At 42.5% G+C, this 141,294-nt stretch overlaps 3 protein-coding genes and 1 long non-coding RNA gene across 7 annotated transcripts; 2 read left to right on the top strand and 2 right to left on the bottom strand.

Annotated features, from left to right (window-relative positions):
- Window positions 1–42,530: 42,530 nt before the first annotated feature.
- Window positions 42,531–71,670, top strand: LOC127873134 (zinc finger protein 271-like). The gene is made up of 9 exons (XM_052416778.1): window positions 42,531–42,590; window positions 57,739–58,601; window positions 59,456–59,596; window positions 59,782–59,879; window positions 60,571–60,682; window positions 62,367–62,443; window positions 63,152–63,343; window positions 66,849–67,014; window positions 68,452–71,670. The coding sequence occupies exons 2-9, from the start codon at window positions 57,833–57,835 to the stop codon at window positions 70,152–70,154; spliced, it is 3,258 nt and encodes a 1,085-aa protein (XP_052272738.1). The 5' UTR covers window positions 42,531–42,590; window positions 57,739–57,832; the 3' UTR covers window positions 70,155–71,670.
- Window positions 54,917–55,999, bottom strand: LOC127873329 (uncharacterized). 2 transcript variants are annotated; one of them, XM_052417169.1, is made up of 3 exons: window positions 55,895–55,999; window positions 55,448–55,758; window positions 54,917–55,202 (listed from the first exon to the last, which is right to left on the bottom strand). In XM_052417169.1, the coding sequence occupies exons 2-3, from the start codon at window positions 55,640–55,642 to the stop codon at window positions 55,044–55,046; spliced, it is 354 nt and encodes a 117-aa protein (XP_052273129.1). In that variant the 5' UTR covers window positions 55,643–55,758; window positions 55,895–55,999; the 3' UTR covers window positions 54,917–55,043. The 2 variants fall into 2 exon arrangements, with proteins under 2 accessions (XP_052273129.1, XP_052273138.1); XM_052417178.1 differs by having other exon boundaries at window positions 55,882–55,934.
- Window positions 71,671–74,610: 2,940 nt separating the features above from the next.
- Window positions 74,611–129,385, bottom strand: LOC127873114 (dynein axonemal assembly factor 8-like). 3 transcript variants are annotated; one of them, XM_052416760.1, is made up of 29 exons: window positions 129,241–129,385; window positions 117,185–117,366; window positions 114,641–114,776; window positions 113,880–114,323; window positions 113,481–113,612; window positions 110,432–110,668; window positions 108,859–108,990; window positions 108,393–108,519; window positions 105,960–106,094; window positions 103,855–104,019; window positions 99,511–99,646; window positions 98,537–98,678; window positions 96,724–96,959; window positions 96,059–96,215; window positions 93,754–94,674; window positions 92,836–93,057; window positions 91,998–92,104; window positions 91,659–91,791; window positions 90,726–90,905; window positions 89,090–89,333; window positions 88,510–88,747; window positions 86,689–86,884; window positions 86,215–86,309; window positions 85,696–85,786; window positions 84,677–84,794; window positions 83,845–83,935; window positions 81,455–81,540; window positions 81,077–81,173; window positions 74,611–80,463 (listed from the first exon to the last, which is right to left on the bottom strand). In XM_052416760.1, exons 1-29 carry the CDS (start codon window positions 129,254–129,256, stop codon window positions 80,383–80,385), a joined length of 5,277 nt encoding a protein of 1,758 aa, XP_052272720.1. In that variant the 5' UTR covers window positions 129,257–129,385; the 3' UTR covers window positions 74,611–80,382. The 3 variants fall into 3 exon arrangements, with proteins under 3 accessions (XP_052272720.1, XP_052272728.1, XP_052272730.1); XM_052416768.1 differs by having other exon boundaries at window positions 108,859–108,987; XM_052416770.1 differs by lacking the exons at window positions 117,185–117,366; window positions 129,241–129,385 and adding an exon at window positions 116,721–116,762.
- Window positions 111,617–112,322, top strand: LOC127873502 (uncharacterized). Its single transcript, XR_008046190.1, has 2 exons — window positions 111,617–111,723; window positions 112,271–112,322. It is a non-coding gene; the product is annotated as an uncharacterized LOC127873502 (long non-coding RNA).
- Window positions 129,386–141,294: the final 11,909 nt, after the last annotated feature.

The following is a 141,294-nucleotide window of genomic DNA, read 5'->3' as shown; positions in this document are numbered from 1 at the left end:
CGGTGGCACTGAGACGCCACATTGCACTTTTGGCATGCGTGGCCCATCGGGCCAAACAAGTCGGCCAAGTTTCGTCGTCGGTCGCTCTGGGTCACCTACTCCGAGAGATAATCGCGACTTCAGGCTCCTATTATGGGGTAACGGGGGCCAATACGGCCAGTTAGCGTACCTTCGGCGACACTTTCAAATTCACCGGAAGCGGTGGCACTGAGACGCCACATTGCACTTTTGGCATGCGTGGCCCATCGGGCCAAACAAGTCTGCCAAGTTTCGTCGCTCTGGGTCACCTACTCCGAGAGATAATCGCGACTTCAGGCTCCTATTATGGGGTAACGGGGCCAATACGGGCCAGTTAGCGTACCTTCGGCGACACTTTCACACCGGAAGCGGTGGCACTGAGACGCCACATTGCACTTTTGGCATGCGTGGCCCATCGGGCCAAACAAGTCTGCCAAGTTTCGTCGCTCTGGGTCACCTACTCCGAGAGATAATCGCGACTTCAGGCTCCTATTATGGGGTAACGGGGCCAATACGGGCCAGTTAGCGTACCTTCGGCGACACTTTCACCGGAAGCGGTGGCACTGAGACGCCACATTGCACTTTGGCATGCGTGGCCCATCGGGCCAAACAAGTCTGCCAAGTTTCGTCGCTCTGGGTCACCTACTCCGAGAGATAATCGCGACTTCAGGCTCCTATTATGGGGTAACGGGGCCAATACGGGCCAGTTAGCGTACCTTCGGCGACACTTTCACCGGAAGCGGTGGCACTGAGACGCCACATTGCACTTTTGGCATGCGTGGCCCATCGGGCCAAACAAGTCTGCCAAGTTTCGTCGCTCTGGGTCACCTACTCCGAGAGATAATCGCGACTTCAGGCTCCTATTATGGGGTAACGGGGCCAATACGGGCCAGTTAGCGTACCTTCGGCGACACTTTCACCGGAAGCGGTGGCACTGAGACGCCACATTGCACTTTTGGCATGCGTGGCCCATCGGGCCAAACAAGTCTGCCAAGTTTCGTCGCTCTGGGTCACCTACTCCGAGAGATAATCGCGACTTCAGGCTCCTATTATGGGGTAACGGGGCCAATACGGGCCAGTTAGCGTACCTTCGGCGACACTTTCACACCGGAAGCGGTGGCACTGAGACGCCACATTGCACTTTTGGCATGCGTGGCCCATCGGGCCAAACAAGTCTGCCAAGTTTCGTCGCTCTGGGTCACCTACTCCGAGAGATAATCGCGACTTCAGGCTCCTATTATGGGGTAACGGGGCCAATACGGGCCAGTTAGCGTACCTTCGGCGACACTTTCACCGGAAGCGGTGGCACTGAGACGCCACATTGCACTTTTGGCATGCGTGGCCCATCGGGCCAAACAAGTCTGCCAAGTTTCGTCGTCGCTCTGGGTCACCTACTCCGAGAGATAATCGCGACTTCAGGCTCCTATTATGGGGTAACGGGGCCAATACGGGCCAGTTAGCGTACCTTCGGCGACACTTTCACCGGAAGCGGTGGCACTGAGACGCCACATTGCACTTTTGGCATGCGTGGCCCATCGGGCCAAACAAGTCTGCCAAGTTTCGTCGCTCTGGGTCACCTACTCCGAGAGATAATCGCGACTTCAGGCTCCTATTATGGGGTAACGGGGCCAATACGGGCCAGTTAGCGTACCTTCGGCGACACTTTCACCGGAAGCGGTGGCACTGAGACGCCACATTGCACTTTTGGCATGCGTGGCCCATCGGGCCAAACAAGTCTGCCAAGTTTCGTCGTCGCTCTGGGTCACCTACTCCGAGAGATAATCGCGACTTCAGGCTCCTATTATGGGGTAACGGGGCCAATACGGGCCAGTTAGCGTACCTTCGGCGACACTTTCACCGGAAGCGGTGGCACTGAGACGCCACATTGCACTTTTGGCATGCGTGGCCCATCGGGCCAAACAAGTCTGCCAAGTTTCGTCGCTCTGGGTCACCTACTCCGAGAGATAATCGCGACTTCAGGCTCCTATTATGGGGTAACGGGGCCAATACGGGCCAGTTAGCGTACCTTCGGCGACACTTTCACCGGAAGCGGTGGCACTGAGACGCCACATTGCACTTTTGGCATGCGTGGCCCATCGGGCCAAACAAGTCTGCCAAGTTTCGTCGCTCTGGGTCACCTACTCCGAGAGATAATCGCGACTTCAGGCTCCTATTATGGGGTAACGGGGCCAATACGGGCCAGTTAGCGTACCTTCGGCGACACTTTCACCGGAAGCGGTGGCACTGAGACGCCACATTGCACTTTTGGCATGCGTGGCCCATCGGGCCAAACAAGTCTGCCAAGTTTCGTCGCTCTGGGTCACCTACTCCGAGAGATAATCGCGACTTCAGGCTCCTATTATGGGGTAACGGGGGCCAATACGGGCCAGTTAGCGTACCTTCGGCGACACTTTCACCGGAAGCGGTGGCACTGAGACGCCACATTGCACTTTTGGCATGCGTGCCCATCGGGCCAAACAAGTCTGCCAAGTTTCGTCGCTCTGGGTCACCTACTCCGAGAGATAATCGCGACTTCAGGCTCCTATTATGGGGTAACGGGGCCAATACGGGCCAGTTAGCGTACCTTCGGCGACACTTTCACCGGAAGCGGTGGCACTGAGACGCCACATTGCACTTTTGGCATGCGTGGCCCATCGGGCCAAACAAGTCTGCCAAGTTTCGTCGCTCTGGGTCACCTACTCCGAGAGATAATCGCGACTTCAGGCTCCTATTATGGGGTAACGGGGCCAATACGGGCCAGTTAGCGTACCTTCGGCGACACTTTCACCGGAAGCGGTGGCACTGAGACGCCACATTGCACTTTTGGCATGCGTGGCCCATCGGGCCAAACAAGTCTGCCAAGTTTCGTCGCTCTGGGTCACCTACTCCGAGAGATAATCGCGACTTCAGGCTCCTATTATGGGGTAACGGGGGCCAATACGGGCCAGTTAGCGTACCTTCGGCGACACTTTCACCGGAAGCGGTGGCACTGAGACGCCACATTGCACTTTTGGCATGCGTGGCCCATCGGGCCAAACAAGTCTGCCAAGTTTCGTCGCTCTGGGTCACCTACTCCGAGAGATAATCGCGACTTCAGGCTCCTATTATGGGGTAACGGGGCCAATACGGGCCAGTTAGCGTACCTTCGGCGACACTTTTCATCACCGGAAGCGTGGCACTGAGACGCCAACAATTGCACTTGTTGGCATGCGTGGCCCATCGGGCCAAAACAAGTCTGCCAAGTTTTCGTCGCTCTGGGGTCACCTACTCCGAGAGATAAATCGCGACTTCAGGCTCCTATTATGGGGGTACGGGGCCAATACGGGCCAGTTAGCGGTACCTCCTTCGGCGACACTTTTCACCGGAAGCGGTGGCACTGAGACGCCACATTGCACTTTTGGCATGCGTGGCCATCGGGCCAAACAGTCTGCCAAGTTTCGTCGCTCTGGGTCACCTACCTCCGAAGAGATAATCGCGACTTCAGGCTCCTATTATGGGGGTAACGGGGCCAATACGGGCCAGTTAGCGTAACCTTCGGCGACACTTTCAACCGGAAGCGGTGGCACTGAGACCCACATTGCACTTTTGGCATGCGTGGCCCATCGGTCCAAACAAGTCTGCCAAGTTTCGTCGCTCTGGTCACCTACTCCGAGAGATAGATCGCGACTTCAAGGCTCCTATTATGGGGGTAACGGGGGCCAATACGGGCCAGTTAGCGTACCTCGGCGACCTTCATTTCACCGGAAGCGGTGGGCACTGAGACGCCACATTGCACTTTGGCATGCGTGGCCCATCGGGCCAAACAAGTCTGCCAAGTTTCGTCGCTCTGGGGTCACCTACTCCGAGAGATAATCGCGACTTCAGGCTCCTATTATGGGGTAACGGGGGCCAATTACGGGCCAGTTAGCGTACCTTCGCGGCGACACTTGGTCCACCGGGAAGCGGTGGCACTGAGACGCCACAATTGCACTTTTGGCATGCGTGGCCCATCGGGCCAAACAAGTCTGCCAAGTTCGTCGTCGCTCGTGGGTCACCTACTCCGAGGAGTAATCGCGACTTCAGGCTCCTATTATGGGGTAACGGGGCCAATACGGGCCAGTTTAGCGTAACCTTCGGCGACACTTTCACCGAAGCGGTGGCACTGAGAACGCCACATTGCACTTTGGCATGCGTGGCCCATCGGGCCAAACAAGTCTGCCAAGTTTCGTCGCTCTGGGTCACCTACTCCGAGAGATAATCGCGACTTCAGGCTCCTATTATGGGGTAACGGGGCCAATACGGGCCAGTTAGCGTACCTTCGGCGACACTTTCACCGGAAGCGGTGGCACTGAGACGCCACATTGCACTTTTGGCATGCGTGGCCCATCGGGCCAAACAAGTCTGCCAAGTTTCGTCGCTCTGGGTCACCTACTCCGAGAGATAATCGCGACTTCAGGCTCCTATTATGGGGTAACGGGGCCAATACGGGCCAGTTAGCGTACCTTCGGCGACACTTTCACCGGAAGCGGTGGCACTGAGACGCCACATTGCACTTTTGGCATGCGTGGCCCATCGGGCCAAACAAGTCTGCCAAGTTTCGTCGCTCTGGGTCACCTACTCCGAGAGATAATCGCGACTTCAGGCTCCTATTATGGGGTAACGGGGCCAATACGGGCCAGTTAGCGTACCTTCGGCGACACTTTCACCGGAAGCGGTGGCACTGAGACGCCACATTGCACTTTTGGCATGCGTGGCCCATCGGGCCAAACAAGTCTGCCAAGTTTCGTCGCTCTGGGTCACCTACTCCGAGAGATAATCGCGACTTCAGGCTCCTATTATGGGGTAACGGGGCCAATACGGGCCAGTTAGCGTACCTTCGGCGACACTTTCACCGGAAGCGGTGGCACTGAGACGCCACATTGCACTTTTGGCATGCGTGGCCCATCGGGCCAAACAAGTCTGCCAAGTTTCGTCGCTCTGGGTCACCTACTCCGAGAGATAATCGCGACTTCAGGCTCCTATTATGGGGTAACGGGGCCAATACGGGCCAGTTAGCGTACCTTCGGCGACACTTTCACCGGAAGCGGTGGCACTGAGACGCCACATTGCACTTTTGGCATGCGTGGCCCATCGGGCCAAACAAGTCTGCCAAGTTTCGTCGCTCTGGGTCACCTACTCCGAGAGATAATCGCGACTTCAGGCTCCTATTATGGGGTAACGGGGCCAATACGGGCCAGTTAGCGTACCTTCGGCGACACTTTCACCGGAAGCGGTGGCACTGAGACGCCACATTGCACTTTTGGCATGCGTGGCCCATCGGGCCAAACAAGTCTGCCAAGTTTCGTCGCTCTGGGTCACCTACTCCGAGAGATAATCGCGACTTCAGGCTCCTATTATGGGGTAACGGGGCCAATACGGGCCAGTTAGCGTACCTTCGGCGACACTTTCACCGGAAGCGGTGGCACTGAGACGCCACATTGCACTTTTGGCATGCGTGGCCCATCGGGCCAAACAAGTCTGCCAAGTTTCGTCGCTCTGGGTCACCTACTCCGAGAGATAATCGCGACTTCAGGCTCCTATTATGGGGTAACGGGGCCAATACGGGCCAGTTAGCGTACCTTCGGCGACACTTTCACCGGAAGCGGTGGCACTGAGACGCCACATTGCACTTTTGGCATGCGTGGCCCATCGGGCCAAACAAGTCTGCCAAGTTTCGTCGCTCTGGGTCACCTACTCCGAGAGATAATCGCGACTTCAGGCTCCTATTATGGGGTAACGGGGCCAATACGGGCCAGTTAGCGTACCTTCGGCGACACTTTCACCGGAAGCGGTGGCACTGAGACGCCACATTGCACTTTTGGCATGCGTGGCCCATCGGGCCAAACAAGTCTGCCAAGTTTCGTCGCTCTGGGTCACCTACTCCGAGAGATAATCGCGACTTCAGGCTCCTATTATGGGGTAACGGGGCCAATACGGGCCAGTTAGCGTACCTTCGGCGACACTTTCACCGGAAGCGGTGGCACTGAGACGCCACATTGCACTTTTGGCATGCGTGGCCCATCGGGCCAAACAAGTCTGCCAAGTTTCGTCGCTCTGGGTCACCTACTCCGAGAGATAATCGCGACTTCAGGCTCCTATTATGGGGTAACGGGGCCAATACGGGCCAGTTAGCGTACCTTCGGCGACACTTTCACCGGAAGCGGTGGCACTGAGACGCCACATTGCACTTTTGGCATGCGTGGCCCATCGGGCCAAACAAGTCTGCCAAGTTTCGTCGCTCTGGGTCACCTACTCCGAGAGATAATCGCGACTTCAGGCTCCTATTATGGGGTAACGGGGCCAATACGGGCCAGTTAGCGTACCTTCGGCGACACTTTCACCGGAAGCGGTGGCACTGAGACGCCACATTGCACTTTTGGCATGCGTGGCCCATCGGGCCAAACAAGTCTGCCAAGTTTCGTCGCTCTGGGTCACCTACTCCGAGAGATAATCGCGACTTCAGGCTCCTATTATGGGGTAACGGGGCCAATACGGGCCAGTTAGCGTACCTTCGGCGACACTTTCACCGGAAGCGGTGGCACTGAGACGCCACATTGCACTTTTGGCATGCGTGGCCCATCGGGCCAAACAAGTCTGCCAAGTTTCGTCGCTCTGGGTCACCTACTCCGAGAGATAATCGCGACTTCAGGCTCCTATTATGGGGTAACGGGGCCAATACGGGCCAGTTAGCGTACCTTCGGCGACACTTTCACCGGAAGCGGTGGCACTGAGACGCCACATTGCACTTTTGGCATGCGTGGCCCATCGGGCCAAACAAGTCTGCCAAGTTTCGTCGCTCTGGGTCACCTACTCCGAGAGATAATCGCGACTTCAGGCTCCTATTATGGGGTAACGGGGCCAATACGGGCCAGTTAGCGTACCTTCGGCGACACTTTCACCGGAAGCGGTGGCACTGAGACGCCACATTGCACTTTTGGCATGCGTGGCCCATCGGGCCAAACAAGTCTGCCAAGTTTCGTCGCTCTGGGTCACCTACTCCGAGAGATAATCGCGACTTCAGGCTCCTATTATGGGGTAACGGGGCCAATACGGGCCAGTTAGCGTACCTTCGGCGACACTTTCACCGGAAGCGGTGGCACTGAGACGCCACATTGCACTTTTGGCATGCGTGGCCCATCGGGCCAAACAAGTCTGCCAAGTTTCGTCGCTCTGGGTCACCTACTCCGAGAGATAATCGCGACTTCAGGCTCCTATTATGGGGTAACGGGGCCAATACGGGCCAGTTAGCGTACCTTCGGCGACACTTTCACCGGAAGCGGTGGCACTGAGACGCCACATTGCACTTTTGGCATGCGTGGCCCATCGGGCCAAACAAGTCTGCCAAGTTTCGTCGCTCTGGGTCACCTACTCCGAGAGATAATCGCGACTTCAGGCTCCTATTATGGGGTAACGGGGCCAATACGGGCCAGTTAGCGTACCTTCGGCGACACTTTCACCGGAAGCGGTGGCACTGAGACGCCACATTGCACTTTTGGCATGCGTGGCCCATCGGGCCAAACAAGTCTGCCAAGTTTCGTCGCTCTGGGTCACCTACTCCGAGAGATAATCGCGACTTCAGGCTCCTATTATGGGGTAACGGGGCCAATACGGGCCAGTTAGCGTACCTTCGGCGACACTTTCACCGGAAGCGGTGGCACTGAGACGCCACATTGCACTTTTGGCATGCGTGGCCCATCGGGCCAAACAAGTCTGCCAAGTTTCGTCGCTCTGGGTCACCTACTCCGAGAGATAATCGCGACTTCAGGCTCCTATTATGGGGTAACGGGGCCAATACGGGCCAGTTAGCGTACCTTCGGCGACACTTTCACCGGAAGCGGTGGCACTGAGACGCCACATTGCACTTTTGGCATGCGTGGCCCATCGGGCCAAACAAGTCTGCCAAGTTTCGTCGCTCTGGGTCACCTACTCCGAGAGATAATCGCGACTTCAGGCTCCTATTATGGGGTAACGGGGCCAATACGGGCCAGTTAGCGTACCTTCGGCGACACTTTCACCGGAAGCGGTGGCACTGAGACGCCACATTGCACTTTTGGCATGCGTGGCCCATCGGGCCAAACAAGTCTGCCAAGTTTCGTCGCTCTGGGTCACCTACTCCGAGAGATAATCGCGACTTCAGGCTCCTATTATGGGGTAACGGGGCCAATACGGGCCAGTTAGCGTACCTTCGGCGACACTTTCACCGGAAGCGGTGGCACTGAGACGCCACATTGCACTTTTGGCATGCGTGGCCCATCGGGCCAAACAAGTCTGCCAAGTTTCGTCGCTCTGGGTCACCTACTCCGAGAGATAATCGCGACTTCAGGCTCCTATTATGGGGTAACGGGGCCAATACGGGCCAGTTAGCGTACCTTCGGCGACACTTTCACCGGAAGCGGTGGCACTGAGACGCCACATTGCACTTTTGGCATGCGTGGCCCATCGGGCCAAACAAGTCTGCCAAGTTTCGTCGCTCTGGGTCACCTACTCCGAGAGATAATCGCGACTTCAGGCTCCTATTATGGGGTAACGGGGCCAATACGGGCCAGTTAGCGTACCTTCGGCGACACTTTCACCGGAAGCGGTGGCACTGAGACGCCACATTGCACTTTTGGCATGCGTGGCCCATCGGGCCAAACAAGTCTGCCAAGTTTCGTCGCTCTGGGTCACCTACTCCGAGAGATAATCGCGACTTCAGGCTCCTATTATGGGGTAACGGGGCCAATACGGGCCAGTTAGCGTACCTTCGGCGACACTTTCACCGGAAGCGGTGGCACTGAGACGCCACATTGCACTTTTGGCATGCGTGGCCCATCGGGCCAAACAAGTCTGCCAAGTTTCGTCGCTCTGGGTCACCTACTCCGAGAGATAATCGCGACTTCAGGCTCCTATTATGGGGTAACGGGGCCAATACGGGCCAGTTAGCGTACCTTCGGCGACACTTTCACCGGAAGCGGTGGCACTGAGACGCCACATTGCACTTTTGGCATGCGTGGCCCATCGGGCCAAACAAGTCTGCCAAGTTTCGTCGCTCTGGGTCACCTACTCCGAGAGATAATCGCGACTTCAGGCTCCTATTATGGGGTAACGGGGCCAATACGGGCCAGTTAGCGTACCTTCGGCGACACTTTCACCGGAAGCGGTGGCACTGAGACGCCACATTGCACTTTTGGCATGCGTGGCCCATCGGGCCAAACAAGTCTGCCAAGTTTCGTCGCTCTGGGTCACCTACTCCGAGAGATAATCGCGACTTCAGGCTCCTATTATGGGGTAACGGGGCCAATACGGGCCAGTTAGCGTACCTTCGGCGACACTTTCACCGGAAGCGGTGGCACTGAGACGCCACATTGCACTTTTGGCATGCGTGGCCCATCGGGCCAAACAAGTCTGCCAAGTTTCGTCGCTCTGGGTCACCTACTCCGAGAGATAATCGCGACTTCAGGCTCCTATTATGGGGTAACGGGGCCAATACGGGCCAGTTAGCGTACCTTCGGCGACACTTTCACCGGAAGCGGTGGCACTGAGACGCCACATTGCACTTTTGGCATGCGTGGCCCATCGGGCCAAACAAGTCTGCCAAGTTTCGTCGCTCTGGGTCACCTACTCCGAGAGATAATCGCGACTTCAGGCTCCTATTATGGGGTAACGGGGCCAATACGGGCCAGTTAGCGTACCTTCGGCGACACTTTCACCGGAAGCGGTGGCACTGAGACGCCACATTGCACTTTTGGCATGCGTGGCCCATCGGGCCAAACAAGTCTGCCAAGTTTCGTCGCTCTGGGTCACCTACTCCGAGAGATAATCGCGACTTCAGGCTCCTATTATGGGGTAACGGGGCCAATACGGGCCAGTTAGCGTACCTTCGGCGACACTTTCACCGGAAGCGGTGGCACTGAGACGCCACATTGCACTTTTGGCATGCGTGGCCCATCGGGCCAAACAAGTCTGCCAAGTTTCGTCGCTCTGGGTCACCTACTCCGAGAGATAATCGCGACTTCAGGCTCCTATTATGGGGTAACGGGGCCAATACGGGCCAGTTAGCGTACCTTCGGCGACACTTTCACCGGAAGCGGTGGCACTGAGACGCCACATTGCACTTTTGGCATGCGTGGCCCATCGGGCCAAACAAGTCTGCCAAGTTTCGTCGCTCTGGGTCACCTACTCCGAGAGATAATCGCGACTTCAGGCTCCTATTATGGGGTAACGGGGCCAATACGGGCCAGTTAGCGTACCTTCGGCGACACTTTCACCGGAAGCGGTGGCACTGAGACGCCACATTGCACTTTTGGCATGCGTGGCCCATCGGGCCAAACAAGTCTGCCAAGTTTCGTCGCTCTGGGTCACCTACTCCGAGAGATAATCGCGACTTCAGGCTCCTATTATGGGGTAACGGGGCCAATACGGGCCAGTTAGCGTACCTTCGGCGACACTTTCACCGGAAGCGGTGGCACTGAGACGCCACATTGCACTTTTGGCATGCGTGGCCCATCGGGCCAAACAAGTCTGCCAAGTTTCGTCGCTCTGGGTCACCTACTCCGAGAGATAATCGCGACTTCAGGCTCCTATTATGGGGTAACGGGGCCAATACGGGCCAGTTAGCGTACCTTCGGCGACACTTTCACCGGAAGCGGTGGCACTGAGACGCCACATTGCACTTTTGGCATGCGTGGCCCATCGGGCCAAACAAGTCTGCCAAGTTTCGTCGCTCTGGGTCACCTACTCCGAGAGATAATCGCGACTTCAGGCTCCTATTATGGGGTAACGGGGCCAATACGGGCCAGTTAGCGTACCTTCGGCGACACTTTCACCGGAAGCGGTGGCACTGAGACGCCACATTGCACTTTTGGCATGCGTGGCCCATCGGGCCAAACAAGTCTGCCAAGTTTCGTCGCTCTGGGTCACCTACTCCGAGAGATAATCGCGACTTCAGGCTCCTATTATGGGGTAACGGGGCCAATACGGGCCAGTTAGCGTACCTTCGGCGACACTTTCACCGGAAGCGGTGGCACTGAGACGCCACATTGCACTTTTGGCATGCGTGGCCCATCGGGCCAAACAAGTCTGCCAAGTTTCGTCGCTCTGGGTCACCTACTCCGAGAGATAATCGCGACTTCAGGCTCCTATTATGGGGTAACGGGGCCAATACGGGCCAGTTAGCGTACCTTCGGCGACACTTTCACCGGAAGCGGTGGCACTGAGACGCCACATTGCACTTTTGGCATGCGTGGCCCATCGGGCCAAACAAGTCTGCCAAGTTTCGTCGCTCTGGGTCACCTACTCCGAGAGATAATCGCGACTTCAGGCTCCTATTATGGGGTAACGGGGCCAATACGGGCCAGTTAGCGTACCTTCGGCGACACTTTCACCGGAAGCGGTGGCACTGAGACGCCACATTGCACTTTTGGCATGCGTGGCCCATCGGGCCAAACAAGTCTGCCAAGTTTCGTCGCTCTGGGTCACCTACTCCGAGAGATAATCGCGACTTCAGGCTCCTATTATGGGGTAACGGGGCCAATACGGGCCAGTTAGCGTACCTTCGGCGACACTTTCACCGGAAGCGGTGGCACTGAGACGCCACATTGCACTTTTGGCATGCGTGGCCCATCGGGCCAAACAAGTCTGCCAAGTTTCGTCGCTCTGGGTCACCTACTCCGAGAGATAATCGCGACTTCAGGCTCCTATTATGGGGTAACGGGGCCAATACGGGCCAGTTAGCGTACCTTCGGCGACACTTTCACCGGAAGCGGTGGCACTGAGACGCCACATTGCACTTTTGGCATGCGTGGCCCATCGGGCCAAACAAGTCTGCCAAGTTTCGTCGCTCTGGGTCACCTACTCCGAGAGATAATCGCGACTTCAGGCTCCTATTATGGGGTAACGGGGCCAATACGGGCCAGTTAGCGTACCTTCGGCGACACTTTCACCGGAAGCGGTGGCACTGAGACGCCACATTGCACTTTTGGCATGCGTGGCCCATCGGGCCAAACAAGTCTGCCAAGTTTCGTCGCTCTGGGTCACCTACTCCGAGAGATAATCGCGACTTCAGGCTCCTATTATGGGGTAACGGGGCCAATACGGGCCAGTTAGCGTACCTTCGGCGACACTTTCACCGGAAGCGGTGGCACTGAGACGCCACATTGCACTTTTGGCATGCGTGGCCCATCGGGCCAAACAAGTCTGCCAAGTTTCGTCGCTCTGGGTCACCTACTCCGAGAGATAATCGCGACTTCAGGCTCCTATTATGGGGTAACGGGGCCAATACGGGCCAGTTAGCGTACCTTCGGCGACACTTTCACCGGAAGCGGTGGCACTGAGACGCCACATTGCACTTTTGGCATGCGTGGCCCATCGGGCCAAACAAGTCTGCCAAGTTTCGTCGCTCTGGGTCACCTACTCCGAGAGATAATCGCGACTTCAGGCTCCTATTATGGGGTAACGGGGCCAATACGGGCCAGTTAGCGTACCTTCGGCGACACTTTCACCGGAAGCGGTGGCACTGAGACGCCACATTGCACTTTTGGCATGCGTGGCCCATCGGGCCAAACAAGTCTGCCAAGTTTCGTCGCTCTGGGTCACCTACTCCGAGAGATAATCGCGACTTCAGGCTCCTATTATGGGGTAACGGGGCCAATACGGGCCAGTTAGCGTACCTTCGGCGACACTTTCACCGGAAGCGGTGGCACTGAGACGCCACATTGCACTTTTGGCATGCGTGGCCCATCGGGCCAAACAAGTCTGCCAAGTTTCGTCGCTCTGGGTCACCTACTCCGAGAGATAATCGCGACTTCAGGCTCCTATTATGGGGTAACGGGGCCAATACGGGCCAGTTAGCGTACCTTCGGCGACACTTTCACCGGAAGCGGTGGCACTGAGACGCCACATTGCACTTTTGGCATGCGTGGCCCATCGGGCCAAACAAGTCTGCCAAGTTTCGTCGCTCTGGGTCACCTACTCCGAGAGATAATCGCGACTTCAGGCTCCTATTATGGGGTAACGGGGCCAATACGGGCCAGTTAGCGTACCTTCGGCGACACTTTCACCGGAAGCGGTGGCACTGAGACGCCACATTGCACTTTTGGCATGCGTGGCCCATCGGGCCAAACAAGTCTGCCAAGTTTCGTCGCTCTGGGTCACCTACTCCGAGAGATAATCGCGACTTCAGGCTCCTATTATGGGGTAACGGGGCCAATACGGGCCAGTTAGCGTACCTTCGGCGACACTTTCACCGGAAGCGGTGGCACTGAGACGCCACATTGCACTTTTGGCATGCGTGGCCCATCGGGCCAAACAAGTCTGCCAAGTTTCGTCGCTCTGGGTCACCTACTCCGAGAGATAATCGCGACTTCAGGCTCCTATTATGGGGTAACGGGGCCAATACGGGCCAGTTAGCGTACCTTCGGCGACACTTTCACCGGAAGCGGTGGCACTGAGACGCCACATTGCACTTTTGGCATGCGTGGCCCATCGGGCCAAACAAGTCTGCCAAGTTTCGTCGCTCTGGGTCACCTACTCCGAGAGATAATCGCGACTTCAGGCTCCTATTATGGGGTAACGGGGCCAATACGGGCCAGTTAGCGTACCTTCGGCGACACTTTCACCGGAAGCGGTGGCACTGAGACGCCACATTGCACTTTTGGCATGCGTGGCCCATCGGGCCAAACAAGTCTGCCAAGTTTCGTCGCTCTGGGTCACCTACTCCGAGAGATAATCGCGACTTCAGGCTCCTATTATGGGGTAACGGGGCCAATACGGGCCAGTTAGCGTACCTTCGGCGACACTTTCACCGGAAGCGGTGGCACTGAGACGCCACATTGCACTTTTGGCATGCGTGGCCCATCGGGCCAAACAAGTCTGCCAAGTTTCGTCGCTCTGGGTCACCTACTCCGAGAGATAATCGCGACTTCAGGCTCCTATTATGGGGTAACGGGGCCAATACGGGCCAGTTAGCGTACCTTCGGCGACACTTTCACCGGAAGCGGTGGCACTGAGACGCCACATTGCACTTTTGGCATGCGTGGCCCATCGGGCCAAACAAGTCTGCCAAGTTTCGTCGCTCTGGGTCACCTACTCCGAGAGATAATCGCGACTTCAGGCTCCTATTATGGGGTAACGGGGCCAATACGGGCCAGTTAGCGTACCTTCGGCGACACTTTCACCGGAAGCGGTGGCACTGAGACGCCACATTGCACTTTTGGCATGCGTGGCCCATCGGGCCAAACAAGTCTGCCAAGTTTCGTCGCTCTGGGTCACCTACTCCGAGAGATAATCGCGACTTCAGGCTCCTATTATGGGGTAACGGGGCCAATACGGGCCAGTTAGCGTACCTTCGGCGACACTTTCACCGGAAGCGGTGGCACTGAGACGCCACATTGCACTTTTGGCATGCGTGGCCCATCGGGCCAAACAAGTCTGCCAAGTTTCGTCGCTCTGGGTCACCTACTCCGAGAGATAATCGCGACTTCAGGCTCCTATTATGGGGTAACGGGGCCAATACGGGCCAGTTAGCGTACCTTCGGCGACACTTTCACCGGAAGCGGTGGCACTGAGACGCCACATTGCACTTTTGGCATGCGTGGCCCATCGGGCCAAACAAGTCTGCCAAGTTTCGTCGCTCTGGGTCACCTACTCCGAGAGATAATCGCGACTTCAGGCTCCTATTATGGGGTAACGGGGCCAATACGGGCCAGTTAGCGTACCTTCGGCGACACTTTCACCGGAAGCGGTGGCACTGAGACGCCACATTGCACTTTTGGCATGCGTGGCCCATCGGGCCAAACAAGTCTGCCAAGTTTCGTCGCTCTGGGTCACCTACTCCGAGAGATAATCGCGACTTCAGGCTCCTATTATGGGGTAACGGGGCCAATACGGGCCAGTTAGCGTACCTTCGGCGACACTTTCACCGGAAGCGGTGGCACTGAGACGCCACATTGCACTTTTGGCATGCGTGGCCCATCGGGCCAAACAAGTCTGCCAAGTTTCGTCGCTCTGGGTCACCTACTCCGAGAGATAATCGCGACTTCAGGCTCCTATTATGGGGTAACGGGGCCAATACGGGCCAGTTAGCGTACCTTCGGCGACACTTTCACCGGAAGCGGTGGCACTGAGACGCCACATTGCACTTTTGGCATGCGTGGCCCATCGGGCCAAACAAGTCTGCCAAGTTTCGTCGCTCTGGGTCACCTACTCCGAGAGATAATCGCGACTTCAGGCTCCTATTATGGGGTAACGGGGCCAATACGGGCCAGTTAGCGTACCTTCGGCGACACTTTCACCGGAAGCGGTGGCACTGAGACGCCACATTGCACTTTTGGCATGCGTGGCCCATCGGGCCAAACAAGTCTGCCAAGTTTCGTCGCTCTGGGTCACCTACTCCGAGAGATAATCGCGACTTCAGGCTCCTATTATGGGGTAACGGGGCCAATACGGGCCAGTTAGCGTACCTTCGGCGACACTTTCACCGGAAGCGGTGGCACTGAGACGCCACATTGCACTTTTGGCATGCGTGGCCCATCGGGCCAAACAAGTCTGCCAAGTTTCGTCGCTCTGGGTCACCTACTCCGAGAGATAATCGCGACTTCAGGCTCCTATTATGGGGTAACGGGGCCAATACGGGCCAGTTAGCGTACCTTCGGCGACACTTTCACCGGAAGCGGTGGCACTGAGACGCCACATTGCACTTTTGGCATGCGTGGCCCATCGGGCCAAACAAGTCTGCCAAGTTTCGTCGCTCTGGGTCACCTACTCCGAGAGATAATCGCGACTTCAGGCTCCTATTATGGGGTAACGGGGCCAATACGGGCCAGTTAGCGTACCTTCGGCGACACTTTCACCGGAAGCGGTGGCACTGAGACGCCACATTGCACTTTTGGCATGCGTGGCCCATCGGGCCAAACAAGTCTGCCAAGTTTCGTCGCTCTGGGTCACCTACTCCGAGAGATAATCGCGACTTCAGGCTCCTATTATGGGGTAACGGGGCCAATACGGGCCAGTTAGCGTACCTTCGGCGACACTTTCACCGGAAGCGGTGGCACTGAGACGCCACATTGCACTTTTGGCATGCGTGGCCCATCGGGCCAAACAAGTCTGCCAAGTTTCGTCGCTCTGGGTCACCTACTCCGAGAGATAATCGCGACTTCAGGCTCCTATTATGGGGTAACGGGGCCAATACGGGCCAGTTAGCGTACCTTCGGCGACACTTTCACCGGAAGCGGTGGCACTGAGACGCCACATTGCACTTTTGGCATGCTGAGACGCCACGTACCTTCGGCGACACTTTTGGCACTGGCATGCGTGGCCCATCGGGCCAAACAAGTCTGCCAAGTTTCGTCGCTCTGGGTCACCTACTCCGAGAGATAATCGCGACTTCAGGCTCCTATTATGGGGTAACGGGGCCAATACGGGCCAGTTAGCGTACCTTCGGCGACACTTTCACCGGAAGCGGTGGCACTGAGACGCCACATTGCACTTTTGGCATGCGTGGCCCATCGGGCCAAACAAGTCTGCCAAGTTTCGTCGCTCTGGGTCACCTACTCCGAGAGATAATCGCGACTTCAGGCTCCTATTATGGGGTAACGGGGCCAATACGGGCCAGTTAGCGTACCTTCGGCGACACTTTCACCGGAAGCGGTGGCACTGAGACGCCACATTGCACTTTTGGCATGCGTGGCCCATCGGGCCAAACAAGTCTGCCAAGTTTCGTCGCTCTGGGTCACCTACTCCGAGAGATAATCGCGACTTCAGGCTCCTATTATGGGGTAACGGGGCCAATACGGGCCAGTTAGCGTACCTTCGGCGACACTTTCACCGGAAGCGGTGGCACTGAGACGCCACATTGCACTTTTGGCATGCGTGGCCCATCGGGCCAAACAAGTCTGCCAAGTTTCGTCGCTCTGGGTCACCTACTCCGAGAGATAATCGCGACTTCAGGCTCCTATTATGGGGTAACGGGGCCAATACGGGCCAGTTAGCGTACCTTCGGCGACACTTTCACCGGAAGCGGTGGCACTGAGACGCCACATTGCACTTTTGGCATGCGTGGCCCATCGGGCCAAACAAGTCTGCCAAGTTTCGTCGCTCTGGGTCACCTACTCCGAGAGATAATCGCGACTTCAGGCTCCTATTATGGGGTAACGGGGCCAATACGGGCCAGTTAGCGTACCTTCGGCGACACTTTCACCGGAAGCGGTGGCACTGAGACGCCACATTGCACTTTTGGCATGCGTGGCCCATCGGGCCAAACAAGTCTGCCAAGTTTCGTCGCTCTGGGTCACCTACTCCGAGAGATAATCGCGACTTCAGGCTCCTATTATGGGGTAACGGGGCCAATACGGGCCAGTTAGCGTACCTTCGGCGACACTTTCACCGGAAGCGGTGGCACTGAGACGCCACATTGCACTTTTGGCATGCGTGGCCCATCGGGCCAAACAAGTCTGCCAAGTTTCGTCGCTCTGGGTCACCTACTCCGAGAGATAATCGCGACTTCAGGCTCCTATTATGGGGTAACGGGGCCAATACGGGCCAGTTAGCGTACCTTCGGCGACACTTTCACCGGAAGCGGTGGCACTGAGACGCCACATTGCACTTTTGGCATGCGTGGCCCATCGGGCCAAACAAGTCTGCCAAGTTTCGTCGCTCTGGGTCACCTACTCCGAGAGATAATCGCGACTTCAGGCTCCTATTATGGGGTAACGGGGCCAATACGGGCCAGTTAGCGTACCTTCGGCGACACTTTCACCGGAAGCGGTGGCACTGAGACGCCACATTGCACTTTTGGCATGCGTGGCCCATCGGGCCAAACAAGTCTGCCAAGTTTCGTCGCTCTGGGTCACCTACTCCGAGAGATAATCGCGACTTCAGGCTCCTATTATGGGGTAACGGGGCCAATACGGGCCAGTTAGCGTACCTTCGGCGACACTTTCACCGGAAGCGGTGGCACTGAGACGCCACATTGCACTTTTGGCATGCGTGGCCCATCGGGCCAAACAAGTCTGCCAAGTTTCGTCGCTCTGGGTCACCTACTCCGAGAGATAATCGCGACTTCAGGCTCCTATTATGGGGTAACGGGGCCAATACGGGCCAGTTAGCGTACCTTCGGCGACACTTTCACCGGAAGCGGTGGCACTGAGACGCCACATTGCACTTTTGGCATGCGTGGCCCATCGGGCCAAACAAGTCTGCCAAGTTTCGTCGCTCTGGGTCACCTACTCCGAGAGATAATCGCGACTTCAGGCTCCTATTATGGGGTAACGGGGCCAATACGGGCCAGTTAGCGTACCTTCGGCGACACTTTCACCGGAAGCGGTGGCACTGAGACGCCACATTGCACTTTTGGCATGCGTGGCCCATCGGGCCAAACAAGTCTGCCAAGTTTCGTCGCTCTGGGTCACCTACTCCGAGAGATAATCGCGACTTCAGGCTCCTATTATGGGGTAACGGGGCCAATACGGGCCAGTTAGCGTACCTTCGGCGACACTTTCACCGGAAGCGGTGGCACTGAGACGCCACATTGCACTTTTGGCATGCGTGGCCCATCGGGCCAAACAAGTCTGCCAAGTTTCGTCGCTCTGGGTCACCTACTCCGAGAGATAATCGCGACTTCAGGCTCCTATTATGGGGTAACGGGGCCAATACGGGCCAGTTAGCGTACCTTCGGCGACACTTTCACCGGAAGCGGTGGCACTGAGACGCCACATTGCACTTTTGGCATGCGTGGCCCATCGGGCCAAACAAGTCTGCCAAGTTTCGTCGCTCTGGGTCACCTACTCCGAGAGATAATCGCGACTTCAGGCTCCTATTATGGGGTAACGGGGCCAATACGGGCCAGTTAGCGTACCTTCGGCGACACTTTCACCGGAAGCGGTGGCACTGAGACGCCACATTGCACTTTTGGCATGCGTGGCCCATCGGGCCAAACAAGTCTGCCAAGTTTCGTCGCTCTGGGTCACCTACTCCGAGAGATAATCGCGACTTCAGGCTCCTATTATGGGGTAACGGGGCCAATACGGGCCAGTTAGCGTACCTTCGGCGACACTTTCACCGGAAGCGGTGGCACTGAGACGCCACATTGCACTTTTGGCATGCGTGGCCCATCGGGCCAAACAAGTCTGCCAAGTTTCGTCGCTCTGGGTCACCTACTCCGAGAGATAATCGCGACTTCAGGCTCCTATTATGGGGTAACGGGGCCAATACGGGCCAGTTAGCGTACCTTCGGCGACACTTTCACCGGAAGCGGTGGCACTGAGACGCCACATTGCACTTTTGGCATGCGTGGCCCATCGGGCCAAACAAGTCTGCCAAGTTTCGTCGCTCTGGGTCACCTACTCCGAGAGATAATCGCGACTTCAGGCTCCTATTATGGGGTAACGGGGCCAATACGGGCCAGTTAGCGTACCTTCGGCGACACTTTCACCGGAAGCGGTGGCACTGAGACGCCACATTGCACTTTTGGCATGCGTGGCCCATCGGGCCAAACAAGTCTGCCAAGTTTCGTCGCTCTGGGTCACCTACTCCGAGAGATAATCGCGACTTCAGGCTCCTATTATGGGGTAACGGGGCCAATACGGGCCAGTTAGCGTACCTTCGGCGACACTTTCACCGGAAGCGGTGGCACTGAGACGCCACATTGCACTTTTGGCATGCGTGGCCCATCGGGCCAAACAAGTCTGCCAAGTTTCGTCGCTCTGGGTCACCTACTCCGAGAGATAATCGCGACTTCAGGCTCCTATTATGGGGTAACGGGGCCAATACGGGCCAGTTAGCGTACCTTCGGCGACACTTTCACCGGAAGCGGTGGCACTGAGACGCCACATTGCACTTTTGGCATGCGTGGCCCATCGGGCCAAACAAGTCTGCCAAGTTTCGTCGCTCTGGGTCACCTACTCCGAGAGATAATCGCGACTTCAGGCTCCTATTATGGGGTAACGGGGCCAATACGGGCCAGTTAGCGTACCTTCGGCGACACTTTCACCGGAAGCGGTGGCACTGAGACGCCACATTGCACTTTTGGCATGCGTGGCCCATCGGGCCAAACAAGTCTGCCAAGTTTCGTCGCTCTGGGTCACCTACTCCGAGAGATAATCGCGACTTCAGGCTCCTATTATGGGGTAACGGGGCCAATACGGGCCAGTTAGCGTACCTTCGGCGACACTTTCACCGGAAGCGGTGGCACTGAGACGCCACATTGCACTTTTGGCATGCGTGGCCCATCGGGCCAAACAAGTCTGCCAAGTTTCGTCGCTCTGGGTCACCTACTCCGAGAGATAATCGCGACTTCAGGCTCCTATTATGGGGTAACGGGGCCAATACGGGCCAGTTAGCGTACCTTCGGCGACACTTTCACCGGAAGCGGTGGCACTGAGACGCCACATTGCACTTTTGGCATGCGTGGCCCATCGGGCCAAACAAGTCTGCCAAGTTTCGTCGCTCTGGGTCACCTACTCCGAGAGATAATCGCGACTTCAGGCTCCTATTATGGGGTAACGGGGCCAATACGGGCCAGTTAGCGTACCTTCGGCGACACTTTCACCGGAAGCGGTGGCACTGAGACGCCACATTGCACTTTTGGCATGCGTGGCCCATCGGGCCAAACAAGTCTGCCAAGTTTCGTCGCTCTGGGTCACCTACTCCGAGAGATAATCGCGACTTCAGGCTCCTATTATGGGGTAACGGGGCCAATACGGGCCAGTTAGCGTACCTTCGGCGACACTTTCACCGGAAGCGGTGGCACTGAGACGCCACATTGCACTTTTGGCATGCGTGGCCCATCGGGCCAAACAAGTCTGCCAAGTTTCGTCGCTCTGGGTCACCTACTCCGAGAGATAATCGCGACTTCAGGCTCCTATTATGGGGTAACGGGGCCAATACGGGCCAGTTAGCGTACCTTCGGCGACACTTTCACCGGAAGCGGTGGCACTGAGACGCCACATTGCACTTTTGGCATGCGTGGCCCATCGGGCCAAACAAGTCTGCCAAGTTTCGTCGCTCTGGGTCACCTACTCCGAGAGATAATCGCGACTTCAGGCTCCTATTATGGGGTAACGGGGCCAATACGGGCCAGTTAGCGTACCTTCGGCGACACTTTCACCGGAAGCGGTGGCACTGAGACGCCACATTGCACTTTTGGCATGCGTGGCCCATCGGGCCAAACAAGTCTGCCAAGTTTCGTCGCTCTGGGTCACCTACTCCGAGAGATAATCGCGACTTCAGGCTCCTATTATGGGGTAACGGGGCCAATACGGGCCAGTTAGCGTACCTTCGGCGACACTTTCACCGGAAGCGGTGGCACTGAGACGCCACATTGCACTTTTGGCATGCGTGGCCCATCGGGCCAAACAAGTCTGCCAAGTTTCGTCGCTCTGGGTCACCTACTCCGAGAGATAATCGCGACTTCAGGCTCCTATTATGGGGTAACGGGGCCAATACGGGCCAGTTAGCGTACCTTCGGCGACACTTTCACCGGAAGCGGTGGCACTGAGACGCCACATTGCACTTTTGGCATGCGTGGCCCATCGGGCCAAACAAGTCTGCCAAGTTTCGTCGCTCTGGGTCACCTACTCCGAGAGATAATCGCGACTTCAGGCTCCTATTATGGGGTAACGGGGCCAATACGGGCCAGTTAGCGTACCTTCGGCGACACTTTCACCGGAAGCGGTGGCACTGAGACGCCACATTGCACTTTTGGCATGCGTGGCCCATCGGGCCAAACAAGTCTGCCAAGTTTCGTCGCTCTGGGTCACCTACTCCGAGAGATAATCGCGACTTCAGGCTCCTATTATGGGGTAACGGGGCCAATACGGGCCAGTTAGCGTACCTTCGGCGACACTTTCACCGGAAGCGGTGGCACTGAGACGCCACATTGCACTTTTGGCATGCGTGGCCCATCGGGCCAAACAAGTCTGCCAAGTTTCGTCGCTCTGGGTCACCTACTCCGAGAGATAATCGCGACTTCAGGCTCCTATTATGGGGTAACGGGGCCAATACGGGCCAGTTAGCGTACCTTCGGCGACACTTTCACCGGAAGCGGTGGCACTGAGACGCCACATTGCACTTTTGGCATGCGTGGCCCATCGGGCCAAACAAGTCTGCCAAGTTTCGTCGCTCTGGGTCACCTACTCCGAGAGATAATCGCGACTTCAGGCTCCTATTATGGGGTAACGGGGCCAATACGGGCCAGTTAGCGTACCTTCGGCGACACTTTCACCGGAAGCGGTGGCACTGAGACGCCACATTGCACTTTTGGCATGCGTGGCCCATCGGGCCAAACAAGTCTGCCAAGTTTCGTCGCTCTGGGTCACCTACTCCGAGAGATAATCGCGACTTCAGGCTCCTATTATGGGGTAACGGGGCCAATACGGGCCAGTTAGCGTACCTTCGGCGACACTTTCACCGGAAGCGGTGGCACTGAGACGCCACATTGCACTTTTGGCATGCGTGGCCCATCGGGCCAAACAAGTCTGCCAAGTTTCGTCGCTCTGGGTCACCTACTCCGAGAGATAATCGCGACTTCAGGCTCCTATTATGGGGTAACGGGGCCAATACGGGCCAGTTAGCGTACCTTCGGCGACACTTTCACCGGAAGCGGTGGCACTGAGACGCCACATTGCACTTTTGGCATGCGTGGCCCATCGGGCCAAACAAGTCTGCCAAGTTTCGTCGCTCTGGGTCACCTACTCCGAGAGATAATCGCGACTTCAGGCTCCTATTATGGGGTAACGGGGCCAATACGGGCCAGTTAGCGTACCTTCGGCGACACTTTCACCGGAAGCGGTGGCACTGAGACGCCACATTGCACTTTTGGCATGCGTGGCCCATCGGGCCAAACAAGTCTGCCAAGTTTCGTCGCTCTGGGTCACCTACTCCGAGAGATAATCGCGACTTCAGGCTCCTATTATGGGGTAACGGGGCCAATACGGGCCAGTTAGCGTACCTTCGGCGACACTTTCACCGGAAGCGGTGGCACTGAGACGCCACATTGCACTTTTGGCATGCGTGGCCCATCGGGCCAAACAAGTCTGCCAAGTTTCGTCGCTCTGGGTCACCTACTCCGAGAGATAATCGCGACTTCAGGCTCCTATTATGGGGTAACGGGGCCAATACGGGCCAGTTAGCGTACCTTCGGCGACACTTTCACCGGAAGCGGTGGCACTGAGACGCCACATTGCACTTTTGGCATGCGTGGCCCATCGGGCCAAACAAGTCTGCCAAGTTTCGTCGCTCTGGGTCACCTACTCCGAGAGATAATCGCGACTTCAGGCTCCTATTATGGGGTAACGGGGCCAATACGGGCCAGTTAGCGTACCTTCGGCGACACTTTCACCGGAAGCGGTGGCACTGAGACGCCACATTGCACTTTTGGCATGCGTGGCCCATCGGGCCAAACAAGTCTGCCAAGTTTCGTCGCTCTGGGTCACCTACTCCGAGAGATAATCGCGACTTCAGGCTCCTATTATGGGGTAACGGGGCCAATACGGGCCAGTTAGCGTACCTTCGGCGACACTTTCACCGGAAGCGGTGGCACTGAGACGCCACATTGCACTTTTGGCATGCGTGGCCCATCGGGCCAAACAAGTCTGCCAAGTTTCGTCGCTCTGGGTCACCTACTCCGAGAGATAATCGCGACTTCAGGCTCCTATTATGGGGTAACGGGGCCAATACGGGCCAGTTAGCGTACCTTCGGCGACACTTTCACCGGAAGCGGTGGCACTGAGACGCCACATTGCACTTTTGGCATGCGTGGCCCATCGGGCCAAACAAGTCTGCCAAGTTTCGTCGCTCTGGGTCACCTACTCCGAGAGATAATCGCGACTTCAGGCTCCTATTATGGGGTAACGGGGCCAATACGGGCCAGTTAGCGTACCTTCGGCGACACTTTCACCGGAAGCGGTGGCACTGAGACGCCACATTGCACTTTTGGCATGCGTGGCCCATCGGGCCAAACAAGTCTGCCAAGTTTCGTCGCTCTGGGTCACCTACTCCGAGAGATAATCGCGACTTCAGGCTCCTATTATGGGGTAACGGGGCCAATACGGGCCAGTTAGCGTACCTTCGGCGACACTTTCACCGGAAGCGGTGGCACTGAGACGCCACATTGCACTTTTGGCATGCGTGGCCCATCGGGCCAAACAAGTCTGCCAAGTTTCGTCGCTCTGGGTCACCTACTCCGAGAGATAATCGCGACTTCAGGCTCCTATTATGGGGTAACGGGGCCAATACGGGCCAGTTAGCGTACCTTCGGCGACACTTTCACCGGAAGCGGTGGCACTGAGACGCCACATTGCACTTTTGGCATGCGTGGCCCATCGGGCCAAACAAGTCTGCCAAGTTTCGTCGCTCTGGGTCACCTACTCCGAGAGATAATCGCGACTTCAGGCTCCTATTATGGGGTAACGGGGCCAATACGGGCCAGTTAGCGTACCTTCGGCGACACTTTCACCGGAAGCGGTGGCACTGAGACGCCACATTGCACTTTTGGCATGCGTGGCCCATCGGGCCAAACAAGTCTGCCAAGTTTCGTCGCTCTGGGTCACCTACTCCGAGAGATAATCGCGACTTCAGGCTCCTATTATGGGGTAACGGGGCCAATACGGGCCAGTTAGCGTACCTTCGGCGACACTTTCACCGGAAGCGGTGGCACTGAGACGCCACATTGCACTTTTGGCATGCGTGGCCCATCGGGCCAAACAAGTCTGCCAAGTTTCGTCGCTCTGGGTCACCTACTCCGAGAGATAATCGCGACTTCAGGCTCCTATTATGGGGTAACGGGGCCAATACGGGCCAGTTAGCGTACCTTCGGCGACACTTTCACCGGAAGCGGTGGCACTGAGACGCCACATTGCACTTTTGGCATGCGTGGCCCATCGGGCCAAACAAGTCTGCCAAGTTTCGTCGCTCTGGGTCACCTACTCCGAGAGATAATCGCGACTTCAGGCTCCTATTATGGGGTAACGGGGCCAATACGGGCCAGTTAGCGTACCTTCGGCGACACTTTCACCGGAAGCGGTGGCACTGAGACGCCACATTGCACTTTTGGCATGCGTGGCCCATCGGGCCAAACAAGTCTGCCAAGTTTCGTCGCTCTGGGTCACCTACTCCGAGAGATAATCGCGACTTCAGGCTCCTATTATGGGGTAACGGGGCCAATACGGGCCAGTTAGCGTACCTTCGGCGACACTTTCACCGGAAGCGGTGGCACTGAGACGCCACATTGCACTTTTGGCATGCGTGGCCCATCGGGCCAAACAAGTCTGCCAAGTTTCGTCGCTCTGGGTCACCTACTCCGAGAGATAATCGCGACTTCAGGCTCCTATTATGGGGTAACGGGGCCAATACGGGCCAGTTAGCGTACCTTCGGCGACACTTTCACCGGAAGCGGTGGCACTGAGACGCCACATTGCACTTTTGGCATGCGTGGCCCATCGGGCCAAACAAGTCTGCCAAGTTTCGTCGCTCTGGGTCACCTACTCCGAGAGATAATCGCGACTTCAGGCTCCTATTATGGGGTAACGGGGCCAATACGGGCCAGTTAGCGTACCTTCGGCGACACTTTCACCGGAAGCGGTGGCACTGAGACGCCACATTGCACTTTTGGCATGCGTGGCCCATCGGGCCAAACAAGTCTGCCAAGTTTCGTCGCTCTGGGTCACCTACTCCGAGAGATAATCGCGACTTCAGGCTCCTATTATGGGGTAACGGGGCCAATACGGGCCAGTTAGCGTACCTTCGGCGACACTTTCACCGGAAGCGGTGGCACTGAGACGCCACATTGCACTTTTGGCATGCGTGGCCCATCGGGCCAAACAAGTCTGCCAAGTTTCGTCGCTCTGGGTCACCTACTCCGAGAGATAATCGCGACTTCAGGCTCCTATTATGGGGTAACGGGGCCAATACGGGCCAGTTAGCGTACCTTCGGCGACACTTTCACCGGAAGCGGTGGCACTGAGACGCCACATTGCACTTTTGGCATGCGTGGCCCATCGGGCCAAACAAGTCTGCCAAGTTTCGTCGCTCTGGGTCACCTACTCCGAGAGATAATCGCGACTTCAGGCTCCTATTATGGGGTAACGGGGCCAATACGGGCCAGTTAGCGTACCTTCGGCGACACTTTCACCGGAAGCGGTGGCACTGAGACGCCACATTGCACTTTTGGCATGCGTGGCCCATCGGGCCAAACAAGTCTGCCAAGTTTCGTCGCTCTGGGTCACCTACTCCGAGAGATAATCGCGACTTCAGGCTCCTATTATGGGGTAACGGGGCCAATACGGGCCAGTTAGCGTACCTTCGGCGACACTTTCACCGGAAGCGGTGGCACTGAGACGCCACATTGCACTTTTGGCATGCGTGGCCCATCGGGCCAAACAAGTCTGCCAAGTTTCGTCGCTCTGGGTCACCTACTCCGAGAGATAATCGCGACTTCAGGCTCCTATTATGGGGTAACGGGGCCAATACGGGCCAGTTAGCGTACCTTCGGCGACACTTTCACCGGAAGCGGTGGCACTGAGACGCCACATTGCACTTTTGGCATGCGTGGCCCATCGGGCCAAACAAGTCTGCCAAGTTTCGTCGCTCTGGGTCACCTACTCCGAGAGATAATCGCGACTTCAGGCTCCTATTATGGGGTAACGGGGCCAATACGGGCCAGTTAGCGTACCTTCGGCGACACTTTCACCGGAAGCGGTGGCACTGAGACGCCACATTGCACTTTTGGCATGCGTGGCCCATCGGGCCAAACAAGTCTGCCAAGTTTCGTCGCTCTGGGTCACCTACTCCGAGAGATAATCGCGACTTCAGGCTCCTATTATGGGGTAACGGGGCCAATACGGGCCAGTTAGCGTACCTTCGGCGACACTTTCACCGGAAGCGGTGGCACTGAGACGCCACATTGCACTTTTGGCATGCGTGGCCCATCGGGCCAAACAAGTCTGCCAAGTTTCGTCGCTCTGGGTCACCTACTCCGAGAGATAATCGCGACTTCAGGCTCCTATTATGGGGTAACGGGGCCAATACGGGCCAGTTAGCGTACCTTCGGCGACACTTTCACCGGAAGCGGTGGCACTGAGACGCCACATTGCACTTTTGGCATGCGTGGCCCATCGGGCCAAACAAGTCTGCCAAGTTTCGTCGCTCTGGGTCACCTACTCCGAGAGATAATCGCGACTTCAGGCTCCTATTATGGGGTAACGGGGCCAATACGGGCCAGTTAGCGTACCTTCGGCGACACTTTCACCGGAAGCGGTGGCACTGAGACGCCACATTGCACTTTTGGCATGCGTGGCCCATCGGGCCAAACAAGTCTGCCAAGTTTCGTCGCTCTGGGTCACCTACTCCGAGAGATAATCGCGACTTCAGGCTCCTATTATGGGGTAACGGGGCCAATACGGGCCAGTTAGCGTACCTTCGGCGACACTTTCACCGGAAGCGGTGGCACTGAGACGCCACATTGCACTTTTGGCATGCGTGGCCCATCGGGCCAAACAAGTCTGCCAAGTTTCGTCGCTCTGGGTCACCTACTCCGAGAGATAATCGCGACTTCAGGCTCCTATTATGGGGTAACGGGGCCAATACGGGCCAGTTAGCGTACCTTCGGCGACACTTTCACCGGAAGCGGTGGCACTGAGACGCCACATTGCACTTTTGGCATGCGTGGCCCATCGGGCCAAACAAGTCTGCCAAGTTTCGTCGCTCTGGGTCACCTACTCCGAGAGATAATCGCGACTTCAGGCTCCTATTATGGGGTAACGGGGCCAATACGGGCCAGTTAGCGTACCTTCGGCGACACTTTCACCGGAAGCGGTGGCACTGAGACGCCACATTGCACTTTTGGCATGCGTGGCCCATCGGGCCAAACAAGTCTGCCAAGTTTCGTCGCTCTGGGTCACCTACTCCGAGAGATAATCGCGACTTCAGGCTCCTATTATGGGGTAACGGGGCCAATACGGGCCAGTTAGCGTACCTTCGGCGACACTTTCACCGGAAGCGGTGGCACTGAGACGCCACATTGCACTTTTGGCATGCGTGGCCCATCGGGCCAAACAAGTCTGCCAAGTTTCGTCGCTCTGGGTCACCTACTCCGAGAGATAATCGCGACTTCAGGCTCCTATTATGGGGTAACGGGGCCAATACGGGCCAGTTAGCGTACCTTCGGCGACACTTTCACCGGAAGCGGTGGCACTGAGACGCCACATTGCACTTTTGGCATGCGTGGCCCATCGGGCCAAACAAGTCTGCCAAGTTTCGTCGCTCTGGGTCACCTACTCCGAGAGATAATCGCGACTTCAGGCTCCTATTATGGGGTAACGGGGCCAATACGGGCCAGTTAGCGTACCTTCGGCGACACTTTCACCGGAAGCGGTGGCACTGAGACGCCACATTGCACTTTTGGCATGCGTGGCCCATCGGGCCAACAAGTCCTGCCAAGTTTCGTCGCTCTGGGTCACCTACATCGAGAGATAATCGCGACTTCAGGCTCCTATTATGGGGTACGGGGCCAATACGTGCCAGTTAGCGTACCTTCGGCGACACTTTCACCGGAAGCGGTGACACTGAGACGCCACATTGCACTTTTGGCATGCGTGGCCCATCGGGCCAAACAAGGTCTGCCAAGTTTCGTCGCCTCTGGGTCACCTACATCGAGAGATAATCGCGACTTCAGGCTCCTATTATGGGGTAACGGGGCCAATACGTGCCAGTTAGCGTACCTTCGGCGACACTTTCACACCGGAAGCGGTGACACTGAGACGCCACATTGCACTTTTGGCATGCGTGGCCCATCGGGCCAAACAAGTCTGCCAAGTTTCGTCGCTCTGGGTCACCTACATCGAGAGATAATCGCGACTTCAGGCTCCTATTATGGGGGTTAACGGGGCCAATACGTGCCAGTTAGCGTACCTTCGGCGGACACTTCATCACCGGAAAGCGGTGACACTGAGACGCCACATTGCACTTTTGGCATCGTGGGCCCATCGGGCCAAACAGTCTGCCAAGTTTCGTCGCTCTGGGTCACCTACATCGAGAGATAATCGCGACTTCAGGCTCCTATTATGGGGTAACGGGGCCAATACGTGCCAGTTAGCGTACCTTTCGGCGACACTTTCACCGGAAGCGGTGACACTGAGACGCCACATTGCACTTTTGGCATGCGTGGCCCATCGGGCCAACAATTGTCTGCCAAGTTTCGTGCCTCTGGGTCACCTACATCGAGAGATAATCGCGACTACAGGCTCCTATTAATGGGGTTAACGGGGCCAATACGTGCCAGTTAGCGTACCTTCGGCGACACTTTCACCGGAAGCGGTGACACTGAGACGCCGCATTGCACTTTTGGCATGCGTGGCCCATCGGGCCAACAAGTCCTGCCAGTTCGTCGCTCTGGTCACCTACATCGGAGATAATCGCGACTTCAGGCTCCTATTATGGGGTAACGGGGCCAATACGTGCCAGTTAGCGTACCTTCGGCGGACACTTTTCACCGAAGCGGTGACACTGAGAACGCCCAGCATTGCACTTTTGGCATGCGTGGCCCATCGGCCAAACAAGTCTGCCAAGTTTCGTCGCTCTGGGTCACCTACATCGAGAGATAATCGCGACTGTCAGGCTCCTATTATGGGGGTACCGGGGCCAATACGTGCCAGTTAGCGTACCTGTCGGCGACACTTTCACCGAAGCGGTGACACTGAGACGCCACATTGCACTTTTGGCATGCGTGCCCATCGGGCCAAACAAGTCTGCCAAGTTCGTCGCTCTGGGTCACCTACATCGAGAGATAATCGCGACTTCAGGCTACCTATTATGGGGTAACGGGCCATACTTGCCAGTTAGCGTACCTTCGGCGACACTTTCACCGGAAGCGGTGACACTGAGACGCCGCATTGCACTTTTGGCATGCGTGGCCCATCGGGCCAAACAAGTCTGCCAAGTTTCGTCGCTCTGGGTCACCTACATCGAGAGATATCGCGACTTCAGGCTCCTATTATGGGGTAACGGGGCCAATACGTGCCAGTTAGCGTACCTTCGGCGACACTTTCACCGGAAGCGGTGACACTGAGACGCCACATTGCACTTTTGGCATGCGTGGCCCATCGGGCCAAACAAGTCTGCCAAGTTTCGTCGCTCTGGGTCACCTACATCGAGAGATAATCGCGACTTCAGGCTCCTATTATGGGGTAACGGGGCCAATACGTGCCAGTTAGCGTACCTTCGGCGACACTTTCACCGGAAGCGGTGACACTGAGACGCCACATTGCAACTTTTGGCATGCGTGGCCCATCGGGCCAAACAAGTCTGCCAAGTTTTCGTCGCTCTGGGTCACCTACATCGAGAGATAATCGCGACTTCAGGCTCCTATTATGGGGTAACGGGGCCAATACGTGCCAGTTAGCGTACCTTCGGCGACACTTTCACCGGAAGCGGTGACACTGAGACGCCACATTGCACTTTTGGCATGCGTGGCCCATCGGGCCAAACAAGTCTGCCAAGTTTCCGTCGCTCTGGGTCACCTACATCGAGAGATAATCGCGACTTCAGGCTCCTATTATGGGGTAACGGGGCCAATACGTGCCAGTTAGCGTACCTTCGGCGACACTTTCACCGGAAGCGGTGACACTGAGACGCCGCATTGCACTTTTGGCATGCGTGGCCCATCGGGCCAAACAATTCTGCCAAGTTTCGTCGCTCTGGGTCACCTACAATCGAGAGATATCGCGACTTCAGCTCCTATTATGGGGTAACGGGGCCAATACGTGCCAGTTAGCGTACCTTCGGCGACACTTTCACCGGAAGCGTGACACTGAGACGCCACATTGCACTTTTGGCATGCGTGGCCCATCGGGCCAAACAAGTCTGCCAAGTTTCGTCGCTCTGGGTCACCTACATCGAGAGATAATCGCGACTTCAGGCTCCTATTATGGGGTAACGGGGCCAATACGTGCCAGTTAGCGTACCTTCGGCGACAATTCACCGGAAGCGGTGACACTGAGACGCCGCATTGCACTTTTGGCATGCGTGGCCCATTGGGCCAAACAAGTCTGCCAAGTTCGGTCGCTCTGGGTTCACCTACATCGAGAGATAATCGCGACTTCAGGCTTCCTATTATGGGGTAACGGGGCCAATACGTGCCAGTTTAGCGTACCTTCGGCGACACTTTCACCGGAAGCGGTGACACTGAGACGCCACATTGCACTTTTGGCATGCGTGGCCCATCGGCCAAAACAAGTTCTGCCAAGTTTCGTTGCTCTGGTCACCTACATCGAGAGATACTCGCGACTTCATGCTCCTATTATGGGGTAACGGGGCCAATACGTGCCAGTTAGAAGTACCTTCGGCGACACTTTCACCGGAAGCGGTGACACTGAGACGCCACATTGCACTTTTGGCGTGCGTGGCCCATCGGGCCAAACAAGTCTGCCAAGTTTCGTCGTCGCTCTGGGTCAACCTACATCGAGAGATAATCGCGACTTCAGGCTCCTATTATGGGGTAACGGGGGCCAATACGTGCCAGTTAGCGTACCTTCTCGGCGACACTTCATTCACCGGAGCGGTGACACTGATACGCCACATTGCACTTTTGGCATGCGTGGCCCATCAGGCCAACAGTCTGCCAAGGTTTCCGTCGCTCTGGTCCACCTACATCGAGAGATAATCGCGACTTCAGGCTCCTATTATGGGGGTAACGGGGCCAATACGTGCCAGTTAGGCGTACCTTCGGCGACACTTTCACCGGAAGCGGTGACACTGAGACGCCACATTGCACTTTGGCATGCGTGGCCCATCGGGCCAAACAAGTCTGCCAAGTTTCGTCGCTCTGGGTCACCTATATCGAGAGATAATTCGCGACGTTCAGGCTCCTATTATGGGGTAACGGGGCCAATACGTGCCAGTTAGCGTACCTTCGGCGACACTTCACCGGAAGCGGTGACACTGAGACGCCACATTGCACTTTTGGCATGCTTGGCCCATCGGGCCAAACAAGTCTGCCAAGTTTCGGTCGCTCTGGGTCACCTACATCGAGAGATAATCGCGACTTCAGGCTCCTATTATGGGGTAACGGGGCCAATACGTGCCAGTTAGCGTACCTTCGGCGACACTTTCATCACCGGAAGCGGTGACACTGAGACGCCAGCATTGCACTTTTGGCATGGCGTGGGCCCATCGGCCAAACAAGTCCTGCCAAGTTTCGTCGCTCTGGGTCACCTACATCGAGAGATAATCGCGACTTCAGGCTCCTATTATGGGGTAACGGGGCAATACGTGCCAGGTTAGCGTACCTTCGGCGACACTTTCACCGGAAGCGGTGACACTGAGACGCCACATTGCACTTTTGGCATGCGTGGCCCATCGGGCCAAACAAGTCTGCCAAGTTTCGTCGCTCTGGGTCACCTACATCGAGAGATACATCGCGACTTCAGGCTCCTATTATGGGGTACGGGGCCAATTACGTGCCAGTTAGCGTACCTTCGGCGACACTTTCAACACCGGAAGCGGTGACACTGAGACGCCACATTGCACTTTTGGCATGCGTGGCCCATCGGGCCTAAACAGTCTGCCAAGTTTCGTCGCTCTGGGTCACCTACATCGAGAGATAATCGCGACTTCAGGCTCCTATTATGGGGTAACGGGGCCAATACTGTGCCAGTTAGCGTACCTTCGGCGACACTTCACCGGAAGCGGTGACACTGAGACGCCACATTGCACTTTTGGCATGCGTGGCCCATCGGGCCAACAAGTCTGCCAAGTTTCGTCGCTCTGGGTCACCTACATCGAGAGATAATCGCGACTTCGGCTCCTATTATGGGGTAACGGGGCCAATACGTGCCAGTTAGCGTACCTTCGGCGACACTTTCACCGGAAGCGGTGACACTGAGACGCCACACTTGCACTTTTGGCATGCGTGGCCCATCGGGCCAAACAAGTCTGCCAAGTTTCGTCGCTCTGGGGTCACCTACATCGAGAGATAATCGCGACTTCAGGCTTCCTATTATGGGGTAACGGGGCCAATACGTGCCAGTTAGCGTACCTTCGGCGACACTTTCATTCAACCGGAAGCGGTGACACTGAGACGCCGCATTGCACTTTGGCATGCGTGGCCCATCGGCCAAACAAGTCCTGCCAAGATTCGTCGCTCTGGGTCACCTACATCGAGAGATAATCGCGACTTCAGGCTCCCTATTATGGGGTAACGGGGCCAATACGTGCCAGTTAGCGTACCTTCGGCGACACTTTCATTCACCGGAAGCGGTGACACTGAGACGCCGCATTGCACTTTTGGCATGCGTGGCCCATCGGGCCAAACAAGTCTGCCAAGTTTCGGTCGCTCTGGGTCACCTACATCGAGAGATAATCGCGACTTCAGGCTCCTATTATGGGGTAACGGGGCCAATATTGCCAGTTAGCGTACCTTCGGCGACACTTTCACCGGAAGCGGTGACACTGAGACGCCACATTGCACTTTTGGCATGCGTGGCCCATCGGCCAAACAAGTCTGCCAAGATTCGTCGCTCTGGGTCACCTACATCGAGAGATAATCGCGACTTCAGGCTCCTATTATGGGGTAACGGGGGCCAATACGTGCCAGTTAGCGTACCTTCGGCGACACTTTCACCGGAAGCGGTGACACTGAGACGCCACATTGCACTTTGGCATGCGTGGCCCATCGGGCCAAACAAGTCTGCCAAGATTTCGTCGCTCTGGGTCACCTACATCGAGAGATAATCGCGACTTCAGGCTCCTATTATGGGGTAACGGGGCCAATACGTGCCAGTTAGCGTACCTTCGGCGACACTTTCACCGGAAGCGGTGACACTGAGACGCCACATTGCACTTTTGGCATGCGTGGCCCATCGGGCCAAACAAGTCTGCCAAGTTTCGTCGCTCTGGGTCACCTACATCGAGAGATAATCGCGACTTCAGGCTCCTATTATGGGGTAACGGGGCCAATACGTGCCAGTTAGCGTACCTTCGGCGACACTTTCACCGGAAGCGGTGACACTGAGACGCCACATTGCACTTTTGGCATGCGTGGCCCATCGGGCCAAACAAGTCTGCCAAGTTTCGTTCGCTCTGGGTCACCTACATCGAGAGATAATCGCGACTTCAGGCTCCTATTATGGGGTAACGGGGCCAATACGTGCCAGTTAGCGTACCTTCGGCGACACTTTCACCGGAAGCGGTGACACTGAGACGCCACATTGCACTTTTGGCATGCGTGGCCCATCGGGCCAAACAAGTCTGCCAAGTTTCGTCGCTCTGGGTCACCTACATCGAGAGATAATCGCGACTTCAGGCTCCTATTATGGGGTAACGGGGCCAATACGTGCCAGTTAGCGTACCTTCGGCGACACTTTCACCGGAAGCGGTGACACTGAGACGCCACATTGCACTTTTGGCATGCGTGGCCCATCGGGCCAAACAAGTCTGCCAAGTTTCGTCGCTCTGGGTCACCTACATCGAGAGATAATCGCGACTTCAGGCTCCTATTATGGGGTAACGGGGCCAATACGTGCCAGTTAGCGTACCTTCGGCGACACTTTCACCGGAAGCGGTGACACTGAGACGCCACATTGCACTTTTGGCATGGCGTGGCCCATCGGGCCAAACAAGTCTGCCAAGTTTCGTCGCTCTGGGTCACCTACATCGAGAGATAATCGCGACTTCAGGCTCCTATTATGGGGTAACGGGGCCAATACGTGCCAGTTAGCGTACCTTCGGCGACACTTTCACAGGAAGCGGTGACACTGAGACGCCACATTGCACTTTTGGCATGCGTGGCCCATCGGGCCAAACAAGTCTGCCAAGTTTCGTCGCTCTGGGTCACCTACATCGAGAGATAATCGCGACTTCAGGCTCCTATTATGGGGTAACGGGGCCAATACGTGCCAGTTAGCGTACCTTCGGCGACACTTTCACCGGAAGCGGTGACACTGAGACGCCACATTGCACTTTTGGCATGCGTGGCCCATCGGGCCAAACAAGTCTGCCAAGTTTCGTCGCTCTGGGTCACCTACATCGAGAGATAATCGCGACTTCAGGCTCCTATTATGGGGTAACGGGGGCCAATACGTGCCAGTTAGCGTACCTTCGGCGACACTTTCACCGGAAGCGGTGACACTGAGACGCCACATTGCACTTTTGGCATGCGTGGCCCATCGGGCCAAACAGTCTGCCAAGTTTCGTCGCTCTGGGTCACCTACATCGAGAGATAATCGCGACTTCAGGCTCCTATTATGGGGTAACGGGGCCAATACGTGCCAGTTAGCGTACCTTCGGCGACACTTTCACCGGAAGCGGTGACACTGAGACGCCACATTGCACTTTTGGCATGCGTGGCCCATCGGGCCAAACAAGTCTGCCAAGTTTCGTCGCTCTGGGTCACCTACATCGAGAGATAATCGCGACTTCAGGCTCCTATTATGGGGTAACGGGCCAATACGTGCCAGTTAGCGTACCTTCGGCGACACTTTCACCGGAAGCGGTGACACTGAGACGCCACATTGCACTTTTGGCATGCGTGGCCCATCGGGCCAAACAAGTCTGCCAAGTTTCGTCGCTCTGGGTCACCTACATCGAGAGATAATCGCGACTTCAGGCTCCTATTATGGGGTAACGGGGCCAATACGTGCCAGTTAGCGTACCTTCGGCGACACTTTCACCGGAAGCGGTGACACTGAGACGCCACATTGCACTTTTGGCATGCGTGGCCCATCGGGCCAAACAAGTCTGCCAAGTTTCGTCGCTCTGGGTCACCTACATCGAGAGATAATCGCGACTTCAGGCTCCTATTATGGGGTAACGGGGCCAATACGTGCCAGTTAGCGTACCTTCGGCGACACTTTCACCGGAAGCGGTGACACTGAGACGCCACATTGCACTTTTGGCATGCGTGGCCCATCGGGCCAAACAAGTCTGCCAAGTTTCGTCGCTCTGGGTCACTACATCGAGAGATAATCGCGACTTCAGGCTCCTATTATGGGGTAACGGGGCCAATACGTGCCAGTTAGCGTACCTTCGGCGACACTTTCACCGGAAGCGGTGACACTGAGACGCCACATTGCACTTTTGGCATGCGTGGCCCATCGGGCCAAACAAGTCTGCCAAGTTTCGTCGCTCTGGGTCACCTACATCGAGAGATAATCGCGACTTCAGGCTCCTATTATGGGGTAACGGGGGCCAATACGTGCCAGTTAGCGTACCTTCGGCGACACTTTCACCGGAAGCGGTGACACTGAGACGCCACATTGCACTTTTGGCATGCGTGGCCCATCGGGCCAAACAAGTCTGCCAAGTTTCGTCGCTCTGGGTCACCTACATCGAGAGATAATCGCGACTTCAGGCTCCTATTATGGGGGTAACGGGGCCAATACGTGCCAGTTAGCGTACCTTCGGCGACACTTTCACCGGAAGCGGTGACACTGAGACGCCACATTGCACTTTTGGCATGCGTGGCCCATCGGGCCAAACAAGTCTGCCAAGTTTCGTCGCTCTGGGTCACCTACATCGAGAGATAATCGCGACTTCAGGCTCCTATTATGGGGTAAACGGGGCCAATACGTGCCAGTTAGCGTACCTTCGGCGACACTTTCACCGGAAGCGGTGACACTGAGACGCCACATTGCACTTTTGGCATGCGTGGCCCATCGGGCCAAACAAGTCTGCCAAGTTTCGTCGCTCTGGGTCACCTACATCGAGAGATAATCGCGACTTCAGGCTCCTATTATGGGGTAACGGGGCCAATACGTGCCAGTTAGCGTACCTTCGGCGACACTTTCACCGGAAGCGGTGACACTGAGACGCCACATTGCACTTTTGGCATGCGTGGCCCATCGGGCCAAACAAGTCTGCCAAGTTTCGTCGCTCTGGGTCACCTACATCGAGAGATAATCGCGACTTCAGGCTCCTATTATGGGGTAACGGGGCCAATACGTGCCAGTTAGCGTACCTTCGGCGACACTTTCACCGGAAGCGGTGACACTGAGACGCCACATTGCACTTTTGGCATGCGTGGCCCATCGGGCCAAACAAGTCTGCCAAGTTTCGTCGCTCTGGGTCACCTACATCGAGAGATAATCGCGACTTCAGGCTCCTATTATGGGGTAACGGGGCCAATACGTGCCAGTTAGCGTACCTTCGGCGACACTTTCACCGGAAGCGGTGACACTGAGACGCCACATTGCACTTTTGGCATGCGTGGCCCATCGGGCCAAACAAGTCTGCCAAGTTTCGTCGCTCTGGGTCACCTACATCGAGAGATAATCGCGACTTCAGGCTCCTATTATGGGGTAACGGGGCCAATACGTGCCAGTTAGCGTACCTTCGGCGACACTTTCACCGGAAGCGGTGACACTGAGACGCCACATTGCACTTTTGGCATGCGTGGCCCATCGGGCCAAACAAGTCTGCCAAGTTTCGTCGCTCTGGGTCACCTACATCGAGAGATAATCGCGACTTCAGGCTCCTATTATGGGGGTAACGGGGCCAATACGTGCCAGTTAGCGTACCTTCGGCGACACTTTCACCGGAAGCGGTGACACTGAGACGCCACATTGCACTTTTGGCATGCGTGGCCCATCGGGCCAAACAAGTCTGCCAAGTTTCGTCGCTCTGGGTCAACCTACATCGAGAGATAATCGCGACTTCAGGCTCCTATTATGGGGTAACGGGGCCAATACGTGCCAGTTAGCGTACCTTCGGCGACACTTTCACCGGAAGCGGTGACACTGAGACGCCACATTGCACTTTTGGCATGCGTGGCCCATCGGGCCAAACAAGTCTGCCAAGTTTCGTCGCTCTGGGTCACCTACATCGAGAGATAATCGCGACTTCAGGCTCCTATTATGGGGTAACGGGGCCAATACGTGCCAGTTAGCGTACCTTCGGCGACACTTTCACCGGAAGCGGTGACACTGAGACGCCACATTGCACTTTTGGCATGCGTGGCCCATCGGGCCAAACAAGTCTGCCAAGTTTCGTCGCTCTGGGTCACCTACATCGAGAGATAATCGCGACTTCAGGCTCCTATTATGGGGTAACGGGGCCAATACGTGCCAGTTAGCGTACCTTCGGCGACACTTTCACCGGAAGCGGTGACACTGAGACGCCACATTGCACTTTTGGCATGCGTGGCCCATCGGGCCAAACAAGTCTGCCAAGTTTCGTCGCTCTGGGTCACCTACATCGAGAGATAATCGCGACTTCAGGCTCCTATTATGGGGTAACGGGGCCAATACGTGCCAGTTAGCGTACCTTCGGCGACACTTTCACCGGAAGCGGTGACACTGAGACGCCAGCATTGCACTTTTGGCATGCGTGGCCCATCGGGCCAAACAAGTCTGCCAAGTTTCGTCGCTCTGGGTCACCTACATCGAGAGATAATCGCGACTTCAGGCTCCTATTATGGGGTAACGGGGCCAATACGTGCCAGTTAGCGTACCTTCGGCGACACTTTCACCGGAAGCGGTGACACTGAGACGCCACATTGCACTTTTGGCATGCGTGGCCCATCGGGCCAAACAAGTCTGCCAAGTTTCGTCGCTCTGGGTCACCTACATCGAGAGATAATCGCGACTTCAGGCTCCTATTATGGGGTAACGGGGCCAATACGTGCCAGTTAGCGTACCTTCGGCGACACTTTCACCGGAAGCGGTGACACTGAGACGCCACATTGCACTTTTGGCATGCGTGGCCCATCGGGCCAAACAAGTCTGCCAAGTTTCGTCGCTCTGGGTCACCTACATCGAGAGATAATCGCGACTTCAGGCTCCTATTATGGGGTAACGGGGCCAATACGTGCCAGTTAGCGTACCTTCGGCGACACTTTCACCGGAAGCGGTGACACTGAGACGCCACATTGCACTTTTGGCATGCGTGGCCCATCGGGCCAAACAAGTCTGCCAAGTTTCGTCGCTCTGGGTCACCTACATCGAGAGATAATCGCGACTTCAGGCTCCTATTATGGGGTAACGGGGCCAATACGTGCCAGTTAGCGTACCTTCGGCGACACTTTCACCGGAAGCGGTGACTACTGAGACGCCACATTGCACTTTTGGCATGCGTGGCCCATCGGGCCAAACAAGTCTGCCAAGTTTCGTCGCTCTGGGTCACCTACATCGAGAGATAATCGCGACTTCAGGCTCCTATTATGGGGTAACGGGGCCAATACGTGCCAGTTAGCGTACCTTCGGCGACACTTTCACCGGAAGCGGTGACACTGAGACGCCACATTGCACTTTTGGCATGCGTGGCCCATCGGGCCAAACAAGTCTGCCAAGTTTCGTCGCTCTGGGTCACCTACATCGAGAGATAATCGCGACTTCAGGCTCCTATTATGGGGTAACGGGGCCAATACGTGCCAGTTAGCGTACCTTCGGCGACACTTTCACCGGAAGCGGTGACACTGAGACGCCACATTGCACTTTTGGCATGCGTGGCCCATCGGGCCAAACAAGTCTGCCAAGTTTCGTCGCTCTGGGTCACCTACATCGAGAGATAATCGCGACTTCAGGCTCCTATTATGGGGTAACGGGGCCAATACGTGCCAGTTAGCGTACCTTCGGCGACACTTTCACCGGAAGCGGTGACACTGAGACGCCACATTGCACTTTTGGCATGCGTGGCCCATCGGGCCAAACAAGTCTGCCAAGTTTCGTCGCTCTGGGTCACCTACATCGAGAGATAATCGCGACTTCAGGCTCCTATTATGGGGTAACGGGGCCAATACGTGCCAGTTAGCGTACCTTCGGCGACACTTTCACCGGAAGCGGTGACACTGAGACGCCACATTGCACTTTTGGCATGCGTGGCCCATCGGGCCAAACAAGTCTGCCAAGTTTTCGTCGCTCTGGGTCACCTACATCGAGAGATAATCGCGACTTCAGGCTCCTATTATGGGGTAACGGGGCCAATACGTGCCAGTTAGCGTACCTTCGGCGACACTTTCACCGGAAGCGGTGACACTGAGACGCCACATTGCACTTTTGGCATGCGTGGCCCATCGGGCCAAACAAGTCTGCCAAGTTTCGTCGCTCTGGGTCACCTACATCGAGAGATAATCGCGACTTCAGGCTCCTATTATGGGGTAACGGGGCCAATACGTGCCAGTTAGCGTACCTTCGGCGACACTTTCACCGGAAGCGGTGACACTGAGACGCCACATTGCACTTTTGGCATGCGTGGCCCATCGGGCCAAACAAGTCTGCCAAGTTTCGTCGCTCTGGGTCACCTACATCGAGAGATAATCGCGACTTCAGGCTCCTATTATGGGGTAACGGGGCCAATACGTGCCAGTTAGCGTACCTTCGGCGACACTTTCACCGGAAGCGGTGACACTGAGACGCCACATTGCACTTTTGGCATGCGTGGCCCATCGGGCCAAACAAGTCTGCCAAGTTTCGTCGCTCTGGGTCACCTACATCGAGAGATAATCGCGACTTCAGGCTCCTATTATGGGGTAACGGGGCCAATACGTGCCAGTTAGCGTACCTTCGGCGACACTTTCACCGGAAGCGGTGACACTGAGACGCCACATTGCACTTTTGGCATGCGTGGCCCATCGGGCCAAACAAGTCTGCCAAGTTTCGTCGCTCTGGGTCACCTACATCGAGAGATAATCGCGACTTCAGGCTCCTATTATGGGGTAACGGGGCCAATACGTGCCAGTTAGCGTACCTTCGGCGACACTTTCACCGGAAGCGGTGACACTGAGACGCCACATTGCACTTTTGGCATGCGTGGCCCATCGGGCCAAACAAGTCTGCCAAGTTTCGTCGCTCTGGGTCACCTACTCCGAGAGATAATCGCGACTTCAGGCTCCTATTATGGGGTAACGGGGCCAATACGGGCCAGTTAGCGTACCTTCGGCGACACTTTCACCGGAAGCGGTGGCACTGAGACGCCACATTGCACTTTTGGCATGCGTGGCCCATCGGGCCAAACAAGTCTGCCAAGTTTCGTCGCTCTGGGTCACCTACTCCGAGAGATAATCGCGACTTCAGGCTCCTATTATGGGGTAACGGGGCCAATACGGGCCAGTTAGCGTACCTTCGGCGACACTTTCACCGGAAGCGGTGGCACTGAGACGCCACATTGCACTTTTGGCATGCGTGGCCCATCGGGCCAAACAAGTCTGCCAAGTTTCGTCGCTCTGGGCTCCGAGAGATAATCGCGACTTCAGGCTCCTAATGGGGTAACGGGGCCAATACGCCAATGAGGTGGCGCTCAGATAAGGGGGTGGCGCCAATGCACATTTATAGCTAATTTGAAGTGAAATATTTTATGTTATGGTTTCTATTACGCTTACAGAACTTACATTATTTTTGTAAGTTGACTACTTCAGCACATTTGAGTCGCGTGCGTTTTAATTAGAAAAAGTAGTTTTCTAATGATGTATTGATGGATTTAAACGATCGTCTTTATAAGATAACAACATTTAACATGTTTTATACAAATATGTTAACGGAAAAAGACCGAGCTATCTTCATTTTTTGGAGTTAATAGTTGGGAAAAACAACATAACTGAGCCTAATTAAGATTTGTTGACCTTGGTCTTCTAGTAAATTAAGCATTTGGATTAACGGCCACAAATTATAGTTTCAAGAAGAAGTTTTATCTTATACTTATTTCGTGAACTTTCATACAAATATTGATTTCGGTGAATTATTTTGATAATATTGAACATTAAGTTATTGGTTTGATTGAGTATTACAAATTGTTGGTATACACCGTACAATATGTTTCATTCATGTTGGTGACTTCTTAATTGAATTGGTCACTTATATATTTAAAAAACTACATTATATTTAATACATATTGTGTTTATGTTCTGTAAAGATTTGGGCCTTCGTATGTACGTTGAAAAATAAATTTAATATAACAAATATCATTATCTATCAAATCTACGTCATGTGATGATGCCATTGCAATACGACTGTTAATTGATTACATCCTGTATTGGCGCCACCTCCTATCATTAGCGCCACCTCCTAAGCATTGGCTCCATCTCTTTAGGAAAACTGCAAAATTATCTACTACGTCGGCAAGAAGCCAATATTTTTGTGCATGCAGCATCTAATGTATGCTGTAGGCAATCGTTTGATGCCGTTGGCGATTTAATTGGGTGGATATTTTCTCGTCACACATGAAAAACTCATCGGAATGCTTTTTAAACTCTACCATGCCACAGCTTATAAAGGTTCTCACGTTTTTAAATGGGTTGAGAATGCACGTGTCTGTACATTTTTAGACGACTCAATCTTCGCTGAATCGCACTACATTGCCCGATTTTAAAAATAATGCGAAATATGTTGTTCAAACATATTAAACCTAATAACCCTGTAAAGTTGTCCATGAAATTTCAAAACATCCGGGCCTGAGCGCCACCTCGGTAGTTGCATTGGCTCATTTATTAATGGATCGCAAAAAAGAGGTGGCGCGCGTGATTAACGGCCGTGGATATATTGATTGGTTCTCGTTGTCTGAATACTTTGTACTCGATAAGGGGAACCTTAATCAAAACGCAACATATTTTCGCGAATTACAAGAAACGGTGGCGTCGCATAACTCAGAAGGTTGATTGCATTGTGAGTTTAATTTGTAAAGAAAGACAAGATTTTAATTTAAATGTACCGATTGCCAAATTGTTCAACTGGGTTTAATGATTTACTTGTATGCAGTTATAGTAATTTTATAGTATTCTGTTGCAACAGTTTTGCAGAAAGAAAACTTATGTTTTGATCAACTTGAATCATCAAGTTGTAGTCTACAGATTGCGATATTTCAAATAATTTACTTTTTGATAAATTGAGCAAGCAGACCATGTTTGAACAAGAGAATTCCTGTGTTCTCTGCAATTGAAAGTCACATAATTCTCAAATCTGGTAATTCCTTTTGTAAGGTCTGTGGAGACTGTGCTACTAAACTTTTGCAAGACTCATGTATGTGAAGTGGAATAGCTGTTGTTCCAAATCAAGATTATTATCTAGCATAGTTTGGTAGATAGTTGATACTTAAAATGTGAGTTTAATTTCATTTGTTGCAGACATCACTTGGATGAATAATCATGCAGTTATAACATGTCTTGATTATTGTCCCCTACCGGTTTCACCGGAGGGGACTTATGGATTGCGCTCTGTGTGTCAGTCAGTCAGTCTGTCTGTCACACTTTTCTGGATCCTGCGATAACTTTAAAAGTTCTTAATATTTTTTCATGAAACTTGCAACATGGATTGATGGCAATATGGACATTATGCACTCCATTTCATTTTGTTCCTACGCCAAAAATTGTGATTGCTATGGCAACGAAAAAATAACAAAAACATTCTGAAAATGGGGGAATTTCTGACAATGGTGGAGCCGGTAGGGGACCATATTGCTTGACAATAGCCTTGTTCAATATATTACATGTATGCAATTGATGTCAAATAACATGCACAATTGTTGAATGTTCAGATGTTTTTAAATGTCTATTAAACATGATGTTAGATACATTTCTGATATTAAAGGTGTTAATCATTACTACATAGCAGCGTTTACTTTAATTCTAAATTTTAAGTATGAATGTAAATAAAGGAATGCCATTTTTGACTGGGTGGAAAGTATTTAATTCCGTCCATATATTATTATTAATGACATACATGCCATACTTCCCGGATTGTCCAGAATTGTCCCGGAAATGAAGAACGTGTCCCGCAGTCCCGGAAATCTGTCAAATGTCCCTGAATTAACAAAATCCATATATACCTTTACCTTTTCTTAGGCTTAATGCACCTCGAATCTGTGTTCCCACTAATCCGCAGTGTCTCCATGGCAATACCTACCCAAATAGGTGACTACGCTACATGTCAAAATCGATCAATTAACAGGGGTCCTATTATCATATCGATTGTCTCACGTTCACCGTCAAACCGAAAAGGGGGCATTGTTTAATATGGTTGTTAATTGGTTTTAATATACTGCGTTATAATTTCCCTCTGCGTAAAGGCAAAGGAGTTGTTCACACATCTGAAGATTCGTGCGGTTGTGAATAAGTCATGCGTGAATAACCCGGTGTCAATATCAATCTATAGTTTCAGTGGCTTTGTTATACCAAGCACACTAATCGGTCCGTATTGTGAACTCCTTCGCGATAAAATCGTTGACAGTTACTTCGGAGACTTTTGATGAAAACATTGATGGTGTCATTGTGAAAATTGTGCATTCCATGCATTTTTCAATTATATCAAAACATTTATGTTTACGCGAGAAAAAAACAACACACAAACAATGTGTATCATTATCGTCTTTAAGATAATTAATTATTGAAACAATTACTGTAAAGTATAGTAATTAAACAAAATGCGAATCACCTATTAGGTGGATATCATTATACGATTTAGCGTTGCTAGGTGCACCTGCCGCTTACATCGTTTCAACAAGATGACAGACTTTAAAGAAAATAAATTGGGACTTGGCTAACATGGCAAATAAAGATTGAATTAACAATGGAGATCAAACACTTAGAAAAGATTAATGAAATGCCTGTGATAATCAACGATGCATAAAATCATTTTAGATGCTAACAACATATTCATTGTCCCCTACAGGTGAAACCAGAGTGGACTTATGGTTTGCACTCCATCTGTCTGTAAGTCTGTCTGTCAGTCCGTCACACTTTTCTGGATCCTGCAATAACTTTAAAAGTTCTTAATATTTTTTCATGAAACTTGAAACATGGATAGATGGCAATATGGAGATTATGCACGTCGTTTCATTTTGTGCCTACATCAAAAATTCTGGTTGCTATGGCAACAAATAAAAAAAAATTACTCACAATGGTGGAGTTTCACCGGTAGGGGACCATATTGCTTGGCAATCTCTTGTTGGTAATGTACTCAATTTACGATGTGAAAAAATTCGTACCAAAAATGCATATATGTCTGTATATATCGCTATATGTATACATGTCCCGGAAAATTGAGCTCAATGTCCCGGCATTGGTCTAAATACGTATGGCATGTATGTTCAATGATAAATATAGAATATACCAGAAATCACACATTTTTTAAAGTTTTATTGTATATGCTTTATAAAGATTTGAGCACAATTAATAAATTTCCCAATTTGGATGAAAACAACGCTAATTTTCCCAATTTGACCGGTACTGGCACCAGTCCCAAAGTGGTGAGGAAAAACGATGCACATGCATGCCAAATATCAAGTTGCTATCTTCAATATTGCAAAAGTCATTGCAAAACTTGAACCCTGACTTTAACCAAGGTTTAAGTTTTGGGACAGAATGACAGACAGACAGAAATTGACAGACAGACAGACAGGCCAAAAACAATATATCCCCGATCATTCGATCCGGGGGCATAAAAAGGGCTAAGGTTGAAAGAAGCATTGGGCAATTGAAGGAAAGATATGTTACACTTCAAAAGGAAATACGATTGAAACCATGGCAGTTGGTTGTGCGATATATTTTTTAAAATGTGATTATTGAAATAAATAAAAAATGTATTTATTAAAGGCTAATAATCATTAAACATTAATTATGTTGACATTGTATTATTTTCAATTATGAATTAATCAATGCCTTGATACACTTGCACTGATGTTAAAAATGAATATATACGCTACATGTATTATTGTTAAACTGATTACAAATTGCAAATTGTGTAAATTGGGCAAGAAGTACAATATCTGTTTGTTTCTTTTCCCACGACTCAATCATGAACATTGCAGCGAAAGTTTTTTTATTACAAACTGAGTCTAAAATATGCTAAAAAATATCGGGTTCAAGTTTAATATGAATTTTTTAGCTTTTGTGACTGGTCTTTGTCCCTCGTCCGTCTGTCCACATTTGTTCGTAAACACTCTAGAGGCCACATTTATTGTGCGATCTTCATGAAACTTGGTCAGAAGATTTGTCCCAATGAAATCTCAGTCGAGTTCAAAACTGGGTCGTGCCGGGTCAAAAAATAGGTGACTAGGTAAAAAAAAAAGAAAAAACTTGTAAACAATGTAGAAGTCACATTTCATGCCCAATCTTCATGTTACTTTGTCAAAATGTTTGTCTTAATGATATGTTGGTTGAGTTTAAAGTGGTTCCGGTCCGTTGAAAAACATGGCCGCCAGTGGGTGGGGCAGTTTTCCTTATTTGGCTATAGAGAAACCTTGTTAACACTCTGGAAGTCACATTTTTTGCCCAATCATCATGAAAGTTGGTCAAAACATTGGTTTTTTTGGATTTCTCGGAAGAGTTCTAAAATGGTCCAGATCGGTGAAAAAACATGGCCGCCATTGGGCAGGGCATTTTTCTCTATATGTTTATAGTGAAAACATGTGAACACTCTAGAAGTCACATTTTTGGCCCAATTTTCATGAAATTTTGTCAGAACTTTTGTTTCCTAGATATGTGAGTTAAGTTTGAAAATGGTTATGGTCCGTTGAAAAACATGGTAGTCAGGGGGACGGGGCAGTTTTCCTTATATTTATATAGTAAAAAGGCTTGTAAACAATCATGAATTAAGGTCATGTAACATGCGAGACAACTCTTCTAAATATTGCATTTAAGTTTACAGTAGTTACTCCCCTTTGACTATTAATGTTTTTATAATAATACAGTGTAGTTGTGTGTATCATTTATGTGTTAATTATTATTCGAGGTTAGATGGTTTTTTTAGCTCACCTGATTGTTCAGGTGAGCTTTTGTGACCGGTCTCTGTCCGTCGTCTGTACGTCCACATTTGTTCGTAAACACTCTAGAGGCCACATTTATTGTGCGATCTTCATGAAACTTGGTCAGAAGATTTGTCCCAATGATAACTCGATCGAGTTCGAATCTGGGTGATGCTGGGTCAAAAACTAGGTCACTAGGTCAATAAAAAAGAAAAAGCTTGTAAACACTGTAGAAGTCACATTTAATGCTCAATCTTCATGTAACTTTGTCTAAATGTCTGTCTTAATGATATGTTGGTTGAGTTCAAAAGTGGTTCCGGTCCGTTGAAAAACATGGCCGCCAGTGGGTGGGGCAGCTTTCCTTATATGGCTATAGAGAAACCTTGTCAACACTCTAGAAGTCACAATTTTGGCCCAATCATCATGAAAGTTAATAAAAACATTGGTTTTATTGATATGTTGGACGAGTTTGAAAAAGGTCCAGATCGGTGAAAAAACATGGCCACCAGTGAGCGGGGCATTTTTTTCTATATGTATATAGTGAAAACATGTGAACACTCTAGAAGTCACATTTTTTGCCCAATTTTCATGAAATTTGGTCAGAACATTTGTTTCCTTGATACGAGAGTTGGGTTGAAAATTGGTTGCGGTCAGTTGAATAACATGGCTGCTGGGGGGGGGGGGGGGGGGCAGTTTTATTATTTATATAGTAAAAAAAGCTTGTGAACACTCTAGAAGTCACATTTTTTGCCCAATCATCATGAAACTTGGTGAAAAGATTGGTTTTATATATATCTCAGATGAGTTTGCAAATGGTCCCGATGGGTCAATGAACATGGCTGCCAGGGGGGAGGAGCAGTTTTCCTTATGTGACTATATAGAGAGAAACCTTGTGATTGAACACTATAGAAGTCACATATTTTGCCTAATCATCGTGAAACTTAGTCAATACATTGGTTTTATTGATTTCTTGGACAAGTTGGAAAATGGCTCAGATGGTTGAAACATTCTTTTTAGCTCACCTGATTGCTCAGGTGAGGTTTTAGGATTGGTCTTTGTCCGCTGTCTGTCCGTCCACATTTGGTTTGTAAACACTCAAACATTTCTCAAGCATTCTTTATCAAAGTTGCTGAAAGATCTCAGTCAAGTTTGATGATGAGCAAAATCACACAATTAATGCCATAATTATTGCCCTTAGATTGTCCAAATTTTCATTATATTATACAAAATCCTTGTAAGCAAAGTTTGATGTTTGGTAAAGGGGGTCAACTCAAAATATAGGTCACCATTTCAAATCTTGCAAAAACAAAAACACTCCATACGCCAGAGTTTTGGTTCAATAATGATGAAATTTGACCAGGATGTTTGTCTGGTCAATATCTAGGTCAAGTTTGACATTAGGTAAAGATTGAATGAACCGACTCCTCTCAGGTGAGCGAACTAGGGCCATCTTGGCCCTCATGTTTAATAGTCAGTTTGAATATCAGACTCAGAGACACATACATTACATAAAAACTATGCAGACAACCAATTTTAATTGAAAAAGTATATATAGTCAAATACTTAAAGGTTATAAGACGCTTCACTGTACAATACAGAGATATATTTGGACAAGCACACAGTTTGAAGTCTAACCTCACTGTGGACGTTTCCATCGCAAACTGTTTTCTCCTAAGACGTTTCCTTTCCAAAATAATATACATGTGGACTCTTCCACCTCAAATTGACATTGGATGACGTAAAGATAATTAGGTATTTTTATGCCCCCAGATCGAATGATCAGGGGGTATATTGTTTTTGGCCTGTCAGTGTCTGTCATTGTACATGTATGTGATTGTCTGTCCCAAAACTTTAACCTTGCTCATAAAATGAAAACTCTTGGGTCTATATTCTTTAAACTTCACATGTGCATGCATCTCATTGAGATTTACAATCAAATATGGTTTGAGGTCACTAGGGCAGAGGTCAAGGTCACTGTAACCTTTACATTTAAAATATAACCTTGTTTCTAAAAGAGCTGCCGTGCAGCTTCAAAGCGTAATAGGGGGCATTGTGTTTCACAAACACAGCTCTTGTTTTGGTAAATTTGATCTTTTTTCATGAATATCTGTATACTCGAAAGATCTAAATAGTTTACTGACAAAATGATTATAATGTGAATATATGTGCCAAATTATGGTACTAGAAGAAAATTAATTATTTGCTAAAGCAAATAATATTTAGATGTAAAAATTATTGCATCTAAAAATGAAAATGTATAGAAACTTTAAACCTGAGCAGACATTCCCAAAAGTATTTATGGTCCACAGGACATTAGGTCCTGTGGACTTAAAATACTTGCAGGACCGAACTGGGATTCATAGGACCGAAACATCATGCCACCGACTCAAATATATTGACATGATGATAATTGGAAAAATGCTACACAACACTGAACACTAACAAATCACAACACACTTACAATATTCTAAAGAAAAAATGTTCAAACCAAACAAACAGTTAAAACAAAGTAATTTCTCGATTAAAAATTAAATTATTGTATACGGGTGTACAAACTTTCCCCGAAGAGAAACGCCTATTCCCCCACCTTAAATTCGTTAAAACCATGCAAATTTCCAAAATGTTAAGTTTACCTTGAAAATATTTTCCCCCATTCTCAGTTTTGTCAATATTTTCCCCCTTGAATCGAAGGCCATTCTTTTTATCCACATTACAACATTCTTTTTATCCACATTACAACATACATGTAACGCACTGCTGGTAGTTAAGTGACAGTGACTAAGAATTTAAATACATTATTTTTTACACAAAAATCACATTTATACTTGTTAGAAATCAATGATATACCTTAAACAACAGAACACATGCTGGATATCAATAACATAATTAAACATACTTTTAAAGCACTAAGCAATTATCGGTATTACAAAAGTTTCATTGAAAACTAGTTCCCAGTCGCGAAATTACATGATTACTCAGAATTATACTACACATGTCAATAAACTGGCCACAAAGATAAATAAAAATGCACTACTAAGCGACAATTAATTGGGAACAAACTGTTAATGCCCCCGATTACAACGATCTGAGTTGCAGAACGTGTTTCGTTTAACCGTAACAACTATTGACAATATTTTCTCGGAAGTGTCCGTTGCAGAAAAACGACGCAATTTTTTATGCTCATATTTCTTTTAAGTGCTCTTTTATTATCCGATTTTAATTCTATGATAAAAAATAAACTTCTGATCTTTTATGAGCTCCACTGGCCAGAGGCCAGCGCGGCTTATGTCATGGTCCTGTGTCCGTCGTGCGTGCGTGCTTTAACTTTTCCTTAAAACATTCTCTCCTCCTAAACTACTGGTCCAATTCTGGTGAAATTTCTCAGGAATGTTCCTGGGGTGAACCTCTTTCAAATTTGTTCAAATTATGCCCCTGGGGTCAAATTTGACCCTGCCCCGGGGGTCACAAAAATGAAAATTTGCTTATATAAGGCCTATTTTGTGAAAACTTTCAAAATCTTCTCGTCCATAACCATTGGGCCTAGGGCTATCAAATTTGGTATGTAGAGACATCTAATAGTCCTCTACCAAATTTTTTCAAATTATGCCCCTGGGGTCAAATTTGACCCTGCCCTGGGGTCACAAAATTGAACATATGCTTATATAAGGCCTATTTTGTGAAAACTTTCAAAATCTTATTGTTCATAACCATTGGGCCTAGGGCTATCAAATTTGGTATGTAGAGACATCTAATAGTCCTCTACCAAATTTCTTCAAATTATGCCCCTGGGGTCAAATTTGACCCTGCCCCGGGGGTCACAAAATTGAACATATGCTTATATAAGGCCTATTTTGTGAAAACTTTCAAAATCTTCACGTCCATAACCATTGGGCCTAGGGCTATCAAATTTGGTATGTAGAGACGTCTAATAGTCCTCTACCAAATTTCTTCAAATTATGCCCCTGGGGTCAAATTTGACCCTGCCCCGGGGGTCACAAAATTGAACATATGCCTATATAAGGCCTATTTTGTGAAAACTTTCAAAATCTTCACGTCCATAACCATTGGGCCTAGGGCTATCAAATTTGGTATGTAGAGACATCTAATAGTCCTCTACCAAATTTTTTCAAATTATGTCCCTGGGGTCAAATTTGACCCTGCCCCAGGGGTCACAAAATTGAATATATGCTTATATAAGGCCTATTTTGTGAAAACTTTCAAAATCTTCTTGTCCATAACCATTGGGCCTAGGTCTATCAAATTTGGTATGTAGAGACATCTAATAGTCCTCTACCAAATTTCTTCAAATTATGCCCCTGGGGTCAAATTTGACCCTGCCCCGGGGGTCACAAAATTGAACACATGCTTATATAAGGCCTATTTTGTGAAAACTTTCACAATTTTCTCATCCATAACCATTGGGCTTAGGGCTATCAAATATTGTATGTAGAGACATCTAATAGTCCTCTACCAAATTTCTTCAAATTATGCCCCTGGGGTCAAATTTGACCCTGCCCCGGGGGTCACAAAATTGTACATATGCTTATGAGGCCTATTTTGTGAAAACTTTCAAAATTTTCTCATCCATAACCATTGGGCTTAGGGCTATCAAATATGGTATGTAGAGACATCTAATAGTCCTCTACCAAATTTCTTCAAATTATGCCCCTGGGGTCAAATTTGACCCTGCCCCAGGGTCACAAAATTGAACATATGCTTATATAAGGCCTATTTTGTGAAAACTTTCAAAATCTTCTTGTCCATAACCATTTGGCCTAGGTCTATCAAATTTGGTATGTAGAGACATCTAATAGTCTTCTACCAAATTTCTTCAAATTATGCCCCTGGGGTCAAATTTGACCCTGCCACGGGGGTCACAAAATTGAACATATGCTTATATAAGGCCTATTTTGTGAAAACTTTCAAAATTTTCTCATCCATAACCTTTGGGCCTAGAGCTATCAAATATGGTATGGAGAGACATCTAATAGTCCTCTACCCATTTTTTTCAAATTATGCCCCTGGGGTCAAATTTGACCCTGCCCCGGGGGTCACAAAATTGAACATATGCTTATATAAGGCATATTTTGTGAAAACTTTCAAAATCTTTTCGTCCATAACCATTGGGCCTAGGGCTATCAAATTTGGTATGTAGAGACATCTTAAAGTCCTCTACCACATTTCTTCAAATTATGTCCCTGGGGTCAAATTTGACCCTGCCCCGGGGGTCACAAAATTGAACATATGCTTATATAAGGCCTATTTTGTGAAAACTTTCAAAATCTTCTCGTCCATAACCATTGGGCCTAGGGCTATCAAATTTGGTATGTAGAGACGTCTAATAGTCCTCTACCAAATTTCTTCAAATTATGCCCCTGGGGTCAAATTTGACCCTGCCCTGGGGGTCACAAAATTGAACATATGCTTATATAAGGCCTATTGTGTGAAAACTTTCAAAATCTTCACGTCCATAACAGTATGGCATAGGGCTACCAAATTTGGTATGTAGTGACATGTAATAGTTCTTTTCTTAGTTTGTTTAAATTATGCCCCTGGGGTAAAATTTGAAACTGCCCCAGGGTCACAAAATTTAATGCCTGACGATTAATAATGGTTTCACAGTATGCTTATAAAGGGCTTATTTTGTGAAAACTTTAAAATCTTCTTGTCCATAACCATTGGGTCTAGGGCTACCAAATTTGGTATGTAGTGACATCTTATAGTCCTCTACCAAGTTTGTTCAAATTATGCCCCTGGGGTAAATTTCACCCTGCCCTGGGGGTCACAAAATTGAACATACGCTTATATAAGGCCTATTTTGTGAAAACATTAAAAATCTTCTTGTCCATAAACATTGGGCCTAGGGCTGCCAAATTTGGTATGTAGTGAAATCTTATAGTTCTCTACCAAGTTTGTTCAAATTATGCCCCTGGGGTCAAATTTGACCCTGCCCCGGGGGATCACAAAATTGAACATATGCTTATATAAGGCCTATTTTGTGAAAACTTCAAAATTCTCTTGTCCATAACCATCCAGCCTAGGGCTATCAAATTTGGTATGTTGTGACATCTTATAGTCCTCTACCAAATTTGTTCAAATTTTATTCCTGGGGTCAATTTTGAACCTTCCCTGGGGGTCACAAAATTGAACATATGCTTATATAATGCCTATTTTGTAAAAACTTAAAAAAAATTCTTGGACAAAACCATTAGGCCTAGGGCTACACAATTTGGTATGTAGTGACATCTAATAGTTCTCTACCAAGTTTGTTCAAATTATGCCCCTTGGGTCAAATTTGACCCTGCCCGGGGGGTCAAAAAACTGAACATACGCTTATATGTGGCCTATTTTGTGAAAACTTTCAAAATCTTCTTGTCCATAACCATTGGGCTTAGGGCTACCAAATTTGGTATGTAGTGACTGACATCTGATATACTTTTACCGAATTTGTTCAAATAATGTCTCTAGGGTCAACTTTGACCCTGCCCTGGTGGGTCACAAAATCGAATAAAAGCTTATAAAGCGCCTATTTTGTGAAATCTTTAAAAATGTTCTTGTCGAAAACCATTCAGACTATGGGCTACCAAATTTGGTATGCAGTAACATCTTATAGTCCTTTACCTAGTTTGTTCAAATTATGCCCTTTGGGTCAAATTTGACCCTGACCCGCGGGTCACAAAATTGAACATTATATGCTTATATCTTGCTTATTTTGTGAAAACTTTTAAAATATTCTTGTCCTTAACTCTAGGACCTAGGGCTTCCATATTTTGTTTGTACATGTAGTGAGATATAGTAGTCCTCTACAAAGTTTGCTCAAATTATGCCCCTGGGGTTAAATTTGACCAAGCCCAGGGGGTCACAAAGGTGTACATGTGCTTAAATAGGGCCTTTATTTAAGTATTTGCACATGCAGAGAATATTTGTTTCAGCCTTTTTTCAGCAGAGGAGCGATACAGGGCAACATGGCCCTCTTGTTATTTACCAGACATTCGGCATTTTCAATCAGACCTTTCTTAAAAACGTCGGTCAGGTCCGAAGGTCCAGCATTTTTGGGAATGTCTGCTGAGGAAATTTAATTACATGTATGCACATTTTTATGCCCCCGAAGGAGGGCATATAGTGATCGGACTGTCCGTCTGTCTTTCCGTCACACTTTGCCTTTAGGTTGAAAAATGCTCATAACTTCTATGTTGCTTCACATGTAACCTTAATATTTGGTATGCATGTGTACATGTACAAGGCCTTTCCATATGCATAGAAATTTTGACCCCTTTGACCTTGACCTTGAACTAAGGGTCCACATTTAGGTTTCGAAATCTCCTTTTAGGTTTCGAAAAATGCTGATAACTTCTATGTCGCTTTAGATGTTACCTTCATATTTGGTATGCATGTGCATATGGACAAGGCCTTTCCATACGCACACATATTTGGACCTCTTTGACCTTGAACTTAGGGTCCGCATTTAGGTTTTGAAATCAGCGTTAAGGTTTTCGAAAAATGCTCATAACTTCTATCAAAGCGTTAAGATGTAACCTTCATATTTGGTATGCATGTGTATATGGACAAGGCCTTTCCATACGCACACACATTTTGACCCCTTTGACCTTGACTTTGAACTTAGGGTCCGCGTTTAGGTTTCAAAATCTGCTTTTAGGTTTCGAAAAATGCTGATAACTTCTATGTCGCTTCAGATGTTACCTTCATATTTGGTATGCATGTGCATATGGACAAAGCCTTTCCATACGCACACAATTTTGGACTCCTTTTGACCTTGAACTTAGGGTCCGCATTTAGGTTTTGAAATCAGCTTTCAGGTTTCGAAAAATGCTCATAACTTCTGTGTAGCTTCAGATGCAACCTTCATATTTGGAATGCATGTGCATATGTACAAGGCCTTTCCATATGCACACAAATTTGGACCCCTTTGACCTTAACCTTGAACTTTGGGTCTGTGTTTGGGTTTCGAAATCAGCGTTTAGGTTTCGAAAAATGCTCATAACTTCTATAGGCATGTGTACATGGAAAAGGCCTTTCCATACGCACAAAAATGTTTACCCCCTTGACCTTGAACTTAGGGTCCGCGTTTAGCTTTCAAAATCTGCTTTTAGGTTTAGAAAAATGATCATTTTTCTATCAAAGCGTTTTTTCGGGGGCATATGTCATCCAATGGAGACAGCTCTTGTTTATACATGTATTTAAAAAAGTGATTCCCAGAATTATATCAGAAAAGAAATATAAAAAAACACAGTTGTTGGACATACATGTTAAAAATATTTACAAAGACATACATTATTTACACTATATACCATAATATTTATGGTCACTGATCACATTCACAGTCATACACAGTTCATCACAAGGATATCAACAATTCTCTACAACCGTGTGACTTGACCTGCTGGCTGAGGTGGAGCAACAGTGTCAATCACAGAGCCAAAGAGCTTGGCACACTCAGCCAACAAGGCTCCAGTCTTGATTTCCTTGTCTCGGTACTGCTGCCACAACTCCTGTAGTCTGGCATCCCATTTACTACTCTGTAATGCCAGAATAAAGGATACAATGATATTATAAGTCAGTTAACACAAAACAGTTAACATTAGTGATGCATTGCTATTGACAGACAGAGTAATATATACAAAGTTTGAATGCTACTACATATTGTTCATGACCACTGAACAAACTTTATTCTTCTGACGATTATATTTATAGTGACTGGTGAAAATTTGTAACAGACACAATGTATTTTACAGAAGCAGTCGTGTCTTTTATGGTTTCTTACCTTCAACATCGTTGTTTGTTTTGATGGTGATACCAAACATGGACCAGGAGGGGATATCAAAGATAGAATGTTTCTTCCACTGTCTCTCCATGTAACTGACCAGACTGCGAAGTTAATCTGTGTTGGCACTTTGAGATAGTTCCTCAAATGCATCATGATCTGTCGGAGGTAGTGGTATATTGTAGCCCGCTCCATGTATGTGGTCCTTAGGCCGAAATCCCCGATCTTCTTCCAAACTGCCTGCTGGAAGTGGAACGAGCACCCCTTGATGGTAGTTCCGGGAAACACTCGTTGTTCGGCTAACTACGTACCTAAAAAATATGTCATAAGTAACATTTAATTTAATATTAAAGAATTTTGATGAATTTCAGTATCTATTATTGATTCTACCACGGCAAGTAACTTTTGTTCTATATACAAAGAAGGAAAACTACCGTGGGTTATTACCCCGATATACCAACGAAGATAAGTATGACATCACTTTGATTGTCCGCGCACTATTTAAGGATGAAGACAACGTCATTTGATTGTCATTGTTGTGGTGACGTCACGTTTTGGCGGGAAAGTGGAGTACATTCGGTTAATATAATTCTCATTTATAACCTTTAAATCACGGATAACTTAGTAATGAAATCGTGTTAGAATCGAAATAATCGACGGTTTACCGTTGGTTATTGTGGTAATAACCAACGGTATGTCGTGCCGATGTTTGTTATCAAACCACTCGGGCTACGCCCTCGTGGTTTAATTCCTACGCATGGGAACTCCATACCGTTGGTTATTACCACAATAACCAACGGTAAACCGTCGATTATTTCTTAATTATACAATGATACATTGAAAATTCGATAAATGGTAGCATAAGTTGTTTCACTGGGATTTACCTTTTGTATTCAGACTGCCAGTTTGAAATTCTTTTATTTCAAGCAGAATATTTTTATCTATAATGTATTTATCTTATTATTTAGATAATACCTTTTCTATAGTCAATGCATTTTGATGGCAGCAAGCAGTGAAGACCATGATATTTAGACAATTAAGCTATGATTAAGTTATTACCTTGCTCCATAACAAAGTTCTCGATGTTGACGCCGGTTGACGGATACAAGGGCATCTCTCACTGCGGTGTAAACCTATACGTAGTCCTCGTGCACCTCCTGGACATTAGGATGAACACCATTGGCAGTTACTTCTCCAGACTGTCCTTACTAACAAACCCATGGATGGACTCCAACTGGCCAGACGCGAATGGATCCCCCAGAACACTGAACGTCTCATCCAAGAACCACCTCTTACATGATGACAGGAGCTCTAGTTGTTTGTGTGTGGCGAACACCATGTGGTGAACAGTACCGCAGTAGACATCTGCCACAAAAACTCAGGGCACTTTAAAAAGTCCATATCAAGTCACTTGGAGGTTTGGGTCGAATTCCCTCACGGGTGCGGTTTGCCTGCCTGGCCAAACTGTTCCCAATTGGAACGGACAGGTGGTTCGAGTCAATACACCTTCTCCGCGCCTCAACTCCTATAACAGTCGAACTCTTGTACGGCTGATCGCGGGCTTCCTGCTTAACCTGAACACTGATCGTCACTTTATTTAGCAATGCTGTTTCTGGTTGATGGGAATGTTGGTGGGGACCACGAGCAAACTTATTTCCTTTTTGAATAACTGACTCATAACACCTACACTTCGCACTTGTCACGGAACATAACCACAACACTGATTTCTTTTGTGTCTTCTTCTGGACGTTTCTAAACCCATCACTTCCCACTTACAAGGGTTTTCCTTATTTTGACCCTTCCTTGAATACTTCAAACACAACCTCTGTCTCTTCTAACACAGTCGTCGACAATGGTTCTAGCGGGTTGTTGTCTTCTTCTGTTTCTGGTTCTTTGTTAATAGTGCCATCAGCGTTGAAAGGGACTACCAGTGAGTCAATCTCAGTTGCATTCAGTGTCTTCATTTGTGTCGTTAGTTGAGTCAGAGTACATCTCAGTGTGATCGTTCGTGTAGTTGTTAGTTGATTCAGAATCCAACTCGGTAGCATCGTTGTTAGTTAAGACAGGGTCCATCTCAGTAGCATCACTAGTGGTGTTATTGGATAACAGAGCCGTCTGTACGACGAACGTTGCACCTTAGTCGTCATTGGGATTTCTTCTCTTACACTGCACACATGTAAAAGGGATGTCTGCTCTATTCCGTATTGCTGTGAAATATTCATCTCTGGTTATGCCTGTAATTTCAAAGTATTAAAGATATACATGTACTGCCTATTCTGTATTATTTTCAGACTGACGCGTACATAGTGAAGTGCTCTTCTTGCAGCCTCCAAAGAGTTCACAATAAGAAAACAAAAGACAGAAAGCAATACCATGTAAAGTGACATGGAAAGCGAGAGTGCGATTATAAAGGAATTCGATTCCTCAACCCAAACTAGTGTAAACACTATGTCTGCTAGGGTAAGTGTGGTGACCTTAAATTTAGACCGAAAACTAGGTGACTTTAACTGTGTTTGCGTCAAAATTGAGACTGATGAATGTGCCAAATCAGAACAGGTTCTATGGGAAGAGAGACAACCAGATTGCAACAAACAAGATGGCTTCAATGTAGTACATGAACAAACAGGATGCTTTCAGATTGATCAAGATTACACCAAACAAGATGACTTCACCTCCGAATGTGTTAAATCAGAACAGACAGAATATGAAATTATGCAACAAGATGTCGACAATTCTGTATGTGTGAACAGAAACACGATTGCCAATTCAAATGCATATACAGCACAAGATGAGCTCCATTTTGTATGTGGGCCAACAAAACAGTTTGTAAATCCAAATACAGACCAGAGTTATATAACAACGAATGACCTCAATTATGTATGTGGTACAACTAAGCAATATGTAAATACAGATATGGACAATGGAAAAAGAACAGAAAATGATCCCAATGCTTTATGTGATTATTCAAACGCAATCGAGGATCAAGCTCAAGTGGCCTACCTTAATTCTGTATTTCTGACAAGGGAAGAGATTGAGTTTTCAAATGTTGACCAATATTGTGCTAGATCAACTGTGGGTGGAGAGACAATACAAAAGGACCTTTACTCAAACCTTGATGTTCATAGACATTCAAACTCCGAAAAAGATGACTCAGGTATTTTTATTTTTTTCTCACCTGAGCACAATGTGCTCATAGTAAGCTTTTGTGATCGCCTTTTGTCTGTCGTGCGTCCTCGACTGTTGGCTCACAGGGCTAGCACTGTCATTCGCCATGTGAGCCATTTGCAAAAGTAATGAGAATGTTGAACATTGCCTTTGGTACACACTAGAGGTCACATTTATTCTGCAATCTTCATGAAACATGGTCAGGAGATTTTTCCCAATGATATTTTGGACAAGTACAAAAATGGCTCCGGTTGGTTGAAAAACATGGCCACCAGTGGGCGCAACTTTTTTCCTAAGTTATTTGGCTATAGTGAAACCTTGTAAACACTAGAAGTCACATGTATTGTCCAACCTTCACGAAACTTGGTCATAATATTTGTTTTTATGATATCTTGGATGAGTTTGAAAATGGTTCTGGTATGTTGAAATAAATGGCCGCCAGGGGTCGGGGCATTTCTCCTTTTATGGCTATAATAAAACTCTGTAAACACTCTAGAAGTCACATTAATTGTCCAACATTCATGAAACTTGGTCAGAACATTTGTTCCAATGATATGCTGTTTGCAAATAGCCATTTTCCCTTTTGCTTCTGAGAGAGAAAGGGTTAAAAGATTGGAAAAAAGCCCTGTGGTTGAGTGTGAAACTGTTGTACCTGTTGAACATTTTTATATTAGATACAGTTGTTTCACAATTAAACCTTTTTGTGAAGACTGGACAATCTGATCCAAGATGACTGTTCACACACATGCATCGTTTCTTCATTTCTTATGTCTTTCTGTTATGATGCATTTGGCAGGGAGGACTCACCAGTAGTTTATTATCATTTAAATTTTGAATCTTCAGATGATGACTTTGTAGAGATATTCTTGGAAAGAGACAAAAGGAAAAGTGAGAGCTCTCATTCAACTCTTGCGGAACCAAAGAGATTTTTATGTGAAGATTCATCCAGTGGTGTGGTCCAGCCAATGAGTCTTTCAGCAAGAGGTAGTGTAGATTGATTTATCTTGTTTTTAGATTCAATATTTCTAGGGGGAGGGGGGGTACATGTAACTCAAACTCATGAATAATGAATATAAAAAGTCACAAAAAATATTGTTTTGGCTAAAACAAGGGTGTCGAAAAACTAATGTAGTATTTACTGTAGTTTAATTTTAATGATATGTTTGCAGATAGTGAAGAGAATGCTTCGTCAAGGACTGCCCCCCTTTCTCTGAAACCAGTTAAGATGAAATTTAACGAAAAGGGTGACAGAGTGAAGAAAGTTAAGGTACATATAAGTTAGCGGTATTTTTTTTCCTTCTTTATCGCAACCACAGAAAGGAAGGTATTAAGCATTGCGTTGTTCCATACGTATGTGTGTCCGTCAGTCATGAAGCTTGTGTTTCCAGTCTATCTTTTACTACTGGTTGGATCTTGCTCAATTGTTCACAGTTGAAGGACATTCATGTGTGATGATCATAAGGTAAGAAAGATTTGCTGCAACCAGTTTTCCCCGCATTATGGCTGTTTGGCAGAATTTGCTCAAACTTTCACTACTGGATTAACCTTAATGTGTAGACGATGGTAAAGAATTTTAAAAAAATGCAAAAAACACGTTGATCAGTATTTGTGGAATAAATGTCTGCTGTCTGTTTTATATGCTTGGGAGTGATGGTGGCACATAGTTTCGCTGATGGAAAAGAATAAAAAAATTGTGGTGACCAGTATTTGCGGAATAAATGCCCTGTGTCTGTTATTTTTTATGCTCACACTTTATGAGGGGAATATTGGGGGGGGGGGGAGCCATATAGATTCCTCAAGGACGTCCCTAGCATATGAACTTGTGCAAATCCATATTTTGGTTTGGATATTGTTGACAGAACATTGAGTAAGGACTCCTTTTTTCCCCCATTACTAAACAATTATTGCTGATAGAGAGCTGAAACTGAACATATTTATTTACATATCATCTATTGCAGAGAATGAAGAAAGCCAAGATCCCAGAAAAAGACAAGACTGAGTACAGTCTTCAAGAGAGGAACCTGGCTAGCTGTATGAACCTGGCACCTCGAGATAATGACAAGTTTCTCTGTAAGCTCTAGAACTAAATATCCATTAACTTGCACTAGAAAGTCTTACTAAAGACCAACAAACATAATAATCAATTTTAATCATGTTTCGCTTCCTGAGAACTTTTAGTTAGTTTAAACCTGTTTATTTTAGCTCTATTGCATCGAAAGCCTAAGGCTTATTTGAAACGCTGTCGAGTCTGTTTCCTGAGACTAGTACCTTGTGTCTTTGAGAGAGATCTTAAGAACGCTCCCACATTAGAGATCAAACCCATGAACTCCCGGTCGCTAGGCGGACACCATGTCCACTACGCCATGGCGACCTTTACAAGTTGAGCTATTGTGGTTAGTCTTAAATCAGGTGTCATGTGTTGTTCATTGTCAACATTTGGCTTGTAACCACTCTACAGGAAAAAGTTAAATCAATATTGATAAAACTTTGTCAGTATATTTATATTGAACCATGATAGAACCTTGGTCAAGCAGGTTAAAAACTAGGCTTATTGGTCGAATCCTAGAAAATATGTCTTTCTACTCTAGAAGGCACATGTATGAATCAATCTTGATGAAGCTTGGTGAAAATGCTAAACTTTGCAATATTTGAAGTCAAAATGGGTTAAGCTGAGTGAAAACTTGGTCACCAGGTCAAATTTTGAAAATCTTCTAACATTTAAAGCTATGTTTAAGATTCAATCCTGATTAAACTTGGTCAGAATGTTTATATATAACAATATCTAAGCCAAGTGGAACTAAGGATGAAGTGCATTTAGAACTAGGTCACTGGGTCAATTTCAGGAAAAACCTTGTAACCATATGTGTCTTGTTCTGTGAAAGCTGGTCATAATGCATGTGCGTAAAGTGACGTCCCAGATTAGCCTGTGCAGTCCACACAGGCTAATCAGGGACGACACTTTCCGCCTAAACTTGATTTTCGGTAAGGAGGGACTTCCTTGAAACTAAAAATACCATAAACGCGGAAAGCGGACTGCACAGGCTAATCTGGGACAACACTTTATGCACATGGATTAAGCCCAGTTTTGTCAGAACATGACTCATATGAGAAGCCGCTTTAATAGTCAATCTTGAAGAACCATGGTCAGAATGCTCATCTTGACAGTAGCTAGTTAGAATTGCAGTCAGATAAAGTCGAAAATTATGTCCCCAGGTCAAATCTGAGAAAAATAGTAATAACACTTCAAATGCCTCACTTGCGGCTTTTTTGGATTAAACTTGTAAATGTTTTTCTACACCATATCTAGGCCTAAAGTAAAACTATGTCACAGGAAGAAACAAACTAAGTAACTACCGGAAGGTCAAATGATTGACCTATTTTAACAAATGTACCTTGATCTTAGGTGAGTGCTTTATAGTATTCATGGCTCCCTCGTTATGCTTCTGGGTTCAGATGGGGTTATATTTACATTTCTGTCAGATTATGTGTTACACATTACTTAGAAAGAAAAAAGAACCGTTGATGAAACCATAGGGGCCGTATTATGTGAACTGAGGACTCTGGGAATAATAATAATATAGGGTGTTATGACTCAAAGGCTGTCTTTGAGATATGTTTCTTAATTAGCAGTTTGATAATTTTCATAATGCATAATACATATTAGTGTTTTTTTAAATCCAATGTTCAAGTGCCTGACATAAGTTTTTTACTTTGTTTGGTCATTGCCTTGTGTTCATTTTGCTCTCTTAATTAGACTGTGGAGAATGCAACACGGAGTTTGAAGGGGACTGCCCTATCCATGGACCCTATGACTACATACAGGACAAAGAGGTGAAGCTGTGTTCATTTTAAAAACACAAACTACATGTGGTAGAGAAAATAAGGGAAAAACAAACTTATTAGTTTAGGCTTATGAGACTGTTATTTGAGATTTGTATTACTGGTTATGATTGTAAGAACTTTTCATTGTTTTAATGTATGTCAATATATTTAAGATATGCCTTAAATATTCCCTTAAAGGGCTTAAAATATCATATCTGGTATAATATATGACTTGAAAAAAGTTGTTTAGTTTTCATATAACAGTATATTCGGCAATAAATTTTACTGGGTACAGGTACGAGGTAACTACATTTATACTATAAATAATGCCAGTAGATTAATCATCATCATCACGTGGTAAACCCAGGAATGCAAGTCGTGCATGCAAAGTGATTTGTTTATATTTTATAAATAAAATTATCAATCTACTTTCGTTTTTTATAGTGTGTATATCGCTATGTCACCTATTTTCTCGAGGTACTTTCTATTTCACATCACAAAATTTCATTACCAAATAAACTGAAAATATGAACTTTTTTCAAGTTATGTAATATACCAGTCGTGATATTTTAATCAATATAAACTAATAATTGTTTAAAAAAATACGGTATTTTAGAACTTTTCTTTTTTCGTCATTCGTGTTTGACTGTCCCTTTAATATTCTAATACAAAAATGTTTTTCCAGTACATTCTCATATACCTTAATATTAACTGCAGGTGCCAGAAGGTGACCCACTTAAAGCTGACCATACGGTGCCAGATTGCCTTGAAATCAAAACGTCCAAAATAGCTGGAGCTGGTCTTGGAGTATTTTCCAAGGAGGGACTGGAATCCAGGGTCATGTTTGGACCGTATGGGGGAGATATCGTTGCTGACAACCAGAAGTCAGGATATTCCTGGCAGGTAAAGGTGAGGTTATGCTTAGCTTGATGCATAGATACCTTTTTTAGCTTGAATTGCAGGGATTATTTCAGTAAGTCTAAAAGTCTTGACAATAAAGAGCTGCATTTTCAACAAATTCATTAGCTATCTAGCAGTCTATAAAGGGGATTTTTTGTGTATTATGCCACCACATTGTGGGAGGCATTTAACATGGTACTTGTCAGTCTGTCCCTCAGCATGTCTGTTCACCAGGAAGCTTGTCATTTCAACTCTTAACTACTGGGTGGATCTTGTGCAAATTGTTTAATGACTTTAACTTGTAGATGATACTGAAAAAAGGTATTGGGACTAACAGGAGTATGGACAGGATTAAGGCTTTTTGTCTGTTTTATAAGTCCTGACTCATGTGTCTTCTCTGTAACTATTTGGTGAATCTTCCTCAAACTTTCAAAGATGAATGACCTAAATGCATAGATGATTGCAACAAAATGAACTTTGGCTGCAGCGAGTTTTGGCAGAATTATGGCATTTGTCTGTTTTACACATCTTTAATTGCTGGGTTGATCTAGTTCAAGTTTTCAAAGTTGAGGTATCTTTATTTTCCGGAGATAATTGTTATGAGATGTACTTTTTCTGTAACAATGTTTTGGCTGAGTTAGGGCCCTTTGTCTGGTTTTCCACTGTAGAATATATAGTTCCAAACTTAAGTCTTCAATGCCTCGTAGTGCTTGGCAGATTTTGCTCAGACTTTGAGAGCTGATTGTCCTTAGTGTGTAGATGATTGCTAAGAGAGTAATTTCAACTGCAACAGTTTTGGCTCAATTATGGCATATTTTTAACCAGGTTTTCCGAAGGAAAAAACTGGTTATTAGATTGGCGAATGCGGGCGGGCTGGCTGGCTGGCGGGCGGGCGGAACAAGCTTGTCCGGGCCATAACTATGTCGTTCATTGTCAGATTTTAAAATCATTTGGCACATTTGTTCGCCATCATTGGACGGTGTGTCGCGCGAAATAATTACGTCGATATCTCCAAGGTCAAGGTCACACTTTGAGTTCAAAGGTAAAAAATGGCCATAAATGAGCTTGTCCTGGCCATAACTATGTCATTCATTGTGAGATTTTAAAATCATTTGGCACATTTGTTCACCATCATGGGACGGTGTGTCGCACGAAAGAATCACGTCAATATCTCCAATGTCAAGGTCGCCACGACTAAAAAAATAATTTTTTTTAAAACAAACTTACAATTTGTCAAAGGGGGTTAATTTTGTTTGTTCATTTTAAAAGTTCAGTTTGAGTTTTCTCCCTTTATCAGATTTTTTTTTCACAATGAAAACCTGGTTTTGTGACAATTTTGTCCCTTGTCTATTTTTCTGTTGTAGAAATGATATTGATTTGTCCGTGTCCAAACATGTTGTTTTGCCATTAGTATCTGTGACGCATTTCAAGTTGATTTAACTATTTTGTGTTCTATATAACCATATAATCATGCTGGCATGAATAGATTTCACACATCTTGTGAAATTGATTCATTCATTATTATCCCCCCCCCCCCCCCCCTATAGGCTTAGAGATATTGTTTTGGCCTTGTCTGCCCATCCGTCTGTCTGTCCGTCTTTCCCTCCGTCCGTCCGCCACTATTGAGCTATTGTCATCACCTTGGCGTCGGCGTTGGCGTCCGGTTAAGTTTTGCGTTTAGGTCCACTTTTCTCAGAAAGTATCAATGCTATTGCATTCAAGCTTGGTACACTTACTTACTATCATGAGAGGACTGGGCAGGCAAAGTTAGATAACTCTGGCATGCAATTTGACAGAATTATGTGCCCTTTTTATACTTAGAAAATTGACAATTTTGGTTAAGTTTTGCGTTTAGGTCCACTTTTCTCAGAAAGTATCAATGCTATTGCATTCAAACTTGGTACACTTACTTACAATCATGAGGGGACTGGGCAGGCAAAGTTAGTAAACTCTGGAGTGCATTTTGACAGAATTATGTGCCCTTTTTATACTTAGAAAATTGAAAATTTTGATTAAGTTTTGTGTTTAGGTCCACTTTATTCCTACAGTATCAAAGCTATTGCTTTCATACTTGCAACACTTATTTACTATCATAAGGGGACTGTGCAGGCAAAGTTATGTAACTCTGACTGGCATTTGGACGGAATAATGGGTCCTTTATACTTAGAAAATTTGGTTAAGTTTTGTGTTTTGGTCCACTTTACCCCTAAAGTATCATAGATATTGCTTTCATACTTGGAACACTCGCAAATTATCATAAGGGTACAGTAAAAGGACAAGTTGCATAACTCTGGTTGTCATTTTTACGGAATTATGGCCCTTTTTTGACTTAGTAACTTTGAATATATGGTTAAATTTTGTGTTTCGATCCACATTACTTCTTAACTATTAAGGCTATTGCTTTCAAACTTCAAATACTTTCATGCTATCATGAGGTTCCTGTACCTGGCAAGTTGAATTTTACCTTGACCTTTGAATGACCTTGACTCTCAAGGTCAAATTATTAAATATTGCTAAAATTGCCATAACTTCTTTATTTATGATTAGATTTGATTGATACTTTGACAAAACTACTCTTACCTGACATACCACAATAGACTCCACCCAAACCATCCCCCTTGCCCTCCCCCCCCCCCCTATTTTTTTTTTTTTTTTTTAAGATCATCTCACAAATGACCACCACACTATACCCCCCCCCCACCCCCCACCCCCTTTCCCCCCCCCCCCCCCCCCGAAATTATTTTTATTGAAACTGTTTAAAAAACACAAAGATTTATTTTTATTATTTTATGTTTGAAATACCGTCCAACCATCGCACCGTAGAATCCCCCCCTCCCCCCACCCGAATCCCACCCCCCCCCCCCTAATTTTTTTTTTTTTTTTTTTTTTAAGATCATCTCACATATGACCACCACACCCTCACACTATACCCCCACACCCTACCCTTCCATTTTATTTTTTTTTCCGCATTTTTGGAAAATAATGTAATAAATGTCCTCACCCCCACACTATACACCCCTCTTCACTCCACCCCTCCCTCCTTTGTGATTGAAAATGAGAGTCCCTTCACCTTTAAAAAGAAAATAGATGAGCGGTCTGCACCCGCAAGGCGGTGCTCTTGTTTAATAACAGAGTTATGGCCCTTTGTATCTTAAAAAAAATGCTTTTTTAGCAGTGTCAATTATAACACTAATGTGTCCAGAAGCATATTGGCGGGGGATATCAATTCAACGAATTTGCTTGTTTCAAATTAGTGTGCAATTCAAGGATGTGAATTACTATACTATTTTACATGAATGAAACTTAAAAATGAAGAACAAATTACTAAGTCTGTTTGTGCTGATGAAAATAGTGTATGATAACTGCCACTATTAAGTTTAGAATTGGATTGTTTGGTATTCTAGTCTAAAAATTGAATTTGCTCTTAAAAACTAGGTGTATAAGGTATCATGTTTATTTGTGTATCCATCTTGTTTAGTTGTTGTTTTTGATGGTAAGATTCTATGCAATTCAGACCTTAAAGGAAGGCAAACCAAGCCATTTTGTGGATGCCCAGAACAAGGCCACCTCTAACTGGATGAGATACGTGAACTGTGCAATGACAGAGGCAGATCAGAACCTTGTGGCGTTTCAGTACAAAGGAGGCATCTATTACTGCACATTGAAGCCATTTTCACCAGGTATACAGGCATGAAGTATGACTAAAGATATGTGATATTCAATGAAGTTTTGTCTGATTAGAGCAGTCTCACCTTGGCAATACGGGTTCAATTCCCTGAACCAGCGAATATGAGTTTGCTTGCATGTTCCCATACAGGAAAGGTGTGGTTTTCTCCGGGTTCTCTCGAGTTTCCCCACAGTTCAAGGCAGCACCAATATTAAATACTTTGGGTATTAAATAAATAGTTGGACATTGAAGCTGTAATTCAAACTTCTCAAGTCTGAAATTTGTCTGAGATTCACTCCAGGAACTTGCATAGAGCAGCCTCAGACCTTTTAAACGTCAAGATATGAGCACGTTTTTTTCTGTCCTTCTTACTTTTGGTTCCATCGCCAATAAGTTTTTGAATGTTAAAATATATTTCCTATTATGAGCTATGTTTAACAAAATGTGTTTTGCTAACAAAGACTATTACATGCCCTAATTTTTAAGGTAATAAATATTTGTTGTCTAGGTTTTTATGACAACAAAAGAAGGTTTGCATCAAACAAAAAAGTATTGAAAGTAGAAAATGTAAATTCTTTTGAAAACATCCCTGTTTTCAGGGTGCCTTCCAGTGTTACATCGCTAGTTTATGTGGTTATAAAATCACATATTTTTTCAAAACTACTTCAAAATTTTTTCTTCCTCTTTCTAAAACTGTAAGTAATTGATGTGAGCTTTGAATTGCAGTAGAAATTTATCAAATCAATGCATGTTTATTTTTCAACAAAAGTTGGAAACGAAGAGATGTAACAAAAAATTTCTGGCCAGAAAAAAACGTGCTCACATACACAACAATGCTTCTGACTATGTCTTGTTGGATATGAGGCTATTTAATTTGTGAACAAATAAACAAATAATTGGACTGTGCTCTGTGAAAACGAGGTTTAATGCATGTGCGTAAAGTGTCGTCCCAGACAACACTTTCCGCTTTAAGATAATTTTCATTAAAAAATAGTATGCTGTTAGCAAAAATCCAGTTTAGGCGGAAAGTGTCGTCCCTGATAAGCCTGTGCAAACTGCACAGGCTAATCTGGTATGACACTTTACGCACATGCATTAAACCCCTTTTTACAGATTGAGGCTCTATTGTTTGTTTTTACACCTTGCCTTTCTAGTCTACCATTTCATTTAAAACATTAAAAAAATTACAAATAGCAAAAAAACATAAATAACTATAAAAAAAATGCTTGACTTAAAACCTGTCCTTCATTTCAGTCTTAGAATCAAAACTATAGAATATGTTGAGATAATTAACAATTACTAATAATTTAATGTAATAAAATTAAAGCACATGTTCGTTTCCAGAAATAAATGTGTGGTGTAATTCACATTTGTGACAATGTCTATTTAAGGTATTAATTGTTTCTATGACATTTAAAAGAAAAACTTGTTCATATTTCTATTGCTACAGGAGAGGAACTATTGGTCTGGTACGGAGATGAATTCGCCAGAGAACTTGGCCTCATCAGAGACAGAAACATATGCAGTTATTATTGTGAGGAGTGTGATTTTGCGTGTAAACAAAGTGGTGATTTGAAGAGACACATAAGGATACATACAAGAGAAAGACCGTACAAGTGTGAGGAGTGTGATTTTGCGTGTAAACAAAGTGATCGTTTGAAGAGACACATGAGGATACATACAGGAGAAAGACCGTACAAGTGTGAGGAGTGTGATTTTGCGTGTAAACAAAGTGGTCATTTGAAGATACACATGAGGATACATACAGAAGAAAGACCGTACAAGTGTGAGGAGTGTGATTTTTCGTGTAAACAAAGTGGCGATTTGAAGAGACACATGAGGATACATACAGGAGAAAGACCGTACAAGTGTGAGGTGTGTGATTTTGCGTGTAAACAAAGTGGTAACTTGAAGACACACATGATGATACATACAGGAGAAAGACCGTACAAGTGTGAAGTGTGTGATTTTGCGTGTAATAAAAGTGATTATTTGAAGATACACATGAGGATACATACAGGAGAAAGACCGTACAAGTGTGAGCAGTGTGATTTTGCGTGTAAAAAAAGTGATCATTTGAAGATACACATGAGGATACATACAGGAGAAAGACCGTACAAGTGTGAGGAGTGTGATTATGCATGTAAACAAAGTGGCGATTTGAAGATACACATGATGAGGATACATACATTAGAGAGACCATACAACTGTGGGGTGTGTGATTTTGCGTGTCAACAAAGTGGTGATTTGAAGAGACACATGATGAGGATACATACAGGAGAAAGACCGTACAAGTGTGAGGTGTGTGATTTTGCGTGTAAACAAAGTGGTCATTTGAAGAGACACATGATGATTCATACAGGAGAAAGACCGTACAAGTGTGAGAAGTGTGATTTTGCGTGTAAACAAAGTGGTGATTTGAAGAGACACATGATGAGGATACATACAGGAGAAAGACCGTACAAGTGTGAGGTGTGTGATTTTGCGTGTAAACAAAGTGGTCATTTGAAGAGACACATGATGATACATACAGGAGAAAGACCGTACAAGTGTGAGGAGTGTGATTATGCATGTAAACAAAGTGGCGATTTGAAGATACACATGATGAGGATACATACATTAGAGAGACCATACAAGTGTGAGGAGTGTGATTATGCATGTAAACAAAGTGGTGATTTGAAGAGACACATGATGAGGATACATACATTAGAGAGACCATACAAGTGTGGGGTGTGTGATTTTGCGTGTAAACAAAGTGGTGATTTGAAGATACACATGATGATACATACAGGAGAAAGACCGTACAAGTGTGAGGAGTGTGATTATGCATGTAAACAAAGTGGCGATTTGAAGATACACATGAGGATACATACAGGAGAAAGACCGTACAAGTGTGAGCAGTGTGATTTTGCGTGTAAAAAAAGTGATCATTTGAAGATACACATGAGGATACATACAGGAGAAAGACCGTACAAGTGTGAGGAGTGTGATTATGCATGTAAACAAAGTGGTGATTTGAAGAGACACATGATGAGGATACATACATTAGAGAGACCATACAAGTGTGGGGTGTGTGATTTCGCGTGTAAACAAAGTGGTGATTTAAAGAGACACATGAGGATACATACAGAAGAAAGACCGTACAAGTGTTAGGTGTTTGATTATGCATGTAACGATAGTGGTAACTTGAAGAGACACATGAGGATACATACATTAGAAAGACCATACAAGTGTGGGGTGTGTGATTTTGCGTGTCAACAAAGTAGGTCATTGAAGACACACATGATGATACATACTGGCGAGTGACCGTACAAGTGTTAGGTGTGTGGTTATGCATGTATCCAGAATGATTGCATGAAGAAACACACAAAGAAACATATTTGGTTGTACCAAAGTGACCATAGTGATAATTTGAAGAAACGCATGAGGATACATACGGGAGGTGTGTGGCTATCCATGTATCTTTGGGAGGAAGATGTTAAAAAGTTTTATGCGTGTGGTTATCCATGTATCTTAGGGAGGAAGACTTTAAATAGTGTTAGGTGTGTGGTTATCCATGTATCCATGGGAGGAAGACTTACAAAAGTGTTAGTTGTGTGGTTATCCATGGAATTAAGACTCTAAAGGTTGTTAGGTGTGTGGTTATCCATGTCCCTTGAAAACTTGAAGCGCACACGAGGATAAACAAGAATATAAGAGAAGCAAGAGCTTAATCATTAACATATAACAAAATCTCTGAAACCAGTAGAGACCAAGTGACGTACGTTATTTTACATGACTTTATGACACAATAAATCATTGCTTTGTTAGAGCTGCATTCAATCTAAATTTGTATTTACTTGTCCATTGTTTTTTACAATTTAATATGAACAGTGACTGATGCGCACACATCTCCTTACCTGCTTTGCCCATCTTCAATTTTAAAATCTCTGTCGCATAATTCACTATACACTTCACTTTGGAAAAATGGCGTACTGTTGTTCATATATCACATGAGTTTCATACAATGTAATTTGCATTTAAAAAGATACTTTTTATGCCCCCTGTAGGGTGGCATATAGCAGTTGAACTGTCCGTCAGTCAGTATGTCAGTCTGTCCGTCCGTCCGAAAAAACTTTAACATTGGCCATAACTTTTTCACTATTGAAGATAGCAACTTGATATTTGGCATGCATGTGTATCTCATGGAGCTGAACATTTTGAGTGGGGAAAGGTGAAGGTCAAGGTCATCCTTCAAGGTCAAATGTCAAATATATGGCGTCTGTCCGAAAACTTTAACATTGGCCATCACTTTTTCAATATTGAATATAGCAACTTGATATTTGGCATGCATGTGTATCTCATGAAGCTGCACATTTTGAGTGGTGGAAGTTCAAGGTCAAGGTCATCCTTCAAGGTCAAAGGTAAAAAAAATCAAATTCAAAGCAGCATTCTCATGAAGCTGCACATTTTGAGTGGTGGGGAATTCAAGGTCAAAGGTCAAAAAAAAATATATAAAAAATCAAAGTGGCGCAATAGGGGGCATTGTGTTTCTGACGAACACATCTCTTGTTTATATTATTTAGATAAAGAGCTTTTATTATCATTGAGAGCAGATGGCGGAGTACTTAAATTTTGGTTAGTTTAAACTCGCTTCCGTTTATAGGGGTTTGCATAACAAAAGCATTGCCTTTCAATAATCAGGGGTGTCAATTGGCCTAAATCTTAAATCCTGAAAATCACCCTAGAATTTGGGGGACAGAGTCAAAAGAGTTTTAATTATTAATTAAATTATCTTTCCTTTGTAAACAAAATGCCAAAGGTCAATAAGTTGTGTTGAAGATGACATTTTGTGACAAGAATGCTTAAAATAACCAAATCAATCCTCTGTTTTATATCAAAATCAAAATTTTTTCTTGAGGGCTTAAATCCTGAATTCAGGAATAATCCTGAAAATTGACACCTCTGAATAATAGGTGTTTTGTTGATTACTTGAATGTCATTTATGACATTTAGATAATTGCCTTGTTCATTCTTACCTTTTTCAAGGTTTGCTAAATATTTGTTCAAGTTTTTTTTCATTGTGTTCTACGTGTTATACTCACGCTCTTAGGATTATTCCATCAAGATGTTTATGGTTAATGTCTTTTTACACTTGCTTTGAATGATTTCACTTTTCATAATGGTTTTGCCGATGGTATTTGTGTTATGTAATTGTCTATCAAATGTGTCAAGATCATATAGTGTTTTTCTTCTTTTGCATGTTTTTTTACGTATAAATTTAAATGAGGCGTTTATTCTTGTTAATGTAATATTGTGTAAGTTACCTTTTAAAATCTCCAATAAAGTACTTTGGTTTGCAACCGTGCATTTTGTCTCATGTTTTATTTGAGCTCGATAGTGTGCAGGGCTCAACATTAACGGTTGTCCTATTGCCCCTGGCAAAGAAAAGTTGGGTCCGGGCAAGTTACTTTATAATCTAGTTGTCCGCCTGGGCAAGTGCAAAAAAGACCAAAGCATTTAATTTAAACTTTAATTAGACTTTTATTGCTGTAATCATTTTGTTAAATGTGCAAAAATAAAAAAAGGTTTTGTGGTGTATCATTTTGATCTTTATTAAAACATATAAGGTTAACAGTTAATGTGATATTTCATGTTTGGGCAAATGCCTTACGTTCAGGGTAAGTAGATTTTCTAAGTACATGTACTTGCCCGGCAGGGAAAGTTGGTTTTTAGGTTAATGATGAGCCCTGGTGTGCATATAATACAATGCACATTTATAAATACTTATGTTCCGTAGTACTGGTAAACCAGCTAGCCCAGGAAAAAAAGTGTTGAGTTTGTGAACAAACCATGATATGAATGAAATACTTTTTGAAAACGGCCATAAAACAAGTAAACAAAACAACAAACACTGTTTGAGGACCTCGTGTGATCTGCTACTCCTCATTCAAATCATTATGATCACCTTGACATACTAGTTTGCAAAAAGTTACCAAAAGTGTCCATATGCCAAATATGCATGCTCCAGCTACCAATCTATTCCACGCAATTTAACAGGCCAGGCAAATTATAGTACAAACTGACCCAGAAGTTTTTAGGGGCCATGACAGCTAGTGTTATTTAACATTTTTTTCCCAACTTATGTGAGTTTCCTAAATAAATAAGGTAGGAGTTCTGGGACACACTCAGGGTCTTACATAATGCAGCCTTATGGGCGGAAGAACCTCATAAAATTGATTCACACACTTTCAACTCATTTTTGGCGAATTACACTTGCATACTGTTTATATGTGTACTTATTATATTACCTTTTATTGCATGCATGCTGTCATATATATTTTAAGAGACTTTTTAACATGGCTAAAAGACAATTTAAAAAGATACGTCATGGATTCAAAAACAACTATATGTATTATATTCAAACAAGCAAAATAACACACCTGACTAAAACATATGTTAAGAATATTTGTTCTTTTATTGATAAGTCATAAATCAAAATCGGAAATATCATTAAAAAAGCATGTGTTATGTGTTATTCTTTACATTTGCATTTATAATTGGGCACACAAGTGTTTAATGGACAAACAACCATTCAACCATTCAATATCAAAACCTGCCTTTTGTAATGGAAGCACGTTATCTATTCATTTTAGTGGTCCCAGGTTCAGGCTTAAGGGCAGGCACATGTTTTAATTCTATCGTTTTTACTTGTTAGCTCACCTGAGCACGTGGTCATGGTGAGCTTTTGTGATCGCCTTTTATTCGTTGTGCAGCGTCAACATTTGCCTTGTTAACTCTATAGAGGCCACATTAATTGTCCAATCTTCATGAAATATCTTGAATGAGTTCGAAAATGGTTAGGTTTGCTTGAAAAACATGGCTGCCAAGGGGCGGGGCATTTTTCCTTATAAGGCTAAATATGGCTATAGTAAAATCTTGTTAACACTCTAGAGGCCACGTTTATTGTCTGATCTTAATGAAACTTGGTGAGAACATTCATGCCAATAAATTATTTGACGAATTCAAAAATGATGCCGGTTGGTTAAAAAACATGACCGCCAGGGGGCGGGGCATTTTTCCTTATATTGGGGCCCCGGCTACACTAGACATGGGTCCGCGACTGCACTTATATTGGGACCATGGCTAAAATAGACATGCGTCTGCGATTGCAAATATATTGAAACCACGGCTGCTATAGACATTGGTCTGTGGTTGCAATTATATTCTCCATTGGGAGCTCAATAAGATATGGAAAGCGACTTCAATAGACATTAAGCCACGGCAGAAAGTGGAATGGGGAAGCGGCCTTGAACAAGAAACTAACATACATGTCGGAAATCGGCGGATTACTGTTTTCACGGTTATTGAATACGGGAAAAGTTTAACTGTATTTCAATCTCATACAAGTGTTTAAATGGTTTATACAATAGATCAATAACCATAGGACAGAATATATACAAACCTTCGATGCCTTGAGACCGAAGAACCTCGTGAAGAATTATTGGCAACGTCCTTTTACCTGGAGTATCTATCCGTTCTATGCACATTGTATAAAGAGACACACTTTTATAAGAAAAGCCAAAACATTTGCAATAAAAAAAAATTGCGATTCAACAGAAAACATCAGTCATTCATAAACTTTTATTTCTTAAAGTAAAACTCATAATGCAAGATTAATTATCACAAAACAAGTGGACAGTGCAATGAACAGTAAACAAGCTGTTAACAGATACAACAGATCAGGTAGAGTACACAGCAATATGAAAGCCAACATATAACATGGCAAAATAATACAATAAAATTTAGAAACAAAATCAATTTACATACGACTGTAGATTTTGAAATACAAAAAATGTTCAATACATTTGGGGACATCATGCATAAAAAAAGTTGAAATCCGGTCTACTCTTCTTTTGAAAAACCATTCTCATTATTAGGTACAAGGTTGATCCATTTTATGGACTAATGGTAACTTTGATAAGTTAATAAGAGTAGATACGGTATGCAATTTTAACTATTTTCAGCGATGCTTGTACATGGAAATTTATAGGGTTTTGAAAACCGTAAACCTAAATCTCATTCGGGACCGTAAACCTAAATCTCATTCGGGATCAGTAAATAAATCCATTTAACAGCAGTAAAAAAATAGCATACAAACTTTATTAAACGTGCATAAGGTATAGGTTTTAAATACATAAATAAATATGCAATAAAATAAATAGTTGGACGGAGTTTAAAAGTAAACACAGTTCAAGGATTACACAGTACAGTTAGTGTTTTTTTTTTACTTCTGAGAAGATGAATTTAAACAAAAAACTCAGAACGCATTAAACTAAACTGCATTACTGGCACCAGAAATTCAGTGCAAAACCACACACTATTAACATAACTAACATAACTGTTATATCATATTGATCAATGCCAGCACACATATAAATTATAAGAGTGTATGTACATCTTTTACACGTTTTTTTATCAATTGTAAAGAATATTGTGAAACCAAACATATATGTGGTTAATTTTGCTTGTGATAACCACACAATAATCAGGTAACAAGTGTTTTACCCATTTACATTCATAAACAATAATATATCAATACACACATGGAAAAATGCAATAATCTTTAAGATAAAAATAAATAAACATCAGCAATATTAAACATACACAACTGAACTAGTTTAAAGTCAAATTAACTTTACTTATGAAAGAACATGAACAAACAGAGACCTTGTTCTTTGACTTATTGTTTTAAGCTTAACAAACAATATGAATATAGAAACCTTATCAAAAGAATCAAACTTCCAATTTGTCATTTCACATATCTGGTTATTTAATGGAAATGTTAAAAAGTTGAAACAATTTAACAAGGCATATACAAGGCACATACATTGGTACAATATAGTATAAACAAGACTATTGCCAAGCAATTATGTCCCCTACCGACTCCACCATTGTCAGAATTATTATTTTGTTGCCATAGCAACCAGCATTTTTGATGTAGGAACAAAATGAAATGATGTGCATAATGTCCACATTGCCATCAATTTGTGTTTCAAGTTTCATGAAAAAATATTAAAAACTTTAAAAGTTATCGCAGGATCCAGAAAAGTGTGACAGACTCACAGACTCACGGACGGACACACAAAGCGCAAACCATAAGACCCCTCTGGTGAAACCGGTAGGGGACAATTAAAACCCTCACATTTTCTCAATTACACAGCAGAGTGATGGTCTGCTATTTCATTCTTAAATAAGGCTTCATCTTTGCTTACACACTATTAAAACAGTACAGTGAATACAAAAATACTGATTATCAGAGTTCAATGTATAATTTACTCTCTTAACAATTCAAAACATATGATGGTTTTCTTACAAGCAAAAATACAAGGCATTCAAGGGTTTTACAAAGTCAATATAAACTGAGCAAAACTTTCAATGGCAAATGAAGTAATATTAATAAGATGCAAACTAATGTTAGCAAATTTTTTTTTAAAGTAAGTAGAGACGAGACAACGCCATGTAGACAGGTTTTTAAACATTTTACCAATTGACATGACGCCGCCTGTCAATCAAGTTCTTATCTAAGAACTGATCTACCAATCAGCGATCGATTAATCGGGCTTTAGTTAGCAACGAACTGTCCACCATTTTCTAGACAAGCTATGTATAGGTTCACTTTTACTTTAGCGAGTTTCTTTTGTTTTCCTCTTTAAAAAAGTAGATTAAAAATGGTTAAACTGTGTCGATGGGGACAATGTAACTCAGACAATCGATATCCTGAAAGATTAGTTGGTGACATTTAATTTATATCGTTTCCAAAGCCGAAAAGAGATCTTGAGAAGTGTTAGAGATGTATAAATGCATGCTGTCGTCACCACGAACAACTGAACATCAAAACTGTCAAAGACAATTATAATATATTTTTATTGGATATACTAGCAGATTTAAATAGTTTATGTTATCGATCTGATTATCACATAATATTTAACGTTTAAAAAAAAAAGTTATATCAGTTACTAGGTCATTAATATACAGAAGCGAGGTTTATCTGCATTACTTAAAGAGAAATAAATCCAAGCATGAAGCCTAATTTGTGCTGTGTTTATTACTCTGATTGTAATGCACTTTATTGCCATTATACATGTTATTAGAAGGTACATGTTATTAGAAGGTGACAAGTGATATATTATATTAATAACGGTATCTACACATGTGCAGAAATGTGATGACACCAATGAACGCTTTTAATCCACCTTTGAGATCGAATGCCTAGTTCTCATTTTTATCAACGAGTTGCTTTTGATTTGTTCGGAAAAAAGTGAAAATTAAATAAGGAAAAAACGTTGTGAATAGGTTTTATGTAACTCTGACATTCGGTATCCATAAGTTAGATTAATTAAATATATACCATTTCAAACGCGGAAATGCGGTCTTGACAAGAGCAAGTGGAAGCTTCAATGTGTAGAAATACCGAGATCACCCTTTTGGAGCATTTATTTATTTAAAAAACTGGAAATGTTATGTTTGAAATAACTACGCATTATTAAGTATGTATTATATCACGTGTGCTTGTAGAATAATAGAGAAGATTGGTACCAACTTTGCGTAACTTAACGCAATCCCCGTTATAAATCAAGTTTTGTGTGAGTCAGAAACAAGTGAAAACGATTATATGTTTCTATTTTAATAGAATCGAAGCGATAAATGCCACATAATAAGATTTATTATTACTGATATAATTAATAAATGCCAAACTTGGGAGAAGTCGGTACCTGCGCCAGCGTCTGATACAGGTAGCTTTACTGAATTCCCCTTCATACAGCGCTACTTTATATATGACAATGACCAAACTTATTGTGCTGTCTTTCAATTATAGTGATTGATAAATGTCCCATAAGCAATGCTTAATATTATTAATATCACTTTTATACGTAATAACATTTGGGATTTTGGTACACACTGTGTCAGAAAGCGTGTAAAACTTCACCGAAATCCCAGTTCAAAGCGCTATTTCGTGTCAAATACACGAGTGGAAATGTTTCGTAAATAACATGGGTAAATGCCGTTGAAGAAGTGTTAATTTATTGCTAATAACAACATCACACGTAATAACAGGTTCGATTTCGGTCAGCACGCAAGCGTTTGAGAGCGTTGTTCATGTACCAAAAAACCCGTTATAATTAGCTGATGTTCTCTATAAACGTATATTTTTTGGATTCGCAGAATAACTAAATGACACAAACCCCTTATACAAGTGTCATATGGTGTCAAAAAAGTCCATAAAAATAATCCAGAATATCGCATTAATCTACATGCATCATAAAGGCAATGAAGCCATTTTGGTGTTAGCTTGTCTAGGTTTGCTACCCGCTGAGCCACGTGATTAAGTGGGCGGAGCGATCATAGATAAGGCGTCATGTCAATTAATTAAAATCAATTATCCTGCCTGCGCATACGAAAACTAGGTATGCATGTAAACTCCATCAACACACAAATTCAACACAATACCTCCATCTTAACTAAAAATACTGAACAGCAGCGCGTTGAATATGTTATGAATCAACAAGACAATTGTCAAGCAATATAAGTCCCCTACCGGCTCCACCATTGTCAGAAATTCCACCATTTTCAGATTTAAAAAATATATATATTTGTTGCCATAGCAACCAGAATTTTTGATGTAGTTACATAATGAAATGACATGCATAATGTCCATATTGCCATCTATCCGTGTTTCAAGTTTCATGAAAAAATAATAAGAACTTTAAAAGTTATCGCAGGATCCAGAAAACCACCATTTCAGCAGTATTTTTAGTCTATTTGTTTCCATAGCAACCATAATTTTTGACGTAGGAAAGAAATAAAATGACGTGCATAATGTCCATATTGACATCTATCCATGTTCCAAGTTTCATGAAAAAATGTTACGAACTTTTAAAGTTATCGCAGGATCCAGAAAAGTGTGACGCGCGGACGGACGGACGGACTGACAGACGGAGCGCATGCAAACCGGTAGGGGACTAATAACCATGACCAGAAGGCCCCAATGCAATCCCAAATTAGGTTTGCATGTAAGCAACATACAAACACAATGAGCACAAAATCTCCATCCTTCCTCAAGATATTGAATAGAAACTGTTTGCCAATTTTAGTTTGTTTTTTGTTTGTTTTGTTTGATGTTGTTAATGCTCCTTTTTACCATACTTGAATTACAGGTTAGGGAGAAAGGATTTCACGAACTCAGAACAATCCACACACAAGATATTTGTAGGGCCTGGGGTTTGAACCTGCCATCTTCAGATTTGTAGTCCAGCCCTCTACCAGCTGAGCTTGCCAGCCCAGTCTATTTTAAGAATAGTGGCCTTGACTTGACTGGCCCTAAATGCGAACCCAACCTATACCTGCATGAAGGCTATTTACACACAAAATGTCATAACAGCATCTTCATCCTAACTCAACCTATTAAGCAGAAAGGGTCTTTCTGTTGTTTTGAGTAACACTGACCTTACCACAACCCCACTGCCACTTAATGAAGTCTTCAAAATATTTCCATCTTACACTCAAGCTATCCAGCAGCACTGTTTTCTATATTTAGCAGCAGTGATGTTGACCCAACTTGCCCAAAATGTTTGGACAATGAAATTAATAATCATATTTTTTGGCTCAGATCTGATATAACAACTTAACCATATAGCCTGATATGCATCCATGTATTTAGTTGCTATCTGCAGTACCTTACAATAACAATTAAGATAATCTATGAAAACCTGCAGTGGCTGTCTACATATCACAAACATTTGTAATATCAATCATACAAAAGCATGATAATTTTTTGTATTAGCAATATAACTTATGGGCATCTCAAAAATACAAACAATTTGCATCAAAATATAGGCACAACTGCAACTTTGAAGCACCAACGTAAATCTAAACAATGTTTAAAACATTGACAACATACAGCACAGGGCCTCAATGAAAGTGAAATAATAAGCTTACACTTCAGGATTGGTAATTAAATTACTTGCTAGTCATAAGGTAAGAGCCAAGACATATTCCAAAATAACTTTATGTCTATAAATATTTTGAAATTAATAAGCCGTTTTCAATTTATTGGTATCTTTTAACATGTTGTCTCACTTTTAACAAACCAGCATCAAACACAAGATGCCACTCAAATACCAAAGCTTTGTATAAAGCACTATTGATTTTATAAAAAAAAAGTTATTTTTGGTTAACCTCATAACGCACAGAAGACCTAACATACAAACAAATGAGCTGGGTCAATGAACATTGAGCAACACTGACTTAACAGCCTTACAAGGAGTCTCTTTATGTTGTCAATTGTGACATGAACAATTATAAGTGATGAGGAAACCTCTTTGTTCACCGTTTTCTGTGTTCAGGTTTGAGCTAAGGGTATTATCTGTGCCTGGCTGTCCGGTGTCAGCCGATTGAAGAAGAACCTTAAAGCATCACTGGCCTGAAACATCCAACATTCCTGTACTGCATTACAAGCTTTTTGCAAACAAGGTAAACAATAAATTAAGTATTGACAAAGTGTTTTTAACTGTTCTCTACAAACATTTGAGCCCTGCTCTGTGAAAAGGGGGTTTAATGCATATGCATAAAGTGTCATCCCAGATTAGCCTGTGTAGTCCGCATTGGCTAATCAGGGACAACATTTTGAGCTTTTATGATATTTTTTGTTTAAAGAAAGTCTCTTCTTAGCAAATATCCAGTTTAGACGGAGAGTGTTGTCCATGATTAGCCTGTGCAGGCTGCACAGGCTAATCTGGGACAACACTTACGCACATGCATTACACCCACTTTCCACAGAGCCTGGCCATTTGTATAATGTTTTCTGTTTTAGTTTCAGATGTTAATATTTATACAATGAGTCCTCATATAACAAAAGTGTTTAAAAAACGACACAACATTTATTTTGCATTCTTACATTTTGAATTATTTCATGACACATGAAGTTATAATTAGACATTCTTTTGGCAAGTTAAACAACTCAAAACAGAACATGTGAAACTGCAAAATACAATACATGTTTGTACATCAATTGACCACAATATACCCTTCTCTACCTGTTTGATATCATTTGGACGGAGAATGAACCTGCCATACTTGTGCAGTATGGAATCTGTCACAGACCTTCCTTGGTTGGTCTCTGTACTGAAGGTCCTGGATAGAGACAAAATTTGTAGTTTTAAGAAAACGGCACTTACAAAAAAAGCAAGTTCCTAAATACAAATACAAATTGTTTTAAGGTAACTTCAGAAATTCAGGGACTTTTAGTGAAATTCAATAACCTTTTTACCATGTTTCCATGGTAAAGTTGGAGTCAAAGATTTTCCAAGGTTAAACCTGTTTTCATTGACTTTTAAAGATCCCTAAATTAAATTGCATAAAATGGAACCCAATTACACTTAATAATCAGGAAAATTATAATTATTTACACTTACTCCCGTAATATGGTGTCAAAAGCTAGGACAGCATTGTCCCTCTGTACAGCTAGCACTATACTTGGACCAGACACCAGGAAAGGAACCTAAAACAGGATCCAATAAAATATGATGTAGCTTAATCTCTTAAATGGTAATCAATCTTCAATAATTTATATCGCACCATCAGACGTGCATTGTCGAAATAAACCACTGTGGAATATATTTTCCTTTATTTTGGCAATGCTGAAATATTATAGCTGTCACGCGCGGCAGACTCTTATAGTCATATTACTCGGAATCAACTATATAGTAATCATTTAAGTAAAATGCTGAAATATTATAGCTGTCACGCGCCGCAGACTCTTATAGTCATATTACTCGGAATCAACTATATAGTAATAATTTAAGTAAAATCGAATCAGATTCAACAAAACAAACAATTTGATACCAAGATGTAATATATTTTAAACACTAAATGCAACACAAACAGCGAAAAATATTGCTTACAAATATTAAGTGCGCGTACTTATGACTTCATTATTAACACGTCAAACGACAAAAGTTGTATTCTTTCCCGCTAAAGTTGCATTTTTTTAGTATTTTTTATTATTATATTTTACAAATTGGGGACATAGAGGTATGATAAATAGAAAAACAGGTTAGTAACTGATCTTTTTGTAGTATAGACTATTAGGCTCGGGACGAATAAAATAATAAAACAATGTTTGCTTAAAATAACTTTGGGATTTTCCGTGTACCTGTAGTTCTATTTTCCTATTATATTTATAAAGAAAAAATGACAACTAAGAAAATTGATGGGATAAATCGAATACTAGGTCAGTGCCGAATAAAGCGAAGTTTATATTTGCTCGGCCCGAAAATCTGAGCCACTCGCCAAGGCTCGTGGTTCAGATTTTCTCGCAAAATAAACTTCGCTTTATTCGGCACCGACCTAGTATTCTCTATATGTTAATTTACATCAGATTTACTTTAAAGCTAAATCTCTTAAATGGTAATCAATCTTCAATAATTTATGTTAATTAATATCAGATTTACTTTAAAATAAAGCATTCAATGTTTTTAGTTTGTTTGTTTGTTTAGTTGTGTTTTGTTTGCCGTTTTAAACAGCATTTCATTCATATCATGTTGGTCATTCAAATAATTCACACTTTTCATGTGCCAGCTGGTTTACCACTGAAATGAGCACACACTTGTGCTAGTAACTGACAACTGCCCAACTTTAATCAGAGGTATGGGGAGAATGGCTGTGGAAGCTTTTTCATGACCAATCTCTACACAACATATGCGATCCTCACATTGGTAGTTCAGTATTCTACAAGATAGCCAGCAAGACAAAATGAATTGTGAACAAGTGCAAAATCTCTAAGATTCACTATCAATTAATTAAGCTTTATTTGAGGTAAAGATTGGGCAAAGTTTCAATAGATTTCTTAAATTTGATTGATAATGTTGAAATGTAACCTTGACCCTTGTCAAGTTTTGTGTGCTTGACATTTGCCCTTCAGTAGTGATTTTGACCATCTGCTTGAATCTGGGAACCTGTTTCATTATAACTTTGGTTATTTCAAAATCCATAAATGCTTTACAAAGATTTGCTCTGGAACGTGCTTTGTTTTTTTTCATGTATTTGACATTTGATTGAGAACTTTGACCGAAGGGTCTTGTCTTGACCAAGGAACTCTGGCGTATTATGCACATCGCTTCTGTCACATGATTTGTAAATACTGCAAAGCTGGAAGAAGTATCCTCCAGGAAATAGTAAGCAATACATTTCTTATATTTGACAGTGAACTTTGAATTGTGGCCGTGACCTTGATTTAAGGGCTGATTTTCTAACTTAACCTGCTCAACTTCAGACATTTGAATCTATCCGTACTTGACAAAGAAAAGTTGTAGATAAAGTATACAAAGTTATATTTGACATTTCATTGTAAGCTAGACTTTGAAAAGTCTGTTTCATAGGCATGACATTTCTTCTCATTTTGTATATTACTTGATACATTTTTTTGTTAATGCAAGCTGGGCAGAGTTCTGAATGATGTTTGTTCCTTCTGATTGTCGATCCTTTGTACTTTCTAGCACTAAGGCGTTCACAAAATAAAACTGCTGTTTCAAAAGGGTTTATTAATAGCATGTTGTCTTAAAAGTTTCACAGAGACACAAGTAAAAAATCTAATGTTTGAAGTTTATTGATCATAATTTTATTTAGTGAATTAGTAGATTTTGTCTTTTAAATTGTGTCTTATAGCATTAATACACATATAATAATGGGATTGAATCAAATATTACACACTGTTGAGTAGATATCAATATCATTAGAAAAGCTGGTTATTTACAATGCAGCTGTTTTTCAGTTTTGAAAGTGCATTAGATAGTAGACTGGTTACCTGTTGGAAGCTCCCCGCATCCAGTGCACACAGTGCATGCTCTGCTTGCTCCTGGGTGAACCACACCATCCGGCCACCAACCAACTCAAACCTACAGGACAGGACAATATTCACCATTCAAACATAGGAGCTGGGTTCTTAGAAAACTAGGCTTAATACATTTGTGTTAAGTTTCTTCCTAGATTAGCTAATGCAAGGGTAAACAGGGAAAACCATTTCTGCCTACACTGATAAAAGCAGAAAGTGTCGTCCCTGATTAGCCTGCACAAACTGCAAAGGCTAATCTGGAATGATACTTAACACATTTGCATTAAGCCTAGTTTTCCCAGAACAAGGAATATTGGAATTAGCTTCAATAAAGGTATCAATTCATTAAACAAAGTCTGTCTTCAATCCACTTCAATCTACACAAGGATGAAACTTTTCACTTGTATCACTTGTAAAACTGATAGAGATACAGCATTCTTCTATTTATGATGTACAAGATGAGTTACACACATTAAAGTCTCCTAAACATTTTAAAGAACCATTTGTAATGGACAGGTCTCATTTGAACAATGGGATATATTATGCTTTGGAGTATTTCTTTGTATAACCCTTTCCCACTCAGAAGCAAAGTGAAAATTGCTATGTGCAAACAGCATAAACCAGAACAGCCTGCGAATAACTCTCAGTCTGTCCAGGTTTTATGCTGTTTACTGCTCATCAGTATCTAAAAGTTGGAAATGAATCCTTATAAACTTGAGTCTAGCAAGTAAGGTCTTAAATTAAATATAACTTTCAAAGGGACTATAAATGCGTGAAAATACGTAAAAAGGGTTTTTTGCCTTACCCTTGATGCACAAGTCCCTCTATGACCTCCACATATCCAAAGTGAGATCCAAACTTCTTCATTAATACTGGCATCAGAATGAGGCAGGTCGTCTGGTTGAGAAACAAATGCGAGGAATCTGAAACACACAGACATGTTATAGTTGAGTACATTATGGACAGGTTTGTTAGTAGCCTTAGTGGCTTGGTTAACTGCATCAGACGATTTAAGTTAGACATGTTTCTCACTTTAAAGAAACTTATTTTTACTGGTATTTTTACATCAACAAATACTTTACAAGATTAAATTGATAAATGAAAGGGAATTACACACTTTGTAAAGCAACTGTCCCTGTTATAATTGTGTGGACAATAAGTTTCAATTGAAAACTATGTCCAACAAGAGATGTGTTTGTCAGAAACACAATGCCCCCTCCTGCTCCGCTTTGATTTATTTATTTTTGTGTTTGATTATATTCCTTTAAAAAATATTACTTTCCTTGTAAAAATGATCTGTACCTGCCAAATGATAAATAGAAATTATCTCCCTTTAAAGCTTTGATTTGTTGTTTTTTTGTTTTTTTGAAGGATGACCTTGACCTTTCACCACTCAAAATGTGTGGAAATTAACAAGATAAATTAGGACTATGGAATATATTTAAACATGTATAGCTCACAAAAATATGTAAATTAAACATACAAGTAAACAGGATTCTCAAAGTATTTTTCAACCTCAAAGCCATTTTTGTATGCTAAAATCATAATATGTTTGTGCAAATGAACACCTACATTTTCTTCGTATATTTTTTATGTATTTTTCTCTACATTTTACTATTGAATGCGCTCTATCTCAGACATTTAATTTTGATTGATTGAATTGCAGCTTGTTATGTATTTCATTTTACAAATAATATAAAAACATCAGCAACTTACTGAAATATTTATACTTTACTACAGATAAGTATTGCTGTAATTTTAAGGTAGTAATTAATGTTGGTATACCCATTGAGAAGATTTTCTTTATCAGAATGTAAGTGGTACCTTGTTCTGAGACCTCCATTTTTGAAAAGAGAATATCTCTACTGGTGTTATACTTGATGTCTATCTCTATATCCACTGCTGGACTCTGGATCTAAATAATCAGGTAACATAAATATGAAAAATATGAAATATTTAAAAAGAGACAATAACAGCGATTACAATTTTGGCATATCAGAAACATACAAGCAATAAATGATTATTGTACACACAAAAAAGATTGTAAGCACTGGTAAATTTTGAACGGTGCCTTTCGTGAACTATTTTATAAAGGCTAATTTGTTGGCTAATTTATTTCCATGCTAAATGCATATTTTGATCATCATTGTCATGTTTTAAATGCAACTTTGCTAAACAGATTTTACTCTACACATTATTATATGACCAGTACTTTTTGTAATTCAAATCCAATGAATCTTAAACTATGCCCCTTAATACCTGATGTAAAACCATAATATAAATTATGATTATTTCTAAGGAATATATTGTTCAACAATTAATGCATTTTCCACTGCTCCCTACCAGTTCTTGAATATGGATGTCACTCTCTTGACAGCAGAGCCCCGCTGGGAAGAAATAGCGAACATCATCAATTGCCTGTCTGTAGTTCTTGGAGCCTGAAGATACACAAAACAAATGGGTGTATATTAGCAGCGTTATGGGAAAACTGGGCTTAATGCATGTGCATAAAATGTCATCCCAGATTTGCTTGTGCAGTCTACATAGGCTAATCAAGGACGACACTTTCCACTTCTATAGAAACTTTTGTTTCAATAAAGTCTCTTCAAAACAAAAATCATGTCTAGGCAGAAAATGTCATCGCTTATTAGCTTGTGCAGACTGCACGGGTTAATCTGAGACAACTCTTTACACACTTTCATTAAACCCAATTTACCCCGACCTTGACTGATATTATAAAGTTAATGGTGCTCACATATTCACAAAGAGCAGAGGTGCAGGAAAACGTTTTGTAATTGAGGCAGAGTTACAGCTTACCATAGAGTGCGTTGGTGACGATGTCCCCTCCAAAGACTCCCCTCCAGTAGAACTGTGAGAGCCTGCGCGCGCTCTGAGGATCCTCTGGTCCCAGCAGGTCAAGCAGCCTCTTCACTGCATTCTCCCTCTCAACACACAGACACAGGCTGGGCCCACCTGTCAGATACTGCAAGTGCTTGGTGCGATCTTCCTCTAACTGCAGCAAGTTAATACACAAAAATGCCCTTTTGTTACAGGTATTTAATATTTATATACACTTTTCTTACTATTTCATATACCATATGTTTGATAGAGAAACACAATTTTATAACATATTGGAGTAAAACTTTCATAACTTGTTTATCTCAAAAACATAAGTATTTGACAAGCCATACAAAGGTAGAACATTAATTAAAAGTTTCACTGTTGTGCCTGAAATACCCATTGCATGCCACTTTGTCATAAGGCATTTGCAGTCAAGTTTTTAGAACTGGTTTCAGAATTTATGCAACATTCTTACCTATGAAGTTTCATCATGATACCTCATACTATAGTCAGAATATGCACCTGACCTATGTTCAGTATGAACTTCAAAACTGCAATAGCTGAGAAATTATGAGCCATGGTTCTTATGCACAGCACTTTCTTTCATTGAAATGCATACATAAAGTTCTAAGTTGATACTTCCTATATACTAAAAAAACTTTGCAAAAATAATTTAAGTATTAAAAAGTTCATAAAGGGCAATAACTCTTAAAGTTATGGCTCTGGTGAATATAACCTACCATCCATGATATCTACATTACATGCCAAAGTAATACCTTTTTATATGTTCAAGATATGCTTCCGTCAAAATTTAGGCACAACAATTTACAAAGGCCAATAAACTATGACAGCAAGATTTATAGTTCTTGTGTACAGCATATATACCCCATAAATCCCATAAATACCTTTTAAATTTCAGGTTGACACCTCTTTCAGTTTTCATGTAATGCTAAGTCTTCATTAAAAAAAGAAACTTTTGTTTTGTTTTAACATCAGATGAGAAAAATGCACTTGCAAAACTTTGTATCATGAAAACCATTGCCTGCAAGTTTGAATCTTGTACATGAAAAGAGTAGAAAAGTGCCTCCTGACAAATTTGGTTTAAAGACAAAAAATCAAAGAGTCTGACAGATAGATGTCCTTGGCCATTTCAGTAAATCCTATTCCAGTAAATCCCCAATTACTACCTACTGGGAGGCATCATAATTATTGAAAGAATCATTGATTTAAGTGATGATCTTTCAACTGAAAAGTGTCTTCTGATTGAATATAGATTGAATTAGTCATTGTCCTTATGCGAGCAATTTACAGAACGTATAACTGTGACTGGAACATGTGTCTATCAGTGAATGTATAGAACATCATTAAATTAATTCATTATTCTTTAACTGTTAATAACTGTAGTATAAAACAAGAGATGTGTTTGTCAGAAACACAAATCCCCAACTGCGCCGCTTTGATTTCTTAATTGTTTTTTATCATTTGGCAGGTACAGATAATTATCTCCCTTTGAAGCTTATTACTTCCCTTCAATTAGTTTTTTTGACCTTGACCTTGAAGGATGACCGTGACCTTTCACCACTCAAAATGTGCAGCTCCATGAGATACACATGCATGCCAAATATCAAATTGCTATCTGAAGCAACATAGAAGTTATGTGCATTTTTCAAAACCTAAACTCAAAACCTAAACGCAAAGTGTGACGGACAGATGGACGGACGGTCATCACTATATGCCCTCCTTTGGGGGCATAAAAACTACATTGTACCATGTATCTGTTACTGATTTGAAACATACCTTGACCTCCTCTGGTATGACCCTCTGTGCCTGTTCACGAGAGAGCACCAGGAGCTTCAAGGCCACAATGCAGAAGTTCTCCTGTGCAAGCTTCTTGAGGATCTTGGTGAGGTGCTTGTGCAGTGCCCTGGGCTTGATGAGCAAGAAAGTGGGGAAGGGTCGAGGGCCCGACTGCATCATCTCAAAGATGGACTCTTCCTTTGGATAAGTGGCCACAGCCTCGTGGGGGCCATTTAATCTGCAATACAGGGCATAATTAAAAATCTGAAGGTTGTGATGGCTGTCTGAACAGCAAAGTAGTTTGGTGCACTCACATTTCGCCTTGATCGGAGTTGGCTTCCCACAAAACCACACAAGCAGGGTTTTTCTGCTGGTAACTTAGTTTCCCATATAATTATAGATCACAGCAAAATTCATATTTATTTAGTACAAAATTTATAGCTGGAAATGAACATTTCATTTTAACAATCTCATAGAGATTACCAATGGATGGCTGCAAATAAATAATGTGGTATGCACAGACAGTTTAAACTCAAAAGATTTACAAACAAAGACAAAACAACAAAGTCACAGGACTTACACATGGAACTCATGATAATACTGCGGGATATACGGCAACATGGGCCGGGACAGTGGGTCTGAGAAGAGCTCCCTCTCCGTGAAGAACTGCCTGATGAAGGTATATGCCTCCTCTGCGGTTCGTGTGTGAATCATCTCCAGATTGAACTGGTTCCCTGGACTTCCTAACGTTGGTCTCGGTGGTACTATGGTCTCTAGCTTGGCGAAGGCATTCACCCCGCGTAGAGCTAGCACTAGACAAGGCTCTGCAGGAAAACACACTTGACTGAATGTTTTGGGTTTTGTTTGTTTTGTCAAGCCAATTGTAAAAAAGGGCTGTTTGTAAAACATGCATGCCCCCCATATGAGCTGTCCGTTGTACTGGCAGCCATTGAGTGAATACGACTTTAGTCACTGTGACCTTGACCTTTGACCTAGTGACCTGAAAATCATAGGGGTCATCTGAAAGTCACGATTAATGTACCTATGAAGTGTCATGATCCTAGGCAAAAGCGTTCTTGAGTTATCATCCGAAAATCATTTTACTATTTCGGGTCACCGTGACCTTGACCTTTGACCTTGTGACCTCAAAATCAATAGGGGTCATCTGCAAGTCATGATCAATCTACCTATGAAGTTTCATGATCCTAGGCATATGCGTTCTTGAGTTATCATCCGAAAATCATTTTACTATTTCGGGTCACCGTGACCTTGACCTTTGACCTAGTGACCTAAAAATCAATAGGGGTCATCTGTGAGTCATGATCAATCTACCTATAAAGTTTCATGATCCTAGGCATATGCGTTCTTGAATTATCATCCAAAAATCATTTTACTATTTCGGGTCACCGTGACCTTGACCTTTGACCTAGTGACCTCAAAATCAATAGGGGTCATCTGCGAGTCATGATCAATCTACCCATGAAGTTTCATGATCCTAGGCGTATGCGTTCTTGAGTTATCATCCGGAAACCGTTTTACTATTTCGGGTCACCGTGACCTTGACCTTTGACCTAGTGACCTCAAAATCAATAGGAGTCATCTGCAAGTCATGATCAATGTACCTATGAAGTTTCATGATCCTAGGCCCAAGCGTTCTTGAGTTATCGTCTGACAACCACCTGGTGGACGGACGGACTGACAGACCGACCTACCGACCGACCGACCGATGGACCAACATGAGCAAAGCAATATACCCCCTCTTCTTCGAAGGGGGGCATAATAATGCTTTAAATTATTAAAAAAAAACTACGCCCTACATGTGTTTAACCTTTGGCCTTAAGTGTTATCTTGACCTTTCCCCAAGGAATGACAAACCGTTTCCACATGCAGTACACATTCTCACTCCTGAGGAATTGGACAAATGCCCTTCCAAAGTGATTTTTTTAATTGAATAGAATTTACGAATATTTTTTAATTTACTTACAAGAATGAATAGATAATAATGTTATTCAGGTGAATATGCAATGTTTTAATTGAATTTTAATAATTGTATGTACTAATTTCAACTTAAATCTCTTAATTAAGTTAAACGAGAAAACACTTCTTATCATTTTAGGAAAAATATACCCTTTTTGATAGAAAGAATGGGGTCCAATTTTGGCACCAAAATTTACCAAAAAATGCCCTGACATAATGGACTTCAACTTATGACATACCGCCAGCAAGTGTGTGCAGACTGTCCTTCCAGAGCCTGTCTCCCACCTCACATGGCGTGACCTCCTTGGCCTGGGTCACACTGAGCCTGGGCAGCCACTTGAGGCCCAGTAGTTCTAGGCCCTCGAGGAACGGCAGGGAAGCTGGCTGACGACTGTACGGGACCATTCCTAGCAGCCGACCTGGCAGATACACACAAGAGAGTGGGTACATACGCCCAGACATATATAAGACGTCCATTGACTATTAATGGAATTTAAAGTCTTGCCAAACAAATGTTATTATAATTTCAAAGAAATATAAATGTGGCAAGCCTTCTTACATAAAATAATCAAGTGCGGAATTTAAATATATAATTTTTTGCCTTGGGTTTCAAGAGTAAAAATTTATTTTTCACTTAACTTTTGGCAAATTAAAAAAAATTGACCATGATACTCTAAGGACTGTTTTGAACCACACAGGAAATTTTTGAAAACTGTAGAAATTACAAAATAATATATATGTAAAATAAAAATGCTAAACCTGGGTCTTTTAGTTTCTGGGACGCTAATTTAAATAATTATACAAAGGTAAGACCCCACTCCCCACCCAATCTGGGGCATGCCAAGTTGTGACACCAGGAATATTGATTTTAAAACTCTTTGTAAAAGACCGCCATACTATGTTAAACAACAAATACAAAACCTGATGGCATTTTGTTTTTTGATTAGACAGTTTAAAAAGTAATGTTGCTTTTTTAGTCTTTATTAACTACATGTATGTGACCCATGGGGCTTAACCATTTTGACCTTTGGAACTTGAATTGATAAATCTTTGCACAGCACTTAAGGAGAATAATATCATACCAAACATTGAAGGCATCAGCTTTGCAGTTTCAGAGATAAAGATATTAACAGTTTGTCGCTATTTAAATCTATTGCAGGATATACTCATACCAATCAAGATTCCAGAAGACTTGAGTATATTATGTCCTAACAGCAAAAGAACTGTGATCTGCTCTAGTTCTGGATTGGTGTACAGTTGTGGTATCACATAGCTTGGGTTGATCTGGACCTCCGGATCATAACACTGAAATAACAGTAGCATTACGGTCAGGTTTCAACACTGTTCTAAAACCTGTTTTAACACTGTTTCAATGTCAATCAGTTTATAAGCATTTTAAAGAATTTTTTTCAAAACAAGTAGGGTAAAAAAAAGTAATTTCAGCTATTATTCCCCCTCCATTCATCTTTACAGTAATTCCAATCTATCTGAGCCTAAACAAGTCGATGTACCTTGCTAAACTCTCCACCAAGAGTGGCCAGCAGCCCTTCAGAGAACCTGGCAGCATGAAACATGTGAGCAGACTCCAGAGGAAACTGTTCTCTCTTCTGAAGAGCTCCTATAATCAACAAAGGGGGTAATCACGTGATTATCAAGATGGCTACGTCAATGCCGAGGCAGGTATTTTCGCCAGTTTACACCGTTTATTACTAGCATTAATTTGTTAAATTCTGCTCACTTTCCAGCCATGTCAGAGAGAAAGTAACCAGCGTTTATTTCATAGTAATATTCGCTCTACATCTTGACTTTACTCGCTGCGAAAATTCTTAGTGAGATGACCTAATTAGGGCTCCACTAAGAAAATTTGTGGGGAGTAAAGACCACATATAAAGCGAATTTAAATATGAAATAAACGCTCATAACCTTTTCACTAATATGGCTTGAAAGTGAGTGTCATTTAAAAAATAAACAAAAGTAATAAAGGGTATAAAACTTCAAAAAATAACTGTCATGTGATTACCCCCTTTGATAAAGCACACGTGGATTTAATTTTACTAGGAGATTCATATTTTTTAGGCATTAAAACCTATACATTTCATGTGATGCACTGGCTAAATGAGTCAAATTAGGATCTACTAGTACTTTCTTTGAAACACTGAGATCTGATCTAGTTTCTTACAAATGAATATATAACAACCTTTTTGGTCTATTAATCCTAATCGATTATACAAACACCATCATTTAAAAAATTTGCATCGCCAACTCATGTTTTTTTAAACATTATAAATTACAAATATTAATGTCCATAGCATCATGTCTTTCTTTCTTTTCTTTTCTAAAGCAGTATACCCATAATGCCCTGGCGTGTCAGCTGCACCATGCAGTCCTCTACCAGACTGGCTGCACTGTGGGTGGCGTTCTCCTTCAGAAGCTGTAGGATGGTGGACGGGAAGGTGGACTCCACCCACCGGCGGTGACCCTGGGGATCCACATGACCTGCCAGGCTGGCATCAAACGACTCACTAGTCAGTGAGCCTGGACAGAATGTCTTAAGGCCGGCACCAGTAATACCTGTCGTGAAAAGCACAAATGTTGTTTAGTTGTAACCTATTTATTTGAGCTTGTATCGAAAGAATATTATGCCTAAAATGACACCTATGAGTCCCTCCCCTGAGAGGAACCAGTACTTAGAAGTTGTAGTCTTTGTAAAAGTCATTAGAAGACTCCCTGGGTGGGGGATTGTGGCACCCAGTTGCAAGGTGGACACCATATCTTATGCACAGTTGCAAAAGTGTAAAGCATGTTAGTAATTGCTGGATACTATCGATTAATTACTACTTGGCTTTTCTGTTATTAAAATTAAGTTACATATTCTTTAAATAGATTTAAAAAGTTAGTGTACGATATTAATTATCAATACATTTCCTATAAGTTGATTCTCATCATTTTCCCATTTATGTTTAGGGAACTTTAAATTAATTAAGAATATTTTAAGATTTAGTGCGTAAAAGCCATCAATTCATTTTTGCAAACATTATCATTCATAGCAAATACACATCAAAACAAACACAACTTTTAAGTAATTCAGGGTCAAAAAAGCTGCTTAACAGTTAATGTGCCAAAAATTGTATCTATTTATATATTTTTTAATTATATTATATTACTACATTATAGATACATTATATTATGTAAAACTATTGTGATAGTCAAACTGAATCTTTCTATTGCAAAAAAAATAATCAGCATGAACATAACATTAGAGATTACCTAGAGCTGCAGCCTTTTTGCTGGAGAGTCTAACCCGTCGCACACCAGTGACCTGGAAACCTCGTCTCTGACACGAGGCTAGAATAATTCCAAAACATTTTGGAGGCACGAGTGGTGAAATCACCAGCATTATCTCACTTTTAGTTGTGGCTGTAAGTGTTGCTAAAGGCCTGTGTACAGTATTATTGACTTCCCCATCTGTCACAATCACGTCATCAGCGAATGTCACTTTCTTGTTTCGACGTCCTTTTGGACTACCGCTTCTAAGATTATCCTTTTTGGTGTACGGTGTGCCCACATCAATTACATTGCCTGGCGGTACACGCCCCCCAAACCACCTGACAAGCTCAGTGTGAACCCTAGCAGGAGTCCTCGGGCAGAACAACAGACACTCGTCCCTGGAATCTCCCCCATACAAGGCACACAGGGAATTCGGGTCTGTTTTCCTGGCTAACACTGGGTCCGATGGCCCTACTGCATCAAGCCAGATCATCCTGGCACAAGTGCCTCTCACACACACAGCCAGAACTGCACCAATGTTGTTTAATAGCTCAATGTCTGTAAATACTGAAGCATTGTCTGCCTTTGGCATATTCATCTGTTCCGGAGAAGGGTAAACTAAACGGATACCGGAAATATCTAATCCTAGCTGTAAAACACGATTGAATACTCCCATTATGGCTGATGGGTCTTGATAAATCTTTTTATAGATTAGGGACAATGTGTTCTGAGTGTCATAATTCACATCTTTATCATGTATGTCCTGGTCATGCTTTGTTTCATCACTGTCAACCGTTTGCCAGAAGAATCCAACAGCCGTGTTAAAGACTTTGGAGGCTGCCTGTGGATCCGGATTCACATGAATGAAAGTGGACAGGGGTTTGGTCGTGATGTTGGGGAGTGGAGGCCGATACGCATAGTCTGAAATCAAAGAAGACAGCATTGATCGACTTGGTGGATACAAGTGGTAATCAAGTAATAAATTATTTTCTCCTTTAATTTAGTACAAAAAATACTTGTTCTAAGTGAGAGCCATACATAAGATAGGCAGGTAAATTTTTTAATAGTATACAAATGAAGTTACATTGTCTTTAAAAAAGATTATTACAATTTCAGACAACATATTTTTGATAGCCCACATGTTTGAGGTTCAGAGTTAACAAGATGCTGCAGTCAATAAACGCTGATGCCCCACTTGGAATCCTTGTTAGCATTGATTCATTACCCTATTCAAATGTCTTAACCTTTTCTCACTTAGAAGCAAAGTGAAAATGGCCATGTGCAAACAGCATAAAACCAGAACAGCCTGTGAGTCACTTGCTGTCTGTTCAGGTTTTATTCTGTTTGCTGCTCATCAGTATCTAATGGTTGGAAATGTAGACTTAAAAGATTGAATCTAGAAAGAAAGGCCTTTAATTACATTTAACTTTCTAAGGGACTACAAATGTGTGAAAATATGTATTAAAGTGTAAAAGGGTTATATCTAAATTAGGTCAACGTCAAGTTATAACAAGCAAATTTGTTGAATTGATATCCCCCACCATTATACTTCTGGACACAAAAGTTGTCTGGACAGATGGACAACGCCAACATGCATCATTCTCTTATCCATATATATACTTATACCAAGTTTCAATGAAATCCGTCAAAGCACTTCCAGGATATTGCTTCAGACACACAAAAAAGCATTTTTTCAAGATACAAAGGGCCATAACTCCGTTATTATCCGATGGTGTACAATACCATTTGGCGTGCATCATCCTCTTATACATATATATACTCATACCAAGTATCAATGAAATCAGCCAAAGCACTTCCAAGATATGGCTCCGGACACAAAAGTGCCGGACGGACGGACGGAAGGACGGACTGACGGACAACGCCAAAACAATATCCCTCCGCCTATGGCGCGGATAACAAGGTCAGGTGATGTGGGTGTGTTGATAGTGTACATACATAACATCCAAACAAGTATCAAAGTGTTCCAGAAAACGGTATTGATGCTAGGCAATGTGATCAATTTGGGCTATCCAAGAAGTTTGACCTTCTGAATGATACAAAATGAGTCCCTTCAGATAACCCTTACACAGACCAACAGACAAAAAAACAAATGCGCCAATCACTATATGCCTTTTGAATCAGTAGATGCCCTGGGCATAACAAGTTTAATTTATTTATTTCCATTAATATCAAATGAAAGTATATTATACTCTCTTAATATAATGTTTATTTAGCTGATAGTTTGCGGAACATATTAATGATATTTACAAAGATAGTGATTAAGACTGGCTGGTGTGCAACATACTTGGCGTATCATCAGAGATCCCCTCCCCTTCTCCCCCAGGGGTGACGTCCATGGAGACCATGTTCTGTAACCATGGACACACTGTGTGTAGAGTGTTGGTTGCCAGGTACTTCTGGAGATGCTGATGAAATGCTGTGTTTGTAAGACGATCAGATTTCTGAAAAAGCAAAACAATTAGATTTTGTGCTGCCAATGTTTTATATATTAACTAAATTTGATAATAAATAATTTCAGGCAAATTGCCCACTTCTGCTGGTGACATGTGCAATATATAATGCTAGAATTGTATTTCTTTGTGAGGCCCAGACATATCATTGAAAAAAGCCTCTAATAGGCTGTAATATAGAGTTCGACAACTTTTAAAACCCTAGTTTTTAGGTACAAAAGAATGCTGACCCCATTTATGCTCCAATTGCACTTTTTTCCAATAGTCATAGTTGATATGGTATGTGACATTCACTGGGTTTTAAATTGGTCAGCTTTGTTTGTACCCCATGTTAGCTGGGTTCTCCAAAGCAAAGAAAATTCCAGAGTGAGTCTATTTAAAAACTCACAAAAACCATACGAGGAAATCAATATATGAAAACTGCATTATCCATAATTTCAAAACAGACTTACTGACATAAATCTAACATTCCCGAAATCAAAGCTACTGCATTAATTACCTTATTTTTCTTTGACTTCTGTATGCCTTTCCCATCAAACTGCTCAACGGGAGTGGCAGCCACCATGAGACACAGCTGATCATCCAGTAGACCCTGCTGTAGCCCCACCACATGGAATGGAGGCACCCAGGGGGACTGGGTCCCTGCAGCTCCACCCTGAAGGTACGTGAAGTCCTGGGGAACCAGGGTCAGTAACCATGACAACAGCGTGGTGTAGCTGGCAGATAAACCCGTACCTGAAAGGTTTAATAGCTTAATTAGCACAGGCTATTCAAGGATGACACTTTCCACTTTTATAAATATTTTGTTAAAAGCAAGACTCTTCTAAAAGAAAATTAAGTTTTGATGGAAAGTGTCGTCCCTGATTAGCATGTGCGGACTGCATTAATCCCTGTTTACCCAGGATGAGGCTCATATAAGTTGAATTGATATATACTGCAGCTGAGAGCGGAACTATAATGGTCAGCTGATTCACCAGTTTAATAATCGTTCCATACATATCCTGATACATAGTGACTATTGCATGACTGTGGTGTTCCTCTGCAAGTTCTATAGCATCCGTTGAAAGTGAGATGTTTTATTTCAGGAGCACAAAGGGCTAGTAGAATTCAATTTTGCACAATCTACTAGTGCAATACCAACCATCAGAACACCACAACCATTGAATAGTCCATTCATTATATACCTTCTTAAGCTAAAAATCACCATGGAACGCCAAATTGCAACTAATGATGAATACATTCAGGACAAAAGCATAACATTATATTGAATTAAACAAATATTTACATGCCATCAAGACCATATTTAAATTTACCACGTCATTACAAAGTCTATTTTTTCCAGCCGTTGAATGCAGAAACAGATTTCAAACTGTGAGCTGTATTATACAGTCTTCGAAATTTGATACCAAAAAATATAACAGAATGTCAGTCAGATTATCTATATGTATATAGGAAAATATGGTTCTTTTAACTATGTTTGCAATAATCAAGTCAGTCAGATATTGTGGGCATTTAACAAGTATTTTACATTACATGTACCATCTTTCTGGATAGCTAAACAAATTTAATCTGTTTGTAAGGTCAAATGACTTTCTGTTATTATAACCTGGTAATTGATAACTAAATAGTAAGCAGACGGAACAATATTATGCTTAACCCTTTGTGATTTTATGCTAAAATAATAGGTGTGACTTACGGTGTACGAAATTAATTTGGCCAAATGACTGAATTTTTATTGTCTTCATATTGATACATGCATAGAATTGATTAAAAACATTACAGGCATCAGCTATTTAAATAAAATATTTATTGATATCTTCTGCATTCCATAGTAGCTGGTGAGATTCTATCAGTACATAAGGTACAAGCATGAGTTACACAAAGTGTGTAAACATAATATAATTGTTATTCAGTGCAATTATATATAAATTCACATGTTTTTCAAAACATAAAAAGTAGTATTTTTTGTGTGTAAAAGTAAAACATCACTTGATAAGTCTTTGCATAAAAAATTAAGGTGATGTTTTTTTCTTTTACTAATATCATAGCAAATATAACTTCAAGAGATGATTGAATGAAAATTTCAGGAATTTCTGGCAAAGATGTTAGAATATTCTTGAAAAAATTAAAATCACATATTTTGTCATAAGGTGGGTTTTTTCATAATATCCAATACCAGCATATATCACTGCTTAAAAAGAAGAACAGAATGAAAGCCTGTCTATATCCAACTCAGAATCTGAGCAAACCCAGTCTAACAAGTACACATACAGGGCCAACAGTCTTGAGGTTATTTCTATCGCAGCATTTACCTGTGTCCACACTTTTGTTGCCACTACCCCTGTGCAGGACAATCTCTCCATTAGAGGACAGATGGATGGCCAGGAGGACACAGTCTGTATCAGAGGTCAACACAGGGGGCAGATTCCTGGGGGCAGCCTCATAGGACGCCTCCTGACAAGTAGAGGAATGGTTTGTACAACAGAAGGTACGCACATACTGTGAGTAAAACTTAATATTAAATATGGGTTGTGCTCTGTGAAAAGGGAGTTTAATGCATGTGTGTCAAGTTTCGTCCCAGATTAGCCTGTGCAGTCCACACGGGCTAATCAGAGACGAAACTGTCCGCTTGTATGATTTTTTTGTTTAAAGAATGTCTCTACTTAGCAAAAATCCAGTTTAAGCGGAAAGTCTGTGGGGACTGAAAAGGCTAATCTGGGATGAAATTAAACGCACATGCATTTAAACCCCTTTTCACAGAGCACTGCCCATATGTAAGTATTAAAAGGAGCTTCCACACTTAACTCAAACAGTTTGTCATATTTCATGTTATTTGGTAATAGTTAAGAACAAATTAAGCTGGTCTTTACTGTTATACAGGCAAGCAATGAAAAATATTCAGCAACACAGAGTACAGGACAATCATAGCTAACAGTGATACATATTGTTTTGTAATATATCAGGTGAGGCTTAGAATAAAAGAAAGACTAGGCTTAAACCACTCTTAATTAACATTTTACCACTTAGATACGTATTTTGATGCAGTTGTAGTCCCTTAATTTCATTAAATTTCATTAAAGTCCTTTCTTACTAGATTCAAGTTTTAAAGGCTTCATTTTCACCCCTTAGATGCTAATGAGCAGCAAACAGCATAAAATCTGAACAGACTGCGAGTTAATGCAGGCTGTTCTGGTTTTATGCTGTTTGCACATAGGCATTTTTACTTTGCTTCTGAGTGAGAAAGAGTTAAACATTATTAATAAGGCTCCACAAATCCAGAGTGTACCATATCAAAAAGTGTGTGTGTGGCCTCAGCAGGGTCATGTTTGCTGCTCACTGAGGCCGCAGGTCTCAGGGCCTCGAGACGCTTCTGTAGGCGCAGCTTGGTCTGCCGTTCACTCTCCTGCTTCTCACGAAGTTTCCTGAAACATTGGGGACACAGGGATATAAGTTTACGTTTTCTCATAAAATGTTCCATTAAGGTATTCAAACCTTTAATCAGTTTACTCCCCCCCCCCCAGTTGGACAGACTGTTTAAAAGCAGTGACCACAGATTTAATCATGTTAGAGCACTGTGTTTAATTTATTGTCCGTTATTGAATATAACTGATTTTTATACCAAGAACTTCTCTCTTGATAAATTTTATGGAGTTTGATAATTTCCAAACTCAACAAGGTCTTAAGTAATGCTTAGTTCCCACTGTTTTGCGATCCCTAATGAACACTACCGTTTACCTCTCTAGCTTATCACAGTCTACGATGACCATGTACTCATAAGTAATTAAAAACTCAGACTTGCCACACATTAAGATAGTAGGCGTTATTAATAAATACAAGGTTGACGCCCAGGAAAACAAGAGCACCGCCTTGCGGGTGCAGACCGCTCATCTATTTTCTTTTTAAAGGTGAAGGGACTCTCAATTTTAATCACAAAGGAGGGAGGGGTGGAGTGAAGAGGGGTGTATAGTGTGGGGGTGTGGACATTTATTACATTATCTTCCAAAAATGCGAAAAAAAATGCAAAAAAACAAACAAGAGGGCCATCAGGCCCTAAGGCGCTCACCTGAAAGCCAAAGGAACTAGACTATTCTGAAAAAAATGCAAGCTGATTCATGAAGATTATTTTGGACCAAAAAAGTGACTTTTAACATGATTTTTTTATATTTGACCTTGTGACCTAGTTTTTGAGCTCATATGACCCAGCTTCAATCTCTGGCAAAATTTCATTGGGATTAATGTTCTGACCAAGTTTCATGAAGATTGGCCAATAAATGTGGCTAATATAGTGTCAACAAGTTTTTACTAAAGCCATATAAGGACAACTGCCCCCCCCCCCCCTGGCGGCCATGTTTTTCAACAAACCATAACCATTTTCAAACTCACTCAAGCTATTGTTAGAAAAAATGTTCAGATCAAGTTTCATAAAGATTGGATAATAAATGTGACTTCTAGTGTGTTAACAAGGTTTTGTAGAAAATAGCCATTTAAGGAAAAATGCCACGCCCTTTTGCAGCCATGTTTTTTTACTGATCTCAACCATTTTTGAACTTAGCCCAGATATTATTAGTTCAAATATTCTGACCAAATTTCATGAGAATTGGACCACAAATGTGACTTCTAGAGTGTTAACAAGGTTTTACCATACAGTAGAGCCATATAAGGAAAACTGCCCCGCCCCATGGCGGCCATGTTTTTCATTCAACTGGAACCATTTTCGAACTCGTCCAAGATATTATTGGGACACATGTTTTGACCAAGTTTCATGAAGATTGAACTAAAAATGTGACTTCTAGAGTGTTTACAAGGTTTTACTATAGCCATATAAGGAAAACTGCCACGCCCCCTGGCGGCCATGTTTTTCAACCAACTGGAACCATTTTCAAACTCGTCCAAGATATTATTGGCACACATGTTCTGACAAAGTTTCATGAAGATTGGACTAAAAATGTGACTTCTAGAGTGTTAACAAGGTTTTACTATAGCCATATAAAAGGAAAACTGCCACGCCCCCTGGTGGCCATGTTTTTCAACCAACCGGAATCATTTTCGAGCTTGTCCAAGATATAATTGGGACACATGTTCTGACAAAGTTTCATGAAGATCGGACAATAAATGTGACTTCTAGAGTGTTAACAAGGTTTTACCATAGCAAACTGCCACGCCCCCTGGCGGCCATGTTTTTCAATCAACCGGAACCATTTTCGAACTCGTCCAAGATATTATTGGGACACATGTTCTGAGTAAGTTTCATGAAGATTGGACAATAAATGTGGCCTCTAAAGTATTAACAAGGTAAATGTTGACGACGCACAGCGGACAAAAGGCGATCACAATAGCTCACCATGAGCACGTTGTGCTCAGGTGAGCTAAAAAAAAAAATTGGCGTTGGGTGGGATGGGGGGGGGGGGGATTCTTGGGCGCGATGGTTGGACAGTATTTCAAAAATAAAATAATAAAAATAAATATTTGTGTTTTTTAACCGTTTCAATAAAAAAAATGTGGGGGGTGGGGTGGGGTGGGGTGGGGGGGGTATAGTGTGAGGGTGTGGTGGTCATTTGTGAGATGGTCTTAGAAAAAAACAAATAGGGGAGGGATTCAGGGGGGGGAGGGGGTTGGGGAGGGCACGGGGGATGGTTTGGGTGGAGTCCATTGTGGTATGTCAGGTAAGAGTAGTTTTGTCAAAGTATCAATCAAATTTAATCATAAATAAAGAAGTTATGGCTATTTAGCAAAATTTAATAATTTTACCTTGAGATTCAAGGTCATTCAAAGGTCAAGGTAAAATTCAACTTGCCTGGTACAGTAACCTCATGATAGCATGAAAGTATTTGAAGTTTGAAAGCAATAGCCTTGATACTTTAGAAGTAAAGTGGATCGAAACACAAAATTTAACCATATATTCAAAGTTACTAAGTCAAAAAAGGGCCATAATTCCGTAAAAATGACAACCAAAGTTATGCAACTTGTCCTTTTACTGTACCCTTATGATAGTTTGCGAGTGTTCCAAGTATGAAAGCAATATCTATGATACGGGGTTAAGTGGACCAAAACACAAAACTTAACCAAATTTTCAATTTTCTAAGTATAAAGGGCCCATAATTCCGTCCAAATGCCAGTCAGAGTTACAAAACTACAGTCCCCTTATGATATTTAATAAGTGTTGCAAGTATGAAAGCAATAGCTTTGATACTGTAGGAATCAAGTGGACCTAAACACAAAACTTTTTCAATTTTCTAAGTATAAAAAGGGCACATAATTCTGTCAAAATGCCAGTCAGAGTTACATAACTTTGCCTGCACAGTTCCCTTATGATAGTGTAAGTGTTGCAAGTATGAAAGCAATAGCTTTGATACTTAAGGAATAAAATGGACCTAAACACAAAACAAAATTTCAATTTTCTAAGTATAAAAAGGGCACATAATTCTGTCAAAATGCACACCAGAGTTATCTAACTTTGCCTGCCCAGTCCCCTCATGATAGTAAGTAAGTGTACCAAGTTTGAATGCAATAGCATTGATACTTTCTGAGAAAAGTGGACCTTAACGCAAAACTTAACCGGACGCCAACGCCGACGCAGACGCCGATGCCAAGGTGGTGACAATAGCTCATAATTTTTTTTCAAAAAATAGATGAGCTAAAAATGGAGTGAATAAAAATCTGCAATCTAATAATTATAATTATAATTTAAGCTGATTATGTGAAACTGATAAACAGTGCTTAAAAGAACAAGCAAATTCGTTGAATTTATATCCCCCGCCAATATGCTTCTGGACACAAAAGTGTTATATTTGACACTCAAAAAGCATTTTTTAAAGATACAAAGGGCCATTACTCTGTTATTAACAGATCATGTACAATGCCATTTGGCGTGCATCATCCTCTTATCCATATATATACTCATACCAAGTTTCAATGAAATCCCCCAAAGCACTTCCAAGATATGGCTCCGGACACACAAAAAAAGCATTTTTTCAAGATACAAAGGGCCTTAACTCCGTTATTAACATATGGTGTACAATGCCATTTGGCGTGCATCATCCTCTTATCCATATATATACTCTTACCAAGTTTCAATGAAATCCGCCAAAGCACTTCCAAGATATGGCTCCGGACGGACGGAAAGACGGACGGACAATGCCAAAACAATATCTTTCCGCCTATGGCAGGGGATAATAATGGAGGCTTATATACATATACATAGTAATCTCTTTTTCATTGAATAATTGTCTTTAAATATGAACAGTGTATTAAATATTTCTCTAAAATCTTGTTTAGTTGATAAAAGCTTGAATGACAACTCTTTTAGAATAAAGAACTGAAGGAATATCAAAATGATCAACTTTAAAAGCACATAGGACAACATAATATGAGCCTTGTTTTGGTAAAACAAGAACTGTAAGCATCATCTCAGATTGGTCTGTGCAGTCCACACAGGCTAATCAGGATTAACACTTTCTTTTTGTATTGACTGTTTTGTTTATAAGAAGTCTCTTTTAAAACTAAAATCCAGTCTAGGCAAAGTGTCTTCCCAGGTTAGCCTGTGCAGTCTGCACAGGCTAATCTGGGACCACACTATGCACATGCATTAAGTCCAGTTTCCTCAAATTGGTGCTCATAGAGCCCAGATTACCTAATGATGTCAGCCTGTCGTTCCCGCTCCACGTCCCCCTCCTGTCTCTGTGCTGGTGGTGACCTCTGTGGGACAGAGGCCTCTACTGGCCCCTCCTCACTCTGGGACCTCTGTGTGCGGCTGGGCAGCTCTGACATGTTTATCACACGGGGAGGGGGGCGGTGCCTGTGTATATGTAGAATTAACTCTGGGGTTTTACCGTTTTACAAACTACAAATTACCAACTGGTATGTAGAATAGTGTTTCTAGTTACCAAATGGTTTTTGTTCTCCTACAGAACTAGGTTTTAAGCTACAGCTTCCAAAAAGGAACCCGATGCGGACCAATATGCATGCATATATAATGGAATGGATTGAAATATTATACTAAATTACTGTAATGACAAGCTGTCACCATAGGATGACTTATGCCCCTTATAAACCCTTGATAGAAGTTATGAGCTTTTTTCGAAACCTAAACGCAGATTTTGAAACCTAAACGTGGACCCTAAGTTCAAGGTCAAGGTCACAGGGGTCGTGTGCGTGCGTGTGGAAAGGCCTTGTCCATATACACATGCATGCCAAATATGAAATTGCTATTTGAAGTGACAGAAGTTATGAGCATTTTTCAAAACCTAAACGCAAAGTGTGACGGACAGACGAACGGACAGTCCGATCACTATATGCCCTCCTTCGGGGGCATAAAAACAAGGATGAATATACGACACAATTAAAGTGTGTAATCTAAAGCTCATAGAGTTCTCAAGTATCAGGATAATGTTTGAAATTTATACAAATGTGTCTGTTCCCTATATAGAATACTGGTTAAAGTTACCAATCAGTTATCAACATAACAATCATGAATATAATGTAGCCAAGAAGCTGTCAAAGGCAGTGCATGTTTTGATACGGATATATTGATGTTGAAAGGGAACAGTTAGAATTTGCAAGTTTTTAAGAAAAAAAGAAAATCTGCAATCATAAGGCTCTGGTATTATGTAATTTAAAACAAACAAATTACAATAACTCTTAAACAAGACCACCGCATAACGGGTGCCAACGCTCGGCTACAAGTGCAGTTTTGAATAAATGCAAGCTTTTAAGATTTTTTTGATTTTTTTTAGAGGTCACAGTGACCTTGACCTTTGACCTAGTGACCCCAAAATAGGTGTGACGTGTAGAACTCATCAAGGTGCATCTACATATGAAGTTCCAAGTTGTAGGTGGAAGCACTTTGATTTTAAAGCAAAATGTCAAAGTTTTAGCACGACGCGGAAGGCGTGCGGCGGACGGCGGGAGACTTGACAAGCTGGCTATGACAATACCTCATGTTTTCTCCAAAAACAGCCGAGCTAAAAATAACACATTTGTGAAACCTTGAAAATATATGCTGTATCCCTAAGATATTTTTATTCCGTAAAAGTTGGATTAAAACAGCATGCAAAATATAAGAGGAGTTTTGCACAGAAGTTTTAATATTACTTTAAACAAAGGACTATAACTCCTTCACAAACAATACAATTTGGTCAATTTGCATGGTTGCACATGCAGACAATATTGTAAAAGTTTGACAAAAATTTCATAAAAATTGTAGGATTAGCACGCAGAAGCTTTTGTATGTAATTTTAAACAAATCTCACTAACTCCTTAAATAAATAATTGCTAAACATTAATAATGTGTGCAATAGCATTTAGAGATAATCATTCTGTAAAGGTTTGACAAAAACATTCAAAATAAGGGAGGATTGCAGAATAATTATTGTTACTGAACAAAACATGCATGCATGCCCACATGCATGCACAAACACATGGACACTTACCATTCCATTGTCTCTAGGCCTTTTTGGCCAGGGATAACAACAGGCTATTTATCTGTTGAACAATTCACGAGACCTTGACATTATGCGTTACAGCAATAAGAAATAATGAGTTGAACTTTTAAACAATGCACAACTGCCAAGGGATACCAAGAGGTAGTAAAAACACTGCTGATCATATTAAATTTTTTTAACATAACATTGGCTTATGTGTCAATGTAAAATAACATGTATCTTCAGCAGTTTGTTAATCTTTGAACTGACACTTATATCACAATACTAGTGTTTTAGTCAATCTGTCTATGCGTACATGGGTGGTTTATCGCTGGCTGTATAGGTCTTCTTTGTTTGCCTGGCGGAGTTGAAGGTGTGCTGCTTAAACTTCTGTCTCTGAAGTCTCCAGTCATCTGGGTCTTCCTCCGAGTCACTGCTCTCCAACACAAGCCTGCAATACATATAGGATCTTGCATGAGTGGTCGTTTTGTATTGAATTTATTAAACAAGTCATCTAAATAAAGATAACAAGGGACAAAATTGTCACAAAACCAGGTTTCATTGTGAAAAAAAATCTGATAAAGGGAGAAGAAAACTCAAACTGAACTTTTGAAATGACCAAAAAAAATTAACCCCCTTTGTTAAGTTTTTTTTTTTTTTAAATCTATTTTTAGTCGTGGCGACCTTGACATTGGAGATATTGACGTGATTCTTTCGTGGGACACACCGTTCCATGATGGTGAACAAATGTGCCAAATGATTTTAAAAATCTCACAATGAATGACATAGTATGGCCAGGACAAGCTCATTTATGGCCATTTTGACCTTTGAACTCAAAGTGGTGACCTTGACCTTGGAGATATCGACGTAATTATTTCGCGCGACACACCGTCCAATGATGGTGAACAAATGTGCCAAATGATTTAAAATCTGACGATGAACGACATAGTTATGGCTCGGACAAGCTCATTTATGGCCATTTTTGACCTTTGAACTCAAAGTGTGACCTTGACCTTGGAGATATCGACGTAATTATTTCGCGCGACACACCGTCCCAATGATGGTGAACAAATGTGCCAAATGATTTTAAAAATCTGACAATGAACGACATAGTTATGGCCCGGACAAGCTTATTCCGCCAGCCCGCCAGCCAGCCCGCCAGCCAGCCAGCCCGCCCGCATTCGCCAATAAGATTCTATTTATAACATAACCAACAAATTTTCTTTTTATTTTATTCTCTTTTCACCGTATATTCACATTATAAAAGAGTTTAACTGAAGAAATTTGCTGGAATAATGACGTCATTTCGTTAAAAAAAATGATGTCATTTCACAGTTATATAACTAGTGTAATAACACCTGTGTAATAAACACAATTGAGCATTACGTTATTTCACTCCTGGAGCGTAGGTCATGTTATAAACAGCAATACATAGCATGCAGGGAAATGATTGGAAGGGGACATACAACTTACCACTTTACCACTAACATATCCACTTTGATGTGTGTAGTCTATTAGAAAAAATCAATTCAAATTAAAGACCTTTCTTACTAGTTTCAAGTTCAGTCTGCAAAATACTTGCAGGCTGTTCTGGATTTATTCTGTTTGCATGTACCCATTTTTACTTTGCTTCTGAGTGGCACATTAGCCGGTGATATAAAGCCTGCCATCTTTGATGAGGCACATTATTAGGTAGTGTGTATTCTATGTCTGTGTATTTTCAAGAATTGAATATGCAAAACAAATCATGTGAACCTTTCTTAAAGGCATTATCAAAGTATAGTCTAGTTTTCTATTTTAAGTAACAGTGACTTTGACCTCATGCATGCCACATGCAACCCTTGGAGGTCTGGATATTAGGTATTTACATATTTTGTTTCCTAACAATAGCAATGCTTTATCAATGCTATTGAGAAGAAACAATTTTCCTTAAACTCATGGTGACATTGAACCCACCCACACCATGCAATTCAAAGCTAGAACTACATATCTGTCATTATTACATAAAGTGCCATTACAATAACTCAATTTTTTATTGAGAAATAAAGTGGAATCAATTTTGCGTTTTTCAGAAACAGTGACCTCGACACCACCAATCCCATACAAAAACCCAAGAAAGTGGGTCTTAGTACAAGATATCTTCATATTAAGTTGGCCCTTCTTTTTCACAAATTTCAATCTAGAGTTAAAAAACTTGGCCTATGGGGTCATTTAAGGGAATACATGTTCTATGTTTGAATGAAATCACTCAAACCATTCCTATACAAAAACGAGCTTAACAAAAAACTTTGACTTGCCTATTTAGTGGTTATGTAAATTTCAAGGACCTTTCTAGTAAACAACAAGAGACACAATGCAACATAATGCCCCTATTTTGCCGTTTTGACCTTTCACCACTCAAAATGTGCAGCTCCATGAGATAAACATGCATGCCACATATCTTCAATATTGCAAAAGTTATTGCAAAAGTTATTTCAAAAGTTATTGCAAAAGTTTAACCAAAAGTTTAACCAAGGTTAAAGTTTGGAGACAGAATGACAGACAGACAGACCAAAAACAATATACCCCTGATCATTCGATCCGGGGGCATAAAAAAACTAAACCTAGCTCAGACAACAACGCCAACAATGACATTGGAGCGAGTAAAGTAGCTTGCCATTCTTTCAACAAGTTGAGCTAAAAATCACTTAAGAATACTCAGATTTGATCCTGCATTGGTATAAACAAGTTTCAAATCTGTAAGCCTCACATGTGATCATGCTGTATCCCCAAGACTTGCTGTACTCGTTCAATGCTCTGCTGCTGCTCCTGACGAAGCTGCTCAAAGTTACGCAGGTCTATATACACCGTGGGATCCTTGCTTCCTGGCATAGGCCCTGAGTATGGGAAATCAATAAGAACATGCAATAGTTTGTAAACATAGATCTTAACACTGGAAAAATTGTTTAATGGTTTATCATAGTATATGCATATTAAAATGTGTGTATCTATTAGTCTGTTTCACATCAATACAAGAAAATTATTTATGAATTATTCAGCATAATGGAAAAAGATTTCAACAGCAGGGTAAAGGTAAAACAATTTTCACAATATTTCAAGACCACCTATATAACATTTCTGTGGAATAATTTTCAATCATGCATTGGTTTCTATTTGTGTAGATTATGAAGTTGTCAAGGCTTAAAAAAAATAGAAAACAAGAGAGTGTGTCTCACCTTGGAGATTGTTAGGTGCAGTAGGTAGAGTGGGTGGGGTGGACTTGGGAGGAATCCTCGGGATGATAACTCTGAGGGGCTGGCCTTCATTGCTGGTGCTGGTACCACAGGACGCTGTCTGCTTCTTGCCTGCTACATCAACACACAGGTAGAAATTAGCCTTGTTCTGAGACAATAGGGCTTAATGAATATGTGTAAAGTGTTGTCCCAGATTAGCCTGTGCAGTTCACACAGGCTAATTAGGGATGAATATTTTCGCCTTACCTGAATTTTCATTAGAGAAGGTTTCCTATAAACAAATAATTCCATAACAGCAGGTGTGGTCCCTGATAAGACTGTGCATATAACACAGGCTAATCTGGGATGACACTTCTTGCATATGCATTTCAGCCAAGTTTTCTCAGAACAAGACTTTAATATACTAAGCTTTCATCAGACAATAAATAAAACAATTTGTTGATAACATGATTAGAAATTGTGTTATTTAGCAAGCCAATGATAAGCTTACTTAGTTGTTCCATTGTAAGTTTATAAGGAATACTAGGCTAGTGTTAAATACAAATTAGTTCTTTAAGCAAGAAAATACAAACCACAACCACCAGTGGTTCAGGTTTTGATGCTGAGCAAATAAAGTAAACTTATCTGTATACAACACTTTCCAGGTATTCTATTTATCCCATATTTTTTGCATTTCTTCAAATGACATCACGCTAATAAACAAAATGATGTCACCATACTGCTGGTGTTAGGTGTATTTAAATATTGATAAAATACACCCAATTTTACAAAATCGACTAATAGGTTTTTTATCTCAATAATGTGTAAACAAGGTTGGGATAAAATACAAAATGGCATGGAATGACAAAGATAGTCAGATCTTTTTCATTAGGTGCTTTTAAATGAAAAAGAAAACAACACCTGCTGTTCCCAAAAAATATTGATCCTAAACATTGTTAATAGTTGTAGCATGATTTAATTTGGAAAACATCATTTAACTCAAATAATACTATGTGATTGGTTAGTTAAAAAAATATGTATGAATTTAATTTGTCAATTATTTTTTAAGATAAAACAATATTCATAATGGAATAAACAGAAAACAAGTCATAGTATAGTCATGTGATAATAAAAATATTCTCCTATTTCTATTTGTGTTGTTGTTCTTTTACTTTTAACGTATTTTGACGCATATGTAGTCCCTTAGAAAGCAAAATTTAATAAAAGACCTTTCTTACTAGATTCAAGTGCAAATTAAAGACTTCATTTCCAACCTTAAGATACTGATGAGCAGCAAACAGCATAAAACTTGAACAGACAGTGAGTTACTCGCAGGCTGTTCTGGTTTTATGCTGTTTGCACATAGCCATTTTCACTTTGCCTCTGAGTGGGAAAGGGTTAAAAGATTTTCCAGAAAACAAGTATATATATTCCTTAAAAAAAAGTCAACACAGGCCTGGTCACTATTAATTAAGCAGCATATGACCTAAACTTATACATCCTAATAAAATAAAGCTAAGAACAAAATCTCGCAATAATCCGCTTAGAAAAAGGCATACTATTAACTGAGCCAAACCTGTATCTGCAGGTCCAACCTTCACAGCCCATTTGCCGTCTGCCTTAGAGTCATCCGTACTTTTCTCCTGACCGTCAACAAGCTTGGCGTCTGCCTGGTTACGATTATTGTTGGAGTTGTCTGTGTTCTTCTTTCTAGCCCCAGTGCTGGGGTCGATGTCAGTGAGGTCACACCCATATTGGCTCATTGACATCTTGGCCAGCCGTTGAATTAGAGTCAGTCCATCGCCAGTTTTACCTTAAGAATAATTGCAAGACAATAGTTCTACATTATGATAAAAAAGAGGAAGTTTTCTTGCTTTTTCTGCTTTCACTTTATGCATGATTTCTGTTTGAATTTTTACCATGTTCGGTAGTTTTTCAGTCTTGTTAAGGGAGTCAGTCAACCTACTAACACTTCTAGGTAAACTGGCTAACTAACCATGAAAAGAGCTAAATAATTAATTTGCAAACAAAACAAGAGCTGTCAGAGGCTCGACTATTTGAATGCTTGACAGTATAACGTAAGCCATCATGGAGAGGGGGGGGGGGGAATATTTTGTGGGTGTGATCATTTAATAGATGATCTTTCAAAAATAAGAAAAAAAAAATTATTTGTTTTGTGGGTTTTTTTGTTGTTTTTTTTTTTGGGGGGGGGGGGGGGGTTGGGGGGTGGATATAATGTGGGTGTGTGATCATTTAATAAATGATCTTTCAAAAATAAGAAGAACAATTTTTTTCTTTATTTTTTTTTTTGGAGGGGGTGGGGTGGGGGTACTGGAGGGGGGTGTGGGGGATGGTTTGGGTGGAGTGCATTGTGGTATGTCAGGTACGTGTTGTTTTGTCAAATTTTAACATAGATTTATCAATAATATGCATATTCTAAGTATAAAAGGGGCCATAATTCTGTCAATATGCTTGATACAGTCTTCTGCTCTTGTTTATAGGTTGGGGGTCATGATAGTTAACAAGTATGCAAAATATGAAAGCAATATGTCAAGGGACACAGGAAATATTTGGGGTAGTACGCAAACTTTAACATAGATTTATCAATAATATGCATATTCTAAGTATAAAAGGGGCAATAATTCTGTCAAAATGCTTGATACAGCTGTTTGCTCTGGTTTATAGGTTGGGGTCATGATGGTAAACAAATATGCAAAATATGAAAGCAATATGTCAAGGGACACAGGAAATATTTGGGGTAATATGCAAACTTTAACATAGATTTATCAATAATATGCATATTCTAAGTATAAAAGGGGCCATAATTCTGTCAAAATGCTTGATACAGTTGTCTGCTCTTGTTTATAGGTTGGGGTCATGATAGTAAACATTATGCAAATATGAAAGCAATATGTCAAGGGACACAGGAAATATTTGTGGTAGTACGCAAACTTTAACATAGATTTATCAATAATATGCATATTCTAAGTATAAAAGGGGCAATAATTCTGTCAAAATGCTTGATACAGTTGTCTGCTCTTGTTTATAGGTTGGGGTCATGATGGTTAACAAGTATGCAAAATATGAAAGCAATATGTCAAGAGACACAAGAAGTATTTGGGGTAGTACGCAAACTTTAACATAGATTTATCATTAATATGCATATTCTAAGTATAAAAGGCGCCATAATTCTGTCAAAATGCTTGATACAGTTGTCTGCTCTTGTTTATATGTTGGGGTCATGATAGTTAACAAGTATGCAAAATATGAAAGCAATATGTCAAGGGACACAGGAAATATTTGGGGTAGTACGCAAACTTTAACATAGATTTATCAATAAAATGCATATTCTAGGTATAAAAGGGGAAATAATTCTGTCAAAATGCTTGATACAGTTGTCTGCTCTTGTTTATAGGTTGGGGTCATGATGGTAAACAAGTATGCAAAATATGAAAGCAATATGTCAAGGGACACAGGAAATATTTGGGGTATTACACAAACTTTAACATAGATTTATCAATAATATGCATATTCTTAGTATAAAAGGGGCCATAATTCTGTCAAAATGCTTGATACAGTTGTCTGCTCTTGTTTATAGGTTGAGGTCATGATGGTAAACAGGTATGCAAAATATGAAAGCAATATGTCAAGGGACACATGAAATATTTTGGGTAGTACGCAAACTGTAACATAGATATATCAATGATGTAGATATTCTAAGTATAAAAGGGACAATAATTCTGTCAAAATGCTTGATGCAGTTGTCTGCTCTTGTTTATAGGTTGGGGTCATGATGGTTAACAAGTATGCAAAATATGAAAGCAATATGTCAAGGGACACAGGAAATATTTTGGGTAGTACGCAAACTGTAACATAGATATATCAATGATGTAGATATTCTAAGTATAAAAGGGACAATAATTCTGTCAAAATGCTTGATGCAGTTGTCTGCTCTTGTTTATAGGTTGGGGTCATGATGGTTAACAAGTATGCAAAATATGAAAGCAATATGTCAAGGGACACAGGAAATATTTGGTAGTACGCAAACTTTAACATAGATTTATCAATAATATGCATATTCTAAGTATAAAAGGGGCAATAATTCTGTCAAAATGCTTGATGCAGTTTTCTGCTCTTGTTTATAGGTTGGGGTCATGATGGTAAACAAGCATGCAAAATATAAAAGCAATATGTCAAGGGACATTGGAAATATTTGGGGTAGTACGCAAACTTTAACATTTGCACGCAAACCCCAACGCCAACAGAAACGGCAACGCCGACGCGAGGTGAGTAGGATAGCTACACTATATATATTACATATATAATACAGGGCTTCCCCTGGATCAAAAATGTCTTTAGCCAAAGTTGCCTTGCTTTGGCAAAATTCTTCTTTTTTTGGCTATTTTTAAGTTTTGATGAAGAAAAAGTAGTAGCCAAATAGAATTTTCATTAGCCAAATAGATCAATTTGTAGCCATTGGCTAATTTGGCAAATGGCAGAGTAAGCCCTGTAATAGTCGAGCTAAAAAGAGGCTAAGAGATTCATCCAACATGTCTGAAATCAGATAGGATAAAGAATCAATAAGATTATTTGTTTTTAAGTAGCTGTACTTGGTCAATACTTACTATTTTCATTCAGGTTCCTGTTCTCCCTAGCTCCCATATGATTGGCAGGTCTAGAGACTGGTTCTACCCATGCCTGTTTGGGTGATGATGGTACTGACTGGTTGTCTGTGTTGAGGTTTTGAAGCAAGGCATCTGTGGATGAAAAAACCATACATTTTGTTCAATAAAATAATAATTGGCAAGCCTTCAACTTCATGACGATAATTGCTTAATGCTTTCTTACATAAAACAAAGCCTCAAAGAAGTATTATATTGATTGGTTATTTAAAATAATCTATATATTAACAACAAAGTTAAATTTTGCATTGTGAATCAAGGGAAATATTCTAAACGCCTGATTATATTCAGTAGTGGGCTAACTGCATTAAACCTAAATTCTAGTAACACATATTTTCCTACCTATATCAATGTTTTCAAGCACCTCTGTTGACAGGACAGGTGCTCTAGGGGAGATGATACTGGTGGCCATTTCTCTGTCCTTGTTCCTGTTTGCTTCCCTGCTCAGCTGACGGCGTATCAGCTTATCGTCCATACTATTTAAACTCAGTTGGCCATAGGATTCTGTTACTAACTTGTTATAAGAAGCATCACTTTCTATCTTCTTTTTATTTTTATCAACAGTTTTCTCCATGTTTTTATCACCGGAGTCTGATGGAGTTTTGGGCATGTCATTCCAGGATAAGACTGGTGATTCCTGTCTGTTCTTGTCTTTTTCTCGGGGTATTGGTATATCCGACCATGCAGACACGGTTGGTGGGGTTATGTTAATGCCACTTTTCTGAAGCTCGTATGCAAGGTCATTGTCAAAGACACGCATTTGGAAGCTGGTGTCATTATCCTCATCTATCAACAAGAATCAAAGTCACAACAGCAATGAATGGAGAAATAAGAAAATTAGTACCAAGTTTAATTTCATAATTGAAAATTCATAAAGTTGTTCATTTACATTAAATGCCAATAACAATAAAGAATAATTTTGACCATGGAGAAAACTAATGGCCTATGGGAATTTGTAAAGACTTGGGCTTGGCCTAAATATTTTTGGTACAGACTGGTTAAATTTTTACAAGGCATCACAGCCCATTAGAATCATTTAAAAATTGTATTTATGACAACTTAAAATAGGTACATTTTGTTGTGATGTAATAAAGAAGCTATACCTTTATTTGAGCTGATATTTGAAAGGTCAAGTAGTGATTCACTTGACTGGCTGGTGTCTAAATCTTTATCCTCTTCCAGGGATTTGATTGGATGGTTGAAGGTCATTGGGGTCACATCCTCATCACCAGAATAATCCTGAAAGCAGATTGAACATTTGCCATCAGTACATTATGAGAATTGAATGCTGGTTTTTATAATGCATTTTTAAGCCCCCCCCCAGCATCTACAGGAATATAGCAATTGGCCTGTCAGTTCCTTTTTACTTATGCCAATCTGTACAAAATTAACCCAAAATGACGTTTTATCCTACATCAATAATCTTTCTAATTGGATAATTGCATGGATAATGTGTTTCAACACTATCATCACACCAACACTACCTGACCTCATTTTGACATTGACCTACTTGTGGACTATTTTGGAAGGTCCATATTCTTGGTTAATCCAAACTTATGCATACCAATAGATCAATAAGATCAATAATGCCACTTACCAAGTGTTGACACTTGCACGGGTTGATGTCTTTGAATGCTACCAATACACCCACATCACCTGACTTAACCCATTTATGCCTAGTGGACTCTCCCATCCTTCTAAATTGGATCAATTTATTTCCAAAATTAGGGATGTCTTGCATATTTATTTCTATATTTACAATATATCTTACAGCAATTCCTTTCAGCAAACAGCGTAGACCCAGATGAGAGGCCTTTTTTTTAGAAAGCTAGGCATAAATGGGTTAATATTATCCTTGACATAACCCTACACTAAGACATCGACTTATTCAGAAGGTCCAAGGTCTTGGTTCACCGAAAATAACACATTTAATCAACATCAATACCACAATACCGCAACTCTAATACTGGCAGGGTAGATCATTGAATACTCCCGACACACCCACTTTACCTGAGCTCATTTTGACATTGAATACTATCCATATCAAAACTCCTGTTAATATTGCACAAATGTTAGAATCATATTTAGAAGTATATCTTTCGCACAAAAATATCATCTGTTAATTCATTACATACTTACACTTGTGTTCCAATCCAGTACTAATAAAACCAACCCATACTCACATCTGACAGATCAAAGTCTATATCTGGGAGGTTCTCCACTACCAACCCATACTCACATCTGACAGATCAAAGTATCTGACAGATCAAAGTCTATATCTGGGAGGTTCCTCCACTACCAACCCATACTCACATCTGACAGATCAAAGTCTATATCTGGGAGGTTCTCCATACCAACCCATACTCACATCTGACAGATCAAAGTCTATATCTGGGAGGTTCTCCACTACCACCCCATACTCACATCTGACAGATCAAAGTCTATATCTGGGAGGTTCTCCACTACCAACCCATACTCACATCTGATAGATCAAAGTCTATATCTGGGAGGTTCTCCACTCATAAAACCTACCCATACTCACATCTGACAGATCAAAGTCTATATCTGGGAGGTTCTCCACTCATAAAACCAACCCATACCCACATCTGACAGATCAAAGTCTATATCTGGGAGGTTCTCCATACCAACCCATACTCACATCTGACAGATCAAAGTCCATATCTGGGAGGTTCTCCACTACCACCCCATACTCACATCTGACAGATCAAAGTCTATATCTGGGAGGTTCTCCACTACCAACCCATACTCACATCTGATAGATCAAAGTCTATATCTGGGAGGTTCTCCACTCATAATACCAACCCATACTCACATCTGACAGATCAAAGTCTATATCTGGGAGGTTCTCCACTCATAAAACCAACCCATACTCACATCTGACAGATCAAAGTCTATATCTGGGAGGTTCTCCACTACCAACCCATACTCACATCTGACAGATCAAAGTCTATATCTGGGAGTTTCTCCATACCAACCCATACTCACATCTGACAGATCAGTCTATATCTGGGAGGTTCTCCATACCAACCCATACTCACATCTGACAGATAAAAGTCTATATCTGGGAGGGTCTCCACTCATAATACCAACCCATACTCACATCTGACATATCAAAGTCTATATCCGGGAGGTTCGCCACTCATAATACCAACCCATACTCACATCTGACAGATCAAAGTCTATATCTGGGAGGTTCTCCACTCATAAAACCAACCCACACTCACATCTGAAAGATCAAAGTCTATATCTGGGAGGTTCTCCACTACCAACCCATACTCACATCTGACAGAACAAAGTCTACACCTGGGAGGTTCTCCACTCATAATACCAACCCATACTCACATCTGACAGATCAAAGTCTATATCTGGGAGGTTCTCAACTCATAATACCAACCCATACTCACATCTGACAGATTAAAGTCTATATCCGGGAGGTTCTCCACTCATAAAACCAACCCATACTCACATCTGACAGATCAAAGTCTATATCTGGGAGGTTCTCCATACCATCCCATACTCACATCTGACAGATCAAAATCTATATCTGGGAGGTTCTCCACTCATAATACCAACCCATACTCACATCTGACAGATCAGTCTATATCTTACAGGTTCTCCATACTCACATCTGACAGATCAAAGTCTATATCTGGCAGGTTCTCCACCACCTCTTTGAAGATCTTGTCCAGTTTGGGTTTTAGTCCAAAAGGTATGTCCTGTGATCCACCAGGTACCTCCACAGCCCCTTCTTGGGTCTTCACCTCATCTTCTGTAATGGCTGCAGTGTGGGCCATTTTACGTTTTGTACCTGATAATAAATATAAATATGACCATATAATACAATTAGTTCTAACCAGATGATATTTAAGTTGACCAAATTAGAGGTGCATAAAGGTGGTATTTTACCCCCAAAATATAAGCTTTTAGTAAAACAATGTAATTCCTTGTTCTTCAGTAGATTATTCTAGATAGGATTTCATATTGATTAAATCATTGATAAAATGGAATTGTATATGAAGGACACGGGTATACTTCTTCAGTGGACACATAAACAATTGCTGTCGGCCCCTTATAATGTGAACATTCAATACAGCAAATATGTTAGTCATTTTAAACGATTGCTACACCTTAATACTATTTGACATACAAAAAATTGTCAATTACACATGTAAGCCAACACAATAGTTTGTCTATACCATATGTCTTCTTTAAATTTACCAATGCAGTATTTAGAACTGACAGACACTTGCACATCTACTATAACTTATACCATACAATGAGTATGCACAAACTTTAAGTGGAAACTGTGACCTTGGCCTTTAAGCAACTGATTGTTTAACTCAACATTGTCTAGGTATTATGCCTTTTTGTGCCATTTTTTTAGAAATCCCATTATGCATGACACATTTACTGGCAATATGAGGAATATGCACAAACTGTGAGTGTCCACTGCAACCTTGGAATAAGCACTAAACCAAGTTTCTACTGTGTACTGTGACCTTGATCTTGAAGCTAGTGACATGCTTTTGCATGTGATACATCATTTTGATATGATGGTCATTTTTCCATTTTATTTTGAAATCTGACCATGCACTGCAAAGTTATTGGCCGCACATGATGATGTACCTTCACTACATACATGTATGAAATATGCAAACAAGTCTCCAAACCTTGATTAGGGTACCATAGTTGTTTCATGCGCCATGTCGCATTGACATTATGAAGTTCAATATTTCACATCATTATTAGCCGGACAGACAAATTTGGTTTCACTAAAAGGAATATGAAAAAAAGGACCTTGACCTTGAAGTGCACAAGATAACATAGCTCCTGCACATGACATATGTTTTTATATGATGATAAGTTGTGCACATTTATTTCGAAATCCAATCATGTACCACAAAATTATGAGAAAGACAAAAAAATGATCCACGTGGTCAGAAGTAATACTGAACGCTTTTCCACCGTTATCTTTGCTTACTTTAATTCACACAACTGTCCTGCAGTTAAAAATGCCCAAGCGTAAAGCCATACATCATGTACAGTTCATAAACAAAGATTTCACTAAATCTACAGATTTGTCAGCGTCTACTTAATGCCTTGAGCTTTTTTAAATAATAAAATTAATTGTTAAAAGTTAATCAAAAATGAGATATGGGAATTAAGCAACCAAATATTAATAATATTAAAAGATAATCTTAGTTTTCAAAATATAAAAGCGCATTTACCGCCAATATGTCCCTTAAAATATCCAGTAAAAGAATCGTTGTATATTTAAAAGATTCCTTATATTATATAATTGCAGTACTTCAATTGTATTGTTTAATAAATTTTATCCGATAGATAAGCTGTTTTGTACACAAAAATCATGAAGACCTCTAAAATCCTAAATACAACAATCACAATTCATTTAATATGTTTAGTATAATTTTACATAACACAAATTTGGAACTGAATACAATTTAACATTCAAAATTACAATAGTTTATGAGGTTTTTAATTATTATTGCATTCATTTTATGTTCATTTCCAATATTCTGAAGAGTTGTGATGGCAAATGGTACCTCCAAATGTACTGTACTAGGGTCAAACTTTAATTGATTAAAAACACTTCATGTACAAGTGTTCCAGTTTGGATTGTATAATGTATTGATTTGTTCTGTATGCTGACCTTTCTGAAAAAATGCCAGTCCTCTACACAAGAGGTATGTGCCAAAATAAACACATCAATTATTCTTAGGGTTTAGAGAATGTAAAACACTGCATTGACCTGTATGTGGAAACAATATTCACATCACCATGACTGTTAGATAAAGCAAGGACAGTATGTGTTAATGAAAACAGAATTTTACAATATTTTTTAGACTGAACAAACAGAGTGATGTTTTAAGTTAAAAAAAAAGTTTTGATAGCCAATTACATCCCAAAACCTAATAGAGAAAATTGGTTAGCTGGACTTTTTTCCGTATCTATTTTTTTACAACAGGGTACTTACATTATAACACATACCAATATAAAGGTAAACAAGCGATGTGTTTGTGAAACACTATATCCCCATATATTTGACCTTTGACCTTGAAAGGATGACCTTGACCTTGACCTTTCAACACTCAAAATGTGCAGCTCCATGAGATACACATGCATGCTAAATATCAAGTTGCCATCTTCAGTATTGCAAAAGTGTACATTAAATGAGCAATTTTGACCCAAATGTTTGACCTTTGATCTTGAAGGATGACCTTGACTTTTCACCACTCAAAATGTGCAGCTCCATAAGATACGTATGCAAAAGTTATGGCAAATGTTAAAGTTGGGGCACTATATGTACAGTTTATAGAAAATTTCAAAGGGCCATAACTCTGTGAACAAGAGGGCCATGATGGCCCTGTATCGCTCCACTGTTTTTTCTTTGCGAAAAAAACGTGTAATGCGCATGGGTTGAAATGTACTCAAGCATGTGACTTTCTCTTTCTATCCCTCGTCCCACTGGGCGCATAAAGTTGGAAGGGTGAGCATTTTTATATATGGAAAAAGTTACTACCGTGTTAACTAAACAGACAAAAAAGCCCAGGAATTGTTGCACAGCTCCTTTGCTTATAACGTAGGTACATTTATATCTCCAAAAGATATTGTCGTTCTTTATATTTCACATATTTTTAGATGCTGAAGATCAAATCTACGCATTTGATTTGAAACAGATTCACAAGACCCATAGGAATCAAAATGCCTTAACCCACTAAACAACACATTTTGGACTCTCCCAATTTGAAAGAGGTTGCAGACGTCAATTGAATTAAAATGGAATATGAAGGAAATGATCAGGTAGGGTAGAAATAATTGTGATAAAAGGAGAAATTGCTCATCAACCCACACATCCCTAAGACCAACAGGCCTGAGAATATTATGATAATCTAAAGATTATTTCTTGACAATCATTTCAACAATTCATGATCAGTCACTATTCACAAAGGGAACAATGAATCATTAGTTATTAAAAAGCAGCATATACCATAGTTAAGAACATTGCACTTCATTAATTTCAACACCTTCTCTTGGATACAAAGTTTGAGTTTACCGTGCAGTATCATATATTGACTTTCCTTGAAATAATTATGTTCATGGAAGTTGTGTTTTTAAAATCAATAATATATTATTAAACTGGTTTTAACACTACAAAAAAGACATGAAATTAACATGTCATCCAAAATATTTTCATCCGGATATATGGTCACTTTTGACATATTTAAATAAAACCCGACTTTTTTCAGTTTATAAGAAAAACATTCATAACACATGTTCTTACTTCAATGCCTTTGTAAGCAGTCACCATCTGACCTAAAATGGCACTAAATGACAGGGTTTTATCTCATGTTTACAAGATGTTGATGTTGTTGTTGGTCACAGCCAAACGGCCGCAGTAATCTACACTGGTAAACGTCATATGTTCAGTTTTGTGACCCCCGGGGCCGGGTCAAATTTGAGCACAGGGGAATAATTTGAACAAATTTGGTAGAGGACTATTAGATATCACTACATACCAAATTTAGTAGCCCTAGGCTCTATAATTAAGAACAAGAAGATTTTTAAAGTTTGCACAAAATAGGCCTTATTTAAGCATATGTTCATTTTTGTGACCCCTGGGGCAAGGTCAAATTTGTTCCTAGGGGCATAATTTGAACAAACTAAGTAAAGAACTATTAGATGTCACTACCTACCGAATTTGGTAGAAATAGGCCCAATGGTTATGGACAAGATTTTTATAGTTTGCACAAAATGGGCCTTATATAAGCATATGTTCAATTTTGTGACCCCTGGGGAACGGTCATATTTGATCCCAGGGGCTTAATTTGAACAAACTTGGTAGAGGACTATAAGATGTCATTACATACCAAATTTGGTAGCCCTATGCCATACAGTTATGGACAAGAAGATTTTTAAAGATTGCACAAAATAGGCCTTATATAAGCAAATTTTCGATTTTTTGACCCCCCAGGGCAGGGTCAAATTTGACCCCAGGGGCATAATTTGAACAAACTTGGTAGAGGACTATTAGATGTCACTACATACCAAATTTGGTAGCCCTAGGCCCAATGGTTATGGACGAGAAGATTTTTAAAGTTTGCACAAAATAGGCCCTATATAAGCAAATTTTCAATTTTTTAACCCCCCGGGGCAGGGTCAAATTTGACACCAGGGGCATAATTTGAACAAACTTGGTAGAGGTCTATAAGATGTCACTACATACCAAATTTGGTAGCCCTAGGCCCAATGGTTATGGACAAGAAGATTTTTAAAGCTTGCACAAAATAGGCCTTATATAAGCAAATTTTCAATTTTTTAACCCCCCGGGGCAGGGTCAAATTTGATCCCAGGGGCATAATTTGAACAAACTTGGTAGAGGACAATAAGATGTCACTACATACCAAATTTTGTAGCCCTATGCCATACGGTTATGGAAAAGAAGATTTTTAAAGTTTGCACAAATAGGCCTTATATAAGCAAATTTTCAATGTTTTGACCCCCCGGGGCAGGGTAAAATTTAACCCCAGGGGCATAATTTGAACAAACTTGGTAGAGGACTATAAGATATCACTACATAGCAAATTTGGTAGCCCTAGGCCCAAGGGTTACCAACAAGAAGATTTTTAAAGTTTGCACAAAATAGGCCTTATATAAGCAAATTTTCAATTTTTTGACCCCCCGGGGCAGGGTCAAATTTGATCCCAGGGGCATAATTTGAACAAACTTGGTTGAAGACTATAAGATGTCAATACATACCAAATTTGGTAGCCCTAGGCCTAATGGTTAAGGACAAGAAGATTTATAAAGTTTGCACAAAATAGGCCTTATATAAGCAAATTTTAAATTTTTTTACCCCCCGGGGCAGGGTCAAATTTGACCCCAGGGGCATAATTTGAACAAATTTGAAAGAGGTTCACCACAGGAACATTCCTGAGAAATTTCATCAGATTTAGACGAGTAGTTTAGCACAAGAAGATGTTTAAAGAAAAAGTTAACGCACGCACGCACGGACGCACACACAACGGACAAAGGACCATGACATAAGCCCCGCTGGCCTTTGGCCAAGGGAGCTAAAAATCTCCTCTTGGTAGTGAAGCTTCCCATAACGTTTCATTGAATTCCGGTCATTTGTTGCTGAGATTTAGCCCAGACAAAAATTGTGCACGGACGGACGGATGGATGGACGGACAGACAAAGCGGTGACTATATGCTCCCCCCAAAATTTTTGGGGAAGCATAAAAAATAATAGATTAAATGCCTGAATAAAGTTATTTACGTGTGCAAACATAACAATAGTATGTTTTCCATTGTATAAATGTTAAACTGATGGAAAAGCAACTGTCATTTGCTTCAATAAAATCTATTCCCATAACTCAGTTTTATATCTAAGAGCTATCTAACCTTCGTACTTGGAACGGAGATTGACGAAAGCACTGACCGGGCGAATAGTGCCCGGGGGATAGGAGGATTCATGAGACTATAGAAAATTAACGCCCAGGGGGATAGACTATTGAGAAGCAATGGCCTTGTCGATCTATTATTAGATATCGGTTAACAGAACAGTGGGAAACCAATTTATCATGAAATCGATCGTATTTTGTTTATATGCATTGCTGGACATGGCCAACTCCCCCCAACAAAATCTAATCGGATCTGCATCGATCTAACAAATGGCCCTGGTAATGATAAAAAAACGCACAAATTCTGTGAATCCACTGAGAATTCTCATGCCTGTGAATTGAAGGGCATATTTAAATGTACGCTGATATTTATTTGTTAGTTAATATTGTCCTTCAAACTGCAATTTAAATGCTTATATTACCCCTGTATACCACAAGACAGACAATCTCACCCAACCTGATATATCTTAAGATGATTTGTATGTTTATGAAAAGTTTTTATACATGTTCACATCAAATCATCAAATTTCTTAAAGGGATCTTTTCACGGTTTGGTAAATTGAAAAAATTGAAAAAAGTTGTTTCAGATTCGCAAATTTTTGGTTTAGTTATGATATTTGTGAGGAAACAGTATTACTGAACATTTGCCATGGTCTAATATAGCCATTATATGCATCTTTTGACGATTTAAAAACCAAACAAGATGTGTTTGTGAAACACAATGTCCCCCTATATGATGTTTGACCTTGAAGGATGACCTTGACCTTGTGAAGGATGACCTTGACCTTTCACCACTCAAAATGTGCAGCTTCATGAGATAGATGTGCAGCTTCATGAGATACACATGCATGCCAAATATGGAGTTGGTATCTTCAATATAGCAAAAGTTATTGCAAAATGTTAAAGTTAGCGCAAACAGACAGACCAACAGACAGACCAACGTACAGACCAACGTACAGACCAACAGACAGGGCAAAAACAATATGTCCCCTACTACTATAGTAGGGGACATAAAAATTACAAAGCGTTGCAACGCGAAACGATTGAATAATTTGGAGAGTTCTGTTGTTGTCGTTTAAATTTGTGAAACTACAAAGATTGCTTATATAAGGTATAAAATAGGCATCTAATGTATGCTTGGCAGGATAGCTCAGTTGGCTGATGCATTTTTACTTCAAGATTCCGGGGGTTACTGGTTCAAGCCCTGCTGCGGGCTATTTTTTATATTTTTTTAAATTTTATTTTTGATTTTTAACTGGAGCTTTTAAAATTTAATGTTTACATTTATCAATATAAAGCATTTAATGACAAACTTCAAAAATGCCAAAATCTGTGAAAAGGCCACTTTTAGATATTCTTTATAATCAGTATAAAATTTACATTTAGGCTCTTACACCGTAACGTGTTAGAGTCAGTGAATTTTTTTTGCCAAATTGGGAAAAGTACCAGTACGAGCCCAATTCAGGGAAAATGTGAGAGAAAAAGTCTGAAATTGGGAAAATTCACATTGTGAAGCCTTCATATTGGGAAATGGTTGTCAGGACTCGACACTAAGGCACGTCCAAAGGACATTCACTGTCTGTACCTAGGTCCGGGCTAGCAAATATGGAGAAAACATGTCAGTACCTATTTTTACACGGAATTCCGCTAGACATGTTTTTTTATTGGTTTCCTCGAAGTGACCTGTTTTCTCGATAAAAATACGCTTTAAACTAAAAGCCTGAATCGCCCAGGATTGTCTGGGAGCGATGAAGGTATCAAACTCGACATTAACACCAAGTTTCATTAAAATTATTAGTTATTTATCAATTTTAAATAACTTTAATTTGTTTGATCGATTAGAAGTGTTTAGAAAATCTTTTTTTACGCAATTCAATTAGCAAAACTAATATCAAAGTTCGATCACAGCTTTTAGTATAAAACTTAAAGGGAGTTAACCCTGTACAATTGAAACTTCCTTTACACGTTATTTTGCAACATTTAAGATTCACTAACGATTTGTTGTTATTAGTCATCTCATTTCATTTTCGCCTGTGGTCCGATCTGGGGCATAGGCCGCCAACCAGCTTCCTCCAGGCGTCTCGGTTCTGGGCGAGTCTCTCAAGCTGCCCCCATGTTTGGCCCATCTGCTTAGCATCTGCATCCAGGTCATGGTGCCAGGTGTTTCTAAGCCGTCCTCTCTTCCTTTTTCCTTGGGAGTTCCATGTGAGGGATTGCATTGTCGTATTGGATGCAGGCTTGCAAAGGGTGTGGCCTATCCACCTCCAACGTCTCTGAAGGAAGTCTTCTTCAACTTGCTGCTGGTTTGTTCTTCTCCATAATTCTTCGTTGGAGATCTTGTCTGGCCAGCAGATCTTGGGGATCTTCCTGAGGCAGGTGTTGATGAAGACCTGTATTTTCTTTATGGTGGTGACAGTGGTTCTCTAGGTCTCTGCGCCATAGAGGAGTAGCGGCTTCACGATGGTATTGAAGAGCCTAATCTTGGTGGTGTTGCCAATTACGCTGGATCCCCAGATGTTCTTCAGCTGATGGAAGGCTGCTCGTGCTTTACCAATGTGGGTTCTGACATCTGCATCCGTTTGTTATTAGTAATAAGAATGATTGAATCATAATTGCGCATCTCCACACACAAGAACATACAAGTTGAAAGATAAATATAAATGTTTTGATAATTCTTGGGTCAGGGCACATGAAAGATTGGTCAGGGCTAGTAGGTTCTTCATTTACTAGCCCAGGTTCCTGAAAAGGCCGGACCGCCGGTCTTGTCTGGCAAAATTCTTTACGGTCCGGTGAAGTTTCTAATATCGCCGGTCCTTGTGACCGGCAAAAACACTTATGACTAAATACTGAAAAGTCTTATACTTGCCAAAAGAACGATTACACCAAATTGGAATCACTCTTTTCGTGAATTTCGAGCCTTTTTGTCATTAAGAACACTAAGGCTTTACTAGTTCTTAAGAGTACTTTCTTCCTTTTTTTTCAAAAACGTCAATTTCATTGTTCCAACATATAACCATCTACATACATGCCATAATTTTTTAGGTCCAAAGCGGGACATTCCATAAAAAATTGTCGGGACATTTGACCCAAAAGCGGGACACCTAAAACGATTTATCATTCCACCTTTACTGTAGTCAGTATAGTACTAACAAATACTCTTGATACTTTTATTCAAGACATAAAACATCTGATATGAAGCATGGAATCTAAAACATAACAATAACAGTTTTATAAAATAAGACAATAGCAAACAACGAGGATATTCATCTTTTTAGAGTACAAAATCTAGAACATTACGACAACAATACTCATTATATTAATTTCAATGGCAAACATTAATGCAGGGGAGGCTATCCAGTACACTGAAAGTACGGGTTACAGTAAACTATCTACCGAACAGTTACATCAGTTACACACGGAATGCGCGGCCGTACACATTTCAGAGGTAGGTTTTTGGTGGAAGCAAACCGTCTTTGTGTTCATTTTAACTCTCAACAACGCCTCAACTGTTTTTACACCAACAAAAACAAAAGGACAAAAGAAGTCTATGGATGCTTTACTCGAATTATTTTTCTATAATGTTAATAATCATATTTTGTTTCTCTTATATACACAGATTAAACTGAATTGTGACTTGTCAGGCGCTGTATTGGGGTAGTGTCAAACTGTCATGAATAACAACACGTTGTTTTTATTACAATAACACAAGACAAGATGGGTACCACTTTTACTGTTTGTTGTGATGTTTTTTTAAGCATGTATCCATGCGCAGTTTGTTACTTGTCAATTGTCGCGGCTTAATTGGAGTAGGGTCAAACTGTCATGCATACATGTAGCACCTCGTGGTTTTTAGCTTAATTGGAGTAGGATCAAACTGTCATGCATAGCACCTCGTTGTTTTTATTACAATTACACCCAATTACACTAGACAAGATGGGTATCACTTATTGGACTGTTTGTTGCGATTTTGGTATATTGCACATTCGGATTATCCCGCTATTTATGAACAAAACATTGAATGTAAAAGACTCATTAATGATGTAGAGTTAATTTTACAAAGCAATTGTTTTGTAAACCATTTCAAACAAATACAAAAATAAACACATTTTCAACATTTATTTCATTATAATACAACTATGATAGCAATAAGCGACCACTATCTTGAAGACCACCATGGTGTGAATGCCTGATAAAATCAATAATTGATAAGGTGTCATAAACAACACTGGTACACACGATAAGTAGAATCGGATTGTTAATTGGGGCAATAAAGGGATTAGCGGGGGTAAGTGTTAGCGAAACAGAGCTTGAATAGCGAATTTTATTGGGAACCTATAGACCTTTCATCGTTTTTTACGAATGTCGGGACAAATCAAGGGCCCAAAAGCGGGACTGTCCCGCCGAGATCGGGACGTATGGCATGTATGCCATCTATCCAATTACAAAGGTTGTAAAAAAAAAAACTACACAGGAAAAAAATGCTTATACAAATGATTGACATTGTCAAATTTGAAGTTGTCATCATCACATATAAGCAATGTTTTGCTTTATGTATCGTCGAAACGCATGAAAAACATGGACCTGTGTTTATATCAGTGTAATATCGCATTATCATTTTAGTTATGATAATATAAAACAGATAGTTTTGTAAAAGATTGATATTGTATGGAGAATATATAATGGAAGTGGCCTTATTTCCCTACAGTTTTCTATATGGCTACTTTGCATTACTTTATTTTTTAATATTTTATTGTGTGTGGTAGCAAAAAAAACGTGGATGTGTTCTATAAATAAAATATTTTTCTTTGAGGTTCTAGACCTACATGATGAGACTTTGGCATTTGGTGGTATACCTACAACTGGAGAGTACAGACTGTAGCTGGCAAACAGATAGGGTTGAAACAGTTGACTTTAATCATTTGTGTCAAATTATTTGTTACATATAGCAAATTGTTGACTTGATATTTTGTTATTGCTTTAACATTTACATTTTTATGGAAATGATTGAGTGTACTGTGACCTATACGAAAAGTCTGAGCGAGATTCAGCCCTTTCTCACACACACTCAGTCATAGCTAAAGAAACTTCAGCGTACAGTTTATATAGTATTGACAGACCTGTACGCTGAAGCTAACCCCGTATCGAAAGTCAACCAGAGTCGTAACATATTTATGTCACGCTATAAATCAAAGAAAGCTCATTTTCTTGGATACATTTCTACATATATTGGTGAATGAATATAAATTACTGCATCGAGGAATATTTTAAGGTTCAAATGCATCTTACAATAGATGAAAATAACTCTCATCAGTCTGAAATTCACAATTTTGACGCCATTGTCGCTTTGTCACGTGACGAGTTTTCATTTGGATACTTTCGGATAAACCTTGACATGTTATGCTGAAATTGTAAACATTACTTTCGTTTTCTGAAATCTATTATTTGTGATTAACAACTTACGTCTGGTGGATTATAAGACTGATTTCATTGTGAATCAGGTAGTTTTATATGATATTTACTTTGACTTTGTATTGACACTACAATTTGTTTACAAAATAAGCCAGAATAATTAAAATACCGGGAAATGTCATTCTGAATTTGAAAACACTTGAGCACATGGTTTGTTACTAAAAATAGAAATAACGTCATATGACCGTGAAATCTCGGGAGATTCGCATTTCAAGAAAGTCTGTCAGATCGCTGTTTTTCTCGATATGTAAGAGCAGAATAGATACATTTTAAATGTTTAAGATAGTATTTTTTGAAAGAATATATCAGTTAAATGTGAAAAATGTCAATCTTTCCAATCAAGTGCTTGATTTGGGCCAACAACTGCATTTAAAAGCTGTTTTTGACCGGTCTTTGTTAATTGTCAACTTTTCGGGAATTTCTGGTTGACTTTCCTAATGGGGTTGGTCCATAACTATAAAGTCGCGCCAGTCAAAAATCATAAAAAGCGACATTTAAAGTTATGGAAGCCAGAACTAACTCAGTCACTATTGCTATGCAAAAATGATAACAATTTGATTTAAAGGTACAAAAAGGAAACACAAAATTACTGTTTTTATGTAAAAACAAAAAACAAAGTTGCATTTAAATTAGTTTGAATTCGTTATGAAATTATTTATGCATTATGCATACATGTTCCATAGCAATTATGTACACAAAATTCTACTTCCGGTGCTATGTTAAAACTTGTCAGATGGAACGCTGATTGATTTTACTTAAATTTAACAATTTTATAACCTTAATATACGTACCTTTGTGTTTAACCATCTTATTTAAGTAAAATTAAGTTGAAGTTCATTTACAAAGTCCATTATACTCGAGGAAAAAGATGCACCATTAAATACAACTCTCAGAAAACTATCCGGTATTTTTGTTGTATCCGGATATGACGTTTATATAAACCCAACGTGAAAATAGGTTAATAATGGCCACAATATACTAATTCCAATGTCTATGTAATAAAATGTTAAAGCCTCAACTTTAACGAAATAACCATACATTTTCTTTAATGACATTCTAAGCTGAATTAATTAAAGAATACTGATGTGAAAATACTGACCTCAAGTCGGGGATTGAACCCACGACCTCCGGAGTGGTAGTCAGACACTTTAACCAAGTCGCTAGAGAGCTTGCCCAGCAACAAGGCTGATTGAAGTAACCTTATTTCACTACAATCCTCCCCTTTTAATGTTTCAAGGCCCAGACACAACTAGCATGCCTTGCATCCGCCCTCCCAGAAACCATTAAACAGCTCAGACCCATTCCCGCACTCACAGTTCTTTTTTGCCTCGTCGCCATTAATGTGAAAATAATGAGCTCAACCCGGGCATTGAACCAACGACTTCCAGAGTGTTAGTCAGACACGTTAACCACGTCGATTAAGAGCTGTTCCAACAGCAAGGCTGTTGGACGTGACATTATTTCACTACAATATAAAGAAGTGAAACCCCAGCTGCTGGAGCAGTATTGAATTCTCATTATATATACAATTATTTGGTCCTTTATTTAAGGCAAGTGACCAATTGCCAAAACAGTACAAAACAGCACAATACAAAACAACACACATAACACATAAAAGAATAAAGCTGGGGTCACCGCCTTGGAACGGTCAATGCAAAGCATTGGGGGTTTAAACCGGTTTTAGAGCGCTTAACCTTACACTTGGCCCAGCAATATTCATGATACATAATTAAGTGTAAATAAAATTTAACCTCAAAGCATTGCAACTCAAATTAAACAATAATAAAAGGGCATTAAAACGCATTCAATTTAATTACCATTTAATAACTCAATGGTAGGAAAGAGACCAGAGCAACAGAGCTACAACTTTTTGAGAACGACGAAATGAAACTACGAACACGTGTCAACTACATTCCTTCTTTATAGAAAAAGATTAAGGAATATAGCATCATACAGTTAATATTTCAGATCATCATCGCGTAGATACAGGAAGAAGCAGCAATAATGGGTGTAAAAGTTCCATATTACATAGCTTGGTTGTTTATGTGACTGCTAAAAAATAAATCAAACAAGAAACGCCTGTGTCAGAGAGAAAATAAAATAAAAATTGAACGCTATTAACCCATGACGTATGCATGTAGATTAAAACTTTAAAGGTGGTCGTATGAAGCAATATAGAAGCGATGACGTCCCAAAAATCAATGTAGCCAGGAACAAAGAAAGAGTATCGTATGACGTAATTGACAATCGAAGACACGATAACGTGAACAAAATCCAGGGGCAGTACTGTAAAATAGGTTATGAGACAAAAAACATGGTTTTAGCAATTTATTCGTTAATATACGATTACGAGCATTAAAATCTCTAATACATGAACATGCTCTGGCATAACGTACCACTGCGAAATGAAAAATACCATAGGATGGACCTTTCTATTTGAATTAAATTATAACCCTCCTCTGCGCAATCTATTCTAATAGTCTCTACATATATCAGATTACAGTGATTCGTAGTGAATACATATGCTTCCCTATGCAACCAAGTTAAATTTATTTAAAGAGTACAATTATTGTGTATTAGTATTCTACATGACCCCAACATGACCCACTTATTTCTTGTTGTATTCTACATGATCCTATTATTTATTCGAGCAACTGAAAAATCAACAGATAGCAGAGACATTTCAAGCACAGACAGGTGGAAACTTTGCAGCCATGAACATCTTAGATGATAACATCGATACCTTCCCCAACAACATCAATGAAGTTCTACTGTCGCAGACTTTCTTCGGGGAGAGATAGACGAAAGTATATGGGTGACGACCGATATGAAGACCTACAACAACTTTTTCGGCCCCGTTTTTAGGCTCATTCGCCCCAAGAACCAGGCTTTTTCGGCCCATTTTAAATTAGAACATATCATTTTAATGTAAATATGTTGGTATATACCGGTACTCTGTATTACCAATGGATATTGCTTATTACATGCAGTATGATACATTATTAAAGTTAATTTCATTTGAAAAATGTTTATTTTGTCTTTTGCTTGAGGCATGTCGTTGTCGAACTGTCAAACTCGTTATACTATAAGAGGCGGCTATGAAATTAAACAAACTATTAAATTATTTTTATAACATACATTTTGCTAACTTTAAATTGATAACAATAATGAATACACGCGTCTTAACAATACAATTTCAGTATCACACACACTCCCACACGTGCATATGTATTCTCAATTGTGCATTTTTAATTTTGTTTATTTTATTGATAAGTTTAATTACATTTTCACTAGTTTTTGCATATAGAAAGAACTTTAAACAACAGAAAACAACTGCGAACATCACAAACATATTAATGAAAACACAATCATGGAGTTGAAACAAATTTGAGTTGGATTGTAACTCTTTTGATGCGGTTTAGTTATTGAACGCATACAACTCTCCGATCTTGCCCCGGAAATCATCTGTCGTCAGTTCTCGCTGGTCATATTGCACCCAAAGCTCACCGAGCTGCTGATCAAGGTTGACTTACGTACAAGTTGGGCCTGCACAGGGATGTACTCGGACTCGCGCCGCAGGGGAGGTAACTAAACATAAAACGAGCATTTGTGGTCGGCTGCCCTCAAGCTCAATCGACGGTGCCACCCTAAAAAACACTAATCAGACAACATCAATGCAATGTTATTCGCTTAATCAACATACTGAACATATAATTACTTACAAGAAAGCAGAAACAGATGCGTTAATTATAGTATTGCAACAAATCTTTAAAAAATCTTTAGTGTACATTCTTTGCAATAATGCATCACAAACCTAATATACCATTGGTCCGAACAATCTACCGGTGCACGGACCACTCTTCCGGCGTCCAAACTGTGCTCTTCAGCCAGGTTGACTGAATAAAATCAAACACGACTCAGGTCTCCATAGACGTCGCTCGTTCAGCCAACCTGTATTAATAAAATCATTTTTTAGTACAACTATTTGAGAATAAAAAGTTTATTTACCGTCCACGTGAGTCCTTTCCGTCGCACGCTTCCTCTCCACCTGGCGCAATACTGCAGCGACCTCTATAACTTCCCCCTTCAACCAGACCCCAGTCTCATTCAGAATGATCCTAGGGAAACGTCATCAGTGCTGTTCGTCTTAACAGGAAGATGGGTGATTTCATCAGGACAGCAGTAGTTGTCCGTCAGGGATGTCTGATATCCCCCGTCCTGTTTAACATTTTTCTTGAGAAGATAATGCAAGAAACCCTCCGAGAGCACCACACCTCCATCTCCAACGGCAGACACATCCTTCAACTTGAGATTAGCTGATGACATGGGCGCAACCAGCAGTGAGCTCTAAGACCTCAGAAAGATACTACAGGAAACAGCAGGAGCATACGTGAAGGAGGTAAGCACTGCGAAGTCGAACATCACAATACGAAGAACTCCAGTGCAGGCATCACCATAAACGGCGTGAAGCTGAAAGACGTCAAAAGCTTCAAGTACGAGCAACCCTGCCTATGGATTGTTTCAGTACCGCTGAGGTCCGCATTGCTATGGCGACCGAAGCAATGTCCAAGCACGTTGTGCTCCATCATTTCCTTCAAACAGGGTCTTTTACCGGCTCGTAGCCAGGATTTTGGAAAGTGCGGGAGCGAATTTCCCCATCAAAGATTGTTATTGAGCAATGAAGAGGCGAAGGGGGTAGGTGCGGGAGGGGTTGTCCCCCTCCTGCAATCGGGGGGTTTGGAGGTCTTCCCCCTAGAAAACTTTGAAAATGAAACGTAAAATCATGCATTCTTTTGACTTTTAATATGTAAATTGTATTAAGAGACTGAAGTTATAGAGCATTTTTAAATGAAATTTCACTTTCACTGACCATACTCAGTAACTGATCGACATGAATAGGATATAACATACATGTATTCCCCACTTCCGTTTTTCAATAAGCACCTTTTTCGATCAGTCACAGAAATACATTATTTTACGGTGTTTAACCCGGCATTTGTATGCGCGCACACACTTTGTTGACATATGCAACAACAAGATTTTAAAATGTAATATCAACAATAAGAACGGCATACAATAACATTATTTATTTGTATCGTTGACTCTTGATAAAATGTGTAAAATTCCACCATTAATAAATCAATCAAATTAAAAGAAAATATTACCCAAAAAAATCAAAACATTTGTTTGTCTGCTACTATGGATAGTACCATAGGCCTAACATTGCTCTAAACGTGCTAATAGTGTACTGTAAAACAAACACTGATTAACAAAACTGGGTCTTCTCTTATCTGCATCAATACTAAACAGAGATCAAAACTGTGACTTTTATGTTTTCGGCATAGCTGTACTAAGCCAGCTTTTCACCTTACCTAACCTTTGTAAGTGTCCAATAAAATTCAAATAAAATTTCCCGCGGCTAGGTACGAATGAATACAATTCATTTATTCCATTGGCTGATTTGAGTATACCACCAGAACATTGGAAACATATCCGCGTCTTTGTAACACTGTTTTACTGCATGAAACAATTTTATCTCTAATGAAAAGGCTTAATAGATAGAACAGTTTTACACTCAATTCTTGACATCAATACAGTTTGTGCGTGTACCTTTTATTTTCAGAGGATTGTCAGGGCAAAAGCGTTTATACTTAAAGGCTATGTTCTCATATTTATTACTTACTTCCATATTCCTGTCAACATGTAAACATGTAATAGTATAAAGAGCAGTGGAAGCGAGGCCTCACTTTAATGCATTGCATTTTAACCCGCGAGGTATCGGGTCAATTCGCGGCCAGTGTGTGAATATCAGAGTTTATATACAGGTTATCCCCGGAGTTCGCGGCCAGTAAAATAATCGTGATATAATAAATACGCTATCCGTGGACTAGGTGACCTGGAATTTTCTTTAGGCCAGAAATATGTTAAATGAAGATATTCAGCAATATAATTATGGTATGTCAATAATAGATTCTTAATGTGTTTTCAACAATACAAAGATAAATATTATTTTTGATTAATTTAACAATAATTATTCCACCATATTGACAAATGTACTAAGCATGTGCGCGATGATTCTCGATACTGTTAATAATCGAATCAAATAGCAATGCCCGACAAACCACTAAACAGGTTTGTTCGAAGAACGCGCCTATAAATACGGATACTTCGCGTGTGGCCGGTTGACTCATATGTTTTAATTTCACTTCCATTCTTCTTTTGGTTTTCTGTTTTGTATCTATAGGGTTATAACCAGCATTATGTAACAATGTAAAATAAGCCGCGAAAACTCCGCGTAACATCCCGTACTGCGTGTGATGCAACTAAGAACTGCACAGAAAGACATTCGCTATCCTTGATCTCATCCATTGAACTATCAACGCCGTATATCTTTTTAAAAGAAATTTCTTGTTTAAACTAGTTTTAACAAATCAGTTATCATTTTCTAAACAAATTTCAAACACATATAACAATTGAGTCTTCATAAAGACCATATAATCAGAAACTACTGGCAGTTGCAACTGGTAACGACATTTTCCATAGAAACATGAAGCCCATTATTTGTTTGTGTTTATTTATGCCAGACAATAGTATATACGTTGCTAATAGTATTTATACCGGATTAAAGTACCTTAACATTGACATTCGAGGTATGAAGATGGGTGCTACACATAACACACCATCTTATTATGCTGGATATTTGTCTTAAGTTATTTCATAATATATCTATATGTATGGCAAACTAAGGGCTGAGACAGAAAATTATTTATGCCTGGCACTACTACAAAAGCTGGTAAAATATGATATGCACAGGATCAGGAGAATCATAGCATTTAACCTTTTCCCCATTGGATTCAAGGCGGTGACTTTCCATAGAAAAAAACGCTTATCATTTGCAACTCAGAACCGGAGGGTCAATAGCTGTGAGTTGGATTATTAAAACTATGATACAAACTTTCTTAATTTTGTAAGCTCCTGCACAGGTTATTAAAATGTAAATGTTTCCAAACAATATTAACAAAATAATCAACAAATACAACACTTTCTTTAGTTTTAGTCTTAAATATTATTTGTCAAGACTTGAACCAAAACTAAAAATCCTTCCGCTAATGAGCAATCATGAAGTTGAAATAAACTATAATATGTATAAGCAATATGCCAACCTCAGTGGCATTAAAGCATTAAAAAATGGCCAGTTATTTGTTTAGTCAAAATTTGAATTTCGTTACTTTGTTTCCACGGAGAAGTGGATTTACCCAACAGATAAGTAACTCTTATATACATTTATAGGTCGATGATAAGTACACGTTTTAAAGATACAATTTAGATTTCGTCATCCCTAAATGGTATGTTACTTGCTTAACATAATACAAGCACTAACCGTTAAAATCAAAATTGTTTATCCTTTGAAGCAAATGAAGCAAAGCTTCAGAAATCTTCTAGTTGTATTCCATGACAGCGAAGACAAAAGTTATCTTATTCTAAACAAATTTCAGAAACATATAACAATTAAAGCTTCATAAAGACCCTATAACCAGAAACGACTGCCCTACGGTCTCAAAGTCCTTAACAATGAATACCAGGACGTTGAAGAAAAAAGATGCACTTACTTGCCGATTATGCTCAAGATCCGTCACAGTAAATGAACATTAAACATACACGTCCACCTGATAATATTCTATCATTACAAGATAACTATTGATGCAAAGCATCAAAGGGCGTCGGGAATTTCAGTGTAAAAGGCACTCAATGAAGTTACATGGAACGATTTTTTTCTACTGTAAATATTAATATATTGGCCGATTATTTTAAACAAAATAGAAAAGATACTGGTATAACCATTATCTATGATTTTTTGTTATAACTCCCAAATAACCATTATCTATGATCTTGTGTTATAACCCCCAAATAACCATTATCTATGATTGTGTGTTGTAACCCCCAAATATTTCATAGTTCATTTTATTTACATTGGTTATCTTTTTTTACTGGCATCCGTGTGCAGTTTTCGTTAATCGAACAGAACTGTGTAGGTTTTAAAAAATCTGCTTCATCTTGTAAGCGTAATTTCATATTTTTCTCATCTTCAAGGGGAGATGATTCTGAACTTATTCTTACGCTGCTCATTTACGATAGGGGCTGAGTACTCAGTGATATGAAAACACTGTTAAAGTTTTAATGTGTTTACGATCCCCCCCACCCTCTCACACATATATTTCATGGGCATAAAAAAAACAAAAATGGTTACAATAAAACAGCACATTTATTTTAACTAAAATGTCTACATCAAAACAAAAAGTTAACATAGAACACAAATAAAATACTTTGATTTTCGTGGGGCTCGAACCTTGGGCCTCTCACATGTGAAGCGAGCGTGTAACCACTACAGAACCGCTTGAAAAATCACCTTCTAACTAAGATATAAATAAGTGACTGTAGTTTAACGGTTATCAATAAAGCAATAAACCGTGCAATCGCTGTCGTTTTGTTAAATTGAAGAAAATACGCGTTAACCAAAACTCGAACAGCAAAATTCTGCGCTATTGTTAGACAAAACACAAAATAAATATATTTTGATTATGTTTTGTTTTTATACAAAACCAGAAAGTTTCACCGGTTCGCGTATTTGCCCAGTCCCTGTGATCTTTTATTATTGCCCAGTCCCTGTGATCAGTTAATTAAATGCAGTACTTATTTACACTAATTGACACAAAAAATCACCACAATGCAAGATATTCTGACAACAAAAATATATACATTGATCCGTAAAATAACTTCTCCTCCCATAAGCGAAAAAAACGTATTACATACGAGTCGCCGCAATTTAGTGCGACGCCAATAATAACTACAATAATAGCCCCCCCCCCCCCCCCCCGAATCCGGCTGCGGGTATGGACTAACGATATGTATTAAGACTGTTATATCGGGTCGGTTGGTTGGTTGGGTGGTGCGCAATATGCAAGCTTTCCGTTAAAAAATAGTTGAAAGTTTGTCTACATGTAGGCTAATACATTTGTAATAAATGTTTATACACAATTGTTTCAAATTGGACTGGGAAAATTGTATTTTTTCCAATTTACTTACCCTATGTAAGTTATGGTAAATTGCCGAACACTGCTCCAATGGTTTTACACTGCTCGCAAGGTTTCGGGTTTTCTGTGGTGTTAAGGTTTTATCGTTGAAGTTGCGACTATACAATAATAAAATTCATGTATTAACTATGGCAAACGGATTTCCGCACGTGTATGCACGGAGCGGATATTGTCATCTAGAGTCTATCTATCTCTCGGTTAATGTGCTGGGCCCCTCTGAGGCACTGTGAACTATGTCATGCGTGAAGGGAAGAACAATGGTTAAATTTTAAGCAGGATAAAAACATTTTGCTCCAGAATTATCGGTGCAGCTCTCCTATCCTAGTCTTGAAGACATCTATGGACAGGGAAGTGACCACCTGTTCTGGAGGCGTATTCCAGTTGGAAAAACGGGAAACTGGTAGGCATTTACGGTGGTAAATGGCACTATGTAGCGGTTTGCATAACCTCTGGTGTGCACTCCTGCTGCTATGAGTACACTTCTGCGGGCGTTGATGTCCACCATGTTGTTAACGATCATGTACACTATGACAACTTTGGCCGTTTGACGTCTAGATTCTAGCGTTGTCCAACCGAGATTGTTCATTATTGCAATAACACTGCTGGTGTATTGGTAGTCACCTGTGCAGAAGCGGGCATTTCTTCGCTGGACATACTCCAATTTGTTGATGTTGGATCGGGTTTTCCAATCCCGAACGGATGCCGAATATTCAGGTCTTACAAGGAATGTGTATGCCTTGCCTTGATGTTAGTAGGACAGGTTGCCAGATTTCTACGAAGAAAGGCTGATGTTGAGTTTGCCTTTCTAGCGGTGATGTCTATATGGCTGTTCCACGTAAGCTTACTGTGTATGGTCACACCAAGTTATTTGCTTTATCGGTTACTCTAAGTGGTTTGCCATGGATGGTGTATGAACCAGTTGTAATATTCCGCTTGTTGGTAATACGGATCATTTCGCACTTGTCCGGATTAAAGTTCATTAACCACTCCTTCTCCCATAATTACAACTGGTCGATGTCATCTTGGTGTCATCTGCCGATCTTATTGTCCTGTATAGTAGACAGTCATCGGCGAAGAGGCGTGCAGTTGATGAGACTCTAGCTGGGAGGTCATTTATGTAGACCAGGAACCGGAGAGGCCCCAGGACGGTACCCCGAGGGACTCCAGATGCAACAGAGGCTGGTGCTGATACCTTTTCGTCAAGTACAACTTGCTGCTTTTTGTCCGAGAGGAAGCTGTTTATCCATCCCACAGTCTTGCCGCGTACACCATAGTGGTGTAATTTTGTTGAAAGACGTCGGTGGAGCACCTTGTCAAATGCCTTAGAAAAATCAAGAATTATCCCGTCAATCTGTTGTTTGTTACTCAACCCTGCTGCGAGATCCTGTACTGTGTTGATGAGTTGTGACTCGCATGATCTCCTGATGAATCCGTGCTGTACATCGGAGAGAAGTTTGTTTTCGTCCAAGAACTTCATCAAGTGGCTGTGAACAATGTGTTTCATGGTCTTACAGCAGATAGAGGTAAGTGACACAGGACGGTGGTTGGAAGCTTTGGTCTTGTCGTCTTGCTCGAAAAGTGGAGTGACATTGGCATATTTCCAATCAGTAGGGACTTGGTACTAGTTATGAGACGCTTGAAATATGAGGGTTAGTGCTGTGGCTATGACCAACGACATCTCCTTCAGAAATCTGGATGATATCTTGTCCTGATGCTTTGTATGGGTTGAGGGCTTCTAGTAATTTCTGTATACCTTTGATATGGATCATCAGTGGAGGTGCATCCACTGGGATATCCTGTCCGAGGTCTGGAAGGTTCTGGCAGTCTTCCTTTGTGAAAATCGAAGAACTCGTCGCTCAGGATTTCCGCTTTGGCACTTGCATCAGAATTGGTGGAATCATCTTTCTTCAGGGGAGCAACGCTTTTGACGGATGAGTAAAGCTTCTTGTTGTTGCCTCCAGGTTCACTTATCATGTCTCTAACGTTAACATGTCTGGCATTTCTAGAAGAAGTGGGCGTATCGAAGAGCCAGAAAATCTAAAGATCACACAGAATGGATTGTAGAAATTTTCTACAAACTGACTGGTTTTCTTTCTGATTCTGTCTGTAAACAATCCATTCTGTGTGATCTTTAGATTTTCTGGCTCTTCGATACGCCCACTTCTTTCTTCGAGCTAGTTTTCTAATATTCCTGTTTCACCATGGTTGGTTGAATCTTGAAGATGTAAGCTTAGATGGTACATGCGATTCAATGACTGTGCTACATTTTTGTTTGAAATCTGCCAATAGTGTGCTTATTGTCGTATCGGGGCTTTGGTTTCCAACAAAGATTTTGCTGAAGCTGTCAATGTCTTCTTTCATGGCAGGTGAATCCGCCTTCTTCCATGAAAAGATGCGTCGCTAAACTGGTTTTTGAAGTTTCAGGTTTACATTTGTGTCTGTGAGGACAGTATCATGGTTACTAATGCCAGGCATGGGTAACCATCTTTCGACAAGAGTTGGGCGATTTGTGCAGAAAATGTCAAGTGTATTTTCCTTTCTGGTAGGACAAGTCACTAGTTGTTCACTGGCGATATCATCAATTGTGTTGATAAATGTCTCATTGATATGGATGGTTCACTGGAGACCAGTTATGGTGAGGTCCAGTGTACGTCCGGGAGGTTGGAGACTCCTCCGATTCAGATGATATTTGTATGTGGTGTATGTAATGTGCTTTATCTATCTATCTTCCAGTAAGGTCGATCCCCTTCTGGGGACATAGACCTGTCGCGCGTCAACCGACAAGAATGTTAGTAAGACTGAAAAATAAAAGATATAAAAAAGAGAAAAAAGTGTGTTATTATTAAAACAGGTTAAAAACAGATCAGGTATGCTTATGGGGAGATATGTTCAACCCGGCTAACAGCCAGGCTGAACTCAGGTCCAGGCAGGGTGACAATGTCAGGATGTAGAGCATTCCTGTGGATGATTGTTCTGGGAAAGAAGGAAAACTTATGATAATCGGTTGTGGTTTGGATGTTCTGGAATGCTTTTGTATGGGAGGTTCATTATGGTCTAGTCACTCTAGTGATCGGTTTGAGGTAGTCAGGTATAGGAATGGCTACCTGGTTATGCAAGATGTTGTGAAACATAACCAGGCGCTGGTCAATACGGCGGAGGTGAAGGCGTCGCCAGTTTAAGGAAGTAAGCATGTCTGTGACACTCGACAGCCTACTTTAGTCCTGTTTGTCCCAACGGGCAGCCCTACGCTAAACTGACGTTCTGTTCAATGCGAGTCGCGGTATGCGGAGACCACACGGAGAAGCTGTACTCCAGCTGAGGTTTTACCAGTGTCTTGTATGCGGTGGATTTGAGTTCTGGTGAGCGTACTTATAGGTTGCGTCTGAGAAAACCTAGTGTTTTATTTGCTTTTTTGTGATGTTGTCGATGTGTGTATTGAAAGAAAGGTCATGAGATACAGTGACGCCGAGGCATTTAGCAGAAGGGACAGATTCTAGAATCTATATATGCTATACTGTCTAACTCCCCTTGCGAGAATGGTGTTATGTAAGAGATATTGTGTTGGTATGACTGTTTTGCGTTTTGTGATTTGGATGACTTCACATTTTGATGGATTGAATTGCATGTCCCACTTTGTTTCCTATTGTTCGAGTTGTTGCTTTTGATGACAACATACCGATAAACACAAGTAATCATAAATACAGGCAGTGCAACCAGGCCAATACAGAATGTTTTACCATACACAAGGATACT

The sequence above is a fragment of the Dreissena polymorpha genome, chromosome 1 (assembly GCF_020536995.1).
Source record: "Dreissena polymorpha isolate Duluth1 chromosome 1, UMN_Dpol_1.0, whole genome shotgun sequence".
In the NCBI taxonomy this organism is placed as follows: domain Eukaryota; kingdom Metazoa; phylum Mollusca; class Bivalvia; order Myida; family Dreissenidae; genus Dreissena; species Dreissena polymorpha.
The sequence above is the reverse complement of the archived record's forward strand: the minus strand, read 5'-3'. Positions and strand labels throughout refer to the sequence as shown.

Bases quoted from the DNA above. Each gene is read 5' to 3' on its own strand.
- LOC127873134 (XM_052416778.1), top strand. From the start codon at position 57,833: ATGGAAAGCGAGAGTGCGATTATAAAGGAATTCGATTCCTCAACCCAA. The intron at 59,597-59,781 runs GTAGTGTAGATT...ATATGTTTGCAG, and splicing joins AATGAGTCTTTCAGCAAGAG to ATAGTGAAGAGAATGCTTCG. The intron at 59,880-60,570 runs GTACATATAAGT...CATCTATTGCAG, and splicing joins ACAGAGTGAAGAAAGTTAAG to AGAATGAAGAAAGCCAAGAT.
- LOC127873329 (XM_052417169.1), bottom strand. From the start codon at position 55,642: ATGGAGCGGGCTACAATATACCACTACCTCCGACAGATCATGATGCAT. The intron at 55,203-55,447 runs GTAAGAAACCAT...CTGGCATTACAG, and splicing joins AACAAACAACGATGTTGAAG to AGTAGTAAATGGGATGCCAG.
- LOC127873114 (XM_052416760.1), bottom strand. The intron at 99,647-103,854 runs GTAATCTGGGCT...CCAATGTTTCAG, and splicing joins CGACAGGCTGACATCATTAG to GAAACTTCGTGAGAAGCAGG. The intron at 96,960-98,536 runs GTAAATGCTGCG...TAAACCTTTCAG, and splicing joins CAACAAAAGTGTGGACACAG to GTACGGGTTTATCTGCCAGC.